Below are 144,179 nucleotides of genomic sequence, written 5' to 3' on the forward strand. Positions count from 1 at the left end.
GAGCCAAAAATCCAGTCCTATATCTCAGCTAGCACTTATCTCAATAACTATCTACTGTCAGGTGCATTGACTCCTTCAATAACTTGAGTCGTGTATCTTGGCTCCAGCAGTCTTAGCTGCCACGATGCAACACAAAGAGGGGGCATTTATACTGGGGGAGGGCGGATAGGAAACCCAAGCACTGAGAGAGAAATCCAGTGCCCCCTCCCCAAACTGTAGTGAAAAGACATAGCCACTTTTCCCACAATTCCTGTACAACACACCAAAATTCAGAACTTCCCCCCCGCCATGCTCAGTTCCAATTAGAATCAGAAATTTACAGCACAAAAGGAGGCCAGAAGCAGCCGGCCAACAAAGAGCTATCCAGCCTAAACCCACTTTCCAGCTCTTGGTCTGTAGCCCTATAGGTTACGACACTTCAAGTGCACATCCAAGTATTTTTTAAATGTGATGAGAGTTTCTGCCTCTACCACCCTTCCAGGCAGTGAGTTCCAGATCCCCACCCCCTCTGGGTGAAGAAATTTTTCCTCAAATCCCCTCTAATCCTGCTACCAATCACCTTAAATCTATGCCCCCTGGTTATTGACCTCTCTGCTAAGGGAGATAGGTCCTTCCTATCTACTCTATCCAGGCCCCTCATAATTTTATACACCTCAATATCGTAAAAATAAAAAAGGGAAGGTGGCTCAACCGTGGCTATCAAGGGAAATCAGGGATAGCATTAAAGCCAAGGAAGTGGCATACAAATTGGCCAGAAATAGCAGCGAACCCGGGGACTGGGAGAAATTTAGAACTCAGCAGAGGAGGACAAAGGGTTTGATTAGGGCAGGGAAAATGGAGTACGAGAAGAAACTTGCAGGGAACATTAAGACGGATTGCAAAAGTTTCTGTAGATATGTAAAGAGAAAAAGGTTAGTAAAGACAAACGTAGGTCCCCTGCAGTCAGAATCAAGGGAAGTCATAACGGGGAACAAAGAAATGGCGGACCAATTGAACAAGTACTTTGGTTCGGTATTCACTGAGGAGGACACAAACAACCTTCCGGATATAAAAGGGGTCGGAGGGTCTAGTAAGGAGGAGGAACTGAGGGAAATCCTTATTAGTCGGGAAATTGTGTTGGGGAAATTGATGGGATTGAAGGCCGATAAATCCCCAGGGCCTGATGGACTGCATCCCAGAGTACTTAAGGAGGTGGCCTTGGAAATAGTGGATGCATTGACAGTCATTTTCCAATATTCCATTGACTCTGGATCAGTTCCTATGAAGTGGAGGGTAGCCAATGTAACCCTACTTTTTAAAAAAGGAGGGAGAGAGAAAACAGGGAATTACAGACCGGTCAGCCTGACATCGCTAGTGGGTAAAATGATGGAATCAATTATTAAGGATGTCATAGCAGTGCATTTGGAAAGAGGTAATATGATAGGTCCAAGTCAGCATGGATTTGTGAAAGGGAAATCATGCTTGACAAATCTTCTGGAATTTTTTGAGGATGTTTCCAGTAGAGTGGACAAGGGAGAACCAGTTGATGTGGTATATTTGGACTTTCAGAAGGCTTTCGACAAGGTCCCACACAAGAGATTAATGTGCAAAGTTAAAGCACATGGGATTGGGGGTAGTGTGCTGACATGGATTGAGAACTGGTTGTCAGACAGGAAGCAAAGAGAAGGAGTAAATGGGGACTTTTCAGAATGGCAGGCAGTGACTAGTGGGGTACCGCAAGGTTCTGTGCTGGGGCCCCAGCTGTTTACACTGTACATTAATGATTTAGACGAGGGGATTAAATGTAGTATCTCCAAATTTGCGGATGACACTAAGTTGGGTGGCAGTGTGAGCTGCAAGGAGGATTCTATGAGGCTGCAGAGCGACTTGGATAGGTTAGGTGAGTGGGCAAATGCATGGCAGATGAAGTATAATGTGGATAAATGTGAGGTTATCCACTTTGGTGGTAAAAACAGAGAGACAGACTATTATCTGAATGGTGACAGATTAGGAAAAGGGGAGGTGCAAAGAGACCTGGGTGTCATGGTACATCAGTCATTGAAGGTTGGCATGCAGGTACAGCAGGCGGTTAAGAAAGCAAATGGCATGTTGGCCTTCATAGCGAGGGGATTTGAGTACAAGGGCAGGGAGGTGTTGCTACAATTGTACAGGGCCTTGGTGAGGCCACACCTGGAGTATTGTGTACAGTTTTGGTCTCCTAACCTGAGGAAGGACATTCTTGCTATTGAGGGAGTGCAGCGAAGGTTCACCAGACTGATTCCCGGGATGGCGGGACTGACCTATTAAGAAAGACTGGATCAACTGGGCTTGTATTCACTGGAGTTCAGAAGAATGAGAGGGGACCTCATAGAAACGTTTAAAATTCTGACGGGGTTAGACAGGTTAGATGCAGGAAGAATGTTCCCAATGTTGGGGAAGTCCAGAACCAGGGGACACAGTCTAAGGATAAGGGGGAAGCCATTTAGGACCGAGATGAGGAGGAATTTCTTCACCCAGAGAGTGGTGAACCTGTGGAATTCTCTACCACAGAAAGTTGTTGAGGCCAATTCACTAAATATATTCAAAAAGGAGTTAGATGAAGTCCTTACTACTAGGGGAATCAAGGGGTATGGTGAGAAAGCAGGAATGGGGTACTGAAGTTGCATGTTCAGCCATGAACTCATTGAATGGCGGTGCAGGCTAGAAGGGCCGAATGGCCTACTCCTGCACCTATTTTCTATGTTTCTATGTCTATGTTTCTAAGTCTCCCCTCAGTCCCCTCTGTTCCAAAGCAAACAAACCCAGCCTATCCAATCTTTCCTCGTAGCTAAAGATCTCCAGTCCTGGCAACGTCCTCGTAACTCTCCTCTGTATCTTGTCCAGTGCAATCACATCTTTCCTGTAATGTGGTGACCAGAACTGCTCGCTATGCTCTAACTGTGTCTTAACCAGTGTTTTATACAACAGCAACTTATATTTATATAGCACCTTTAACGTAGTGAAATGTCCCAAGGCGCTTCACAGGATTATTATGAGATAAAAAATTTGACATTGAGCCAAATAAGAAGAAATCATGGCAGGTAACCAAAAGCTTAGTCAAAGAGGTAGGTTTTAAGGAGCATCTTGAAGGAAGAAAGAGAGGTAGAGAGGCAGAGAGGTTTAGGCAGTGAGTTCCAGAGCTCGGGGCTTAGGCAACAGAAGGCACGGCCACCAATGGTTGAGCGATTATAATCAGGGATGCTCAAGAGGGCAGAATTAGAGGAGCACAAACATCTCAGGGGATTGTGGGGCTGGAGGAGATTACAGAGATAGGAAGGGGCGAGGCCATGGAGGGATTTGAAAACAAGGATGAGAATTTTGAAATCGAGGCGTTGCTTAACCGGGAGCCAATGCAGGTCAGTGAGCACAGGGGTGATGGGTGAGCGGGACTTGGTGCAAGTTAGGACACGGGCAACCGAGTTTTGGATCACCTCTCATTTACGTAGGGTAGAATGTGGGAGGCCAGCCAGGGGCGCATTGGAATTATCAAGCCTAGAGGTAACAAAGGCATGGATGAGGGCTTCAGCAGCAGATGAACAGAGGAAAGGGTGGAGACAGGCAATATTACGGAGGTGGAAATAGGTGGTCTTAGTTATGCTGTGGATATGTGGTCGAAAGCTCATTTCAGGGTCAAATATGACACCAAGGTTGCGAACAGTCTGGCTCAGCCTCAGACAGATGTTGGAGAGAAGGATGGAGTCAGTGGCTAGGGAATGGAGTTTGTGGAGGTTATACAGTTCATGGAAAACCCCAACACTTCCTGGGAAAACTCTGTACATAATCCACACTCTTCCCTATGTTGATATGTCGTCTAAAAATGGGCGAGAAACATATTCACTGTCACAACATACAGGACTGTACAGGAGAAGGTGCCTTGGACACAGCTGCAGTATATCCATGGCTTTTTATGGTAGCTATGAGGAATAAATCAGTTTGGGGATTTGGCCTATTGAGTCGGGGAGGCAAAAGTGGTTTCAAATGAACTGCTTTTTCTCAGCCACTAACTGCGGGGAGATTGATAGCAGCCCAATTGTCCCCAAACAATGTCAGGAGACTTCCAGCTCACTGAATGGTAGGAAACATTCAGTCTAGTTTTCTTACCCCTGCCTGTCAGCAGATTATAGAATGACCCTTGACCCTTTTAAGCACCAAATCTCATTGGCATCTCTCTCAGGTTAAAAATGGCCCTTCTACAAAGATGACAACCCTCTGTCGAGACTTTGAGCCGGAGGGAAAAATTCCCTCCTGTGTGAATCTGTGAAACAGATTCCCACTCGATGGTGAATCAATTAAAGGAAAGACTTGAATCTCTATAGCGCCTTTCACAACAGCAGCAAATCCCAAAGTGCTCTATAGCCAATGGAGACATTTCTTTTGACGGTTAGTCACTGTTGTAATGTGGGAAACACGGCAATCAATTTGTGCATAGCAAGCTCCCATAAACAGCAATGTGATAATGACCTGACAATCTGTTTTTTTTAAGTCACATTGGTTGAGAGGATAAATATAGGGCAGGACATTGGGGAGAACTCCCCTGCTCTTCTTCAAAATAGAAATCTTTTACATCCACCTGAGAGAGCAGACAGGATCTCATCTGAAAGACAGCAGCTCTGACAGTGCAGCACTCCCTCAGCACTGCACTGGGAGTGTCGGCCTAGATTTATGTGCTCAAGTCCCTGGGGTGGGACTTGAACCCACAACCTTCTGACCCGGAGGCGAGGGTGCTGGCCACTGAGCCACAGGTCACACCTTCGGAAAGGGGATACACCATCTGGGCAGCAATCCCATTGGTGGAAAGCAGGCAGGTTCTACCAGGGGCAGGCGACCTTCTCCGTCAGATTACCGCCCAGGCAGTCATGGTGAAAATTAGCCACCCGATGATGTTAGGAACAGAATGGCAGTGAACTACTGATCGGTGATTGCTGTGTAGGACATGATGGTTCCTGAGTAGCTGGGGCCCTGGAATTGTCAGTTTAAGAAAGGCAATCGTTCTGGGTTGTCTAACGTTTCGAGAGGTAGTTTTGGTTTGATTAGATTTCGGACTTTGGTGAGAATAAGTTTGGAATTTGCAGTTTTTGGCAATGAACTGAGTGGTGCAGAGTCCAAGGCACTGCAGGTGGTGCAGTCTGTGAAAGCAGTGGGCTTAACACCCTAAACAGGCCTTTCTTATTCTAAGTTTTGACAGCAACCAATTATTCTTTTTTTAATGTTACAAGATTTTGCAATTTGTGAGAAGGCTTGAACACACAAGCTGACACGCCATAACAAACACTAACTTGTGTGACTGCTCATTTATTTCCGCTATGTCCGCTTGCATTGCTTCTGGGTAGTCTGAGATGTGGACCGTGGTTGTGATATTTGGCTGATAAATTGGTCCGATGTCAACTGGGCAAAAATGAAGTATTTTGATCTGATTAATACGTAAACTTGAAGTTATTCGAAACTCGGCAGCCCGAGTCCTAACTCGCACCAAGTCACGCTCACTCGTCACCCCTGTACTCACTGACCTACATTGGCTCCCGGTTAAGCAACGCCTTAACTTCAAAATGCTCGTCTTTATTTACAAATCCCTCCATGGCCTCACCCCTCCCTATCTCTGTAATCTCCTCCAGCCCCACAACCCCCCGAGATGTCTGCGCTCTTCTAATTCTGCCCTCTTGAGCATCCTTGATTATAACTGTTCAACCATCGGTGGCTGTGCCTTCTGATGTTTGGGCCCTAAGCTCTGGAACTCCCTGCCTAAACCTCTCCACCTTTCTACCTCTGTTTCCTCCTTTAAGACGCTCCTTATAATCTACCTCTTTGACCAAGCTTTTGGTCATCTGCTGTAATTTCTTCTTATGTGGCTCAGTGTCAAATTTATTTGTTTTGTCTTATAACACTGCTAATGAAGAACCTTGGAATGTTTTACTACGTTATAAGATGTTGAGATTGCTGATTTTGGCTTGGTGACAGTCCCTTTAATTCCATAAATGCTACATGAGGATTCGAAAAGCTAGCTGCAGTCAAATTTCATACTTCCAGCCTAAATTAATGCTAAATCTTGGGAGGTTGTCTCAAAGGCAACAGGCTTGAGAGAGCAACCAAGCCATTTCATTCAAACACAAGCAATGATTATGTGACGGGTTCAATCATGCACATCACTGATAGCTCTGTTTGTGGGAGCTTGCTGTGCGCAAATTGGCTGCCAGGTTTCCTACATTACAACAGTGACCACACTCCAAAAAGTACTTCATTGGCTGTACAACGCTTTGGGATGTGGTGAGGTTGTGAAAGGCGCTATAGAAATGGAAATCTTTCTTTCTAGCTCTGTTTTGAACTGTTGTCAGTTACTTAAAACCAATAGGAGCCTCAGCAACATTGAATTGATCATATCGATGAGAATAAGTTTGGCATTTTCAAGTGTTATGTCAGAACGGTGTCGCTCCCAGACTGATGAGAAAATATATAAAGAAAGGAATCACTGTGTATATAAAATATTCATTCAAAGGAATGGAAATTTTGCAAACCTTTGATGATTTAGCCATCAGATAGTATAACTTGAATCGTAAATATTTATATGTTGCTTTACAGCACAAAAACAGGCCATTCGGCCCAACCGGTCCGTTTGTATGCTCCACATGAGCTTCCTCCCACCTTACTCCATCTCACCCCATCAACATAACCATCTGTTGTGTCTGCATGCCTGTTTACTGTGTGATGTCTGTAACACTGTTATGCAACACTGAATGTACCCTTACACTGTACACAACTTGCCTGTACACCAGAGGGTGCTACTGCTGGAGACCTAAGGGTTACCTGCACACTGCAGGTAACCCAGTATTAAAAAGGAACATACAGCTTGTTTTCCTCACTCAGGAGCTGCAAATAAAGGACTACAGGTCTACACAGTTTAAGTATCATACCCTGCCTCGTGGAGTCATTACTAAAGGAGCCTACATACACCATAACTGGCGACGGGAATACGAGGTCACGAACTACATGCTCAACATGTCTAACCTCAGCAACCTTCAGCAATTTACAGAGGGGGAAGATTGGGATGCTTTTGTGGAAAGATTGGAACACTTCTTTATAGCCAACGACCTGGACGGGGACACACCAGCTACACTACCGAACAAATGCAGGGCCATCCTGCTTAACAGTTATGGGCCTACCATCTACGGTCTCGTCAGGGACTTACTAGCCCCGGAGAAGATAACAACCAAGAGCTATGAGCAACTTGTAACAATCATACAGGAACAACTAAAACCGAAAGAAAGCATCCTCACAGCCAGGCACCGGTTCTACACTTAACAGCGACCTGAGGGCCAAAAAATTGCCAAGTATGCTGCACACTTAAGAAGACTAGCTGCACCATGTGATTTTGGCGACCACCTTAATGAAGCACTAAGAGACATATTTCTCATTGGAATCGGCCACGAAGGCCTCCTACACAAATTGCTCTCGGCTAACATCACGGTCACCCTGCAGAAAGCAATTCAAGTGAGCCAGGCCTACATGGTTTCGGCCAGTGACTCCAGGCGAAAACTGACCCAGGACTCTAAACCAGCGAGCGCAGTGCACTACATGGATACTTCTAAAGGCAGAAATGCTTCCCCGAGTCCCGCAACCCTGAGTCCGCCACATGGGGCAAACCGGATGGCCCCGTGCTGGCGCTGTGGAGGAAACCACAGGGCCCACCAGTGCCGTTACAAAAACTTTGCATGCAAAGGCTGCAAAGAGAAAGGGCACCTTCAGAGAATGTGCAGAAAAGGCTGTACTCACCGCGTCTCTGATGAGTTGGCTGATCACCGGGGCTCCGACATAGATGAAGGTGAAGCTGCTCACACCCTGGAAGAAGAGTATGGAATCTTTAGTTGCTCCAGATGGAAGTGGACATCGATGGGGTCCCAGTCTCCATGGAGATCGACACAGGGGCGAGCCAGTCTGTGATGAGCCAAATGACCTTTGAAAAAATGTGGATGTCTCCTGTCCAGGCAAAGCTGCTCACCTATAACAAAGGAAAAATCCAAATCGTTGGTAGCATAGACGTCCAGGTCTCCCAGGGCGGCGTGTTGAACAAACGCCCCCTGTGGATTGTAGCCGGCGACGGTCCCACGCTGTTGGGCAGGAATTGGATGAACTAGGTCCACATCAGGCGAAGTGGCGCTGTGGAAGAAAAGACCACCATAGCCCTCCTGCAGGAAAGCCAGGAAATGGCTGCAGCACCAGGAGAAACACTTGTAATCAAAATGGCCACCGCCATGCCACCAGTGAGCATGGAGGAGCATCACATGACATCGAGCGGCCAATCGGATTTGAAGGCTCCCTTAAAGGAGACCGGTAACCAAATAAATTTAAAGGGGAAGTTTCAACTATTTGAGTACACAGACTTTAAAGCTAAAGATGTGATTAAAGGGTGCAAGTATGAAAATGTATGCAATGTAACAATGAATTGTGATGCTGGTTTAACTAATGTGACTAATGATATGGATGCAGGTGTCAGTAAGGTAAAGAACACGTTTATTATGCTTAATAGTAATGATAGAGATTGTGAAATGCCTAATGTAACCATGTCTGTTGAAACCAGGACATCCAAAAGTGATGCAAATGCTCTAATGTATAATGTAGGCTCGACTATGTGTGATTAGAGCCAAGGTGTCATATACACTGGTAGGGCACTGTCAAAGGACATTGGGTCCTACAGGGTCCATGCTGATGCCAATGGAATTCCCCTGTGGGAGACCCCCAGGTCCAGCAGGCTACCTGACCATGTAGCCTGGACCTTTGGAACGAATGTGATGCCCCTTGCAGGACACACACACAGGCAGTGGGAGCAGACCCACTACAGGGACAGTGGTCAATGGGCAGCCCAGCCACCAACAATGGCAACCTGCACCAGACCAGCCCAAAAGCCCCTGGCCGCCAGGGCCAATACCAGGAGCATGAGGCCAATACCCTCCAGCTTCCCTGGCAAACCCTGGGATGACCTGACCCTCATCCCAATTGGTGGACAAGGTGCCCACCCAGTCTTGTGGCCCTGCCCACCACCCCACAACTACCCACATCACAGTGTATACACACCACCCACTGCTGCCGTGGCTACCTCCCCGAGGGATCCCACAACAGTGACACCCACTTGGTTTGTGTGTGGGAGGGGAAACATACGAGGCCAGCCTCAAGCACAGGGGTCACACCTGGCAACCACACAACCCTCACCACAACCTCCCTTAGCCCACCACTGATCACCTCCCCTGGTCATGACAATAAGGATGTGAAAAATGCTCAGGGGGGAGTATTGTTGTGTATGCATGCCTGTTTATTGTGTGATGTCTGTAACACTGTTATGCCACATTGAATGTACCCTTATACTGCACACACCTTACCGGTACACCAGAGGGTGCTGCTGCTGGAGACCTAGGGGTTGCCTGCACACGGCAGGTAACCCAGTATAAAAGGGAACTCACAGCTTGTTGTCGGTACTCGGGAGCTGCAAATAAAGGACTAAAGGTCTACAGAGTTTAAGTACCATACCCTGCCTCGTGGAGTCATTACTAAAGGTGCCTACATACGCTACACCTTTCTTCATGTTTATTTGCTTTTTTTTTAACTGTTGTATAAGTTTTCTTGGTAGGCAAAGACTGAAACAAGTTCTGGTGTTGCTGATTTTTGCAGATGGAGGCACGGGATAATTCCAGTAATTAGATTGATTAACAGAACAGGTTTTCTGTTTCTTAACCTGGGCCCATTGCGCAATGTTTACCTGCTGATCAGGGCTAGCGGAGAAATTCCTGAGGTAATACGGAGTGGGGACTTACCTTCGAGAAATAGGCCGAGCCTCACTCTGAACTCTAAATGGGGGTTTCCTCCACACCACCCCCCAACCCCCACACCAACCCCCAAACCACACCCCTACCCCAACCCCCCCCTCAAACCCACCCCCACTGCCTCCCCCACCCCCCCACTCTCATTGCCTCCCCCACCCCTAACGCCCCCCACCCTCACTGCCTCCCCCACACCCCACCATGCACCCCCTACCCCTAACGCCCCCCCCTCAATCCCCCAACCACACCGCCTCCACCACCCCTCATTGCCTCCCCCACCCCCACTGACTCCCCAACCCCTCATTGCCTCCCCCACCCCCCAACCCTACCCCCCACCACCTCCCCCACCCCCAGTTCTTTCTCTCAAAAAAGGAAGGCAGTGAATGTTTTGGGCCTTTTAAAAAAACCATTGGAGGTTGCATTGATTGAGCCTATACTCTCTGACATTTAAAAGAATGAGAGGTGATCCCATTGAAACATACAAGATTCTGAGAGGGATTGACATGGTAGATGCTGAGAGGTTGTTTCCCCTGGCTGGAGAATCTAGAACTTGGGGTCACAGTCTTGGATAAGGGGTCAGCCATTTAGGACTGAGATGAGGAGGAATTTCTTCTCTCAGAGGGTAGTGAAGCTCTGGAATTCTCTGTCCCAGAGGACTGTGTAAGCTGAGTGTCTGAATATATTCAAGGCTGAGATCGATATATTCCTGGACTCTAGGGGAATCGAGGGATATGGAGATCGGGCGGGAAAGTGGAGTTTATTTCGAAGATCAGCCATGGTCTTATTGAACGGCAGAGCAGGCTCGAGGGATCATAGGACCGACTCCTGCTCCGATTTCTTATGTCCTTATCCGACAGGTTTTCCTTTCCTCTTCCTGTGGGCTAAGAATGGCCCATGGTGGCATGACGTGAATCAGGAGCTCACTGTGTGGGGAAATCAGAGGCGCAATTTTACAACCTGTTAATCCATAGTATAGGTTTTTTACAGTATTCTCAGAGTTACACTCGAACAACAATGAGTTGGGATTGTTGACTAGGCCAAGAGGCTTGCTCGGCCACATCAAAGGGCAATTAAGAGTGAACCACAATGCTGGCCCGGGCTCCCACACCCATCCACGAGGCCCACTTTCACCCTTCAGAAAGCCAGTACACCTCGTCTACACTGATGCTGAACGCTGGCTCCTTGCGAGGCTGAGGAGCCAGGGGACAATGTAGCGAGGCCATGTCCCCTCCACATCAGTGGCCTAGCTAGAGGTGAACAGATATTCCGCCCCTAACAGGAGCCTCCAGTGTTACGGATGGTAGCCAGCAGAGCATACACTTGAGCACTTTGGCCCCAGTAGCACCACGCATATCGTTGACTGGAGGAAATATAATTCATTTATAGAACAGTCTTTGGGAGAAGAGAAACTGTGGCATTAGTCTTTGTGGATAAACAGTGAACGAACATGTGTTTACCGACCTGGAAGTTAACAAGGTGAAAAAGCAAATCTATCATTAACTGGAAGCTCTGCTATTCCCACACAGAGCAGTTGCAAAAGGCCATTTCTTGAGAAGGAAGCAACCGAGTGCTTAACTAGACCGTACATAACGAGGCAGCGAGCCTCTGGGACATTGCCACGGCTGGGTTCACTGAGGGGCAGGGAGAATCACGCAGCCCTTTAATGTAAATCAGCTTGATAGCTGCACAATGCTGGCGGGACTTTGGTTGGTTCAGAAACCATCAATTCCATTTATTTTTGTGCTGATTGAGGTGAGGGATGTGAGTGCAGAGCGATGGGACGGTTTTCCATTTCAGACAGTGGAGCTCCGGTTTTAAGCTAACCCTGCAGGTGGGGAAGGGGTGGGAATTGGGCCGGGAATGGGGCAGGAATGAGATGGGAATGGGGTGGGAACGGGTCAGGAATGGGGTGGGAGTGGGGTGAGAATGGGTCAGGAAGGGGGTGGGAATGGGTCAGGAACGGGGCAGCAATGAGTCAGGAACGGAGCAGGAATGGGTCAGGAAGGAGGCGGGAATGAGTCAGGAATGGGGCAGGATTGGAGTGGGAATAGGGCGGATGCCCGTTTTGCACCCTGCCCGATTTCACTCTCTATTGACTTCAGCGCAGCATAAAATCGGGCAGGTTGTAAACGGGCTCCCGGCACAAACCGGACCCTTTCCCGCCAGACAGGTCATGTAATGTCAGGGCTTCGGTGTCAGCACCAAGCGCTCCCACTGTAGCTTGCCTAAATCTTTCTCTACTCTGTCTCAATGATGTACCTCAGGTCCACTGTCTTTCCTGCTTTAGTGTGCACCAATTCCATCACCACATACCACACGGCCTCGCTGGGCAAGACTGAATCGTGCAACTCATAGGCAGTATGGGACTACGGCCCCTGAGGGCTGGGTGGAGATTGCCCACAATGACTGATGGGACATTCGGGCCATCAGTCTGGGCTGGATCTGGGCAGAGGGGTGACAGATCAGTGTGAAACTTACTGCACCAACATAGAATTATGCAGCACTGCCGGAGGCCTTGCTCTGAAATAGATCTATCCAGTGAGTCCCAATCCCCTTCACTTCCTCCATAGCCCTGTTAAAATATATATCCAATTCTCTTCTAAAAGTTACCATATAACCTGCTTCTGCCACCCTTTCAGGCCGAGCATTCCAGATCACAGCAACTCGCTGCATAAAAAAATTTCCTCATCTCCCTGTGACTTTTTTTTATAAACATGTTCCCTTAAAGCCCATCTCAATAAGATAGGCCTAAATCTGAAGCTCGACATTTTCTCTGCCCCTTAATGTCGACCTGAGCAAGGAGGCAGGGCCTCGGTTTAACTTCTCATGCGGAGGGCAGAATTTCTGACAATGCTGCACTGGCCCAGCACTGCACTGCATAGTGTCAGCCCAGATTGGGTACTCACGTCCCTGGAGTGGGTTTCAGCCCACGATCTTCCAACTCAATGCTACCAACCAAGACAATTGATTTCCATCAACAACCCAGCCACATGCTTCACTGTTGAAAGAAAGGAAAGACTTGCATTTATGTAGCGCCTTTCATGACCTCAGGACATCTCAAAGCGCTTTACAGCCAATGAAATACTTGTGAAGTGTAGTCACTGTTGTAATGGTGGGAGACGCGGCAGCCAATTTACACACAGCAAGCTCCCACAATTGGCAATGTGACATTGACCAGATAATCTGTGATGTTAATTGAAGGATAATATTGGCCAGGACACTGGGGATAACTCCCTTGCTCTTCTTCGAAATAGTGCCATGGGATCTTTTACATGCACCGAGAGAGCAGTCGGGGCCTCGGTTTAAAGTCTCTTCTGCAAGACGGCACCTCCAACAGTGCAGCACTCCCTCAGCACTGCACTGGGAGCATCAGCCTAGATTTCTGTTGCTCAAGTCTCTGGAGGGGGACTTGAACCCACAGCCTTCTGACTCAGAGCTCGAGGATGCTACCCACTGAGCCACAGCTGACTCACATCTCTTTTTATCCTTGTGTTCAAACCAGATTCACAAAGTCAATGGTCTAATCCACTGTGCATTCATTCATACAGGGAGACAGAGGGAAGTAGAATGGGGGTAGAAGCAAGAGCTAGAAAGAAGAAAAGTAAAAGTGGAGCGCAGAGAAACCCAAGGCAAAAAGCAAAAAGGGCCACATTACAGTAAAATTCTAAAGGGGCAAGTAAAATTGTAAAAAAGACAAGCCTGAAGGCTTTGTGCCTCAATGCGAGGAGTATTCATAATAAGGTGGATGAATTAACTGCACAGATAGTTATTAACGGATATGATGCAACTGGCATCACGGAGACATGACCAAGGCTGGGAACTCAACATCCAGGGATATTCAACATTCAGGAAGGATAGACAGAAAGGAAAAGGAGGTGGGGTAACGTTGCTGGTTAAAGAGGAAATTAACACAATAGTAAGGAAGGACATTAGCTTGGATGATGTAAAATCTGTATGGGTGGAGCTACGGAATACCAAAGGGCAGAAAACGCTAGTGGGAGTTCTGTACAGACCACCAAACAGTAGTAGTGAGATTGGAGACAGCATCAAACAAGAAATTAGGGATGCATGCAATAAAGGTACAGCAGCTATCATGGGTGACTTTAATCTACATATTGATTGGGCAAACCAAACTGGTAGCAATGCGCTGGTGGAGGATTTCCTGGAGTGTATTAGGGATGGTTTTGTAGATCAATATGTTGAGGAACCAACTGGAGGGCTGGCCATCTTAGACTAGGTAATGTGTAATGAGAAAGGACTAATTAGCAATCTTGTTGTGCGAGGCCCCTTGGGGAAGAGTGACCATAATGTGGTAGAGTTCTTCATTAAGATGGAGAGTGGCACAGTTAATTCAGAGACTAGGGTCCTGAACTTAAGGAAAGGTAACTTCGATGGTATGAGACGTGAATTGGCTAGAATAGACTGGCGAGTGATACTTAAAGGGTTGACGGTAGATAGGCAATGGCAAACTTTTAAAGATCACATGGATGAACTTCAACAATTGTACATCCCTGTCTGGAGTAAAAATAAAACGGGGAAGGTAGCTCAACCGTGGCTAACAAGGGAAATCCAAGGAAGAGGCATATAAATTGGTCATAAAAAGCAGAAAACCCTGAGGACTGGAAGAAATTTAGAATTCAGCAGAGGAGGACAAAGGGTTTAATTAGGAGGGGGAAAATAGAGTATGAGAGGAACTTTGCCGGGAACATAAAACCTCACTGCAAAAGCTTCTATAGATATGTGAAGAGAAAAAGATTACTGAAGACAAACGTAGGTCCCTTGCAATCAGATTCAGGTGAATTTATAATGGGGAACAAAGAAATGGCAGACCAGTTAAACAAATATTTTGGTTCTGTCTTCACGAAGGAAGACTCAAATAACCTTCCAGAAATACTAGGGGACCGAAAGTCTAGTGAGAAGAAGGAACTGAAGGAAATCCTTATTAAGCGAGAAATTGTGTTAGGGAAATTGATGGGATTGAAGGCCGATAAATCCCCGGAGCCTGATAGTCTGCATCCCAGAGTACTTAAAGAAATAGCCCTAGAAATAGGGGATGCATTGGTGATCATTTTCCAACAGTCTATCGACTCTGGATCGGTTCCTATGGACTGGAGGGTAGCTAATGTAACACCACTTTTTAAGAAAGGAGGGAGAGAGAAAACTGGTAATTATAGATCGGTTAGCCTGACATCAGAAGTGGGAAAAATGTTTGAATCAATTATTAAAGATGAAATAGCAGCGCATTTGGAAAGCAGTAACAGGATCGGTCCAAGTCAGTATGGATTTATGAAAGGGAAATCATGCTTGACAAATCTTCCAGAATTTTTTGAGGATATAACTGGTAGAGTGGACAACGGAGAACCAGTGGATGTGGTGTATTTGGACTTTCAAAAGGCTTTTGACAAGGTCCCGCAAAATTAAAGCATATGGTATTGGGGGTAATGTACTGACGTGGATAGAGAACTGGTTGGCAGACAGGAAGCAGTGTCAGAATAAATGGGTCCTTTTCAGAATGGCAGGCAGTGACTAGTGGGGTGCCGCAGGGCTCAGTGCTGGCACACCCAGCTATTTACAATATACATTAATGATTTAGATGAAGGAATTGAGTGTAATATCTCCAAGTTTGCAGATGACACTAAGCTGGGTGGTGGTCTGAGTTGTGAGGAGGACGCTGAGAGGCTGCAGGGGGACTTGGACAGGTTAGATGAGTGGGCAAACATATGGTAGATGCAGTTAATGTGGATAAATATGAGGTTATTCACTTTTGTGGCAAAAACACGAAGGCAGAATATTATCTGAATGGCAGCAGATTAGGAAAAAGGGAGGTGCAACGAGACCTGGGCGTCATGGTACATCAGTCATTGAAAGTTTTGCATGCAAGTACAGCAGGCGGTGAAGATGGAAAATTATATGTTGACCTTCATAGCTAGGGGAGTTGAGTATAGGAGCAGGGAAGTTGCTATAGTTGTACAGGGCCTTGGTGAGGCCTCACCTGGAATATTGTGTTCAGTTTTGGTCTCCTAATCTGAGGAAGGACGTTCTTGCTATTGAGGGAGTGCAGCGAAGGTTCACCAGACTGATTCCCAGAATGGCAGGACTGACATATGAGGAGAGACTGGATCAACTGGGCCTGTATTCACTGGAGTTTAGAAGGATGAGAGGGGATCTCATAGAAACATATAAAATTCTGACGGGACTGGGCAGGTTAGATGCAGGAAGAATGTTCCCAATGTTGGGGAAGTCCAGAACCAGGGGACATAGTCTAAGGATGAGGGGTAAGCCATTTAGGACTGAGATGAGGAGAAACCTCTTCATTCAGAGAGTTGTTAACCTGTGGAATTCTCTACCACAGAGAGTTGTTGATGACTGTTCATTGGATATATTCAAGAGGGAGTTAGATATGGCCCTTACGGCTAAAGGGATCAAGGAGTATGGAGAGAAAGCAGGAAAGTGGTACTGAGGTGAATGATCAGCCATGATCTTATTGAATGGTGGTGCAGGCTCGAAGGGCCGAATGGCCTGCTCCTGCACCTATTTTCTATGTTTCATTCAACCCATTCGCCCATCTCTCCAGCCAAATTTAAAAAAACATTTCACAAGGAACAAAAATGTCTTCACAAAACTCTTTTGTCCTCCTTCTCCAGACATGCCTCACTTCCTGGACTGGTTTGTCCCCGTCTACCTGATGATTTCCATCCTGATCCTGGTTGGGTTCGGCGCCTGCATTTACTACTTTGAACCTGGCCTACAAGAAGCCCACAAGTGGCGGACCCAGCGACCCATCACCGACAGGGAAGTGCGGAAAACCTTAATGATTCGGGACAATCTAGGCTTCAGGCCACCAGAGGTCTGACACGCCAACCAAGACCATCACACAGAGCCACTTGAACAACCATTAGCTTAATTTTTCAAAACGGTGGCGCACTTCTTGGGTAAAGTAATCCATAGAGCATTTAATAATAACCAAATTCTTTAAGTAGACCATGTTTACATGGCAGTTAAGATTTATTTTTAGCTTAAAATTGCGCTTAATGCCAATTGTGAGGCTGATTTGATGCCAATAGAAGGACAACCGACCATAATTAGTTTGGGCAACTACCTTGACACCGATAGTGGAGCTGCCATTTTCATCCATTATGGAGTGGCCAGCCCTGTAGATAATGGAATGGGTAATGGATGCGATATATTCTTTACGACATCACAAGCACACACATGCAAGATGGAACTTGTCAGGTGACCTAGTCACATGATGCTTTTATTGTATTTACATGAGCAGTTGCAGTACCGCAGTAGTCCACTAGGTGAAGCTCTATTACAATGGAAACCCCCGAAATTTGTTCTCACACTTTAAGTACAGCAACACCCCCGGCAGAGGAACAAAGATCCACTTAATGTAAACGACAAAGGATTGTTGGGGCCGGGAATTCGCTCCGAGCTGCTCTCGCTTCAGAATTTTGCCAAAGGTGTGGCGGAAAAATCCTGCTTGTTGTGCTTACAAGGTGGTGAGAGTGAAGTAATGGTAATCGAGCGGGAGCAGCTCCAGGGGAATTCCTGCCCTCTGGAATTTTATGCACCGTGATTAGCAGATGACAAACCAGCAACAGAACCATTAATAGGTCACGCAATGACCCTTCTCGGGCAAGCCTTTGTGCTGCAGATGTTCTGTAGAGTAACTAGGAAGGTAGAAAATGGAAGTGCAGTTAATGGAGGTCCAACGATATCCAAAGTGTCATAACTGCAACATTTACAAGGACGATGGTTATTAGATCAGGGAAGCTAAAAATCCACTCAGATTCGCCTATCTAGTTTTCATGAATCCAACAGTTGAAGAGACTTTGATCTTCTCTGTGTACTATTTTTAGTACAGGTCGAACCTCCTTTATCCAGAACTCCCTTATCCAGAACCACCCCTCGTCTAGAACCATTCCTGGCCACCAACTAGCTGGCGCATGTGCAGAACTCCAACATGAAAAAATTGAACAAAATGAAGTTCTTCCTCACTGCCGACTCCTGCAATCGCTGGCCTGACCCCGCGATCCACCGCCGCATTCCCAGCATGATCTCTCAGCTAGCCCCGATATGCCCTTGCTCAGCATCTGTACCATCCAATTTAATGTGACCACCCCTTGTCCGGAAAAATCCCTTATCCGAAACAGGCCAGGTCCCGAGGGTTCCGGATAAGGGAGGTTCAATCTGTACTTTGATTAGCAAGTTTGTTTTCACTTGCATGCTGCGCCATTTCAATGCAGTTGTCAATCCATAATATTCAGAGTACAGCGCAGAGAAAATTGAACCCCAAAAAGCTGACTTTGTCACACAAAGAATGATCAGCACTTGGATTGCTTTTCTGGAGTCAAAATCCCGACTGTGTCAGTTAAGGAACAGTTGAAAACTCCGGTGGAGAACATCTCTTTTCACAAGATAGAGGAAAATGTGGTGTGGTGGTGATATTCTGCCTCTAGGGGATGGAAGTTTGCATCGTTTGCGCCTCCCGTTAGCGGCTAACGAAGCACAAACAATGGGGCGGGGTGCTACCGCCGCCAGCGAAACTGTGTGGAGTTAGTGGAGGCGCCCTGGGCCGCTGTGCCGGCGATGATGGCCTCACCGCCATTTGCCACAATCCCGTTTCGCCCCACGGCAGAAATTGTGCAGCGCCCCCGTGAAGTCGTCGCGGGCGATGTCAGCGCCAGCCTGGTGGGTCGTGAATCGGGCCGGCACTCCGCTTGTGTGCCAGACTGCGACCACGACATCCCACATCCTCGCTGGTGTAGCGGAGGCCCCGCGCCCCACTGCAGAGCCTCCCCCTGGAACAGAAGGGGAAGTCCCTGTGCTCGCGCCAGCGCTAAGCGGAGAGGCCACGATGTTCGCTCCGCGATGGATGACCAGCCCGGTTCGCGATTCGTGAGGCTGGAGCAGGCATCGCCCGCGGCAGCCTTGTGGGGCGCTGGCCAATTTCCGCCGTGGGGCGAAAAGGGTTGGCCGTGCGTGGCGATGACGAAATCGGCGGAGGCTCAATGGCCCGGAGCGCTACCAGCAAGGGTGCGGCGCTACCATTTCCACACCTCCGCTAACTCCTGCGCAATTCTGCGGGAGCTGATAGCACCCCCTGGGGGAAAACACTTTTGCACCCCATTAGCGCCCCCCCAGAGGCGCCAACGCTAAGCGCAGAACCGGGGAATTTTGATCCCACGAGTCAATGGTCCTTTCATAGGACCAACCATCTAGTTTTAAATCTGCTGGGCACATTGCTGCCCCCCTCTCCCGCCCCACACCTCAACAAGATGATTATATACAGGTACAAGCCTCAGAACAAACCAAATCGGAGAGCTCATACACATCTTTAATTCACCTGTGACTATTCATTTTGTTGCATGAGAGAAGTTACTTTTTATTTTGACTGTGAAAGGAGGCAGTGGTACGTCATGCCCACAGGGACACACACAGGACGAGGCAATCAGTAACAAAAGACAGAGGGTGCCTTATGTTCAAAGCCCAATGGACAATGGGTGTGTGATATACAACATCTAACAAGGAAGGAAGGAAAGCCATTTGATATTTTGCAGGGATATTATTTTCAGAAAATACAGGGATAAGGGAAAAGCTCGAGTTGAATGTAGTACGGTTCAATAACTGAGATTATATTCTCCAGTCTACACTGACCCGTGAGTCACTGACCTGGTGAGATTACATGTGATATAATTCGGGGTCCTTTTAACAGGCTGCTTAGAAAAAAAAAACTATGCAAAAGTTCTGCTGTTTTAAAAGACACCCAGTTGCAACAAGCAATGTTGTTAACCCTTTGATGCTCAGCAGATGATTCAACGTCAGATGAGCCACTAAGTAAGGATTGGATTTAATATGAACTTATTCTGAAAATGCTGGGGTAACGGGTTCAGCATTTCCACTGCTGTGTTTGATCAAATTTCATTAGGAAGTGGAGATGGATCACAGTGCAATGTTTATAAAGAGGAAAATATTTCTCTATCTTCTTCATGATGGATAATAGGCAGACACTGGTGCTGATGGAGGCAGTGCGTGTGCTGGATGGAAGACGAAAGGCTCATTTATAGGTGCCATCCCCACCTTTATTGCGGACATGTCAAACTACAATCTGGGCTCTCACACCATGGGCTGAAGGGCCTCCTCCTGTGGTGTCGCTCTATCCGAGATCGGCTTGCTCACACAGACCAAGGCTCTGGCAGCCTTCCTGCCCCGAGGTCTCAGTATTCCAAGTGATGTATCAAACCCACTCAGCCATTGGCAGCTAACAGCATTGCTTTTAATAACGCTCTGTGAGAAACAGTTCAACGGAGGATGTCAGTTTGGACGTCAACTGAAATCTCTTCAGTTTTAAATTGCTCAGCAGAGCAGGCACACACAATGGGACTCATTCTGTGCACAGGGTCCCTTGGTACTCTGCTACTCACCATTCTGATTTCAGTACAAGTAATGGACAGAGGAGAACTTCCTCCAGATGATCTTTGCAAGATCTTGGTACTCTGCGCGATTAGAATTCTTCACCCAAACCCTCCTTTACCATCTTATGACCCTGGTGCAGAGCTGCTGGTTCATTTGGGGTGAGAGAGAGAGAGAGAAAAAGAAAGAATTATATTGCATTTATATAGCGCCTTTCACGACCACTGGACGTCTCAAAGCGCTTTACAGCCGATGAAGTACTTTTGAAGTGAGTCACTGTTGTAATGTGGGAAACGCGGCAGTCAACTTGCGCACAGCAAGCTCCCACAAACAGCAATGTGATAATGACCAGATAATCAGTTGTAGTGATGAGGGATAAATATTGGCCAGGACAACATTGGTCTGTAACATGACCACACAAAATGATGATTATTTTAAATATTGGGCCTTGAATGGTAAGGATAACAGCTTCATGATCTACAGTGATTGTCTCTGCATATCAAAGTTTCAACAACAAAATGCTGATCTGAGGCAAAATTTAATCTTAAACAATTTATCTGGATTTTTAGCCATAAAGAGAATTAAAATGAAGAAAAGGCGGCAGTGAAAATGGCAGATGTTGCTGATTTACCCAATGAACGTCCCGTGTCCACAGGGGAGCCCAGGACACAGCGCTGAAATTCATTCAGCACCATTGATTTTAAATGGGCTAACTCCTTCACTAAAACTATCTTTACCATTCCGGTAATTAACTCGTCATTATCACATTGCTGTTTGTGGGAGCTTTCTGTGCGTAAATTTGCTGCCACGTTTCCTACATTACAACAGTAACTGCACTCCAGAGGGATTTCAAATGAACGTCTTCAGCATTAATGAAGGACGGCAATGCCCCAAACTGGAATTTAGGCTCCAGACTTTAAACTGTATTTGATTTTTTAAACATTGACTTTAACCGTGCAGTTTGATATCGCTGCCATTGGAAATCAATGCAAGTCCTTTCGAATCAAGGTCTGATTTTTTTAAATCGAAATTTATTTGACTCATAACCTACTAAACCAGAAGTCCAGGTCGCCCAGATTGTGGGTTTCTACGTGATGTGGATTTGCTGTGGATTCCGCTTGGTTTAAGCGCTTCTGTCCTGCTGCCAAAATGCCCATCCGTTGACCGTTCACTTTAACCGTGAATCTCCCAGATGCTTGGAAGCTGAATGGAGCCCATTGTTTGAGTATTGGAAGAAGATGGCATTATTCCCGCAATACACTAACTGAAGCTTGCCCAGAGACTACAATAACTTTGCTTGCGTAAAATTAATTGAAGTAGCAGTTTTACAGTTATGTAAAACGAGCTTAGAATGCTTGTATGTTATTTATGATGAAACAGAAAACCAATGTATTGAAGCACCTTTTCTTGTTTAAAAGCCATAATAGTTATTTGTAGGGGTTGGCTGCAATAGCTTGTAAATCTTGATTAAATAGCGAATATACCACCTCCTAAACCAAACCCAATTAATTCACAGATCCAAGTTTAACACAATGCATGCAACACTCTCAATCCCAGCTCTGTAAACTCAGAAACTCGCCATAATAGATCCATTAAGCCAGGCAATGCAGTCCCAGACCATTCAGATTATCATAAATCAAGGCAACCTATACAGAGTCCCAATCTTCGACAGTACCTCCCAAACCTGCGACCCCTACCACCCACAAAGACAAGAGCAGCAGGCGCATGGGAACACCATCACCTCCAAAGCACACACCATCCTGACTTGGAAATATATCACCGTTCCTTCATTGTCGCTGGGTCAAAATCCTGGAACTCCCTCCCTAACAGCACTGTGGGAGTACTTCACCACACAGACTGCAGCGGTTCAAGAAGGTGGCTCACCACCACCTGCTCAAGGACAATTATGGATGGGCAATAAATGCCGACCTTGCCAGCGACGCCCACATTCATTGAACAAATAAAAAAATTGTAAACACAGCCCATTCAGATAATCTCAATCCAAACCCACCAGTGTGCGGAAAGGATAAATAGGGCGATCACAAGGACTTTAAACTAGCAAATGGTGGGGGCGGGGGGGGGGGGATTCAGGAGAAAATTGTAGTCGAAATAGTAGTTCAAAAACAAACAAAAAAGAGAGTAGAGTAACAGTCAGAAATTGTGCTTTAGGCACTACAGGTAAAGGGAAAACTAAAAGATGATGGGGCCAATTTTGATGAATTTACCACTCACTGCCCCCGACATTCCTCTGCTCGAACCGCCCAGTGCCACTTTCGACGTGGCCTGGAGCGGGTGGGAGGGGAGAGCCGCCGGGAAGCGCCCGCCGATGTCAGCGCACGGCCGATGCACGTAAGTGACCTCCCGCCCGCTGAGATGCCAGATTGGTGCGGGCAGGAGTCGACTGGAGTGGGCAGTGGACCACTGCGTGAAGGCTGTTCTGTCCTGAATAGTGAGTGCCAAAGTCCTGTAAAAAAGGTAAGTGGAATATTTTTTAATTATTTATTTACAGGGACTTACCTGGATGGGGTCCCCTGAAGGTCCTCAGATGTGTTTTTGTTGGTGATGATTTTTATTTTGACCTCTTTGACCCTCCATGGGCCCGACTCCATCCTCAGCGGCACTTGGGCGGCAAGCGCCTCTGCCGCCGAGAATGAGAGCTCCCGCCTGCTGCTGCCCAGATTGGCGGCGTATGTCGTTGATTTGCCACCCGCTGACCTTCGAGGGACCTCGGCGATGAAAATCCCGCCAAAAATACCGTCCGGTACCTCGGCGGCACTTGGGAGGGAGGAGGCCTTGACCAAATTCGGCCCCGTAAAGTGATTAAAACAGAAGAGACAAATAAGAAACATGTGAGTAAAACATCAGAGCTGAAGTTTAGGGTGTGGCCCAAATAAGCATTCTTTATACAAACGCACGGAGTATAGGGAATAAATTGAATGAACTGCAGGTGTGAAGTCAAATTGGAGGGGATGACATGGTAGCCATTACTGAGGCAGAGGTGAAAGAGTAGCCTGAGTGATTAAGAATGAAATTACTTCAATAATAAGAGAGGATACAAAGAGAGGTGGGCAGGAAGGGGAGAATATATGGGTAGAATTAAGTAATAGGAAAGGATTTAAGACTGTAGTAGGAGTTGTGTATAGGACCCCTGGTAGCAGCTGTGAAGTGCTAGATTGTATAAATGCAGAGATTAGACAAGCATGTAGTAAAGGCAGAGTGGTTTTAATGGGGATTTTAAATTCCATACAGATTGAGATAAGCAGACGAGCACCTATCAGAAAGGTAGTGAATTTCTTGAGTGTGTGTGGGATAGTTTTCTGCGACAATATGTCCTAGAGGCAACAAGGGGCCATATTAGATTTAGTAATGCGTAATGAGCCAGATTTAGTTAACAGCCTAACGGTGCGTGAACATTTATTTAATAGCGATCATAACAAGATTGAGTTCAACGTAGCGAAAGGGAGAAATGTGAAACAGCTACAGAGATTTTAGATTTAGATAAGACCGACTTCAACGGGATGGGATGGGTAAAATGACAAGATCAATGGGAGATGTTCCACAAATAATTTAACGTAATACAGAACCAGTTTATACCCCGAGGGGCAAGAGTTCTACGTGCCAAAAACCAGCCATGGGCGACTAAAGTAAAGGACAGCAAAAACTAAAAGAAAAAGTATACAAAAATGCAAAAAATAGCACAAATCCTGGCGAATGGGAAAGATACAAAGAACAGAAAAGGGACACAAAACAGATAGTAAGAGCTACAAAAAGGGAGTATGAAAAGAAACTTGCAAAGGATATCAAAATCAACAATTACATTCGGAGAAAGAGAATAGTCAGGAGCAACGTTGGCCCCTTAAAAACTGCAAGTGGTGATATTGTCGATGATAATAAGGAAATGGCGGCATGTTGAATAATTACTTTGCATCAGTATTTACAGTAGTGGAAGAGGATAGCATGCCGGAAATCCAAAGGAAACTAATATTGAATGAGGGATAGCGACTCAATAAAATTAACGTAAGTAAAATAACAGTAATGAAGAAAATAATGGCACTAAAGAGTGACAAGTCCCCAGGACCTGATGGTTTCCATCCCAGGGTTTAAAGGAAGTAAGTGAGAACATTGCAGATGCCCTAACTATAATCTTCCAAAGTTCTGTCGATTCAGGAACCGTCCCTTTGGATTGGAAAATTGCGCATGTCACTCGGTTTTTTAAGAACGGCGATGAAGGGAAACCAGGGAATGATAGACCAGTTAGCCTAACATCTGATGTCGGGAAATTTCGAGAGTCTATAATTAAGGATAGGGTGACTGAACACCTCGAAAATTTTCAGTTGATCAGTGAAAGAAAGATCATGTCTGACAAACCCGACTGAATTTTTTAAGAGGTGACTAAAGTAGTGGACAGGGGAATGTGTATGGATGTTATTTATAAGGACTTCCAGAAGGCTTTTGATAAATGCCTCATAAGAGACTGTTAACCAAGGTAGAAGCCCGTGGAATTGAGGGCAAATTATTGACCTGGTTAAGGAATTGGCTGAGCCGTAGAAGACAGGCAGTAGGGATAATGGGTCGGTTCTCAAATTGGCAGGATGTGACTAGTGGTGTCCCATTGTGATCCGTGTTAGGGCCTCAACTATTCACAGTATTTATTAACAACTTGGATGATAGCATAGAGAAGTCATATATCCAAATTTGCCGATGACACAAAGATAGGCGACATTGTTGGTAATGTCGATGAAAGCATAAAATGACAAAGATATATTAATATATTAAGTGAATGAGTAAAACTGTGACAAATGGATTTGTATGTAAACAAATGTGAGGTTATCCACTTTGGATCTAAAAAGGACAGAACAAGATATTTTGTAAATAGTGACAAGCTAAAAACAGTGGAGATCCAGGTACATAGATCATTAAAATGTCATGGACAGGTATAGAAAATAATCAGAAAGGCTGATTCTACAGGACTAGAATACAAGGGGGTAGAAGTTGTGCTGCAGCTATACAAAGCCCTGGTTAGACCACACCTGGAGTACTGTGAGCAGTTCTGGGCACCACACCTTTGGAAGGATATATATGTCTTGGAGGGAATGTAGCATAGGTTTACCAGAATGATACCTGGACGACAAGGGTTAAGTTACAAAGAGAAATGACACAAATTAGGGTTGTGTTCCTTAGAATTCAGAAGGGGTGATCTGACTGGTTTGTCAAGATATTAAGGGGAAGATAGGGTTGATAGAGAAAAACTATTTCTGCTGGTTGGGGATTCTAGGACTAGGGGACATAGTCTAAAAATTAAAGCCAGACCTTTCAGGAGTGAAATTAGAAGACACTTCTACACACAAAGGATGGTAGAAGTTTGGAATTCCCTTCCACAAATGGTAATTGATGCTGGATGGTTTGTTAATTTTAAATCTGAGATTGATAGCTTTTTGTTAGTTAAAGGTATTAAGGGATATGGGCCAAAGGTGGGTACATGGAGTTAGGTCGCAGGTCAGGCATGATCTCATCGAATGGCAGAATATGCTCGAGGTGCTGAATGGACTCCACCTGTTCCTATATTCCGATGTATGGATGATTCCGAAATAAACTCCTCCATTCTGATAATTCCAGTACAAACCCACCCATATAAATAATCCCAATCCAAACCATTCACCTCGTCCCAATGTAAATCCAATCCATTCAGCCTGCTGTGGATCATTCATCAATTACAATCCATCTTTTGGGTAATGTTAATTCAACACAATGCCACCCATTCAGCAAAGTCAACACATTAAGCCAATTACAATATTGAACTAATCCTGCTCACAGCTGCCCCATGTAATGAAATCCAATCGAAGCATGCCCATCAAACCCGCTCAATTCTCAGTGAGCTCATTGAGGCAAATAAATGTTACAAAACCATGCTTTAATTCTTTGAAAAGTGCAATATTTAACCCACATCCCGTGTTCTCTGTATCAGACTGCAGCAAATACCTAATTGTGTAAAATGTATGCTCAACCTGAGTTTACTCACAAAGTGTAGACATATATTTTCATATTTGCAGAAACAGGTTACTCAGTCCACAAGCTCTGATACATCTTTTAAGTATGTCTTCAATTAAAATATTTTGCCTCATCTATCTGTTTTCTTTCTTTTTTATATAAGACTTTTGCAAAACATATAAGAGTACAAATACAAACACAAGTGGGTAACACTTTAAAGTGAGACACAAGAACAAGGTATAAAGCGGGAGAATAGTAAAACAAAAACAGACACACTTAGGCCCACTCAGGTTTTTCCATCCCATTGTCTAGAATATCTTTCACGTCACTTTGGCGAATGGCCTGATCGAGTCAATTCTTGGGAGCGGGTAACGAAAGGAAGGAGGAAGAAAAGGGACCATGAGATGCAGAGAGACGTGAATCGCAGAGTTGCCCCAACCAGAAGAAATGAGGAAACACAAAACCGAAATCCTAGAACCTTACCCTTGTCCCAATGGATCTATCCTTGTATTGTGCTGGTGTCAATCAATGTTTCCTGCCCTTTGCTCATTGGGATTGATTGTCAATAACCCAGATGTTTATCGGGTTTTAACGGATTCACCTTTTATTTTTCTGCCCCTTACAAGTGAAAATGTTGCCGCCTGCACTGATGCCCCAGGCTGGCGCTGTTCATCCCATCAGGACCATTTCTGTTCTGTCTGAGGAAAGAACGGAGTCTGCTGAATGACTCCACTCAACACAGCCATTTCCCTTTAACCACACACTGCCGAAGATTGCACACTACATGACTTGTGTTCCCATAGTAACCATGTTGACTCCAACCAACAGGAGGCCTGAAACAAACAATGGTCCCGATAATCACAGCCAGGAGGGACTCCGTCAGCTAATGGTTTCCTTTGGGCCAGATGATGTGTGTTTACCCAGTGCAAAACAATTTTAATTTATATAGCGCCTTTAACGTAGTAAAACATCCCAAGGCACTTTACAACAGAGTTATAAGACAAAACAAGGGCAGACATCGATGACGAGGTTCAACATCGCCTCCAGTGCACCAGCACAGCCTTCAGCTGCCTGAGAAAGAAAGTGTTTAAGATCAGGACCTCAAATCTGGCACCAAGCTTATGGTCGACAGGGCTGTAGTGATACCCACCCTCCTATATGGCTCAGAGACGTGGACCATATACAGTAGACACCTCAGATCGCTGGAGAAATACCACCAGCGCTGCCTCCACGAGATCCTGCAAATCCCCTGGGAGGACAGATGCACCAACGTTAATGTTCTCAATCAGGTCAACATCCCCAGCATTGAAGCACTGACCACTCGACCAGCTCCGTTGGGTGGGCCACATTGTCTGCATGCCTGACACGAGACTCCCAAAACAAGCGCTCTATTCAGAACTCCTACACGGCAAGCGAGCCCCAGGTGGGCAGAGGAAACATTTCAAGGGCACCCTCAAAGCCTCCTTGATAAAATTCAACATCCCCACCAACACCTGGAATTCCCTGACCAAAAGACCGCCCTAAGTGGAGGAAGAGCATCCGGGAGGGCACTGAGCACCTCGAGTCTCGTCGCTGTGAGCATGCAGAAACCAAGCGCAAGCAGCGGAAAGAGCATGCGGCATCCCAGACTCCCCACCCTCCCTTTCCTTCAATGACTGTCTTCCCATCTGTGACAGAGACTGTAATTCCTGTGGAAGTATGTCTTCTCGATTTCAAGGGACTGCCTATGATGATGATTGGGCCCAGATGATGTGTGTTTGAAGATATCCCAACAAAGAATTACAATTTTTTTTTAACCCAATGCAGAACAACAACAACTTTAATTTATATAGTGCCTTTAACGTAGGAAAACATCTCAAGGTGCCTCGCAGCAGTGTTATAAGACAAAACAGATAAATTTGACACCAAGCCACATAAGAAGAAATTACAGCAGATGACCAAAAGCTTGGTCAAAGAGGTAGGTTTTAAGGAGCGTGTTAAAGGAGGACAAAGGGCTGGGTACAGACTGAGCATTGTTTGAGTTTTGGGATGCAATTGTCCTCACCCTTTGCTCCATGTAAGCCAGCTGCTGTGCTTTTCAGATGTGCCTGACGTAATCTTGGCTGAAGCTGGCTATTTTCAGGGTTTAAATATGTCAAAGGAACAAAGAACTTCGATAAAGCATTTCTATAGCACCTTTCACGTCCCTGGAACATCCCAAAGTGCCTCACAGCCAATAAAGTACTATTTGAAGTGTAGTCATGGTTTTAATGTAATCACAGCAGCCAATTTGCGCACAGCACGCTCCCACAAATAGCAATGTGCTAAATGACTAGTATTTTGTTTTACGATTGGTGTTTGTCGAAGGGTAGATGTTGAGCGGGACACAGGGAGAACTCCCCATCTCTTTTGAGAGCTTTGGGATCTTTTATGCCCAGCTAGGTGGGCAGACGTCGCATCCAAAAGACAGCACCTCCGACAGTGCAGCGCTCCTTCAATACTACATCAGGTATGTCAGCCTGGATTATGGGCTCATGTCTCATGGCTTGCATCCATAATCTTCTGGCTCAGAGGTGAGAGTGCTACCCACTGAGCCATGGCTGACACTAGCCATGGTCTATCTGAGATGTAAGATGCTTTCATTTTATTCTAATACAGGTACTCAGCTCAGATACCACCATATATTGTATGGGGTATTGTCTTATTCTAGTGGTACACTGCCGGACTGAATGAACGATACCTGGTTCTCTTGAACGAGCAGCTCATTAGGCCAGTTGCTTTTCCCATCCTTCTTTATAAAACTCATGTTGATATACTTGCAATTGAGGGAGTGCAACGAAGATCATCAGACTGATTGCTGGGATGAGGGGATTGTCCTATACGGAGAGATTGAGTAGACTGGGCCTATATTTTAGAAGAAAAAGAGGTGATCTCATTGAAAGGGAAGTGGAGCTGAGTCCATGATCAGATCAGCCATGATCTTATTGAATGGCGGAGCAGGCTCGACCTTGTGGACACAGTTTGAACTTAGAACTTGTTGTGTATGGAGAAAGAGTCAGACTGAACACTGTGAGCTCAAAGTAAAATGTGACCTTAGTCTTTTATTGCAGGTCTCCAGGGTGCCTCTCCAACCTGTGAAGCCTTCTTAAATACCTGTGCTCCCAAGGGATTATGGGATCCAATGGGACTCTGGGGAATGAGTCCTCTGGTGGCTGTACAGAGTAAATACAAGTCCACATAGAGAACAACATTCCCCCCGCCCCTCCCCACCAAAGTCAATAGTGTAACTATTTACAATGTGAGTCGATCTGGGGCCCTTCTTGCCCTGGTTAATCGTCTTGGTGTGAAAGCTGGTGTTGTTGAATCATTTGTTGGGCCCTCGCTAGGCTGCTGTGTTACTGGCCTTGCTGCGCTGCCTGGTGTATTGGGCCCTGCAGGGCTGTTGTGGATGATGGGTTCTGCTTAGTGGGCAACCGTGGTGTTGGTTGCCACTGGTGGGTGTGTTGGGGGATCAAAAAAAAGGTAGGGTCCAAGGTGGGTTGCTCAGGGTAGTCTGTGAATCTGAGTTTGATTCCGGTGAATGAGTCCATTTGAAAGTTTGACCCGAAACACGCTGCTCTCCTCTTTAGCCACGACAGTGCCGGGAAGCCACTTGGGACCTTGTCCATAATTTAATACAAATACAAGATCATTGACTTCAATCTCGCGTGATACATTTGTGCTATCATAGTATGCACTTTGTTGAAGCCGCCTGCTCTCTACCTGTTCATGTAGATCAGGGTGAACTAACGAGAGCCTTGTCTTAAGTGCTCTTTTCATGAGCAATTCAGCAGGTGGGATCCCAGTAAATGAGTGTGGTCTCGTGCGGTAGCTAAGCAGGTCTCAGGATAGGCAAGTCTGCAGTGAGCCTTCAGTTACCCTCTTCAAGCCTTGCTTGATGGTTTGCACTGCTCTCTCTGCCTGACCATTTGGACGCTGGTTTAAACGGGGCAGATGTGACATGTTTGATCCTGTTACGGGTCATGAATTCTTTGAACTCAGCACTGGTAAAATATGGCCCATTGTCGTTCATCAGGACATCAGGTAAGCCGTGTGTGGCAAACATGGCCCGTAGGCTTTCAGTGGTGGCAGCAGACGTGCTACCCAACATTATCTCACATTCAATCTACTCGAAGTACACGTCTACAACAAGGAACATTTTACCCAAGAATGGGCCTGCATAGTCGACGTGTTCCCTAGACCACAGTTTGGAGGGCCATGACCATAAACTTAGCAGCGCCTCCCTGGGTACATTGATTAACTGCGAGCATATATTACATCTGTGAATGCAGGACTCTAAGTCCGCATCGATACCGGGCCACCACACGTGGGATCTGGCTTTCGCTTTCATCATTACGATGCCTGGGTGGGTACTGTGGAGGTCATTGATGAAGGTGTCTCTGCCCTTCTTGGGGACCACTACTCGATTGCCCCACAGAAGGCAGTCTGCCTGTATAGACATTTCATCTTTGCGCCGCTGGAAAGGCTTTATCTCTTCCTGCATTTCCACTGGGACACTGGACCAGCTCCCGTGAAGCACACAGCGTTTGACTAGAGAAATAAGGGGTCCTGGCTTGTCCAGGTTTTGATCTGCCGGGCAGTGATGGGTGATTGCTCACTCTCAAATACTTCCATAACCATGGCTAGATCTGCGGGCTGCGCAATTTCCACCCCCGTGGTGGACAATGGCAGCCTACTGAGAGCATCGATGCAGTTTTCTGTGCCTGGCCTGTGGCGGATAGCGTAGTTGTATGCGGACAACGTGGGCGCCCATCTCTGGATGTGGGCCGATGCGTTGGTATTTATCCCTTTACTCTCGGAAAACAGGGATATAAGTGGCTTATGGTCAGTTTCCAATTCGAAATATTGATGCATTTTCTTTACCCGATAGACACACGCTAATGCTTCTTTTTCAATCATGCTGCAGGCTCTCTCGACCGTAGACAGACATAAGCAACCGGTTGCAATTTCTCGAAATCATTAGTTTTTTGCATTACACACCCAACGCCATATGACGACACATCACATGCTAGTACCAAACACTTACATGGATCATACAACACAAGCAATTTGTTTGAGCATAAAAATTTTCTCGCTTTTACAGAGGCACTTTCTTGGCTTTTGCCCCAAACCCATTCGCCCCCTTTTCGTAGTAAGACATGTAGTGGTTCTAACAGGGTGCTGAGACCTGGTAAGAAGTTACCAAAGTAGTTCAAGAGTCCCAGAAACGACCGCAGCTCCGTCACATTCTGTGGCCTCGGTGCGTTCTCGATTGCCCCTGTCGTCACGTTGGTGAGCCTGATGCCATCTGCCGCAATCCTCCTTCCCACGAACTCCACTTCAGGCGCCAGGAAAGCGCACTTCGAGCGTTTTAACCTGAGCCCCACGCGGTTGAGTCGACTAAGAACCTCCTCCAGGTTCTGCAGGTGCTCGACTGTATTCCGACCTGTGACCAAGGTGTCATCCTGGAAGACCACGTTGTGCGGGACCGACTTCAGTAAACTTTCCAGATTTCTCTGGAATATCACCGCCGCTGATCGGATTCCAAACGGGCATCTGTTATAAAGAAAAAGACCTTTGTGCGTGTTGATGCAGGTGAGGGCCTTCGATGATTCCTCCAGTTCCTGCGTCATGTAGGCTGAAGTCAGATCCAGCTTTGTAAACGTCTTTCCTCCCACCAGCATTGCAAAGAAGTCGTCGGCTTTTGGTAGTGGGTATTGGTCCTGTAGGGAGAAACGATTGATAGTTACTTTATAATCGCCACAGATTCTGACGGTCCCGTCTCCCTTGAGGACTGGGACAAAAGGACTGGCCCACTCGCTGAACTCGATCGGTGATATGATGCCCTCTCTTTGTAGCCAGTCTAACTCGATCTCTATCCTTTCTCTCATCATGTACGGTACTGCTCTCGCCTTGTGATAGAAACATCGAAAATAGGTGCAGGAGTAGGCCATTTGGCCCTTCGAGCCTGCACCACCATTCAATAAGATCATGGCTGATCATTCCTTCAGTACCCCTTTCCTGCTTTCTCTCCATACCCCTTGATCCCCTTAACCGTAAGGGCCATATCTAACTCCTTCCTGAATATATCCAATGAACTGGCATCAACAACTCTCTGCGGCAGGGAATTCCACAGGTCAACAACTCTCTTGAGTGAAGAAATTTCTCCTCATCTCAGTCCTAAATGGCCTACCCCTTATCCTAAGACTATGTCCCCTGGTTCTGGACATCCCCAACATCGAGAACATTCTTCCCGCATCTAACCTGTCCAATCCCGTCAGAACATGTTTCTCTGAGATCCCCTCTCATTCTTCTGAACGCCAATGAATAAAGGCCCATTTGATCCAGTCTCTCCTCATATGACAGCCCAGCCATCCCTGGAATCAGTCTGGTGAACCTTCGCTGCACTCCCTCAATAGCAAGAATGTCCTTCCTCAGACTAGGAGACCAAAACTGAACACAATATTCCAGGTGAGGCCTCACTAAAGCCTTGTACAACTGCAGTAAGACCTCCCTGCTCCTATATTCAAATCTCCAAGCTATGAAGGCCAACGTACCATTTGCCTTCTTTACCGCCTGCTGTACCTGCGTGCCCACTTTCAGTGACACCCAGGTCTCGTTGCACCTCCCCTTTTTCTAGTCTTCCGCCATTCAGATAATATTCTGCCTTCGTGTTTTTGCCCCCAAAATGGATAACCTCACATTTATCCACATTATACTGCATCTGCCATGCATTTGCCCACTCACCTAATCTGTCCAAGTCACCCTGCAGCCTCTTAGCATCCTCCTCACAGCTCACACCGCCACCCAGTTTAGCGTCAGCCGCAAACTTGGAGATATTACACTCTATTCCTTCATCCAAATCGTTAATGTATATTGTAAAGAGCTGGGGTCCCAGCACTGAGCCCTGCGGCACCCCACTAGTCACTGCCTGCCATTCTGAAAAGGACCCGTTTATCCCGATTCTCTGCTTCCTGTCTGCCAACCAGTTCTCTATCCACGTCAGTACATTACCCCGAATACCATGCACTTTGATTTTGTACACCAATCTCTTGTGCGGGACCTTGTTAAAAGCCTTTTGAAAGTCCAAATACACCACATCCGCTGGTTCTCCCTTGTCCACTCTAATAGTTACATCCTCAAAAAATTCCAGAAGATTCGTCAAGCATGATTTCCCTTTCATAAATCCATGCTGATTTGGTCCAATTCTGTCGCTGCTTTCCAAATGGGCTGCTATTTCATCCTTAATGATTGATTCCAACATTTTCCCCACTACTGATGTCAGGCTAACCGGTCTATAATTACCCGCTTTCTCTCTTCCTCCTTTTTTTAAAAGTGGCGTTACAATAGCTACCCTCCGGTCCATAGGAACTGATCCAGAGTCGATAGATTGTTGGAAAATGATCACCAATACATCCACTATTTCTAGGGCCACTTCCTTAAGTACTCTGGGATGCAGACTGTCAGGACCCAGGGATTTATCGGCCTTTAATCCCATCAATTTCCCATATACATTTTCCTGCCTAATAAGGATATCTTTCAGTTCCTCATTCTCACCAGACCCACTGTCCCCTAGTACATTCGGAAGGTTATTTGTGTCTTCCTTTGTGAAGACAGAACCAAAGTATTTGTTCAATTGGTCTACCATTTCATTGTTCCCCATTATAAATTTACCTGAATCCGACTGCAAGGGACCTACGTTTGTCTTTACTAATCTTTTTCTCTTCACATATTTATAGAAGCTTTTGCAGTCAGTTTTTATGTTCCCGGCAAGCTTCCTCTCGTACTCTATTTTCCCATTCTTAATTAAGCCCTTAGTCCTCCTCTGTTGAATACTAAATTTCTCCCAGTTCTCAGGTTTGTTGCTTTTTCTAGCCAATTTATATGCCTCTTCCTTGGTTTTAACACTATCCTTAATTTCCCTTGTTAGCCATGGTTGAGCCACCTTCCCAGTTTTATTTTTACTCCAGACAGGGATGTACAATTGCTGAAGTTCATCCATGTGATCTTTAAATGTTTGCCATTGCTTATCCACCGTCAACCCTTTAAGTATCCTCCGCCAGTCTATTCTAGCCAATTCACACCTCATACCGTTGAAGTTACCTTTCCTTAAGTTCAGGACCCTAGTTTCCGAATTAACTTTGTCACTCTCCATCTTAATAAGGAATTCTACCATATTATGGTCACTTTTCCCCAAAGGGCCTCACACAACAAGATTGCTAATCAGTCCCTTCTCATTACACATCACCCAGTCTAGGATGGCCAGCTCCTTGGTTGATTCCTCGACATATTGGTCTAGAAAACCATCCCTAATACACTCCAGGAAATCCTCCTCCACCGCATTGCTACCAGTAAGGTTAGCCCAATCTATATGTAGATTAAAGTCGCCCATAATTACTGCTGTACCTTTATTGCACACATCCCTTATTTCTTGTTTGATGCTGTCCCCAACCTCACTACTACTATTTGGTGGTCTACACACAACTCCCACTAGCATTTTCTGCCCTTTGGAATTCTGCAGCTCCACCCATACCGATTCCACACCATCCAGGCTAATGTCCTTCCTTACAGTTGCATTGATTTCCTCTTTAACCAGCAACGCACCCCGCCTCCATTTCCTTTCTGTCTCTCCTTCCGAAATGCTGAATACCCTTGGATGTTGAGTTCCCAGCCTTGGTCACCCTGGAGCCATGTCTCCGTGATGCCAATCACATCGTATCCGTTAACTGCTATCTGCGCAGTTAATTCATGCAGCTTATTCCGAATACTCCTCGCATTGAGGCACAGAGCCTTCAGGCTTGTCTTTTTAACACACTTTGCCCCTTTAAAAAAGGAGGGAGAGAGAAAACAGGGAATTATAGACCGGTCAGCCTGACATCGGTAGTGGGTAAGATGATGGAATCAATTATTAAGAATGTCATAGCAGCGCATTTGGAAAGAGGTGACATGATAGGTCCAAGTCAACATGGATTTGTGAAAGGGAAATCATGCTTGACAAATCATCTGGAATATTTTGAGGATGTTTCCAGTAGAGTGGACAAGGGAGAACCAGTTGATGTGGTATATTTGGACTTTCAAAAGGCTTCCGACAAGGTCCCACACAAGAGATTAATGTGCAAAGTTAAAGCACATGGGATTGGGGGTAGTGTGCTGGCATGGATTGAGAACTGGTTGTCAGACAGGAAGCAAAGAGTAGGAGTAAATGGGTACTTTTCAGAATGGCAGGCAGTGACTAGTGGGGTACCGCAAGGTTCTGTGCTGGGGCCTAAGCTGTTTACACTGTACATTAATGATTTAGATGAGGGGATTAAATGTAGTATCTCCAAATTTGCTGATGACACTAAGTTAGGTGGCAGTGTGAGCTGCGAGGAGGATGCTATGAGGCTGCAGAGTGACTTGGATAGGTTAGGTGAGTGGGCAAATGCATGGCAGATGAAGTATAATGTGGATAAATGTGAGGTTATCCACTTTGGTGGTAAAAACAGAGAGACAGACTATTATCTGAATGGTGACAGATTAGGAAAAGGAGAGATGCAACGCGACCTGGGTGTCATGGTACATCAGTCATTGAAGGTTGGCATGCAGGTACAGCAGGCGGTTAAGAAAGCAAATGACATGTTGGCCTTCATAGCGAGGGGATTTGAGTACAGGGGCAGGGAGGTGTTGCTACAGTTGTACAGGGCCTTGGTGAGGCCACACCTGGAGTATTGTGTACAGTTTTGGTCTCCGAACTTGAGGAAGGACATTCTTGCTATTGAGGGAGTGCAGCGAAGTTTCACCAGACTGATTCCCGGGATGGTGGGACTGACCTATCAAGAAAGACTGGATCAACTGGGCTTATATTCACTGGAGTTCAGAAGAATGAGAGGGGACCTCATAGAAACTTTTAAAATTCTGACGGGTTTAGACAGGTTAGATGCAGGAAGAATGTTCCCAATGTTGGGGAAGTCCAGAACCAGGGGTCACAGTCTAAGAATAAGGGGTAAGCCATTTAGGACCGAGATGAGGAGAAACCTCTTCACCCAGAGAGTGGTGAACCTGTGGAATTCTCTACCACAGAAAGTAGTTGAGGCCAATTCACTAAATATATTCAAAAGGGAGTTAGATGAAGTCCTTACTACTAGGGGGATCAAGGGGTATGGCGAGAAAGCAGGAAGGGGGTACTGAAGTTGCATGTTCAGCCATGAACTCATTGAATGGCGGTGCAGGCTAGAAGGGCCGAATGGCCTACTCCTGCACCTATTTTTCTATGTTTCTATGTTTTGAATCTTGCTGTAATGTGGCACTTTTTGCTTTTTGCCTTGGGTTTCTCTGCCCTCCACTTTTACTATTCTCCTTTCTATCTTTTGCTTCTGACCCCCTTCTATTTTCCTCTGTCTCCCTACATAGGTTCCCATCCCCCTGCCATATTCATTTAACCCCTCCCCAACAGCACTAGCAAACACTCCCCCTAGGACATTGGTTCCGATCCTGCCCAGGTGCAGACCATCCGGTTTGTACTGGTCCCACCTTCCCCAGAACCGGTTCCAATGTCCCAGGAATTTGAATCCCTCCCTTCTGCACCATTTCTCAAGCCAAGTATTCATCTGAGCTATCCTGCGATTCCTACTCTGACTAGCACATGGCACTGGTAGCAATCCTGAGATTACTACTTTTGAGATCCTGCTTTTTAATTTAACACCTAGCTCCCTAAATTCGTCTCATAAGATCTCATCCCGTTTTTTACCTATATCGTTGGTACCTATATGCATCACGACAACTGGCTGTTCACCCTCCCTTTTCAGAATGTCCTGCACCCGCTCCGAGACATCCTTGACTCTTGCACCAGGGAGGCAACATACCATCCTGGAGTCTCAGTTGTGGCCGCAGAAAGCCTATCTATTCCCCTTACAATTGAATCCCCTATCACTATCGCTCTCCCACTCTTTTTCCTGCCCTCCTGTGCAGCAGAGCCAGCCACGGTGCCATGAACTTGGTTGCTGCTGCTCTCCCCTGATGAGTCATCCCCCTCAACAGTACCCAAAGCAGTGTTTCTGTTTTGCAGGGGGATGACCGCAGGGGACCCCTGCACTACCTTCCCTGCACTGCTCTTCTTGTTGGTCTTCCATTCCCTATCTGGCTGTGGACCCTTTACCTGTGGTAAGACCAACTCACTAAATGTGCTATTCACATCATTCTCAGCATCGTGCATGCTCCAGAGTGAATCCACCCACAGCTCCAGCTCCGCAATGCGGTCCGTCAGGAGGCGGACACACTTCCCACACACCTAGTCATCAGGGACACCGGAAGTGTTCCTGACTTCCCACATAGTACAGGAGGAGCATAACACGTGTACGAGCTCTCCTGCAATGACTTAACCCTTAGATACACTTAAATTGGCAACAATAATGCTAAAAGTTAATTACTGATATATATAAGGACGGGAGAGTGGAGAGCACCAGTTCCAACTGTCGCAGGAGATGGATGGATGGGTCCCGCCCCCAGAATTAAGTGGATCTGCACTTTTGCTCCTTGGCATTTCCCGATGCCTGGTTCGAACAGTGAAGGAAATTTGTTTAAGACCTGGGAACACGAAGTGTCGTCAGCGGGCGATGACGCTCAGACATCGTCCCAGTTCCAGCGTATCTTTCCTAGCCAGCTCCTGCCGAGCAGCGTGGGACCATTGCCCGGTACAACCCCGAGTGGTAGCTTGTGCACCGCTCCATCGTAGGAGACCTTTACGGTAGCATTGCCGATTACAGGAATCAGTTCTTTAGTGTAAGTTCTTAAGTCTCGTGCGAACTGGAGTTAAGACTGGCCTTGAGGCCTTGTTGCACCACAACCTTTCGAAAGTCTTTATGTCCATGATGGACTGGCTCGCGCCCGTGTCCAGCTCCATTGACACCGGGAGTCCATTTAGTTCAACGTTCAGCACTATTGGGGGACAATTCGTGGTGAATGTGTGCACCCCATGTACCTCTGCCTCCTCTATCTGAGGCACGAAGAGCTAACACAGCGCCGGCTAACGCCACCCACGTGGTGACGACATCCAGCATGCAACGCCTCCTCTATTGCGATATTTAGTTTGAACGTCGGCCTTCATGGCAGGCGTTCTTACAGCCTGGAAAGAGTGGTGAGTAAACCGCGGAACTCGGGCGGAATCGCACAGAGAGCAAGGTAAGTTTTTCTCTTTATTTATTTCTTCATTTTTTTCATTCGTTGTTACAGTGGAGAAGTTTGCGTGTGTGGGTCGGACAAGTTTGAGGGGTTTTTTTCTTCCCTTTTCTAGCTAGCCTGGCGGCAGCCTCCCAATAAAAAATTCAGTCGGCCTCCTGAGCTCCCGCCCGAGGGTGAGTGTGCAACGTCAACTTTTAGCGCTGTTCTCTCATCTTTGAGCGTAACAACTGAATTTGTCAGTTGGAGCCTGCATCTAACGCCTGCCGCTAAAATCAGCACTCAGGCGGTGTCACCGTCTCAAAAACGGCGGGACCGAATTTCGATCCCTCAGTGTTTTACAATGGCAGGTTCTGTTATATATGTGGACTTGTATTTACTCTGTACAGCCACCAGAGGGCTCATTCCCATAATCCCTTGGGAGCACAGGTATCTAAAAAGGTACATAGCATTTTCGGACAATTTTATTTGGGACTTTTATCAGAAGGTGTGGACGCCGCTTACCATCGAAGGTAGGCCTTTGCCACTCATTAGCCGCCTCCCACCAGCGGTAAAGGGTGGCGGTAGAAACGGAATTTCAACCCCGGAGAAATTCATCTCGGGCGGTAATGCAAAGCAGGCCACCAGCTTTACACCCCGCCCAATTTTCTTCTCCATTGAACTCAACAAATTTCACCATCGCTTTTCCAAAATCAAGGACTATTCCTGGAGCTTGTCCCTGAGCCACACTAACCCACAATGTGACATATGTGTGTCTATATTTACATTTATGCAGGAAATGACAGAGGATTATGGTGTTCTGATAAAAGTCCCAAATAAAATTGTCCGAAAATGCTATGTATCTTTTTGGCCTGCCGCATTTCCCACATTACTAGTGTCTGCATTCCAAAAGTACTTCAGTGGCTGTAAAGTGCTTTGAGATGTCCAGTGTTCGTGAAAGGTGCTATATAAATGTAAGTCTTTCTTTCTTGTGTTCGATCCAACTTATTATGGACACTCTTCCTCTCGTTTAATCTCCCGAAATAACGAAATAAATGAGAAAATCGCACTCCGCTATAACATAGATTCCTCTGCTCCCAATAGGACTCTTTACCTCGAGATGCGCCTTGTCCCTAATCAGTCCCCTTATATGGGGGGAGTATCACTAATAGAACCCCTATATGGGGGGAGTATCACTAATAGAACTCCTATATGGGGGGGGGAGTATCACTGTTAGAACCCCTGAGATGGGGGAGTATCACTAATAGAACCCCTATATGGGGGGAGTATCACTAATAGAACCTCTATATGGGGGGAGTATCACTAATAGAACCCCTATATGGGGGGAGTATCACTAATAGAACCCCTATATGGGGGGAGTATCACTAATAGAACCCCTATATGGGGGGAGTATCACTAATAGAACCCCCGCGATGGGGGAGTATCACTAATAGAACCCCTGAGATGGGGGAGTATCACTAATAGAACCCCTATATGGTGGGAGTATCACTGTTAGAACCCCTGAGATGGGGGAGTATCACTAATAGAACCCCTATATGGGGGGAGTATCACTAATAGGACCCTTATATGGGGGGAGTATCAGTAATAGAACCCCTGAGATGGGAGAGTATCACTAATAGGACCCCTATATGGGGGGAGTATCACTAACAGAACCCCTGAGATGGGGGAGTATCACTAATAGAACCCCTATATGGGGAGAGTATCACTAATACAACCCCTGAGATGGGGAAGTATCACTAATAGAACCCCTATATGGGGGGAGTATCATTAATAAAACCCCTATATGGGGGGAGTATCACTAATAGAACCCCTATATGGGGGGAGTATCACTAATAGAATCCCTATATGGGGGGAGTATCACTAATAGAACCCCTATATGGGGGGAGTATCACTAATAGAACCCCTGAGATGGGGGAGTATCACTAATAGAACCCCTATATGGTGGGAGTATCACTGTTAGAACCCCTGAGATGGGGGAGTATCACTAATAGAACCCCTATATGGGGGGAGTATCACTAATAGGACCCCTATATGGGGGGAGTATCAGTAATAGAACCCCTGAGACGGGAGAGTATCACTAATAGGACCCCTATATGGGGGGAGTATCACTAATAGAACCCCTGAGATGGGGGAGTATCACTAATAGAACCCCTATATGGGGAGAGTATCACTAATACAACCCCTGAGATGGGGAAGTATCACTAATAGAACCCCTATATGGGGGGAGTATCATTAATAAAACCCCTATATGGGGGGAGTATCACTAATAGAACCCCTATATGGGGGGAGTATCACTAATAGAACCCCTATATGGGGGGAGTATCACTAATAGAACCCCTATATGGGGGAAGTATCACTAATAGGACCCCTATATGGGGGGAGTATCACTAATAGAACCCCTGAGATGGGGGGGAGTATCACTAATAGAACCCCTATATGGGGGGAGTATCACTAATAGAACCCCTATATGGGGGGAGTATCACTAATAGAACCCCTGAGATGGGGGGAGTATCACCATTAGAACCCCTATATGGGGGGAGTATCATTAATAGAACCCCTATATGGGGGGATTATGACTAATAGAACCCCTATATGGGGGGAGTATCACTAATAGAACCCCTTTATGGGGGGAGTATCACTAATAGAACCCCTATATGGGGGGATTATCACTAATAGAACCCCTATATGGGGGGAGCCTCACCATCAGAGGCTGAAGTGGGAGTGATTGGCCTTGAATGCTCGCTGGGAATCCTGCTCTGGGCAGAGATGGTTTTGAATGGATCTGGTCAATAGTTTCGATTTATTCTTCAAAGCAAAGTTCCCACAGCAAAACAATCCGGATTAGTCACCCACTGCAGCACGTGACAGGGTAACAGTGTTCCATTCACAAATGCTGCTGATGTTTGGAGTTAGGAATGGCTGCAATGCCTGATTCGACCCCTTTACTGTCGGCCCCTTGTTGGGCCTCCACCACGTACAATGTGCTGTCTGTCAGCCACCCCCGGCCCAGCTCTGTGCTCTCACGTTCAGTGGCCAACTCCAACCGCTGCCGCCATGCGTCTCGGCCACGGTTACTGCCTGCCGTGTGAGGAATATCTGGCACCCCTTGCTGTGCAGCCAGCAATGCCTCGCTCCCGTTTAACACCGCCGGCAAGCAGCATTCCTTGCCTCAAATTCAATCGTTCGCCAGCTCTCAGGTAATGCCTACAGTTTGGTTCATGGCCCGTGTACACCTCGATATCAAGTGTATCTGTTTTGTCTTATAACACTGCTGTGAAACACCTTGGGACATTTCATAATGTTAAAGGCGCTATGTAAATAAAAGTTGTTGTTGTTGTTGAGCTCGGGAGGTGGATGTTTCAAGCAAGGCTCCTGCTCCTGATCACTGTCCAGTGCCTCCCCGCCCCACCCACCCCTCCGTCCTTGCTGGAAAGTGTATGCAAGCGGTGTTGAGAGAATCATAGAATGATACAGCCCACCGTGCCTGTGTCGGTTAAGAATAGGGCCTAGCTCGACCATGATGCCCCCCTTGGCCTAGGCATCGTACCAGCCCTTTGGGGCGGGGTCCCAGAGAGAGTGACATTGTACCCCAACAAGGGTCCAACACCTGCAGGAAAGTCGGGCAGCAGACGGTTGGAGACAAAGAGACTCGCAGAGAAAGTTTACACTCCCATCGGAAACAGGAAAAGCGGCGGGAGAGTGGGGCGGCGAAATTCAGAGAGTAGCAAGAAAGAGAAACTATAAATGGATTGTTTGTGTGGAAATTTATGGTAATGACTTCTGAGATGCCAATAGGACGTGGGCTCCGGGAGGGCACGGCCAACATTGCTGCTTTCTCAGGGCAGGGAGTGTGTGCTGAGGAACACAGCCTGCTCCAGGGCGAAAGGTTGCAGCCCCTCAGCGCTGGGGGGGGGGTTCGAAGAGGCTGATTAATGTGCCGATGGAGGTTATCTCTCTCCTCCAGCGCCATTTCAGCAACACGAGCCGTGAGGGTTTGAAAGCCAGCTGCATTGGAATGGCGGCTTCCGTCTGACAGCAGGGAGTCTGTGTCGAAAAGCAGGTGGGTGATATGTAAATTTTGTGGCTTTGTCTTCGGAGCATTTTCCATTGATGTGTCGCCTTCGTGAAAAATGCTCCCTGAGAGGGGAGCGAGCTCTGCCCGTGCAGTGCAGGACTTCGGCCTTGAGGGACTGGGCTCCCTGCTCCGCCTCAAGCCCCATCTCCAATTCACCTCATTAAAGGGGCTCTGATGTCACATCGCATGTTTTGGCAGAGCGACAACAAGACGACAAGTGCAGGGGAATGGAGGGCCTTGTGCAGCCATTCCCCTGCACTTGTACTGCTCGCTCTGTCAGAAGGTTGTGGGTTCAAGTCCCACTCCAGGGGATTCCATTCAGTGGGTCTGGGGGGGTGGGTGGAATTCCATTCAGCAGGCGCGGGTGGGGGCGGGGGGGGAGATTCCATTCAGCAGGTCTGCGGGGGGGAGGGGTTCCATTCAGCGGGTCTGGGGGGGGGGGGGATTCCATTCAGCAGGTCTGGGGAGGTGGGGGGAGATTCAGGGGTGGGGGAGGGGTTCCATTTAGCAGGTCTGGGGGGAAGCAGGGGGGGAAGATTCTCTTCAGCAGGCCTGAAAACTGATGCTGAGCGTGTCGCGTGTATTGGTGAACTCACGTTGTGATGTTACTTTTAACGATACCACGAGCAGACAATGTGCAGAACCAGCTTTAGTGGCTCCATATTTAGTGGGCAGGACAACATGGACAGGAAGTTGCGGACATGGTTGCTTTGAAGAAAAAAAAAATAGGACTACATCTGCCCTCTGACATCATGGTCTCCTGCTCTTGTCTCTCTCCCCACCCCCCACCCCGCAAACAGCATTAATCTCTGCCTCTCCTCAACATGATTCTCTTCTCCCACCAAAGCAGTCAGTCTCTCTGTCACCCCCAGCCCACCCCCTCTTCAACAGGATCTCTCTGCCACACACCCAAATAGTTTTCTCCTTCTGTCTTTCATTTTCTTTCCTTCCCTCGCGTTCTCACTCATGCTTTTAGCAGGCCCTCTTCTCCCAGGAAGGTTCACTCTCTTCTCCCCCACCCCCCCAAAAACAGGGTCTCACTGTTGCTCCGCCTCCCATCGACGTGGTCCCAGACTCTTGCTGCATCCCTGCCTGCGGTACCAGTGACCACAACCCCAATTCCCCCTTCAACATTTGTCCCACACTTTACCCTCTGTAATGTATTTGCTTCATGGGTTCTTTGCTGAAGAATTCATAGCAACACATTGCCATTAAGAACTAGTTGGTTTATTAGCAAAGGTTTAACAATCACATGACACATTACCAGTTCATCCACCAGGCTTACAACTGCATACCTCATCGTGGATCTCCTGAACCCAACTGGCTGGGGTTTTATTGAGCCTTGTGAACATTATGTGACTGGCTAAGCCACTTCCAACTCAACAGCTCTACCAACCTGTGAGCATACGTTACACCTTCCCTCTGTTACTGACCATCACAGCGTCCTCTTGCCACAATGCTGAAATAAAAACCACCACAAAGCAAACTTTCCAATCCAGCTTTATACATCTAGCCATCCAATGTGGCATCAAGAAATCAACTTATCACCCTTATGCATGGGTAAGGTGTGGGACAAATGTTGAAGGGGAAATTGGGGTTGTGGTCACTGGTACCGCAGACAGGGATGCAGCAAGAGTCAGGGACCACGTCGATGGGAGAGGGAGTGACAGTGAGACCCTGTTTAGGGGGGGAGAAGAGAATGAACCTTTCTGGGAGAAGAGGGCCTGCTGAGAGCATGAGTGAGAACACGAGGGAAAGAAAGAAAATGAAAGACAGAAGGAGAAAACTATTTGTGAATGTCTTGTGTGAGCCTTTGCCAATGTGACTGATATTACGCAGTGCTACTCCAGTGGCTGCAGCATGGCTGGTGGAAGGCTGCTGACTACAGTGGGGGACACTGCAGATGGCCTTGCTGGTGGACCTTGAGGAGCTGTTGGCTGGGCGTGTCAAATTCTTCTTCACTCTCCTCTCCCTCTTTTTGGTCAACCACTAGCTGGACAGGCTGTATTTCTTGGGTGTGTGAAATGAGGAAGGCACAAGGGTAGGGTGGTGGCGAGAAGGTGGGAAATCAAAAGCTGAATGCTTACACCATGTGCACCTTGTAAATCAGAAAACATTGTGGGATGAGGGGGGAAGTGGGATGTGAGGAGGAGGATAATGTACGAGGACACCAACATCTTGTATCCTTTCAGTTCCACCGCTGGTCAGGGCCTCAGCCACGGTCCTGGCAAGAATGACCTGCACTGTTGCTTCCAAGGGGGTGAGGTAAAGAGTGGGAGGTGTGCACTATAATTGGTACAGATTGTTGGTAGATGAGTGATTGGGGGGTGGGGAGTTGTGCATTGAGCAATGTGTGGTGCAATTGGTAGGAGACGGCTTTTGAAGATCCATTCACTGACCTTGACCAGTCTGAGGTCATGAAGCTCCTTTAGGCACTGGAGACAGGTGATGAGGGCGATACTGCTGGCAGTGACGGCCTCAGTGATGTAGTCCCACATCGTTCCTTTTGGAGGGCCTCATGGCCCGTGTGGGTAGAGGACCCTCTTGCAGTGTTGACCTCCTGCACAAAGCTGGAGTGCGGCACGCGAGACCCTGGTTGACCTGTTGAGCCATTTGTGTTCGTGCTGAAGCACTTGTTTAGGTGCGGGAGGCCGTTCAGCTTTAAGAGCTGAAGACTGCCATTTGGGAATTATTTTAATGTTTAAACTACTATTTTTAAATTATTTTAATTTTTTTTCATTTTAGAAGGCAGTTCTCCTTTAAGGGACCACACTGCTTTCTAAAATGGATACCCTTGCTTTAAGACAACGCTGTTCTTGCTTTGGGGACACTATGGCCACGCTACATTGGGCCTCCTGCTGAGATTAGCGCCAGAAAAACAGTCTTGCACAGTAGGTTTAGCGCTGCGCTGATTTAAATTAGCGGGCAGCTCCAAAACACCGGTGCAGCAGGTGTGATGATTTCGAGCGGCCGTTAACCTCGACCTGCACTGCTTTCCAGTTGTAATGTATTTGCTTCATGGACTCTTTGCTTAAGAATTCATAGCAATACATTGCTATTAAGAACTAGTTGGTTTATTAGCAAAGGTTTAACAATCACACTACATATTACCCGTTCATCCACCAGGCTCACAACTACCTGCCTCATCGTGGATCCCCCGAACTCAACTGGCTGGGGTTTTATAGAGTCTTGCGAACATCACGTGAGGACTAAGCCACTCCCAATTCAACAGCTCTACAACTATTTTAAGTAGAAACTTTAAATCAAGTGCCCCCTTTTGGCACTAGAGCCCACAGATTTCCAAATAAAACTTTAATGGAAACTTAGATCAAATTAAAATTTGGTTGCCAGGGGTGATGATGCACTCTAGTCTCTCCGGCGCCCACCTCTCGCGGAAGGCTGCGAGCGTATCGGTAGACACCGCGTGCTCCATCGCCAGGAACACCCTGGCTCGGATGTAACCGCGGAAGAGAGGAAGGCAGTCGGGCTGAACGACCCCCTCGACCGCCCGCTGCCTGGACCGCTTAATGGCCACCTTGGCCATACGCAGCAGCAGTTCTACGAGGAGGCCCTCCAACCTGCCCGCTCCCCTCCACACAGGATGTCACAGCTCTACAAATCTGTGAGCATACTCACAGGCACACACATTACACCAGCCTACTTCAATTTCTAGGCCTAATCTTAAAATTAGAGCTGGAACACTGAGGACCAAAATCAGGAAGCACTTTTTACATGAAGGGTAGTGGTCCCTTTCTTTTCCTCAAAATCTTGTGTTCTGTGACTGGTATAAAACACGGGATGAGTTTGAATCCTTATTATTAACCGCAGTTTGTAATATTTCATTTGCGTTGCAGACTGGTTCAATTGTAACAGAGAACATGGAGAAGCAATTCGGTTTCTCACCGCGCTTCGCAAGGAGGCCGCTGCTGGCTCCTAATCTGTCCCATGGGCCTCCGCCACAGACTGAGGGACGCTCAGCATCTATGTTGCTACAAAATCAGCCATGTCGTGACTTGGAGATCGGGCAGTGCCCCCTCAGTCCCATCCTGAAGCGCAAAATTACCATCAGTTGCTTCTCCCAGCACACCGACAATATGATAACTGATTCCAGCCAAGACCGTGCTCGTGGACAGTCTCAAATACCAGTTTTTAAAAGCAAGGCTCTGTCAAGCACTCCAAGTCGGCCTCCGTGCCCTGCTCAACTGAACAGTGACCTACTGAACAGATCGACTCCTAGGTGGATGATTGAAAGCAACAAATCTCACTGTCTGACTTCAGCAAGATCTTTGTACCAACCTGAATCGGAGGTGACCAGCTCCCTGGTTTCTGCCCAACACAACACATCTCAAAGGCTTGTGGCCCAAGCTGCCAGCAGGAAAGCAATCAGCCTCACCTCCAGCCCGGTCCTCAAATACAAGGATCTCACCATTGCAGAAGCACAGAGACAAAAAGCAGACCTGGACCAGCTCTTAAAGAAAGCTGCAGCCCTGCTGTGCCACAGCCCAGCTGGACATATCGGTCCGAACCCTGCCTCAAAGCTGCGTTCTGCAATGTCAGTTCCCAATTCAGAACAGCGGACACAGAGCTCTCAGCAAGTGACCAGCTCGGACAGTCCAATGAAGGCATCAGAGATTAAGCCGTCGTTATTCATGGGTTTAGAATGCTTAAATTCTCGTTTCTGGCTGGGTTCTGTCCTTCCGACCGCCGAAGTCCCGTCTGCTGTGCAAGGTCTAACAGAGTCTCAGGCCTCTCGGCCGCTAAACCCAAGCCAAGGCCGAGAGGGTGTCGGACAGGACTGCTATAATTTTATCCCCAGACACGAGACCACGTTTCAAAACAGCTCGTGGAAGGTATGTCCAAGAGGTCTGTTTGATTCAAGAGATCAGAAGCCATCCCAAGATGAACACAGGCCACAGGACACACCAAGCGTGGGATTGAAGAACGATAGTCTCATCCCGACTCGAGACACCAGGGTTCAAAGTGGAACTCGTAGGTCAGACCCACATGGTACATTAAGTGATGAAATGGCACCTCAGAGTCTACATAGATCATTAACTGCTTCTAAAGATTCAAAGAGTGTAGAGTTGGAGTATAACAGCCTCATTCCCACTCGAGATGTCAGGTCCCCAAGTGGTAAGCAGAGGCCAAGTGCAGAAGAATCTTTAGGGTTAAGAGATCACCTCTCATCGCCTCCAATCGAACGTCGATTGCCCAAAACATCTCAAAACACAACATGCATTGAGCTAGACGATGAGCTTCCTGCGCCCACTCACCACATTAACATCAGAAGAAGAATGCAAAGAGCAGGTCCCAGGGTCGCTTTGATCTTTAGAGATGAAGGGCCGCCACCAAGTTCAGGACCTTTGAGTATGGAGCACTGTGGCGCGGACACACCAAGGAAGCAACAGGAAAAGTCAAACAGAGTGGAGTTTCCACGAGCACCAAGGGGATCAAAGCGAAGAACTTCTCACGAAGGTTAGGCCAACTTAAACATTGAAATTCAATGACACCATGCATGGCTCTTTTCATAGCTTGAAGGGAGCCCAAGCCATCGGAATTATTCCAAGTCTAAAGCATCTTAATTATCAAGATCGGTTAAAAGAGTTGGGACGTTATACTTGAGAAACTTAGGGCCCAATTTTCCCCAACCCCTTTTTTCAGCGCACTTACCTTAAATGCGCCGACTTTGCGCGCTGGAAACAGCGCTGAAGAAAAGGGGCTCCATCCTTCCCGCTATGCCGACTCTCCGGTGTCCCAGCGTGGCGTAGCTAGTGAAGTGGGGGGCGGAGCAACAGGTCAGCACAGAAAGCACTGCCGGCAGCTGCGCGCATGCGCAGTGAAGTCTGCGCACATGCTCCTGCCCTTCCAGTGTGTCCCGCGGGCTGTGAGCAGGACACGATGCTCGCAGCCCCTATCCCCGGCCGAAGGGACGCTCCGATCTTCGTCGCACCCTATCCCCGTTAGAGTGGCCTCCCGCACCGGCCGACCGGCCCGCTGACTTCCCGGGCTGAGGTAGGACTTCAGTTTTATTTTTTATTTATTGATGGTTGTGCTTGAGAGTTTTGATTGGTGTGGGGGGGGGGGAGGGGAAGAGAGGAGAGTTTGGTGGGGCGGGGGCGGAGAGAAAGAGTGTTTGGATTGGCGGGGGAGGGAAGAAAGAATGTTCTGATGAGGGGAAACTTTTTTTTAAACTTGATTCTGGCATAAAGGTAGGACTTCTATTTTTTATTTGTTATTGATTAATTGCTAATTACTTTTTGTGGTTTGTTTATGCTTTGTAAATCTTGGTGCAGGTCCTCAGCTTCCTTGTATTTTTTATTTGTTATTGAATGCTTATTTTTATGCTTTGTTTAGTGTTTTGTAAGTGTTGGTGCTTTAAATGTACTAACCTGCGCCGAATTATTAACTGGCCGCAATGTTTTTCAGAGCTGGCCACATACGCTGACCTAAATCGATTTGGAGTAAGTTTTAGCTGGCCAAAGTGGCATAAATGGCCAAAACTGGCATAAGTGGCTGGGAACGCCCCCTTTTGAAAAAAAAACTGAACTAAAAAAAAATCGTACCTAACTGACTTTGGAGCAAATTTTGGGGAGAAAATGGCATTTTTTAAACTTACGCCAGAAAAAACAACTTACTCCAAAAAAATTGATGCAAGTCATGGCCAGAATTGGGCCCGTAGACTTAGGGGGATCTGATCGAGGTTTATAAGACAATGAAGGGAATAAACGGTGTTCCAGCTGACAGTTTATTTCAGTTAAGCAGGTTAGACAGGACCAGGGTTCATAAATTTAAGTTCTATAAGGCTAGATCTAGGTTAGACGTCAGGAGGTGGTACTTTTCCCAGAGAATAGTAGAGCTCTGGAACAAGCTGCCCTGTCATGTGGTGGATACAGACTCGCTGAATTCCTTCAAACGAGAGTTGGATTTGTTTCTGGCTGCGGTGATCACCTCTTGCAGAAGGTACTGCAGGGAATTTAATGGCCCGAGTGATCTCCTGGACTAGTTTCGATCGCTTAGATGGGTCAGAGAGGAATTTCCAAGATTTTTTTCCCCAAATTGGCCTACGTTTTTATTGTGTTCCTAACACAGATGATTCTGCACATAGGGAGGTTAAAGTAACAGTGACCTCATTCTTTAGTAAGACACTCCAGAGTGAGGAACAGGCCTTAGGGGCCGGCTGAGACACAGTGCTCCCAAGGGATGCTGGGGTCCCTTGGGACTTCAGGGGATGAGCTCCCTGGTGGCAGAACATGGGAGTGCATTCTTTACAGATACACAACATCACCCCCAAAGTCAAAGTGAAAACTATTTACAAGGTGAGGCGGTCGGGAGCCTTTCTTTCCCTGGTGGACCGCCTCGATACAAATGTCTGTTCTGGTATGTTGGCTTTGCCCTCGCTGGGCTGGTGTGTTGTTGGCCCTGCAGGGCTACTGGGTGAGCCTGGCCTTGCTGGGCTGTTGGGCGAGATGGGTTCGATTTCCTGATCTGGCGTGGTGTCGTTGATCCTTTGGGTGTGTGTTATGGGCTCGAAAAAGGTGGTGTCTGCTGTGGGTTGTTCAGGGCAGTCTGTGAACGCAGCCTCGTCTGGTCCAGGTGCTTTCTGAAAATTTGTCCATTGTCTAGTTTGACTACAAACACCCTACTCCCTTCTTTAGCTATCACTGTGCCCGCGATCCACTTGGGACCATGTCCATAGTTTAGCACATACACAGGGTCATTCAGATAATTTCCCGTGACACAGTGGCGTGACCATCATTTACATTTTGCTGCTGCCGCCTGCTCTCTACCTGATCATGCAGGTTGGGGTGAACCAGCGAGAGTCTGGTTTTAAGTGTCCTTTTCATGAGTAGCTCAGCCAGGGTCACCCCTGTGAGCGAGTGTGGTCTCGTGTGGTAGCTGAGCAGTACTCGGAACAGGCGGGTTTGGAGTGAGCCTTCTGTGACTCGTTTGAGGCTCTATTTGATTGTTTGTACTGCCCGCTCTGCCTGCCCATTGGAGGCTGGTTTAAACGGGGCCAAGATGACATGTTTGATCCCATTGCGGGTCATGAATTCTTTAAATTCGGCACTGGTGAAACATGGCCCTTTGTCACTGACCAGTATGTTAGGCAGACCGTGGGTGGCAAACATGGCCCTCACGCTTTCAGTGGTGGCGGTGGCGGTGCTTCCCGACATTATTTCACATTCAATCCATTTTGAAAAAGCATCCACCACCACCAGGAACATTTTACCGAGAAACGGGCCCGCATAGTCAACATGGATCCTCGACCATGGTCTGGCGGGCCAGGACCACAAACTTAATGGTGCCTCTTTGGGCGCGTTGCTCAACTGAGCACACACGCTGCACTGCCATACACAGGACTCAAAGTCAGAGTCGATATCGGGCCACCACATGTGGGATTTGGCTATCGCTTTCATCATTACTATACCCGGGTGTGTGCTGTGGAGATCCGAGATGAACGTCTCCCTGCCCTTTTTGGGTAGCACTAAGCTGTTACCCCACAACAGGCACTCTGCCTGAATGGAGAGCTCGTCCTTTAGCCGCTGGAACGGCTTGATTAGCTCTTACATTTCAACGGGGCTGCTGGACCAGTTCCCATGCAGTACACAGTTTTTTACTAGGGACAGCAGAGGATCTTGGCTGGTCCAAGTCCTAATCTGGCGGGCCGTGACAGGTGATTTATAATTTTCAAACGCTTCCATGACCATCAACAAGTCTGTGCGCTGTGCCACCATCAACAAGTTTGCAGGCTGCGCCATTTCCATCCCCATGGTGGGCAATGGTAGCCGACTGAGAGCATCCGCACAGTTCTCTGTGCCTGGCCTGTGGAGGATAGTATAGTTATACGCTGATAGCACGAGTGCCCACCTTTGTAAGCGGGCTGAGGCATTAGTATTTATCCCCTTGTTTTCAGCGAACAGGAATATGAGGGGCTTGTGATCGGTTTCCAGTTCAAATTTGAGGCCAAACAGCTACTGATGCATTTTCTTTACTCCAAACACACATGCTAATGCCTCTTTCTCAATCATGCTGTAAGCCCTCTCGGCCTTAGACAAGCTCCTGGAAGCATAGGCGACAGGTTGCAACTTCCCCGCAACGTTAACTTGTTGTAATACACACCCGACTCCGTACGACGACGCGACACATGCTAGCACAAGTCTTTTACACGGGTTATACAATATAAGCAGCTTGTTGGAGCATAAAATGTTTCTGGCTTTCTCAAAAACAATTATTTGGTTCTTTTCCCCCATACCCAGTTCTCACCTTTACGCAATAACACATGTAGGGGCTCGAAGAGGGTGCTTAACCCCAGTAGGAAATTACCAAAATAGTTGAGGAGTCCCAGGAACGACCGCAGCTCCGTGACGTTCTGTGGCCTGGGCGCATTCCTGATAGCCTCTGTCTTGGCATCTGTGGGCCGAATACCGTCCGCCGCGATCTTTCTCCCCAAAAACTCCACTTCTGTTGTCATGAAGACACATTTCAACCTCTTCAGCCGCAGCCCTACTCGATCCAGTCGCTGGAGGACACCCTCCAGGTTTTGTAGGTGCTCGACGGTGTCCCGACCTGTGACCAATATGTCGTCCTGAAAAAGTACCGTGCGTGGTACCGACTTGAGTAGGGTCTCCATGTTTCTCTGGAAGATCGCTGCAGCCAACCGAATTCCAAACGGACATCTGTTGTAGATGAACAGTCCCTTGTGAGTGTTGATGCAGGTGAGGCCCTTCGAAGACTCCTCCAGCTCCTGCGTCATGTAGGCCGAAGTCAGGTCAAACTTGGTGAACGTCTTGCCTCCTGCCAGCATCGCAAATAGGTCGTCTGCCTTAGGTAGCGGGTATTGGTCCTGTAGCGAGAAACGATTAATAGTTACTTTATAATCGCCGCAAATCCTGACCGTGCCATCACTTTTGGGTATTGGAACAATCGGGCTGGCCCACTCGCTGAATTCCACTGGGGAGATGATGCCTGCTCGTTGCAGCCTGTTCAGCTCAATTTCCACTCTCTCCCTCTTCAAGTGAGGTATCGCTCGCGCATTGTGGTGAATGGGTCATGCCTCTGGGACCAAGTGGATCCGCACCTTCGCCCCAGAAAAGTTTCCAATGCCTGGCTCAAAAAGGGAAGGACATTTGTTAAGAACCTGGGTACATGAGGCCTCATCGACATGTGATAGTGCTCGGATGTCATTCCAGTTCCTGCGGATTTTGCCCAGCCAGCTCCTTCCAAGCAATGTGGGGCCATCGCCCGAGACAATCCAGAGTGGCAGTTCATGCACCGTGCCCTCGTACGTGACCTTGACCATGGCGCTGCCCAGGACTTTGGTGTATGTTCTCAGTTTCATGTGGATGGGACTCAAGGCTGGTCTGAGTGCCTTGTTTCACCAGTCTCTCAAACATCTTTTTACTCATGATAGATTGGCTAGCGCCAGTGTCCAGTTCCATGGCTATGGGTAAGCCATTCAATTTTACATTTAGCACTATAGGTGGACATTTCGTCGAAAATGTGTGCACCCCGTGTACTTCAGCATCTGCCTCTTCTCTCTGAGGCTCGAAATTGCTTTGATCCACCATGGACCGATCTTTCTCTGCCACGTGGTGGTTAGCAGGCTTTGCAGAGCTTGCTGCTCGTCTGCAAGCTCGTTGGAGGAGCCCCATTGTTCCACAGCTCTTGCAAAAATACCCTTTGAAGCGGCATGAATAGACTGAATGGAAGCCTCCACAACGCCAACAAGATGTGAATTGCCTGGCATTCATCCTTTGTTGCGGACTCGGATTCATCTGGGTCACCTGAGGCCTGCTGGCATTTGCAGACTTGTGGCTTCTGTCCTGTACATTTCTGCTCGCAAACACAGTTCCAATTAATTTATGAACATTGCTAGCACTTGTGTGCTGAGAGATTTGTTTGGTGATATCACTGGTGGACATAAACGCCTGTGCTATCGCAATGGCCTTACTGAGGGTCGGTGTCTCTACAGTCAAAAGTGTTCGTAGGATGGTCTCGTGGCCAATGACCAGTACAAAAAAGTCTCTGAGCATTTGCTCCAGGTAGCCATCAAACTCACATTGTCCTGCAAGTCGCCTTAGCTCGGCGACGTAGCTCACCACTTCCTGATCTTCAGATCGCTGGTACGTATAGAACCGATACCTCGCCATCAGCACGCTCTCCCTCGGGTTAAGATGCTCCCGAACCAGTCTACACAGCTCCTCATATGACTTATCTGTGGGTTTCACCGGAGCCAGAAGATTCTTCATGAGGCTGTAGGTCGGTGCCCCGCAGACCGTGAGGAGGACCGCTCTCCTTTTTGCAGCGCTTCCTTCTCCGTCCAGCTCGTTGGCTACAAAGTACTGGTCTAACCGTTCGACATAGGCTTCCCAGTCTTCACCCTCCGAGAGCTTCTCCAGGATGCCCAGTTTGTTGCATCTTTGCGTTGGATTCGTACACTCGTCGCCAGTTATTGTGCTCCTAACACAGATGAGACTGCACACAGGGAGATTAAAGTAACAGTGACCTCAGTCTTTATTAAGACACTCCAGAGTGAGGAACAGGCCTATATACAGTGCTCCCAAGGGATGCTGGGATCCCTTGGGACTTCAGGGGATGCGCTCCCTGGTGGCGGAACAGGCAAGAGCATGCTTTACAGATACACAACAGTTTTTATCTGGGGTTTTTTTGCCTCTCCCAGGAGCTCACATGGTTTCGGGTGGGGTAGAGTGTATATGTTGTGATACACCAGGTATCGCAATTGTGGGACAGGCTCGATGGACCAGATGGTCTTTACCTGTCCGTCATTGTTCGTATGTTGGTGCTCAGGTGCCATTTCTTGCTTTTCTGTCAGCGATACGAGGACCTCCTCCTTCAATGTCCCTGTGCATCTTTGGAGTGATAATATAAACATGTGTATATGCATTATTGCCTACTGCACAGGATACAAAAACGCTGGCTCTGCTCTCTGTTGCAACTTTCCTTATCTCTATTTTATTATTGTTACGATGTTGACTGCTCCTCTGAACTTGACTCTCTTTTGTTCCTACGGTCTCAATATTCTGCCCTCCATGCCCCTCACCCTGCCTAACTCGCACCAAGTCCCACTCACTCATCACCTCTGTGCTCACTGATCTACATTGGCTTTCGGTCATTGAATATATTTAAGGCAGAGATAGACAGATGTTTGAACGATAAGGGAGTCAAGGGTTATGGAGATCGGGCGGGGAAGTGGAGTTGAGGCTAAGATGAGATCAGCCATGATTTAATTGAATGGCGGAGCAGGCTCGAGGGGCCGAGTGGCCTACTCCTATTTCTTATGTTCTTATGTAAGTATCCTGAAGATCGGAACATTGAAATCCTAGTAGGACCGGCACAAGAAGGGAAGTGGCAGGGAGCCAGAAAAGAATAGGCCCCATCGTTCCGCTGAGTTAACCCCTGTTTACTGGGACTTTCCCTGTGGTTGCCATGGGAGACGAGGGCGAGTATAGCGGGCAGGAAAGATACCAGCGGGGAGGGGGACTCAGGCCCTGCCCCCGCCAACCTTTACAAGGAGTGGGTGGCGGAGGAGCGGCCATCGCTGGTGCCAGCAATGGGCGATGGAGGGAAATCTCATTGGCGGAAAACCAAGCAAGGGAAGGCCAAACAGCCTGGTCAGGACCCCCGAGCCGTCTCTGCAATGCCCGACGAGTTCACGGCTCTAAGTATCTGCCATCTTTTTCTATTAGTGTTGACAGGAAATGAAAGCTGTGCTGGAGCAGTTGGCTTGGCGGCAGGGCGATTGTTTGTTGCGGCACAAACTCACCCGGGCAGTAAACAGGGCTGCCGTGCGTGCGGAGGTTTGTGAGAGGGGCAGCCATTGGGTGTTCTGGGACCCGAGCCTGCCCTAGGCCGGCATCAGTTTGGCAGCGTGCGACGTACGGCGGATTTAAGTTCACAGCTGTTAGCAATTCCTTATCAGTCCTCCCCATGTGCTGTGTGTCTATGAGATAGAGGCCACAGACCAATGGAGAGGAGGCTGTGCCAGCAGCAACGTCACTGGTCGCTATCAGCTGGTGTTCCTTTCAAACACTCGCAACAATAAAGAGAGCGCAGGCAGTCAGGCTGTGAGTATGGAATTCTTCTTTTCAAACTGCGTTGTAAACATCTTGCACTTCTCTGCTGCTCTTCTGTTACAGGCAGCACTGTACAGGGCAGAGGAACAGAGTGGAAATAAACAAGAAGGGGGAAAGGGGCGGAACGGCGGGGGGGGGGGGGGGGGGTGGTGCAAACACAAGCCAAGTGTTTTTAAATGGCTTCAGACAGCTCGGAGGGAGGTGGCAAGGGGTTGGAGGCGAGGGAAGGGATTTATAGAGGGAGCTTCGGAGAGCGCGTGTAGTGAGCGAAAGAAAGGAGTGGGGGAGTGAAGGGCACGGGGAACAAGGAGTGAAGGGCACGGGGAACAAGGAGTGCCGTGCGTCAGAGAATGGGGGAGACTGCTGGCCGTACGGTGGCACAAGGCCACTGAGGTCGGGTGGGGCAGTGCTGCAGGGGGACTGGAAAGCAAACATAAGGAACTTCGTCAATTCACCCAGCCAGGGTAAGTCAGTGGAACGTGGCAAGTGCAGGGTTAATGGGAATGCAGATGTTTGTGTGGGTGAGGGCAAGTGTAATGGGATTGTGGGAGAGGGGGAATGGGATTGTGGGAGAGGACAGGGGTAGTAGAATTGGTGGAGGGGACAGGGGAAATGGGATTGTGGGCAAGTGCAGGATAGTGGGACTACCTGTTTCTCTGTGGGAGGAGGTGAAGGCCGAGGCTCTCTGAGTAACAAAAGTTTTGTGGATACGGACGACCGAGGGAAGAGTGTTAGGGACAGACATGATAAAGGCCTAGATTGGGGGTTTCAGAAACTGGGGGGGTTCGCGTGTGGGCCGAATGGGTGGGGAGAGAGAGGATCGGGAGCTGGGGGTAGGCGGGGGGTGGGGGAGTGGAGACCGGGGAAAGGATCGGGGGGGGAAGGGGTTCAGGTTGGACAGACGATCTGGGTGGGAGAGGGGAAAAGAGAGAATCGGGGTCGGATGATTGGTGGGAGGGGGGGGGTGAAGAGTAGATCGAGGCTGGTCAACGGATCTGGGGGGGGAGGGCGGGGAGATGGAGGCCACCTGGGGAGGCAGGGGGATGTCTCCGATCGAGGGCAGGGGAGGGGAGGGTGAGTTCGGTCGGGACCCTGGATACAGGAGGTAGGTATAAAGGCACTGGCCTCCTGGATCCAGCCAGCCCATACAATTTCTGCACGTGCTCACGATCTGGTTCACAGCTGCATCGGCAGATATCTGGGTGCAGCCATATGTCCCTGACCTGGGAGCCGGACAAAAATGAGGCAAAAGACAACAGATATTATCATCTTACTGGTAAAAGATCTATTGAGGTCCCCCCCCCACCCCTGGTTACTGTGTTGATTAGCATCCCTTTGACCTCCCAGTTGTTGCCCCAGAACCCTGCATAGGGACCCCCCCCCCCCCTCCCGCTGGCATATAGGGACATTGGGTGAGAGCAGGATGGTCTGTGATGCACACTACAGTCAAAGATCTCACTAAATAACCGGGGACATAGATTTAAAGTAATTGGTAGGAGGATTAGAGGGGAGTTGAAGAGAATTTTTTTCATCCAGAGGGTGGCGGGGGCGGGTTTGTCTGGAACTCACTGCCTGAAAGAGTGGTAGAGGCAGAAACCCTCATCACATTTAAAAAATACTTGGATACGGCGAAAGGGTGGAGGAGCGGGACTAGCTGAAGTGCTCTTGCAGAGAGCCGGCACTGGCTCGACGGGCCAAATGGCCTCCTTCTGTGCTGTAACCATGCTATAATTCCACATGCACTCGAAGTCCCGTAACCTAGAGAGCTGCGGACCAAGAGCTAGGAAGTGGGATTATGCCGAGCAGCTCTTTAGCGGTCAGCGCGGACACGATGGGTCCAACGGCCTCCTTCCGTGCCGTACATTTCCAGGATCCGTCTGAGATTCCACGATATCTGCTGCCTGAGCTCATTACGGTCCAGTTAGGGAGGGGGTGGGAGCTGGTGTCGGGGGGACACGAGGTCAGCGCGGGTTCCCACCGCAGGAGATCAGACGGGCAAAGAAAGTAATCCTTTGCAAAAAAAATAAAATGCTGTGGGCATATCGGGCATCAGGAGTTCACATAGGCCTGGAATCTGCAGGCTCACTGCCGTCCTCTAACGGATCAACATCGTCGAACGGCCCTGCACTACAGCTGTACTGAGCATGCCTACTGCAGGCACGGGCCAGGTTCTCAGCTGCTCAGGGAAGGTAGCATCTCAGCAGGGAGTGGGGAGGGAGGGAGGGGGAGCTGTAACGATGGAGCCAGAATCAATTAATATTCTGGTCATGTGACACCCGTGTCAGACAACATCTCTGTGGGCCAGGATCCCGGGAAACACAACAAAATAATATCAGGTTGTAGCGATATCATCTTCGAAAGGGTCTGACGGTCGGGAAGACTGCATTTTTTTTTAATATAAAGAGGGGAAGCGTTGCAGGTGTGAGCAGATGTGGAAAGGTATTTCATTTTCTTCCCTTTCTTTGTTGTGTCCCTGTGCAGATTCTGGGTGTTTTTACATTGCTTCCCAGTCTCTCTGCTACCGAATCTAATTTCCACAGCAGGGCTCTGACAATCCATGTTTGCATCGCAATATTCTCCCACAGCCCTTATTGCATTTGCTAAATGGGGTGTTTCCCTGCTCGAGAGGCAGGGAGAGGAGGGAGGGGGGGGTGAATTGGATTTTGTCTTGGGGGAGGGACTGAGTGCTTTGAAAATGAACGTATAAATTTAATAACTGACTATTGCGGGCCCGTATTCTCAGCAGCCCACAGGATTCAGGTTTTTTTTTTACATAATAGATTGTTACACATCGTCTGTGCTAATGGTCTCTGACATTGCTCACAAGCTGTTCCTAATGTGAAAGCCTTAACAGACAGCTCGCTTCTCTGCACTAATTATGGGTTGCCTCAGCACCGCTGGCTGCTGCTTTTCTCAAGCGGCTGAGCAGCGATAGGCAAGGCAGAGGGTAACCCACCCGTGTGGGGCCGACAGCAAACGGGCACTTCGACTCCGCGAGCATCGGTGAATCGGGACCACGAACCAGTGCCGTTACTGCTGACAGTCCTGCTGATCAGTTTAGAAGAATGAGAGGCGCTCTCATTGAAACATACAACATTCTCACAGGGCTCGACAGGGTAGATGCAGAAGGATGTTTCCCCTTAGCTGGGGAGTCTCGAACCAGGGGGTCACACAGTCTCAGAATAAGGGGTCGGCCATTTAGGACTGAGATGAGGAGAAATTTCTTCACTCGGAGGGTGATGAATCTTTGGCATTCTCTACCCCAGAGGGCTGGGGAGATTCAGTCATTGAGTATATTCAAGACAGAGATCGATAGATTTTAGGATATTAAGAGAATCAAGGAATAAGAAGATCAGGCGGGAAAGTGGAGTTGAGGTAGAAGATCAGCTATGATCTCACTGAATGGCAAAGCAGGCTCGAGGGGCCGAATGGCCTACTCCTGCTCCTAATTCTTATTCGCAATCCGACAGCCGACTGTATGACTGAGGCTGTAGCTTCATACAGAGGCTACACGGCAGCAGGAAAGCGTCACATTGCTGCCAAAACAGGCCCATTTCGCACTCTAACCACAGAGATTGAGCGTGTACGGATTCATTTTAAATTGTCGACCATTTACTTCATCGGGCCGGTTCGAAGGCTGCTTGAAGGGATAAGATTTATCCCAGAATCAAAGCGTGACAACAGTTTGCTTCAAAGATTGTCAATCTCGCATCTCACATCGGTGCGAAATACTGGCACCTCAATGGGAAAGATTCCCTCTTTAAAAGGGTTCTTAATGGTAGGCAATGCTCCCTGAACTTTATCCTTGGGCCACGCGGCCCATTCCAAATGCTTTTAATTTCAATTTAAAAGCCAGCTGACCGGCTGCACAGGAGCTTAAGAGCACTGCGTCGCCGGGCGGCTTAAACAAGAACTTGTATTTATATAGCACCTTTAACGTAGTGAAACGTCCCAAGGCACCTCACAAAAGTGATATGCGATCAAAATTTGACACCGAGCTGCATAAGTAGAAATTAGGGCAGGTGAGGTAGGTTTTAAGGAGCGTCTTGAAGGAAGAAAGAGAGGTAGAGGCGCGGAGGGGTTTAGGCAGAGAGTACCAGAGCTTGGGGCTTAGGCAACAGAAGGCACGGCCACCGATGGTTGAGTGATTATAATCAGGGATGCTCAAGAGGGCAGAATTAGAGGAGTGCAGGCATCTCGAGGGGTTGTGGGGCTGGAAGAGATTAGAGATAGGGAGGGGCGAGGCCATGGAAGGATTTGAAAACAAGATGAGAATTTTGAAATCAGGGCGTTGCTTAACCGGGAGCCAATGTAGGACAGCGAGCACAGGGGTGATGGGTGAGCAGAACTTGGTGCGAGTTAGGACACGGGTTGCTGAGTTTTGGATGACCTCTACTTTACATAGAGTAGAATGTGCAGGCCAGCCAGGAGTGCATTGGAATAGTCAAGTCTAGAGGTAACAAAGGCATGGATGAGGGCTTCAGCAGTGGATGAGCTGAGGCAAGGGTGGAGATGGGCGATGTTACAGAGATGGAAATAAGCAAAATTTGTTATGCTGCGGATATGTAGTCAAAAGCTGATTTCAGGGTCAAATATGACACCAAGGTTGCAAACAGTCTGGTTCAGCCTCAGACAGGAGTTGGGGAGAGGTATGGAGTCAGTGCCGAGGGAACGGAGTTTGTGGCAGGGACCAAAAACAATGGCTTCAGTCTTCCCAATATTCAACTGGAGAAAATTTCTGCTCATCCAGAACTGGATGTCGGACAAGCAGTCTGACAATTTAGAGAGCGTTTTTAAAGGAACAATTCAAAGGAAACGTTGGTGGTAAGACTTCCTCTTCAAAAGGTGTCTCAATGCTGAGATGCCATATTCAAAAAGATTCCCGATGGTAAGACTCTTCATTTGAAATGTATCCCAAGGTTGCCACTGATGGGAAAGACTAGAACTAGAGGACATGATCTTAGAATAAGGGGCCGCCCATTTAAATGAGGAGAAATTTCTTCTCAGAGAGTTTTAAATCTGTGGAATTCACTGCCTCAGAGAGTTGTGGCAGCTGGGACATTGAATAGATTTGAGACAGAAATAGACAGTTTCTTAATTGATAAGGGGATAAGGAGTTGTGGGGAGCGGGCAGGGAAATGGACCTGAGTCCATGATCGGATCAGCCATGATCGTATTAAACGGCGGAGCAGGCTCAAGGGGCCATATGGCCTACTCCTGCTCCTATTTCTTATGTTCTTATGAATGGAGCCAGCCTTTAGTTGAGTGGTAGCACTCCTGCCTAACCCTCGTACCGGCTGCTATAAGGATGGGTATGGCCATGGAAGGAGCCTTCCCCCCTCAGCCTGTTGATCGGCTGGCGAATCCTTCCACTACTTCACAGTTCTCCAAGGACAGTGGGTGAAGATGCATAATCAGCAATATCCCAATAATCAAACCCCATCAGAAAAGGGATGGGTTGATCTGGTCGCTGAGCTAAAATCTCCACAAGGTTTCGACTGATCTACCTTCGACAAGAGATCCGTGGTAACCCGGGACAACTGGCTTATGTGGAAATGACAGGTGTGTGTCTTTGGAAAGGACTCTGAGGGATGACTCAACTCTCCAAAAGTGCTCTCCACGGCGAGATCCCCTCTTCAAAAGGGACCGCAATGGTGAGGCTGTCTCTTTGAAAGGGTTCCTGGTGGGTCTGGATCTTTCTGTAAAAGAGGTTCTAACACGGAGAGCCCCTCTTTTATAGGGGTCCCAATGGTGAGACTCCCTCTTTAAAAGGGGCTGTGATGGTGAGACTCTCTCTTTAAATATACAGGTTGAACCTCCCTTATCCGGAACCCTCAGGACCTGGCCTGTTCTGGATAAGGGATTTTTCTGGACGCGGGGTGGTCACGTTAAATTGGATGGTACAGGTACTGAGCAAGGGGATATCGGGTCTGGCTGGCTTGGGGCTAGGAATGCGGCAGAGAGATCATTGCGGGGGCCGGGGGGGGTGTGGATGGGGTCAGGCCAGCAAGGAAGGACTTCAATTTGTTCACGTCAAAGTTCTGTGCATGCGCCACCTGGTGGCCGGGAATGGTTCTGGATGAGGAGCGTTTCCGGATAAGGGAGTTCTGGATAAGGGAGGTTCAACCTGTATTTCTCATTGAATATATTTAAGGTAGAGATAGACAGATTTTTGAATGATATGGGAGTCAAGGGTGATGGGGGAACGGGCGGGGAAGTGGAGTTAAGGCCAAGATCAGATCAGCCATGATCTTATTAAATGGCGGCGGAGGAGGCTCGATGGGCCAAATGGCCGACTCCTGCTCCTATTTCTTATGTTAAAAGAAGTTGTGATGGTGAGGCTCTATTTAAAAGGAGCTGTGATGATGCAATTCCATGTTTAAATTATGTTCTCTAATAGCGAGACTTCCTCTTTAGAAGGATCTCAAATGATGTAACTCCCTCTTTAGAAGAGACTCACTCTGTAGAAGGGGCATCGAGGTCAGCCTCCTGTGTAACAGGAACCCTGTTTGTGATTTGCGCTGTTTGTGATGGTTGTTGCACTTCAGAAGTAATTAATTGGCTGTGAAGTACATGCTTAGGTCATGAAAGGTGCGATTATAAAATCAAGTTCTTCTTTCTTATAAGATAAGGGCGTGTCCTTTTAAACCTCAGTGTTAATTGTCCTGAACAATCTTTTACCTTCTGCCATTATTTTGTTCTGTTTTATTTGTTTGTCCCAGCAGCACAGTGGGAACCGAGTTATCGTCAGCAGAAGCGCAGTCATTAACCCAGTGAGATTCAGCCATTGGCCATCTCACCGTCAGACACAGCAACTCTTTTCAGCAAACACTCCCAACCACGTTGAACTGAACCTTTCAAAATCTACCACAATAGCAAAAGACAGCTAATGTTAAAAGATCACTCCTTTATTAGAGGTACCCTGGCCTTTGTTGACCAAAGGTATTGAGGGAAACGGGCCAAAGGCAGTTCAGAGAAGGTTCACGAGGCTGATTCCTGAGATAAGAACAAAGGAAATAGGAACAGGAAAAGGCCATATGGCCCCTCGAGCCTGCTCCGCCATTCAATATCATGGCTGATCTGATCATGGACTCAGCTCCACTTCCCCGCCCGCTCCCCATAACCCCTTATCGATTAAGAAACCATCTATTTCTGTCTTAAATTTATTCAATGTCCCAGCTTCCACAGCTCTCTGAGGCAGCGAATTCCACAGATTCACAACCCTGAGAGAAGAAATTTCTCCTCATTTCTGTTTTAAATAGATGGCCCCTTATTCTAAGATCATGCCCTCTAGTTCTAGTCTCCCCCATCAGTGGAAATATCCTCTCTGCATCCACTCTGTCAAGCCCCCTCATATTATACGTCTCGATAAGATCACCTCTCATTCTTCTGAATTCTAATGAGACACAACCTACTCAACCTTTCCTCATAAGTCAACTCCCTCAGCCCCAGAATCAACCTTCTCTGAACTGTCTCCAAAGCAAATATGGAAACTAAAACTGCAAGCAGTATTCCAGTGTGGCCTCACCAATACCTTATATAGCTGTAGTAAGACGTCCCTGCTTTTATACTCCATCTCCTTTGCAATAAAGGCCAAGATACCATTGGCCTTCCTGATCACTTGCTGTACCTGCATACTATCCTTTTGTGTTTCATGCACAAGTACCCACAGGTCCCGCTGTACTGCGGCACTTTGCAATCTTTCACATTTAAATAATAACTTCCTCTTTGATTTTTTCTGCCAAAGTGCATGACCTCACACTTTCCAACATTATACTTCATCTGCCAAATTTTTGCCCACTCACTTAGCCTATCTATATCCTTTTGCAGATTTTTTGTGTCCTCCTCACACTTTGCTTTTCCTCCCATCTTTGCATTGTCAGCAAACTTGGCTACATTACACTCAGTCCCTTCTTCCACGTCATTAATATAGATTGTAAATAGTTTGGGTCCCAGCACTGATCCCTGCGGCACCCCACTACTGGTTGCCTGAGATAGAAACATAGATACATAGAAAATAGGTGCAGGAGTAGGCCATTCGGCCCTTCGAGCCCGCACCACCATTCAATGAGTTCATGGCTGAACATGCAACTTCCGTACCCCATTCCTGCTTTCTCGCCATACACCTTGATCCCCTTAGTAGTAAGAACTACATCTAACTCCTTTTTGAATATATTTAGTGTATTGGCCTCAACAAATTTCTGTGGTAGAGAATTCCACACGTTCGCCACTCTCTGGGTGAAGAGGTTTCTCCTCATCTCGGTTCAAAATGGCTTACCCCTTATCCTTAGACTGTGACCCCTGCTTCTGGACTTCCCCAACATTGGGAACATTCTTCCTGCATCTAACCTGTCTAATTCTAAACGTTTCTATGAGATCCCCTCTCATTCTTCTGAACTCCAGTGAATACAAGCCCAGTTGATCCAGTCTTTCTTGATATGTCAGTCCCGCCATTCCGGGAATCAGTCTGGTGAACCTTCGCTGCACTCCCTCAATAGCAAGAATGTCCTTCCTCAAGTTAGGAGACCAAAACTGTACACAATACTCCAGGTGTGGCCTCACCATGACCCTGTACAACTGTAGTAATACCTCCCTGCCCCTGTACTCAAATCCCCTCGCTATGAAGGCCAACATGCCATTTGCTTTCTTAACCGCCTGCTGTACCTGCATGCCAACCTTCAATGACTGATGTGCCATGACACCCAGGTCTCGTTGCTCCTCCCCTTTTCCTAATCGGTCACCATTCAGATAATAGTCTGTCTCTCTGTTTTTACCACCAAAGTAGATAACCTCACATTTATCCACATTATACTTCATCTGCCATGCATTTGCCCACTCACCTAACCTATCCAAGTCACTCTGCAGCCTCATAGCATCCTCCTCGCAGCTCACACTGCCACCCAACTTAGTGTCATCCGCAAATTTGGAGATACTACATTTAATCCCCTCATCTAAATCATTAAATACAGTGGAAACAGCTGGGGCCCCAGCACAGAATCTTGCGGTACCCCACTAGTCACTGTCTGCCATTCTGAAAATAACCCATTTACTCCTACTCTTTGCTTCCTGTCTGCCAACCAGTTCTCAATCCACGTCAGCACACTACCCCCAATCCCATGTGCTTTAACTTTGCACATTAATCTCTTGTGTGGGACCTTGTCGAAAGCCTTCTGAAAGTCCAAATACACCACATCAACTGGTTCCCCCTTGTCCACTCTACTGGAAACATCCTCAAAATATTCCAGAAGATTTGTCAAGCATGATTTCCCTTTCACAAATCCATGCTGACTTGGACCTATCATATCACCTCTTTCCAAATGCACTGCTATGACATCCTTAATAATTGATTCCATCATTTTACCCACTACTGAGGTCAGGCTGACCGGTCTATAATTCCGTTTTCTCTCTCCCTCCTTTTAAAAAAAAAAAATGGGGTTACATTGGCTACCCTCCACTCCAGAGGAACTGATCCAGAGTCTATGGAATGTTGGAAAATGACTTTCAATGCATCCGCTATTTCCAAGGCCACCTCCTTAAGTACTCTGGGATGCAGTCCATCAGGCCCTGGGGATTTATCGGCCTTCAATCCCATCAATTTCCCCAACACAATTTCCTGACTAATAAGGATTTTCTCAGTTCCTCCTCCTTTCTAGACCCTATGACCCTTTTTATATCCGGAAGGTTGTTTGTGTCCTCCTTAGTGAATACCAAACCAAAGTACTTGTTCAATTTCTTTGTTCCCCATTATGACTTCCCCTGATTCTGACTGCAGGGGACCTAAGTTTGTCTTTACTAACCTTTTTCTCTTTACATATCGATAGAAGCTTTTGCATTCCGTCATAATGTTCCCTGCAAGCTTCCTCTCATACTCCATTTTCTCTGCCCTAATCAAACCCTTTGTCCTCCTCTGCTGAGTTCTAAATTTCTCCCAGTCCCCGGGTTCACTGCTATTTCTGGCCAATTTGTATGCCACTTCCTTGGCTTTAATACTATCCCTGATTTCCCTTGATAGGGAAGGTGGCTCAACCGTGGCTTTTTTATTTTTACGCCAGACAGGGAAGTACAATTGTTGGAGTTCATCCATGCGGTCTCTAAATGTCTGCCATTGCCCATTCACTGTCAACCCCTTAAGTATCATTCGCCAATCTATCCTAGCCAATCCACGCCTCATACCTTTAAAGTTACCCTTCTTTAAGTTCTGGACCATGGTCTCTGAATTAACTGTTTCATTCTCCATCCTAGTGTAGAATTCCACCATATTATGGTCACTCTTCCCCAAGGGGCCTCCACAATGAGATTGCTAATTAATCCTCTCTCATTACACAACACCCAGTCGAAGATGGCCTCCCCCCTAGTTGGTTCCTCGACATATTGGTCTAGAAAACCATCCCTTATGCACTCCAGGAAATCCTCCTCCACCGTATTGCTTCCGGTTTGGTTAGCCCAATCTATATGCATATTAAAGTCACCCATGATAAGGGGGTTGTCTTACGAAGTCTCCACCATTTTCCTGGGGGCTCTGCTAGTTTCGCAGCAGAGTTACAGCAGGGACCTGAGAAGACCCTTGAGAAGTGCAAATTCAGGGCCATAATCTCAACAACAACCACAGCATGCACTTATATAGCAGCTTTAGCATAGTAAAACATTCCAAGGCACTTCACAGGAGTGATTATCAGACATAATTTGACACCAAGCCACATAAGGAGATATTAGGGCAGGTGACCATAAGCTTGGTCAAAGAGGTAGGTGTTAAGAAGTGTCTTAAAGGAGGAAAGAAGTGTCGGGAGGCGGAGAGGTTTAGGACCCAGGCAGCTGAAAGCACGGCCGTCAATAGTGGAGCGATTAAAATCGAGGATGATCAAGTGGCCAGAATTGGAGGAGCGCAGAGATTTCAGATAATCTCTACTTTTAAGTTGCACACTAAGGCATATTGCTGATTCCTGTAGTTTATAGAATTTGCGCTTAGTTTTAGAAACACCTGTATTTAGTTTCCCAATACAAGAGATTGGAGTGTCGGAATCCGTTCATTAACACTCAATGAAGATCCCTGCTCAAGTGTATTTCATCCTGCGCATTGCCTGGAATTCCCGCATTTATGCCTTTATGCCGCTTGACGGGAGTTGTGACAGATCATCGGGAGAGCCCTGTGGAAATTCTGGGCCTATGGCTTTCACATAACTTTATCAACAGAGGGCCCAGACCTATAGAGCAAGGTATGTCAATGTAGAAGAGAAGCCAAGGCCAGTCAGGAAGCAGCAATTAGGTGAAGGCAAGCTTGGGCTGTAAAACCTGAAGCTTACAGGAGGAACAGAGGTCTGAGGGAGGTGAAGAGGTGCACAGTTTGAAATGTGCTGAGAAAGAATGACTTGAGAGTAGGAGATGGTACAACAGTCTCGATACTAACAGGGTGAAATGGGCACCCCAGATATTTCGCACAAGTGCTAGTTCTGCATGCGAGTGCCTAATGGGTCTGTGCAGGCCATTCAACCAATGGGGCATTACACACAGTGGGCATGACTGGGCAGAAATGGATGATTTATTTCCGTCCACCTTGCCCAGAGGCACTAAGCCCAGCTGTAGCTACCAACTTGGGGCATTCTGTCTGTATGTCTTAACACCACATCACTTAGCACATTTGGCCACTCAGCCCTGGGGGTGGGGGGGGGGGGGTGAGGGGGAGTGCGGGCGCAGATACTTCATCTTAAACCTAACATGCCTTTTGGCTCATGGGTCATAAAACCAGCAATGCCCTTTGAGCTAAATCCTGTAGCACAATTTGCTTCTTCAAATAACTCCAAGTGACAAAAGATGACCTGTAGTAATCAGGATCGTTTATAAAGTAAGTTTACTATAATCATTGTATAATCATAATCAGCTGTGACTCAGTGGGTAGCACACTTGCCTCTGAGTCAGAAAGGTCCACTCCAGAGCACACAAATCAAGGCTGACACTCCAGTGCAGTGCCGAGGGAGAGCTGCACTGTCGAAGATGCCGTCTTTTGGATGAGACGTTAAACCGAGGCCCCTTCTGCTCTCTCAGGTGGACGTAAAAGATCCTATGGCACTATTTCGAAGAAGAACAGGGGAGTTTATCCCCGGTGTCCTGGGGCCAGTACTTATCCCTCAATCAACATAACAAAGTGATTAATTGGTTATCATGTTGCTGTTTGTGGGAGCTTGCTGTGCGCAAATTGGCTGCCGCGTTTCCTACATTACAACAGTGACTACACTTCAAAAAGTACTTAATTGACCGTAAAGCGCTTTGGGTCGTCCTGAGGTTGTGAAAAGTGCTATATAAATGCAAGTTATTTCTTTCTTATAATCTTGAAGTGGACTTAAGGCTCTGAACATCCATGCTTTATGTCAGCCATGATCTTATTGAATGGTAGAGCAGGTTCGAGGGACCAAATGGTCTACTTCTGCTCCTATTTCTTATGTTCTTATGAACAGCAATGAGTTCAATTGTCAAACTTCAGAATGTGAGCTTTCAATCGGCCAGGAATCAGGGTAGCACATTGGCAGCCTATAAGGAAGGCCAGAGCCAGGGGAAGGGCCCAGCCTGCTGTACGAGTGCTCTGATATGTCCTTACTATACAGTACAAATGCACACGAGGCCCATACTTGAGAGAAGGTCACTCTGTGACCAGTAACCTTTATTCCAGCACTGAAGTAATGAAGGTGGGTGGAGCTTCCCCTTTTATACCTGAAAGTCCAGGTTAGGAGTGTCTCCCACAAGTTCACCACCTAGTGGTCAGTGTTCTCACTGTGTACAACTTAGGTCAGTTTATACATGGATTACAATGACAGTTGAATACATGACATCACCTCCCCCCCCCCCCCCCCAAAGTCTTATTGGGATCACAGGTTAAGTCTCTCTGGTGGTTTACACTCCCTTGTAGAACACCTGAGTTGGGGCTCCAGTTGTTGGGCGCTGGCCTGAGTGTCTGCTGTTTACAGTGCCTCAGGCCTGTCAAGACTGCCCACAGTGACTGGGCTCTCCTCCACTTGGTCACTTGGTTCCGGTGTTCGGTCACCTGTGGTGGAGTGAACTCTACATCGTGTTCTTCCTCTGCTTCTTCTATGGGGTTAATAAACCTCCTTTTAGTTTGATCCACGTGTTTGCGGCAGATTTGTCCATTGGTAAGTTTAACTACCAGAATCCTATTCCCCTCTTTAGCAATTACAGTGCCTGCGAGCCATTTGGGCCCTGCAGCATAATTGAGGACAAAGACAGGGTCATTGACATCAATACATCGCGCCCTCGCATTCCTGTCATGGTAGTCACATTGTGACCGGCGCCTGCTCTCAACAATTTCTTTCATCGTGGGGTGTATATGGGATAACCTGGTTTTGAGCGTCCTTTTCATTAGCAGCTCTGCAGGTGGAACCCCTGTGAGCGAGTGTGGTCGGGATCTATTGGCCAACAGGTGACGTGATAAGCGGCTTTGTAGGGAACCCCCTTGGATTCTGAGCATCCCCTATTTGATTATCTGCACTGCTCGGTCTGCCTGGCCGTTTGAGGCCGGCTTGAACGGTGCCGTTCTGACATGGTTGATACCATTTCCTGCCATGAAGTCCTGGAACTCAATGCTTGTAAAGCACGGGCCATTGTTGCTGACCAAGACGTCCGGTAGACCGTGGGCGGCGAACATTGCCCGTAGACTTTCTACCGTGGCAGAGGATGTGCTTGAATTGAGAATGTCACACTCAATCCATTTGGAGTAAGCGTCTACTACAACCAAAAACATTCTTCCCATGAAGGGACCTGCATAGTCCACATGGATGCGTGCCCATGGCTTGGCGGGCCAGGACCAGGGGCTAAGGGTGGCTTCCCTGGGCGCATTGTCCAGCTGGGCACACATGTTGCACCTGCGAACACAAAGTTCCATGTCTGCATCTATCCCTGGCCACCAAACGTGTGACCTGGCAATTGCCTTCATCATGACAATGCCCAGGTACTCCTTGTGGAGCTCCCGGATGAACGCCTCTCTGCCCATCTGGGGCATGACTAATCGGTTTCCCCATAGTAGGCAATCGGCCTGAATCGAGAGTTCATCCTTGCGCCTGTGAAATGTTTTAAATTCCTCAGGGCATGCCCCGTCCGTGGCTGCCCAGTCCCCATTCATGACACATTTCTTGACTAAAGACAGTAGCGGGTCTCGATTAGTCCAGACTTTGATCTGACGGGCTGTCACGGGTGAGCCTTCGCTTTCGAAAGCTTCAACAGCCATGACCATCTCAGCAGCATGCTCGGTTGCGCCCTCGCTGGTGGCTAGTGGGAGCCTGCTGAGTGCATCGGCGCAGTTTTCAGTGCCCGGTCTGTGCCGAATTGTATAGTCATAGGCAGCTAACGTGAGTGCCCACTTCTTTATGCGGGCCGATGCATTTGCATTTATGGCCTTGTTGTCGGCCAAAAGGGACGCAAGGTGTTCGTGATCTGTCTCCAGCTCAAATTTCCTGCCAACCAGGTACTGGTGCATTTTTTTTATTGCATATACATATGCAAGCGCTTCCTTTTCTACCATCCCGTAGCCCCTTTCTGCCTGGGACAGACTTCTGGAGGCATAGGCTACCGGCTGTAACTGACCCTTGGCATTAACATGCTGCAACACACACCCGACACCATAGGACGACGCATCGCATGGATTACAGTGACAGTTGAATACATGACAGGCTCCACAGCTGAGAGTGGCTGCAATGTGCTGAGCCGTGTTCTGGGGTTACATCGAGTGTTGGGCGAGGGCAGGACATCTCTACTTGGCAATCAGCCCAGGGCGAATTACTGTTCACATCCATTGAGTTGGAAAACAACAATCATGGCAGGCTTGCAAATAAACCCAGCGAGTTCATCCCTGCCTCTCTAATCCCTCGGCACGGCTCGTCCTGCTTGCCGGGCTTTATCTCATCCCTTTGTGCCCATCGTGACCCAGGGAACCCATCCTTGTCTCTAGCGGAGCTGCCCTCCCATTCATTTTCAATGTCCATTTCCTCTGGTTAAGCAGCTTATTTTTGTCGGGTGGGGTGGCGGAGGGGGGGGGAGGGGAGGGGAGGGCTAAAAGTTAATTCTGTTGTGATGGACAAGTGATCCCCTCTCATCAAGTGACGACTGTTTAGATTGTTGCTCCAGCTCCGCGCCACAGGGCCGTGGGATGATCTGTCATGTCGCTGATTGATTTAGTCGCAGTCCGTTGACTGCATGGTGATTGCTTTATCTTCACTGAATCGGGCTGCAGTCTGTAAGCGTCGCGGCCCAGAACTTGCTGGAGCGCGGTATCTGGCAGCGAGCCCTGTTTATTAGATTGTTTCCCCTCACCCAGCAGCTCGAAATAACTTTGCGCCGTAAATCGCTGGAGGTTCGATCTGGCAATGGGGTCAACGGGGCATCTGGGACCTCGGGGAACGATGGGATCAACCGTCTCTCTCCTTAACCCAGGAGATTTAAGGATAGAGAAAGAAACCGAGAAAGAAAGATTTGGATTTATATAGCGCCTTTCACAACCACCAGACATCTCAAAGTGCTTTACAGCTAATGAAGTACTTTTAGAGTGTAGTCACTGTTGCAATGTGAGAAACGCGGCAGACAATTTACGGCAAGCTCCCAAATACAGCAATGTATAATGACCAGATAATCTGTTTTTGTTATGTTGATTGAGGGATAAATATTGGCCAGGATACCAGGATAACTCCCCTGCTCTTCTTCGAAATAGTGCAATGGGATCTTTTATGCCTACCTGAGAGAGCAGATGGGGCCTCGGTTTAACATCACATCCGAAAGACAGCACCTCTGACAGTACAGCACTCCCTCAGCACTGCACTGGGAGCATCAGCCTAGATTTATGTGCTCAAGTCTCTGGAGTGGGACTTGAGCCCACAGCTTTCTGACTCAGAGGTGAGTGTACTACCCACTGAGCCATACGACAGAGAAGGAAATATGATGAATTAGAGTCAAATGAGAGAAAGAAAGAGAAATAGAGAAGGAAAGAAAGATTGGAAAACAAAGAAAAGTAAAAACATTAGAAAATTATACACTTAAAATGTTTTAAATCTCTAACAATATTTGGTGCACATTACAACACTGACATTGATGCACATTACAACACTGACAGTGACGATCATTACATCATCAACATTGGAGTACAACTCAGGATGGTGTGTGACCTTTAGGGTACTCGGAGATAATGGTGTTTCCAAGTACCTGATGATCTTCTAGGAAGTAGAAGTGATGGGTTTGGGAGGTGCTGCCAAAGAAGCCTTCTAGATGGTACAGATTGCATTTGTTCTGCCATCTTTGATTGTTTTGAAGTTCTTAAATGTTGCAAACCAGGCAGCGAGAGATTGAATTCTGAAATTGACAACATTTCTCCTTGTACAACACTTCTGTCTTCTTACAACAGAAACAACTTGCATTCATAGAGCACCTCAATTGTAGAAAAACATCCCAAGGTGCTTCACAGGAGGGATAGCAGACAAAATTTGTCACCGAGCTGCATAATGCGATATTAGGACTGGTCAATGTAATACTTTTTCAGGAGTGACTTAAAACAAGGAGCGTGAGGTGGAGAGGCTTTAGAGAGGGAATTCCAGAGCTTCTGGCCTAGACAGCTGAAGGCACGGCCACCAATGGTGGGCTGAAGGAAATCGAGGGATGTGCAAGAGACCAGAATTGGAGGAGCGCAGAGATCTTGGGAGGGTTGTAGAAAGTTACAGCATGGAAGGAGGCCATTTCGGCCCATCGTGTCCGCATCGGCCAACCAAGAGCTATCCAGCCTAATCCCACTTTCCAGCTCTTGGTCTGTAGCCCTGTAGGTTACAGCACTTCAAGTGCACATCCAAGTAATTTTTAATTGTGGTGAGGGTTTCTGCCTCTACCACCCTGTCAGGCAGTGAGTTCCAGACCCCCACCACCCTCTGGATGAAGAAATGTCCCCTCTTAACCTCCCCCCAATTACTTTAGAGTAATTACTGTAGAGCTGGAGGAGTTTACAGAGATAGATCAGGAGCGAGGCCATGGAGGGATTTGAACACACGGATGAGAATTATAAACTGGAGACGTTGCTGGACTGGGAGCCGAAGCAGATTAGCTTTCTTACATTCTTATTGTCGGGAATTGAGAAAGTGTGGGGAAACTGATAAGAAGATGCCGAGATCTTATCAATATATATTATCAATTTTCCCCAAGGTTTGGAAGAGGATAAAAAATTGGGATCGGGGATGTCGGACATGGCGCAGGACGTTAAACCAAAGCCAGCCGTGCCCATGAAACCATCGGCTGTGGGCTCCCAGTTACTGGGTTATGTGGGAATCGACACCATCATTGAGCAAATGCGACGAAAGACCATGAAGACTGGCTTCGATTTTAACATCATGGTCGTAGGTGAGAATTTGGATGTTGCATTTGACTTCACCTTTGCACTGCCTGAATTTTCCTCCCTTGACTCGGTGGCTGGAGGGCACAGCTTTAAGGTAATTGGCTGAAGGATCAGAGGGGAGACATTTTTTCACGCAGCGAGTTGCTTTGATCTGGAATGCGCTGCTTGAAAGGCCGGTTGAAGCGGATTCAATCGTAACTTTCAAAAGAGTAATTTGCAGGGCTATGGGGAAAGAGCAGGGGAGCGTGAGGCTAATTGGAAAGCTCTTTCACAGAGCCGGCACAGGCACAATGGGCCGAATGGCCTCCTTCTGTGCTGCGTCGTTCTATGATTCTATGACTGAACTCCAGGGATGAACAGTGGTGGTGTTCCAAGTTGAGTTTCAGATCAGGGATCCTGAGGACAGAATGCTCCTTATAATGAGTTTCACTTGAGAAAAAAGAATAAGGTGGTGTACGTGCCTTAACTCCCACCAGGAATAATATAGAGTTTATCGAATAAACACGATAGCAATGATAGGGGAGGGGCATGTGGTTAGAGCAGGTTTTTCATGAAAGGAAGAAGCTCTCTGTGCAATTACAACAATAACTTGTATTTATATAGCGTCTTTAACGCAGTGAAACGTCCCAAGACGCTTCACAGGAGTATTGAGATAAAAAATTTGACACCGAGCTGTACAAGTAGAGATTAGCACAGGTGATCAAAGGCTTGGTCAAAGAGATATGTTTTAAGGAGCTTCTTGAAGGAGGAGAGAGGTAGAGAGGCAGAGAGGGTTAGGCAGGGAGTTCCAGAGCTTGGGGCCTAGGCAACAGAAGGCACGCCCAACGATGGTTGAGCGATTACAATCAGGGATACTCAGGAGGGCAGAATTAGAGGAACACAGACATCTCGGGGGATTGAAGAGATTTCAGAGATAGGGAGGGGCGAGGCCATCGAGGGATTTGAAAATAAGGATGAGAATTTTGAAATCGAGGTGTTGCTTAACCGGGAGCCAATGTAGGTCATCGAGCACAGGGGTAATGTCCAGTAACATCAGTACTGTCAGTTAGTGAAAGTATAATTTTCAAACCACCCTGGGAGATCCTTGCCTTGACAGCGAATGGCAGACTGAAATTCCCTCCCCTGATTTATAACTACAAAGGTTCAGTCAGAATGAGGCTAAGTACCGCCCACTGCTGTTAGCAAACTATTTATAAGAGGAACCGTATCTTTCAGAAGGGGGAAAAAAAATTCCAAACCAATAAATATTTGAGAATTAATCTCAGCGTGCTGGAGATACTGCAATTGACTTCAGCTTTCGTGGGGCAGGACCGGCCTGTGCTCACCCTCTCTGATTGCCGCCCTGTGGGGTATTCCGGGAAATGTGAGTGCGACATCGGCTGAGGAACAGAATCAGGCTTTGCTGTGATGCTCCCCCTGGTTAAATAGCCCGTCAACCTCCACTGGCGAGGCTGCTGTCGGTGATCAAAGTGCGTGTGATCATGGAGGGCTGCCAGCCTTCAGCAGAAGCAGCGAGAAAATAGAAGGAATTTTAACATAGAATGATATCGACTTTTACAGCACGGGACAGGCTATTCAGCCCAATTGGTCCATGCCGGTGTTTATGCTCCACATGAGCCTCCTCCCACCCTATCAGTATAACCTTCTATTCCATTCTCCCTCACACAATGTTTCCACTAAGGTGCGCGTGCAGTAATCTGAAAAGTCCCGCGTAGGCCGCTCACCGCCTTTTACACTGTAAGTGCTGTGCATGCACAGACAGTTAAAGGGACCATGCATTAATGGAAACAGGCCGTGCTGAACAAAGCGCAGCTTACAGGGGACATCGCCCTCATATAAGTGTCTAGCTTCCCCTTAAATTAATCTGTGATATTCGCCTCAACCACTCCCTGTGGTAGTGAGTTCCACATTCTCACCACTCTTGGGGTGAAGAAGTTTCTCCTGAATTACCTATTGGATTTATTAGCCCTATGACCCTATTATATTGATGGGCCCTAGTTTTGGATTCCTCCACAAGGGGAAACATAAGAACGGAAGAAATAGGAGCAGGAGTAGGCCATTTGGCCCCTCGAGCTCGCTCCGCCATTCAATAAGATCATGGCTGATCTGATCTTGGCCTCAACTCCATTTCCCTGCCCGCTCCCCATAATCCTGGGCTCCTTTATTGTTCAAAAATCTGTCTATCTTCACCTTAAATATATTCAATGACCCAGCCTCCACAGCTCTCTGGGCTGGAGAATTACAAAGATTCACGACCCTCTGAGAAGAAATTCCTCATCTCCGTTTTAAAGGGCGATCCCCCATCTTCTCTACGTAACCCTATCAAACTCCTTCATAGTTTAAAGACCTCTATCATGTCACCTCCCCGCCTGTTCAGTCTTTCCTGATATTTGTACCCTTTGGTATCATCCTTGTAGATCTTTTCGGTACTTTCTCCAGTGCTCCTATCATTTTCTGTAATATGGAGACCAGAACTATGCCTACACAAGGTTCTATGTAACATAAGTTCTCTGCTTTTGAATTGAATTTCTCTAGAAATGAACCCCAGTTCTTTGTTTGCAGTTTTATGGCTTTTTTTATTTTGCGTTGCTACTTTTAATGATTTGTGAATCTACACCCCCAGATCCCTTTGATCCTCTACTCCATTTAGACTCTTATTTTCCAGGGAGTAGGGGGGCCCCCTTATTTCCCCCCCACAAAATGCCCCACCTCACACTTACCCAAATGGAACTGCATTTTTGCCATTTACTGTTTCGTTTAAAAAAAAATACTAATCTTCTCATCTCTAGGTCAGAGTGGCTTGGGGAAGTCAACACTGGTGAACACGTTGTTTAAGTCCCAAGTCAGTCGAAAATCTTGCGGCAGGAATCGAGATGACAAAGTCCCTAAAACTGTGGAGATCAGAACAGTTGGTCATGGTGAGGTCACTTGCACACAGTAGCATTTTTTTTATCGCTTTTTCGGATACAAGAGTTAAAATCAACCGACACAAACACTTTTCTGAATAATTGGTTTTATTGACATTAAGACACGACAGTTCAACAGATAAAGATGCTTACAACCTTATCGGGCCATAGAACTCAGAAGGGAGATCAAATCGTTCTTCTGGGAGACCGAGGGGTTAATTCTTCCTTTGATGTCTTCTTTGAACTGTTTCTCATTCTGTCTCCTAGAAATCACTGTAAAATGGTGGTTTATAAACCCTCCTTTAAGCTGCAAAGCAGCTTGCTGCTGTTTTCTCTCTCTTGTTCTCACGGTTTGAGAAAACAGCTGTCTTTGTTCTGCTTTCCTTATCTCGAACCATGTCCTTTGAAAGTACGGCAAGTCCTGAACAACACCTCCACAGTCTGAAGCAATGCTGATCTGCCCGAGCTTGGTCAAGCCTCCCAGCATGCCTTCTGATTCCGGTCAAGTTTAACAGTTGTGTGTCCTTTGCTGTTAACCAAATTCGTCTCTTTTACCAGGTATTCCGGGGTTTCTAGTCCGTCCTTTGCTCTTCCTTGAAAGACAGGAATTAAAAGTCCAAAATCCTTCGGTACACAGCCTGCCACATCACCATCAAGTGCAATTAGATAAATGTCACCGTATTTAAATTGTATTACACTGAGAAACCACATCAGCTTTGCTTTCACCATGTGGGATGTATGCAATGCCCCCAAGCCTGTGTTACCCTGTATGTAACACGCTCCCAAGCTGTGTTACCCTGTATGTAACACGCTCCCAAGCTGTGTTACCCTGTATGTAACACGCTCCAAGCCTGCGTTACCTTGTATGTAACACGCTCCAGCCCCTGTTATCCTGGTTCAATGTCATGGCTAATGGGATGAAGCAGATGGCAGATGGTACTGCCAATTATTCTGTTGCCGTGGCAGCGGTTGTCAAATATCCTGAAGCCAGAGTGTGCTGACCAATCAAACAGGAGGCAGGGTCCTGTTAGAGCAAAAATAAGAGATCACTCATTACTAACTGCCCAACCAGAGAAAATAATCTTTATTCATAATTTTAAAAGCCTATAACAAATCTCCTCTTTGCCTTCTCTGCTTCAGTAGTAATATTCGCAGTATCTCAATTCCCTTCTCGTAATTATAATTTCACAACCCTGGCATCACCCTTCTGGATTGACACTGCACCTGCTCTAATGTCTTTAATGTTCTTTCTGTAGGCGTCATATTTGACCCTGAAATGAGCTTCCGACCACATATCTGCGGCATAACTAAAACTGCCTATTTCCACCTCGAACATTGCCCGTCTCCACCCCTGCCTCAGCTCATCTGCTGCTGAAAGCCTCATCCATGCCTTTGTTACCTCTAGATTTGACTGTTTCAACACACTCCTGACTGGCCTCCCACATTCTACCCTACGTAAAGTAGAGGTCATCCAAAACTCGGCAGCCCGTGTTCTAACTCACACCAATTCCCGCTCACCCATCACCCCTGTGCTCACTGACTTACATTGGCTTCCGGTTAAGCAACGCCTTGATTTCAAATTCTCATCATTGTTTTCAAATCCCTCCATGGCCTTGCCCCTCCCTATCTCTGTAATCTCCTCCAGCCACACAACCCCCCCGAGATGTCTGAAATCCTCTAATTCTGCCCTCTTGAGCATCCTTGATTATAAATCGCTCAACCATTGGTGGCCGTGTCTTCAGCTGCCTAGGCCCTAAGCTCTGGAACTCCCTCCCTAAATCTCTCCACCTCGCTTTCCTCCTTTAAGACGTTCCTTAAAACCTTCCTTTTTGACCAAGCTTTTGGTCATCTGCTGTAATTTCTTCTTATGTGGCTCGGTGTTAAATTTATTTGTTTTGTCTTATAACACTCCTGTGAAGGGCCTTGGGATGTTTTAGGCGCTATATAAATAAAAGTTGTTGTTGAACTGGGCACGCCACACTCTAACTGTGCCCGACCCAACGTTTTGTACAAACTTATTAACTCTTTACTCATGCACCCTGTGCCCCATTATACCCTGTGCACGGGCCAGCCCACACTGCGATGTGTGCGTGCACTAGGTCCATGCAACAGAACAGGTCTCCAGTCGTCTTGGATAACCCTTGCCACTGCACCAAGACCTAGCTCGGTCAAGCCCGTGTGGTGGCTAGTGTGCAACGGCCACCACACGTTAAAAAAATCCATGCACAGGCATCTTCCACCCTTCAGGATGTAGTTCAGGACCTGGAATATTAGGTCCTTCATTGAAACACTTGTGAACTCATCCTTTTTTGGCATCGAAGCAAGTCATCCTCTTTTCGAGGGACTGCCTATGGTGACGATGCCCCATTATAAACTCAGGAGGGGCAGCCCTCAGCGCTCCTGTGCCAACCCACACAGTGATTGCCTTTCTCTGTTGCAGTGATTGAGGAGAAAGGGGTGAAGATGAAGCTGACCGTTATCGACACACCAGGATTCGGAGATCAAATCAACAACGACAACTGGTACGTTGCTGGGATACTAACCACACACGCACTGCCAAGGTTCACTTGAGGCTTGTCAGTGTAGGGCTTTGAAGAGGAGCGCTGGCTCTGAAAGGCTGATGAGATACTCGGGGGTGAGGGAACTTGAGGTTAACTTTGACAAGTGTGAATTCTCACACAATCGTAGAAATTTACAGCACGGAAGGAGGCCATTCGGCCCATCGTGTCCATGCTGCCGGCAAAGAGCTATTCAGCCTAATCCCACTTTCCAGCTCTTGGTCTGTAGCCCTGTAGGTTACAGCACTTCAAGTGCATACAGAATCATAGTATGTTTACAGCTCAGAAGGAGGCCATTTGGCCATATCCAAGTACTTTTTAAATGCGATGAGGGTTTCTGCCTCCACCAACCTTTCAGGCAGTGAGTTCCAGACCCTCACCACCCCCTGGGTGAAAAAATATTCTGCTCACCTCCCCTCTAATCCTTCTACCAACTACTTTTAATCTATGCCCCTGTTTATTGACCTCTCTGCTTAAGTGTATGATATTTATCACAATCGCCTGGGAATGGGAACAGGACATTAAAAATTACAAATTACAAAGAGCAAAAAATTTAAATTAATTTCAGCAATTGTATTTTTTTCCCTTGTGGTAAACTCTGAAGCCTCACCCGAGGCCTCGCTCCCATGCTGTATAAATGGTAACGCCTTGCTTTAAGTTTAATACTGCAAGTGTACTCAGCTTTCAAAAATAAAATTAAAAAGGCTCACAGCAAGTTTGAGAGGTTATTAAACAAAATTAGGGCTCATGCGATTGGGGGTAATACACTAGCATGGAGTGAGGATTGGTTAACAGACAGAAAACAAAGAGTAGGACTAAATGGGTAATTTTCGGGTTGGCAGGCTGTAACTAGTGGGGTACCGCAAGGATCAGTGCTTGGGCCTCAGCTATTCACAATCTATATCAATGGTTTGGATGAGGGGACCAAATGTAATATATCCAAGTTTGTTGATGATACATAGCTGGGTGGGAATATAAGTTGTGAGGAGGATGCAAAGATGCTCCAAGGGGATATAGACAGGCTAAGTGAGTGGGCAAGAACATGGTAAATGCAATATAATGTGGAGAAATTTCAAGTTATCCACTTTGGAAGGAAAAATAGATAAGCAGAGTATTTTTTTTAAATGGTGGGAGATTGGGGACATGTTGGTGTTCAGAGGGACCTGGGTGTCCTTGTACACAAATCACTGAAAGTTAACATGCAGGTACAGCAGGCAATTAAGAAAACATAGAAAATAGGTGCAGGAGTAGGCCATTCGGCCCTTCGAGCCTTCACCATCATTCAATATGATCATGGCAACTTCAGTACCCCATTCCTGCTTTCTCTCCATACCCCTTGATCACTTTAGCCATAAGGGCCACCTCTAACTCTCTTTTGATTATATCTAACGAACTGGCCTCAACAACTTTCTGTGGTAGAGAATTCCACAGGTTCACAATTCTCGTAGTGAAGAAGTTTCTCCTCGCCTCGGTCCTAAATGGCTTACCCCTTATCCTTAGACTGTGACCCCTGGTTCTGGACTTCCCCAATATTGGGAACATTCTTCCTGCATCTAACCTGTCTAAACCCGTATGAATTTTAAACGTTTCTATGAGATCCCCTCTCATTCTTCTGAACTCCAGTGAATACAAGCCCAGTTGATCCAGTCTTTCTTGATATGTCAGTCCCGCCATCCCGGGAATCAGTCTGGTGAACCTTCGCTGCACTCCCTCAATAGCAACACAGATACACCGCTTTGGGTACTGTTGAGGGGGATGACTCACCAGGGGAGGGCAGCAGCAGCCAAGTTCATGGCACGATGGGTGGCTTGGCTGCACAGGAGGGCAGGAAAAAAAAAGAGTGGGAGAGCTATAGTGATAGGGGATTCAACTGTAAGGGGAATAGATAGATGTTTCTGCGGCCACAATCGAGACTCAAGGATGGTATGTTGCCTCCCTGGTGCAAAGGTCAAGGATGTCTCGGAGCGGGTGCAGGGCATTCTGAAAAGGGAGGGTGAACAGCCCGTTGTCGTGGTGTATATAGGTACCAACGAGAGAGGTAAAAAAAAAAAGGATGAGGTCCTACAAGATGAATTTAGGGAGCTAGGAGCTAAATTAAAAAGTTGGACCTCAAAAAGTAGTAATTTCAGGATTGCTATCAGTGCCACGTGTTTGTCAGAGTAGGAATCGCAGGATAGCTCATACGTGGCTTGAGGACTGGTGCAGCAGGGAGGGATTCAAATTCCTGGGACATTGGAACCGGTTCTGGGGGAGGTGGGACCAGTACAAACCGGACGGTCTGCACTTGGGCAGGACCGGAACCAATGTCCTAGGGGAGTGTTTGCTAGTGCTGTTGAGGAGGAGTTAAACTAATACAGCAGAGGGATGGGAACCTATGCAGGGAGACAGAGGGAAGTAGAATGGGGGCAGAAGCAAAAGATAGAAAGAAGAAAAGTAAAAGTGGAGGGCAGAGAAACCCAAGGCAAAATGCAAAAAGGGCCACATTACAGCAAAATTCCAAAGAGGCAAAGTGTGTTAGAAAGACAAGCCTGAAGGCTCTGTGCCTCAATGCGAGGAGTATTCGGAATAAGGTGGATGAATTAACTGCGCAGATAGCAGTTAACGGGCGTGATGTAATTGGCATCACGGAGACATGGCTCCAGGGTGACCAAGGCTGGGAACTCAACATCCAGGGGTATTCAACATTTAGGAAGGATAGACAGAAAGGAAAAGGAGGCAGGGTGGCATTGCTGGTTAAAGAGGAAATTAATGCGATAGTAAGAAAGGACATTAGCTTGGATGATGTGGAATCGGTATGGGTGGAGTTGCGGAATACCAAGGGGCAGAAAACGCTAGTGGGAGTGTGTACAGACCATGAAACAGTAGTAGTACGGTTGGGGACAGCATCAAACAAGAAATAAGGGATGCATACAATAAAGATACAGCAGTTATTATGGGCGACTTTAATCTACATATTGATCGGGCTAACCAAACTGATAGCAATGCGGTGGGAGGAGGATTTCCTGGAGTGTATTACGGATGGTTTTCTAGACCAATATGTCGATCAACCAACCAGGGAGCTGGTCATCCTAAACTGGGTGATGTGTAATGAGAAAGGACTAATTAGCAATCTTGTTGTGCGAGGCCCTTTGGGGAAGAATGACCATAACATGGTAGAATTCTTTATTGAGATGGAGAGTGACACAGTTAATTCAGAAACTAGGGTCTTGAACTTAAGGAAAGGTAACTTCGATGGTTTGAGGCATGAATTGGCTAGAGTAGACCGGCAAATGATACTTAAAGGGTTGACGGTGGATAGGCAATGGCAAACATTTAAAGATCACATGGATGAACTTCAGCAATTGTACATCCCTGTCTAGAGTAAAAATAAAACAGGGAAGGTGGCTCAACCATGGCTAACAAGGGAAATTAAGGATAGTGTTAAATCCAAGGAAGAGGCATATAAATTGGCCAGAAAAAGCAACAAACCAGAGGACTGGGAGAAATTTAGAATTCAGCAGAGGAGGACAAAGGGTTTAATTAAGAGGGGGAAAATAGAGTACGAGAAGAAGATTGCCAGGAACATAAAAACTGACTGCAAAAGCTTCTATAGATATGTGAAGACAAACGTAGGTCCCTTGCAGTCGGACTCAGGTGAATTTATAATGGGGAACAAAAAAATGGCAGACCAATTGAACAAATACTTTGGTTGTCTTCACAAAGGACCTTCCGAAAGTACTAGGGAACCAAGGGTCGAGTGAGAAGGAGGAACTGAAAGATATCCTTATTTGACGGGAAATTGTGTTCGGGAATGAAGACCGATAAATCCCCGAGGCCTGATAGTCTGCATCCCAGAGTACTTAAGGAAGTGGCCCTAGAAATAGTGGATACATTGGTGATCATTTTGGAACAGTCTATCGACTCGGGATCAGTTCCTATGGACTGAAGGGTAGCTAATGTAACACCACTTTTTAAAAAGGGAGGGAGAGAGAAAGCGGGTAATTATAGACCGGTTAGCCTGACATCAGTAGTGGGGAAATGTTGGAATCAATTATTAAGGATGAAATAGCAGCACATTTGGAAAGCAGTGACAGGATCAGTCCAAGTCAGCACAGATTTATGAAGGGGAAATCATGCTTGGAGGACGCTAAGAGGCTGCAGGGTGACTTGGATAGGCAAGTGGGCAAACGCATGGCAGATGCAATATAATGTGGATAAATGTGAGGTTATCCTCTTTGGGGGCAAAAACACGAAGACAGAATATTATCTGAATGGTGGCAGATTAGGAAAAGGGGAGTTGTAACGAGACCTGGGTGTCATGGTTCATCAGTCATTGAAAGTTGGCATATAGGTGCAGCAGACGATAAAGAAGGCAAATGGTATGTTGGCCTTCATAGCTAGGGGATGAGTATAGGAGCAGGGAGGTCTTACTGCAGTTGTACAGGGCCTTGGTGAGGCCTCACTTGGAATATTGTGTTCAATTTTGGTCTCCTAATCTGAGGAAGGACGTTCTTGCTATTGAGGGAGTGCAGCGAAGGTTCATCAGACTGATTCCCGGGATGGCAGGACTGACATATGAGGAGAGGCTGGGTCAACTGGGCTTTTACATATTCGAGTTTAGAAGGATGAGAGGGGACCTCATAGAAACATACAAGATTCTGACGGGACAGGACAGGTTAGATGCAGGTAGATTGTTCCCGATGTTGAAGTCCAGAACCAGGGCTCACAGTCTTAGGATAAGGGGTAGGCCATTTAGGACTGAGATGAGGAGAAACTTCTTCACTGAGAGTTGTTAACCTGTGGAATTCCCTGCCGCAGAGATGCCAGTCCATTGGATATATTCAAGAGGGTGTTAGATATGGCCCTTACGGCTAAAGAGATCAAGGGGTATGGAGAGAAAGCAGGAAAGGGGTACTGAGGGAATGGTCAGCCATGATCTTATCGAATGGTGGTGTAGGCTCGAAGGGCCGAATGGTCTACTGCTGCACCTATTTTCTATGTTTCTTTGTCCTTCCTCAGATTAGGAGACCAAAACTGAACACAATATTCCAGGTGAGGCCTCACCAAGGCCCTGTACAACTGCAGTAAGACCTCCTTGCTCCTATACTCAAATCCCTGCTCCTTTACTCAAATCCCTTAGCTATGAAGGCCAACATACCATTAGCCTTCTTCACCGCGTGCTGTACTTGTATGCCAACTTTCAATGATTGATGAACCATGGCACCACCCCTTTTCCTAATCTGCCACCATTCAGATAATATTCTGTCTTCGCGTTTTTGCCCCCAAAGTGGATAACCTCACCATTTATCCACATTATACTGCATCTGCCATGCATTTGCCCACTCACCTAACCTAAGTCACGCTGCAGCCTCTTAGCGTCCTCCTCACAGCTCACACCGCCACCCAGTTTAGTGTCATCTGCAAACTTGGAGATATTACACTCAATTCCTTCATTCAAATCTTTGATGTATATTGTAAAGAGCTGGGGTCCCAGCACTGAGTCCTGTGGCACTCCACGAGTCACTGCCTGCCATTCTGAAAAGGACCCGTTTATCCCGACTCTCTGCTTCCTGTCTGCCAACCAGTTCTCTATCCACGTCAGTATATTACCCCCAATACCACGTGCTTTGATTTTGCACACCAATCTCTTGTGTGGGACCTTGTCAAAAGCCTTTTGAAAGTCCAAATACACCACATCCACTGGTTCCCCCTTGTCCACTCTACTAGTTACATCCTCAAAACATTCTAGAAGATTTGTCAAGCATGATTTCCCCTTCATAAATCCATGCTGACTTGGACCGATCCTGTCACTGCTTTCCAAATGCGCTGCTATTACATCTTTAATAACTGATTCCAACATTTTCCCCACTCCCTTTATTATATATTGGCCTTTATTACAATAGGATTCGAGTATGTCTTACCACACCTGGAGTATTGTGTACAGTTTTGGTCTCCTTACCTTGCCATAGAGGGAGTGCAACGAAGGTTTACCAGACTGATTTCTGGGATGGAGGGATTGTCCTAGGAGGAGAGATTGAGTAAACTAGGCCTATAATCGCTGCAGTTTAGAAAAATGTGATCTCATTGAAACATACAATATTCTTACAGGGTAGTTGCTGGGAGGATGCTTCCTCTGGTTGGGCATCTAGAACCAGGGGTCACAGTTGCAGAATAAGGGGTCGGCCATTTAGGACTGAGATGAGGAAAAATTTCTGAGATGAGGAATCTTTGGAATTCCCTACCCCAGGGGGCTGTGCAGACTCAGTCATTGAGTGTATTCACGACAGAGTTCGATAGACTTTTGGATATTAAGGGAATCAGGCGATATGGGGATAGTGCAGGAAAGCAAAGTTGAGGTAGATGATCAGCCATGATCTTATTGAATGGTGGAGCAGGCTCGAGGGACCGAATGGCCTACTTCTGCTCCTAATTCTAATGTTCTTATGAGAAATGCAGATGGTGGGGGGGGGGGCGGCAGGAATGAATTGTTTAACATGAGCGAGTATAGATGGAGTTCCTAGGCTCTGTATATGAGATACTCCCAGGGTGCCTGTTATTCTGTGAGTGAGTCACTCCCAGGTACCTTTTATTCTGTGTGAGTCACTCCCAAATGACTATTATTCGACCTGTCCCTAACATTACACTGTGGGGCAGTAAGATACAAATCCTTAACTCAGTGGCCTAACAGTCCTGCCTTCACTATTTTTGCCGAGGTGTTGACCTGGATACATCCTCCACTAAAATAGCCAAGGGTTTGAGACGAGCGCCTCAAGCCCACGTATAGGATCCTGCGGTGTACAGTCAAGTGTCGTTGTTGCCCACTTGCGGGCGGGCCCTATTCTCGGTGCAGCCAACAGGCTCTGACATATCCTTGGTCTGTCATAGCTGGGAGCCAATCGAGAAGTACATCAGTGAACAGTACGAAAAGTTCCTGAAGGAGGAGGCGAACATCTCGAGGAAGAAGCGGATCCCCGATACCCGCGTCCACTGCTGCTTGTACTTCATCTCGCCCACTGGACACTCGTACGTATTAAACACACTAACATGTACCGCACAACAGCCTGTTTGATCTCTCAGTGTTCTCCCCTCCTGCCACAAAGCCATGGAAAGCAAACGAGCTCCTAGCTTTTATCACAAGTGGGTATAGAATGTAAAGGCCAAGAGGTTGCTATACAAAACCCTTGATAAGACATCAGTTCGATTACTGTCTGCAGTGTTGGGCTCCGCACGATAGGTATTGAGGCTTTGGAGGGCACGCAATGCAGACCCACTAGATCCTGCCTATAACCTATTATGTTTTTGGTACGACCTCACAAACACACAGGTATAAGATGGCTGATAACTTCAAGAAGCCTGTCAGGTGACAAATAGTTTGATAAGGAGGTGGGAAGAGCGTTTTAAACTGCACGAATTACCAGCACACTTAATGTCATTTAAGCGACGCCTTTGTAATTGACTTCAGTGGCAATGGCAAGGGGTTGGCCCCATTTGCCCAATGTAGGCAGCTGCCTATAGACCACATGGTAGGGTCTCTAATGGTGCTGGCAATGGTGGTACCACGCCCAAAAGACTAGGGTAACTAATCTCAGCTGGGGTGTCAAGAAGGGGGCGCCAATACAACTTTCTAACAGCACCCCTGCACTCTGGGGAGGGGAAACTCTGGTGAGGCTCCCACTCCTGGACGTGGGGGTTGGGCTTGACTCTGATGGCATCCACAGAATCGCTGTCCAGGCTTTTAAAAAATGTGTTCCTGAAATGTGGGTGTCGCTGGCATAGCCGGCATTTATTGCCCATCCCCAATTGCCCTTGAGAAGGTGGTGGTGAGCTGCCGCCTTGAACCGCTGCAGTCCACAGTGTTGTTAAGGAGGGAGTTCCAGGATTTTGACCCAGCCACGATGAAGGAACAGTGATATATTTCCAAGTCATAGGGAGAAAGACTGGATCGACTAGACTTATATTCACTGGAATTTAGAAAATGAGAGGGGATCTCATAGAAACAGATAAAATTCTGACGGGACTGGACAGGTTAGATGCAGGAAGAATGTTCCCGATGTTCGGGAAGTCCAGAACAAGGGGTCACAGTCTAAGGATAAGTGGTAAGCCATTTAAGTCCGAGATGAGGAGAAACTTCTTCACTCCGAGAATTGTGAACCTGTGGAATTCTCTACCACAGAAAGTTGTTGAGGCCAGTTCGTTAGATATATTCAAAAGGGAGTTAGATGTGGCCCTTACGGCTAAAGGGATCAAGGGATATGGAAAGAAAGCAGGAATGGGGTACTGAAGTTTCATGATCAGCCATGATCATATTGAATGGTGGTGCAGGCTCGAAGGGCCGAATGGCCTACTTCCGCACTTATTTTCTATGTTTCTATATGTGTGACTTGGAGGGGAACTTGCGGATGATGTTCCCATGTTCCTGCTGCCTTTATCCTTCTAGATGGTAGAGGTCGCGGGTTTGGGAGGTGTTGCCGAAGAAGCTTTGGCAAGTTGCTGCACTGCATCTTGTAGATGGTACACACTGCAGACACGGTGCGCCGGCATTGGAGGCTCACAGGCAGGGATGGTCTTTAGTGTGAGTTCCAAGAGAGGCTGCCAGCATCCAGCCATGCTGCTCCTTCAGGAAAGCATGTCCCCAACATCGAAACATCTGTGGCCTCCTCTGCACACATAGCTAACTGACAGATGCATCTCTCCTTGCAGACTGCGCCCGTTGGATGTCGAGTTTATGAAGCGACTGGGAAAAATAATGAACATTATTCCTGTCATTGCCAAAGCCGACACAATGACCCTGGAAGAGAGGCATGAATTCAAACTGAGGGTGAGTGGGTCCTAACCCCTGCCTCCTGGTGTGATGGTGACTGTAAAAAGCTACCCAGTGGCGGAGCAGAGTCCCGAACTGCTTTCAAAGTATTTAGATGTTTGCTTCAAAAAGGGGGGAAACTCATGAAGCTCAACGGAAGCTCGAGGAACAGCACCTCATTCTTCGATCAGGCACTTTACAGCCTCTGGACTCAACATCGAGTTCAACAATTTCAGATCATAACCTCTGCCCCCATTTATTCAGACAGCAGGTGCTGGTTATAGTTCTGCTGTTGCCATTACACCTCCTCTACACCCATCATTTGTTTCTTTACTTGTCCCATTACCATCTCCTTCTGCCTTGTACCTTCGTCCCTTTTGACATTTAATCACTCCTGCCTTCCACCCTACCTTCCCTTTTGTTCGGTCCTCCTCTCCCTCCTTTCCCCGCCTCTGTCCTTACTTAAAATCTGTTGCATCTCTAACTTTTTGGGGGGGTTAAGTCATCGACCTGCAATGTTAACTCTGTTTCTCTCTCCACAGATGCTGCCTGACCTGCTGAGGATTTCCAACATTTTCTGTTTTATATCTGTAACATAATATACGTTATACCAAAATCCTTTTCATGGCCAAGAATTTAACAAGAATCTCTTATTTTTTAGCTTACTGGTTGTCAGCGATATTTTCATCAAGTTTCAAATAAATGTGCAAAGAATTGTGTTAAAATATTGCAGAAAGGAAATTTTAACCAAACTTGTTAACAAAAGTGCTAACAATATCACCTAGAGGGAATTAAATTCATTTACAAAATGTTGTATAAAATTCAGTAATTTGGGTGTGGAAGTTAGTCCAGTAAAAGGTGAAAATGCTGTTGCTCAATCCCGACACCTGTAGGGAGGGGAGAGATTGGTGCGTATTCTGACCCACTGTTTCATTGCACCAGAGGGACCTGGGTGTCATTGTACACGAATTGCTGAAAGTTAACATGCAGGTACAGCAAGCAATTAAGAAAGCAAATGGTACGCTGGCCTTTATTACAAGACGATTTGAGTATAAGAGTAAAGACGTCTTACTGCAATTATAAAGGGCCCTGGTGAGACCTCAACTGGAGCATTGTGTACAGTTTTGGTCTCCTTACCTAAGAAAGGATATGCTTGCCATAGCGGGAGTGCAACGGAGGTTCACCAGACTGATTCCTGGGATGGGGGAGGAGGGGGATTGTCCTATGAGGATAGACTGAGTAGACTAAGCCTATAGTCTCTACAGTTTAGAAGAATAAGAGGTGATCTCATTGAAACATACAAAATTCTTACAAGGCTAGACAGGGTAGATGAAGGGAGGATGTTTCCCCTGGCTGGAGAATCTAGAACCAGCGGTTAGTCTCAGAATAAGGGGTCAGCCATTTAGGACTGAGATGAAGAGAAACTTCTTCACTCACAGGGTGATGAATCTATGGAATTCTCTACCCCAGAGGACTGTGGATGCTCAGTCGTTGAATATATTCAAGACAGTGTTCGATAGATTTTTGGCTATTAAGGGAATCAAGGGATATGGGGACAGTATGGGAAAGTGGAGTTGAGGTAGAAGATCAAACATGATCTCATTGAATGGCGGAGAAGGCTCGAGGGGCCGAATGGACTACTTCTGCTCCTAATTCTTATGTTCTTATTGCCCAACCCGACTCAACAGCCTCATTCCTGCCTGGGCGTCAGTCTGATTCGCTGAGATTCAGGGGCACTGCCTGTGAATTTGTTTCTAATTCTCTGTGTGTTTTTACCTGTCAGGTGCGGAAGGAGCTGGAGGCCAATGGTATAGAGTTCTACCCGCAGAGAGAATTTGATGAAGACATGGAGGATAAGATGGAGAACGACAAGATCAGGGTGAGTAGGAATCCATTCATGTTCCACATAAGGTCACCTTTGAATACTTGAGGCTCTCAACCCGAGGTGTGTGCAGGTGCGTGCAATGTATGTACAGGTATTTGCAGGTGGGGACAGATTTTTGGGGGTGTCCGGATTGTTCGATATATACAGGTGTGAGGTGGTGTACAGATGTGTGCATGCATGTATAAAGAAAGAAAAATTGCATTTACATAGCGCCTTTCATAACATCAGGACACCCCAAAGTACTTTACAGCCAATGAAGTATTTTTGAAGTGTAGTCACTGTTCAAATGTAGGAAACTTGGCAGGCAATTTGCACACGTGATAATGATCAAATAATCTGTTTTAGTGATGTTGATTGAGGGATAAATATTGGCCAGGACACTGGAGATAACTCCCCTGCTCTTCTTTAAAATAGTGCTATGGGATCTTTTCCATTCATTGTATTTCCAGCATTTTCTGAATTTATAACAGATTTCTACCATGCAGTTGTTTTTATAATTTACAAAGAAAAGACTTGCATTTATATAGCACCTTTCATGACCTCAGGACGTCCCAAAGCGCTTTACCACCAAAAAAGTACTTTTGAAGTGTAGTCACTGTTGTAATGTGAGAAATGCGGCAGCCAATTTGCGCACAGCAAGCTCCAACAAACAGCAATGCGATAATGACTAGATAATCTGTTTCTGTGATGTGTTGAGGGATAAATATTGGTCAGGACACTGGGGATAACTCCCCTACTCTTCTTCAATATAGTGCCCATGAGATATTTGACATCCGCCTGAGAGGACAGACGTTTATCGTCTCATCTGAAAGACGGTACCGCCGACAGTACAGCACTTCCTCAGCACTGCACTGGAGCGTCAGCCTGGATTTTTGTGCTCCAGTCTCTGGAGTGGGATTTGAACCCACAACCTTTTGACTCTTCACCTTGTGTTGTGTTTTTTTCTATCCCACAGGAAACCATGCCATTTGCCATCGTTGGCAGTGACACGGAATACCAAATAAATGGGAAGAGAGTGTTGGGAAGGAAGACCCCATGGGGAATCATTGAGGGTGAGTACTGGGGCTTCTTGCTTAGAGTCCTGATTATATACTGCAATAGTGATACAAGTTCTGAGTAAGTCAGAATGGACTCAAGTGATAGGTGTCTCTACTCTCAGCCCCATCTGCCAACCTCCCTCTCCATTGAAAGCAGCCTTGCCTCTCCCAGTTTGATCAATATTACAATGGTCATTCCTTCTCTGAACTTTCCTCGCTTGATTCCCCTAAACTCCAAATACCTCATCCTCCGCACTCTTCCTCTCGCCCCTTCCTCAACTGTGTTGAAATCAGAACTCATCCCATAGACTCCAAGCTCTATCCTTCTCTGGAGCTCGCAACTGTGAAGCTCCTCAGCTGTCTTAGTCTTCCCAACAATCTACAAGCAGTCAAAAAACCCAAGCTTGACATCATCTAAGCGTTACTTTTGATTTATCTCATCCTCCTTCCCACTCTTTTCAACTTTAGTGATGCCTTGCAACATGTGCCCTAGCCCATCATCAACATTCCCAACAGTAAAAGAGCAACCTTTTGGTGTCACATACCAGGCTTGTGGCACTAGGTAATGAATGGTCTAATTTTATAAAACGAGTCTATACATTTTGGTACAATTCACTCTTTCTAAGGGAGTTGAAGTACAATTAGTTTTCACCCAGATATATTGGAGATCCCCTTTCCCTGCTCAAAGTAGCACCAGGTCCTTTGGCTCACTTCGCAGATGAAGATTACCCTTTGGTACTCCATCCAAAGTACCTCTCCTCCTGTCTGAAGCCTAAATAGTGAGTGTCAATGGGCCTTTTGACTCTGGAGAGCTCTCGCAGCCAAGAGCCATCTTCCCTGTCCTCACCCAATGCCTGCACACGTACCACATCCCAGCAGCAGTCAATGGGTGGCGATCAGGAGCAGCAGCCGTGACTGGGTGCCTCTTGTCGAGATCAGCTCAGGCCAGGATGGCACCTGGGAGACATACTCCTATGAAAGAAAGATTTGAATTTATATACCGCCTTTCACAGCCTCAGGATGCCACCAAGTGCTTTGCGGCCAATGAAGTACTTTTTGAAGTGCGGTAATTGTTGCAATGTGGGAAACACGGACGCCAATGTCGGTACAGCAAACTCGCACGAGCAGCAATGTGATAATAACCAGATATGTTTATTGAGGGATAAATATTGGCCAGGACACCAGGGAGAACTGCATGTCTTTGAAAAAATAGTGCCATGGGATCTTTTACGTCCACCTGAGAAAGCAGACAGGGCCTAGGTTTAATACCTCCTCTGTTGGCTACGGACCAAGAGCTGGAAAGTGGGATTAGCTCTTTTTCAGCCAGTGGGCCGAATGGCCTCCTTCTGTACCGTAAATTTCTATAATGCTATGATTATGTTGACAAGGGGCCTGATGCCTGTTTGAGGACACTACCTCTGCCCATTGATACTGGTGATGGCTGCTTAACTAGCGATCTTTAAAGGGGCCACTGGAGGGCGCTCAAGAAAAACAGGCGGTCCAAAAGCAACTTTTTAAACAAGAATGTGCCTTCTGGGGCCTATATAAATACTGGATACCACGGGTGTGACTTGTATGATATCCTAGTTGTGTTTACATATAAGGATTAGGATTTGGTTTAATTTCATATGATTAAAGTTTTTGGTTTCCTCGTAATGAAGTCGTTAACAGTTGTTCATTCCCAGGATGCATTCGATTTTAATGTGTCAGGGTACAACTGAGCTGACACTGTGGTTTAGGTATTGGCTCAAACAGGATATGATTTATGTATTTTCATGTCCATATTATGAAACGAAATAGCCAAGATTGTCTTGAGACAATGGAGACAGGATGGAAAACAAGTTGCCATCTGTTGCTTTTAAGGAAATACCTCCTTTCTGGGGGTCTTAGTCACAGCACTGCTCCCCGGTTATCAAAATCCACGAGGCGCCCTTGGACAACGTGGACCATTTTCCATACCTCGGGAGCCTACTATCAACAAGGGAAGACATTGATGACACGGTCCAACACCGCCTTCAGTATGCCTGTGCAGCCTTCGGTCACCTGAGCAAGAGTGTTTGAAGACCAATACCTCAAACCCGGCACCAAGTTCATGGTGTACAGAGCAGTAGTGATACCCGCCTCCTAAATGCCTCGGCAACATGGACTACGTACAGCAGGCAACTCAAACCACTGGAAGTAGTACTACCAACGCTGCCTCGCAGTAGACGCACCAACATCAGCGCCTTCGCTCAGGCCAATATCCCCAGCATCGAAGAACTGAGCACGCTCGATCAGCTCCGCTGGATGGGCCACATCGTCCGCATGCCTGACACGCGACTCCTAAAACAAGCGCTCTACTCAGAGCTCCGACACGGCAAGCGAGCCCCAGGTGGGCAGAGGAAACTTCAAGGACACCCTCAAAAGCCTCCTTGAAAAAATGTAACATCCTCACCGACACCTAGGAATCCCTGGCCCAAGACGTCCAACGTGGAGTAAAAGCATCCAGGAAGGTACTGTACACCTCGAGTCTCTTCGCCAAGAGCAAGCTGAAGCCAAGCATAGACAGCGGAAGAGCGCACGACAACCAGGCACCCCACTCACCTGTTCCTTCAACCACCATCTGCCCATCTGTGACAGAAACTGTAGGTCCCACATTGGACTCTTCAGTCACCTGAGAAATCATTTCTAGTGTGGAAGCAAATCATCCTCGACTCCGAGGGACTGCCTCTGATGATTCACATAACACTTGTCATGCCATAACGTATCAGCACTGACAGTATTCGTGAGCTTTTCTTTAGCAAGTTGTAGAGAGAGTTGGAATCGAAAAGGAACAACGAAGGCTGTATTTCTACCCAGGGAAAAAGGGCGGAGTAATATTGTTTATTTCTCTATGTACATTGCTTAAAGACATTGGGGGAGAAATTCGATCGCGCCTCTATTGCGGCGGTAACCCATTGGAGCGGTACTTTTAGCACCTTGAATAAGTTCATGCCCTCCACCCAGAAATTTGTCAGAATTGGTCGAAGAGATGATAGCGACGATAAATCAGCCGCTGCACACCAGAGCTGGGGGGGGTCAATAACGAAAGTTTGGGTGGCACATTTTGCAGGCCCATTGCGCATGTGCCAAACTCCGAACCAGATCCCGGGAAAAGCCCGAGTCTTAACGACATGGCATAGTAATGCACCTATTAAAGTTTTCAAAATCACTTGTACTGTTATGTCTGTCTGCCACTGCAAACTCGGAGGCTCACGCACCATGCTGTGTGTAAACGTTGCACTGATGGTGACCTCCGAGGGCAGCGCTTCCTCATCCCTTTAAGTAGCCACCAGTTAACGACTCTGCAAGCCTGGACTGACTGTTTTTCCAGACGTTGTTACTGGCGGGTGCTGAGTGAGGCACACGCACCAGCGAGCGTGGGCATTGCACCAGGAATACGTCATGATCAGAGTGATCGTCAGCAACCAGGCGCTAGCAGTTTGCGCCCCCGGTGAGCCGCTAATTAATTTTCCATCAGGGCGCCAATGCTGCTCGCCCGGTTGCTAAGCTCTAATGCTCGCATGAACACCCCCTCTGGCCACTAACTGAGGCTACAGACAACCAAAAATCCAGCCTATTGGTTGAATACAGCAGAGAAACTTGCCAGCCTATATGCAGGTGTCGGAAAGCGAACTGCTTACAGAGTTCCCTCCGACTGGGCAGATGTTACTCAGGGTGTGTCTGTCTCTAACCTGGTAGCAGCTCTCAATTCATGCACTAACTGCAAGCGCAGGCCACATTATCATATAGATGACAAACGGACATAACCTCAGGATTAGTGTCAAGAGCATAAATGAAAGTTGAACGGAAGGAATGAGTTACCGGGCTTAGCCTCAAGTGCCGACTGAAACCAAGTCGGTCACAGCATTTAAGAGGGAATGAGATAAATACTTGGGAGAAAGATATTAAAGGATGTGGAGAAAGAGAAGGGAACTAGAATTAGAATCGATAGTGTCAGTCAGATAAGGAACTCCGGCACAGGCACAATGGGCTGATGACCTCTCTGTAATGAAATGTCTAGGAATCTCTAACAGTCGTCACACTCTCGCTGTTAGTCAGGAAGTCATTTGCGGGTCAACTGGGTTGCATTTACTGCAGGCTCTAACTGAGTTGAGATAGATTCTGGTGTGGCTGGGTTTTTTTGTGTGAAGTAATTTTCAGAGTGACACGGTGCAGTCACCTTATTCACGATTGAGTTGTCAAGAATCTAATGTTTGGCTTGATTACCCGCCACCTGAAACCGCTCTACCTGAATCACCCTGGAAACAAAATGGGACTTTGAATTGATGGCAAATTATGCAAAATTGTCTACAGACAATGCTGGAAGCACTCAGTAGGTCAGACAGCATCGGTGGAAAGATGTTTCAAGCCTTAAACCGTTCGTCAGAACTAAAGGAAGAACTCACATTTATATAGCGCCTTCCACAGCCTCAATATATCCCAAACTGCTTTACAGCCAATGAAGGATAGTCACTGTGTAAATGTAGGAAAGACAGTACCTCCGACAGTGCAGCACTCCTTCAGTACTGCCCCTCCGACAGTGTAACGCTCCTTCAGTACTGCCCCTCCGACAGTGTAGCATTCCCTCAGCACTGCCCCTCCAACAGTGCAGCGCTCCCTCATCGGTCAAGTCCCTGGAGTGGGGCTTGAACCCACAACCTTTTGACTCAGAGGTGAGGTGCTGCCCACTGAGACACGGCTGACATCTGCATAGGAGACATGGAGTAGCATGATGTGGGCAGCATTTAAAAATGATACAATGTGAGTCAGGGGGAAAAGGAAAAAAAAACACGATACACAGGAAGAGAAGTAGTCACCTGTGAAGTAAGATAACTAAATGGTAGGTGTGATATTAGCAGCTGACAGGAGGAGGCACAATGAGAGAAATCAAAGAGATATACGAGGCAAAGCGAGAGTGCGGCTGGCTAAAGGGGGTGAGGCAGAAAGTGCAGTGTGAAATTGTCTCTCGAACTTATCCCAGACTTCAACTGACTTTTGGGTAAAAATACTTTATTTCTCGACCTAACGTGTTGTCCTAACCATGTCTCCCCCCGGTATCCGCAGCCTTCGCCACGGTGAACAATTTGACCAGATCGCTTTTGTCAATCTCCTTTGCAACTTGGAGAATTTCAACCAAGTCACTCTTCAAAGAAAACAAACCCAATTTTCTTCCCTTGTGATACGTTTTGTTTGTGGAAGGCACCAATTGTTCAGATGCCCGTTTCCTATAAACAGGGGGCGTGGCTTAGAGAATTCCACAATTACTCAACCTTCTGAGACTTGACCTCTGACCTATTGGTACAAAACTGGTCACCAGATCGTCGGTTATAAACAGAGTGCACTCTGAACTCTTCAATGGAGTGAAGGGTTATGGAGAGCGGGCAGGGAAGTGCAGCCAAAGATCAGATCAGCCATAATCGTATTAAATGGCGGAGAAGGCTCGAGGGGCCAAATGGTCGACTCCTACTCCTATTTCTTATGTTCAACTGGACTTGGTCTCACCGACAATAAAACTGATGTGCTTGACTTTATAGGATTGGTGGCGTTGTTTCCGCAGGAACTTGTTTCTGAAGGTGGCACCAGGTTAAGAACATAAGAAATAGGAGGAGTAGCCCATTCAGCCCTTCGAGTCTGCTCCGCCATTCAATGAGATCATGGCTGATCTTCGCCTCAACTTTCCCACCCAATCCCCACATCCCTCGAATCCCTCAATATCCAACGTTCTGACCTGATGTTTTCTGTTTCTTTTCAGTTGAGAACGTCACTCACTGCGAGTTTCCTCTGCTCCGGGACCTCATTGTTAGGTAACGACAGTTCTTACACATGTAATATTTACTTGATGTCATTTATTGTATTTCATAAACCTCTCTCTTTATCTCCCTCCTGTCTTGCTATTTCTGCTCCTTGCCTTTTGCCGCCTGTCTGTTCTATGTTTCTTTATTTATCTATCCCGTCGCCTCTCTTTTTCTCTTTCACATTTTTTTTAAAATTGCTCTTACATCACATTCTCTCTTTTTTGCCCCATTTTAAACTCTTCTTTCTCCCTCATCCTGTACCACACCTTTCTCTCTCGTATACCATTCTTATTCATTTCCCTCTTTCTTCCGTCTCTCTTCCTTTTTATCTTGTACCTTCTCCGTTTCTCGTTCCCCCATCTACTTTCTCTTTTTTCTGACTCTCCTCTTTGCTTCTCGTTTTCTGCCTTCTCACTCAATTTATCTTCCTGTTTCCTTGCTCTTTTATTCGCTCTCTGTCTGTCGTTTTGTCCCTCTTTCTGACTCTCTTTCAAATGGCCTTTCCCGCTCCTGCTGCTCTCTTCTCCCCCTTTACTTCCTTCTCTGTATGTCCGTGTTTGTGCCCTGGCCGCTCGCCCCTTTTCCCTCGCCGCACTGGGCGCGTCTGTTCCCACCTTTGCTTGCTTCTCTTGTTGTCACTCTGTCCCCGCCCTCCTGCTCTATGTGTGTGTGTGTGTGTATGTGTGTGGTGTTCTCGCTCTGCAGGACTCACCTCCAGGACCTGAAGGAGGTGACGCACAACATTTTCTACGAAACATACCGGGCAAAGCGGCTGAACGAGAACGGCAACCTTGCCAGCGACGCAGAAGAAGTGCATGAAAGTAACCTCTGAACCCACCGGGAACAGACAGAAATCTGCTGCCCCCTGGAACCTTGTGTCAAAATCTAACTTTTGTAAAAGTGAATCGGAAAGGTACAAAGCAAAACACAAATCAATCACTTGAAAAGAGTGGAGCCCTTTAAAGATTGCCGCTCGCTCACTTCAGGCGCGTTATGCTATGAATCGATGTAATACATATTGAATAGTTTCTTTAATGTTAATCTTCCAGAGCCTGAATGGGTGTTTCTGTCAAGCTTTGGGTGTTAATCTTGTTGGCCCTTTTTCCTGCATTTCTCCACCTTTAATTGGCTGTGTATATCTGCCAGAGGGAAAGTAGAATTATCTTCTGCTCCCTCAGTTTGCACCCCTCCTCTTGTTTAGTTCAAGAGGTTCATAGTTGAGCCATGGTTCCTACCGGGGTCCTGACCTGTAGGTTCTAGATGCTCCACCATCTCACCCAATGTGCCAATCTCGACAATGATGACAGTAGATTATGTGACTGGCGATCACAGTTGACCCTGATCCGCTCCTCGCTTGGTACTCACACACACATGTTCCAGCAGGAGTCTCTCCATCTGTGAGTCAAAATGGGACCTGTTCCCCAGCTCGTGGATAGAGACCCACCGGTGTCGCCTTCTCCTGGTGCTTAAGCCGAGACGTGTTAAATCAGCGCGTTGCGCCCCGGAGCCTTCCTGGCGGTGTGCGTGTGAGCGCCACACCGAGCAGCCCCCGTCTGCTTGTCAAACCGTCAGGAGTATGATTTCGAGAAATCAGCCATGATCGTATTAAATGGCGGAGCAGGCGCGATAGAGCCGTATGGCCTGCTCCTATGTCTTATGTAAAAAAAACTATTCGACATGTAGCGATCGCTAGCTCCCCACCGGAATTAGATCTCAGGAATTGGCGCTCCCACGAAAGGCTTCGCACAGAAAAGCAAGACTTGTAGGCTTGCTGTCCACTCTGCGTGAGACGAGGCTGAGCCAGCCTAGCCCCAGTTCCCCAGACTCCCTTTTCCTTCAACCACTATCTGTCCCACCTGTGACAGAGACTGTAATTCCCGCATTGGACTGTGGAAGTAAGTCTTCCTCGATTTCTGAGGGACTGCTCATGATGATGAGTTCCCCATTTGCCTTTCCCACCGTGCAAGTCTCTGAGGGCCCAGGAGCACCAATTCGCCAAGCTCCTGCCCAGCCAAATGCGCGGCGGCCCGCCTCGAGCCTCCGTCCGCGCTGAGGTAAAACAGAAACACAACAGCAAAAAGAATACCCGGGTGGGGGTTGCTGGAAATCTGGGGGGAAACACAGCGGGGCCAGGCAGCATCCGCGGGGAGAGAAACAAAAGGTTTACCTTTCAGGTCGGAGCTGCCATATTCAAAAGCAAAATGAACAATCAACGAACGCGCCGTGAGCGGGAACATTCTGAGCGGTGAGCGCGCTCCGATAGCCTCACCCTCCACCAACCGGGACAGCCAATCAGAACAAAAGCAAACTCGACAGTCGGCAAATCCGCGGAGAGCGGGAACATTCTGCGCACGCGCCGAGAGCGAGAACATTCTGAGCGCGCGCGCGTGGATAGCCCCACCCCTCCCCAACCAATCAGAACACAAGCAAACTACCGCGGCTGCTGGAATCTGAAAACTAGAACATTCTGGAAATGCTCAGCGGGTCAGGCAGCGTCTGTGGAGGGAGAGAAAAACAGGGTTGTAAAGTTTCAGCTCGATGACTTAAGTGGGGAAAAAGTTAGAGGTGTGAAGAGATTGTAAGCGACGAGCCTCGGTCAGAAGTGGATGTTGGACGCAAGCTCCCGATTGGTGGTGACCATTCCTGATTTGCGCTCTGGGGGCTCATAAAATGGCCTCCGGAAAAGGGCAGTCAGCGACTGAAGGACAAGCAATGCAGCCCAGTGTTTGTGGTGGGATCCCTTGACCCCCCCGAACGCGCAGTCCGGGACAGGCCAAAATACAGAGGAACGACAGACGTGGTTGGTCAAGTGTGTAACTACTTTCGGACAGGGTGTAACTCGGGCTGCCACCCCTCCAGGATTATTGCCCTGCAGCCCCCAGGAATTGGAGACGAACCTCGCTGTGAGCAGACACTCCAGAGAAAAATCATTTTTTTTCCATTTTCTTTGAACACTTTTGTTTAATAGTTACAAAAATATTGGTGGGCGAAGAGACTGTTCGAGCGTGTGAGGAGGTTGGAGGTCATGCGATGCAATAGTTAGCCATCTTGCGTGTAATGTCCTGGGATGGCGGGATTGTCCTATGAGGAGAGATTGAGTAGACTAGTCCTATATTCTCTAGAGTTTAGAAGAATGAGAGGTGTTCTCATTGAAACATACAAAATTATTACAGGGCTTGAGAGGATAGATGCAGAGGATATTTCCCCTGCCTGAGGAGTCTAGAACCAGGGATCAGTCTCAGAATAAGGGGCCGGCCATTTAGGACTGAGATGAGCAGAAATTTCTTCACTCCGAGGGTGGAGAATCTCTGGAATTCTCTATACCATAGGGCTGTGGATGCTCAGTCTTTGAGTATATTCAAGAGAGAGATTGATAGATTTTTGGATATTAAGGGAATCGAGGGATATGGAGATCGTGCAGGAAAGTGGAGTTTGAGGTCGAAGATAAGCCCTGATCTCATTTCATGCTCAAGGGGCCAAATGGTCTCCTGCTCCTATTCCTTATGTTCGTATGCCCTGCAAAAGGTGAAAGGTCGTGTCTGCCTTTGCTCAGTTGGATGCTCTCTGACCTGCCGTGCGTTTACAGCATTTTCTGATTCCAATGTCCAGCACTCAAGAGATGTTCTTTGAGTCACTGCCAGCCTGACTCTCGGCAGTCACTCTCCTGCCCGATTCACCCAACACCATAGCTGTCTTCACTCAGTTTCTTAAATAGCGGTCACTCGCGCAAGGTGTTCACTGTGCAGCATGTTCTTAGCAATGACTGTGGAGTGAATATAGCCAATCACAGCACACATGGGTGATGTACATATTAAGCAGTGTGAAAGAGTGTCACCTTCACGATTTCCTTTCATCTTTCTTCTGAGCAAATGTCTATACTGCACCAGGGGAATCTAGAACTAATGGGCATAGTTTCAGAATAAGGGGTTGCCCATTTAAAACCGAGATGAGGAGGAATTTCTTCCCTCAGGGTGGTGAATCTTTGGAATTCTGTACCCCAGAGAGCTGCGGAGGCTGGGTCATTGAATATATTTAAAGTGGAGATAGACAGATTTCTGAACAATAAGGGAGTCAAGGGTTTATGGGGAACGAGCAGGGAAGTGGAGTTGAGGCCACGATCAGATCAGCCATGAACTCATTAAATAGAGGAGCAGGCTCGAGGGGCCAAGTGGCCTGCTCCTACTCCTATTTCTTATGTTCCAATACATGAGACTCTGGGCCAAGGAGCTCCCAATTTGCTCCCCTCTTTTTCCTTTTTGTCACTGCTTCATGTTGTCACTTTTCCATTTGCACCGCCTGAAAGGGAATTGGATAAATAGTAAAAGTGGAAAAATTAGCAGGGTTTCTGAGAAAGAGTAGGGGGGAGTGAGACTAATTGGGATAGGTCGTTAAAAGAATCGTCACGCTGGGCCAAATGGTTGTCTTCTGTACCATATCGTTCGACGATCTATCCTTCTACGATTGTCCATGTGCCCATTCTTCACCGCTCAGTAAGCGTTGCCAGGCTATTCGACTCTGAGGGCATCGCCGCTGCTGTACGATGCTGCCCCTGCACTGTGTCCACCCTGGCTGTGAGGCTAAACGCAGCACCTCAACCACTGAACGGATTGGGATCGCCAACCCAGCTGAGGATGAGCATTGGATGTTGGTCGGCCTTGCTCGGTTTGCCTCAGTACCTCAACCACAGCCAAGGGGGCCTTGACCACGGAAACACGGTGTGGGATGGGGGGGGGGGGGGGCTCTGGATTTGACTCCTCATCCTTCCAGCCCCATTTTAAACAGCGCAGGACTCCAGCTCGATGCTAACACCGACTTTCCCGAGTGAGGCAGAGCCAAGAGCTCGCAAGTGACAACATTGGTCACAGGACTCTTGCTTGAGCTCGGCAACTTTTTGCCAGTGTTTCCAGGCTCCGACCTCTTTTTTTACATGAGGCCACTGGGAACACAGAACTTCTGGTAAAGCTCTTCGAATATTTGGGAGATGGGGGCAACTTTGGGCGGTGAATGCAGAGATGCTACAGGAGTAACAGAGTTTCCTATCACGCCTGGACAATCATAGAATCATAGAAAGTTACAGCATGGAAGGAGGCCATTTCAGCCCGTTGTGTCTGCGCCGGCTGACCAAGCGCTATCCAGCCTAATCCCACTTTCCAACTCTCGGTCTGTAGCCCTGTAGATTATGGCACTTTAAGTGCACATCCAAGTACTTTTTAAATATGGTGAGGGTTTCTGCCTCTACCATCCTTTCAGGCAATGAGTTCCAGACAGACCCCAATCCCAGTCCACTCAACCACGAGAAGGACCAGTCTGTCGATTGCCAGATCTTCCTGGCATCTGCACTTTGTGAATCGGGGCAATTTTTCCCTATGGTCGCTAGGCGAGGGAGAGCTGTGCTTCAGGAACCAACAGCAAATACTTCAGTGACACCGGTGTAAAAGGGTCTCTGAGTTTGATGCCAAAGGTGAAAGAAATTGTCCCTTCCACAGCCCAGATCTCCCTCTGCAGAAACACTCCTTTTTAAAAAAAAAAAAATTAAAAATGAGGCTGAAGATTCTGTTTGCGAGCAAAAGTTTATTAAACATTTTGGATGCTTTTTTTCTTTTTGCTGGAACTTTCCTATTGATAAGGCCAGGCTTTCCCCTGTGGTAGTATTTGTGGGGTAAAACTGATATGATTTGTGTAGGGTTACACTGCGTTTTATCTGCAAATCATTTGATGAGAGAAACTAAGTCGAAAACACTTTTATAAAAAAAAAATGTTGTACCTGTGGATTGTAATTGTTAAGTCACACAGAATCATGCAAAATTTACAGCAGAGAAACCGGCCATTCGGCCCAACTGATCCGTGCCGATGTTTATGCTCCACACGAGCCTCCTCCCACCCCTCTTCAACTCACCCCATCAACATATCCTATTCCTTTTTCCCTCGTGTGTTTATCCAGCTTCCCCTCAAATGCATCTATGCAATTCACCTCGACTGCTCCCTGTGGAAGTGAGTTCCACATTCTCACCCCTCTCTGGGTAAAGAAGTTTCTCCTGAATTCTAAGTCTGTGATGTGCTTTTGAAAGATAACTTTTTAAAGGACAGACTTTGTAGGCAATGAGCTCAGACGATTCCTTATTTTGATTTTCTACGCCCTTTTGAATTGATTTCCTGTCTGCTATTGACTTCCTCCTCCATCCAACCAGGTGTCTCTGTGCCTCGGACAGACCCATTTTTTCCATGAAAACAAATTTTTAGATATTTGCTAATCCCCATGGCAACACTATACCATCTTAGAAACATCGCGTTTATCCAACCCCAAATATTACATAGAATTTACAGCACAGAAACAGGCCATTTGGCCCAACATGTCCATGTCGGTCTTGGTACTCCACTCGAGCCTCCTCCTGCTCCTCTTCAATATTCTATTCCTCTCTCCCTCTTGTTTATCCAGCTCCCCATTAAATGCATCGATACTATTCACTTCAACCACTCCGTGACAGCGAGTTCCACATTCTCACCACTCTCTGGGTAAAGACGTTTCTCCTGAATTCCCTATTGGATTTATTGGTGACTCTTATATTTATGGCCCCTTGTCTGGTCTCCTCAGCAAGTGGAAACATCTTTACATCTACCCAATCAAACCCTTTCATAATCTTAAAGACATCCATCGGGTCAGCCTTCTCTTCTCGAGAAAAGAGCCCCAGCTTGTTCAATCTTTCCTGATAGGTACAACCTCTCAGTTCTGATATCATCCTTGTAAATCTTTTTTGCACCTTCTCCAGTGCCTCTATATCCTTTTTATAATATGGAGACCAGAACTGTACGCAGTACTCCCAAGTGTGGTCTGACCAAGGTTCGATACAAGTTTAACTTAACTTAACTTTGTTTTTCCATGCTATACCTCCTATAAATGACCCCCAGCGATTTGTTTGCTTTTATTTTATTTTATTTTAACCTGCGTCACAATATTTAGTGATCTGTGTATCTGTACCCCCAGATCCCTTTGCTCCTCCGTCCCAGTTAGACACTTATTATCCAAGGCGTATGTGACCTGCTTATTCCTCCTACCAAAATGCACCAGCTGCTGTATCGAGTCGATATAATTCAGAATGTGTCCACACCTCTCATAGTAATCTAACCTGGCAATGGACGCGTCATCAACCAACAAGAAATATTGATACAGGGAACTGTACACCAGTGACCTTGTCAGATTGAATTCTTGGTGACATGAACTGTTTCGATCACAAAGGATCACTAAGCACCACTGCCAATTGAAATTAATTCGCCAATTACACGCCCATTTCGCAAGTTTATTCATGTCGTCTTGTATCTTATCGCAGTCTTCTTCAGTATTAACCACACCTCCACCAATTTTTAAATTGTACTTCTGAGTCCCAAGTCTAAATCATTTATGTAAACTGAACAATAGTCCCAGCACCGATCCTTGTGGAACACCACTTTCGCCAGTCTGAGTAACAACCTTTAACCCCTATTCTCTGTTTTCTATTTCGTACCCAGCTTGCTACCCATTCTGCTACCTGCCCCCTGACTCCATATGCCCTTACCTTAGTCATGAGCCTACTATGTGGTGCATTCTTGAATGCCTTTTGAAAATCCAAATATATTACATCTACTACATTACCTTTGTCCACCTTTCCTGTAACTTCAAATAATTCAATAAGGTCAATCACAACCATTCCTTTCAGAATCCGTGCTGACTATTCTTTCTTATATTTTTGGTTTCTAGATGTTTTTCTATTACATCTTTGAGCAAAGATTGCATTATCTTTCCTACCACCGACGTTAAGCTAATTGAACTTGTTCTATCTCCCCTTTTAAATATAGGAATCACAGTAGATGGTCACCAGTCCTCTGGCACTATTCCCTTTTGTAATGAATTTTTATATATATGTATTAGTGCCTCTACTATCTCTTATCTAATTTATTTTAATATGAGCGGATGCAATCTATCCATACATGGAATTTTATTCTAAGTTTGATTAATTTATCAATTATCTCTCCCATTTCTATCTTAAATGTCATTATATCTTTTTTAATCTCTTCTTCTAAAGTCATGCCCACCATGTTAGTTGCCCTGGTAAGATTCGGCAAAGTAACTATTCAATATGCTGTCATTACCTGTGAGTTTGTCATATGGATCCCTATCCTGACTTTTCTTGTTATTTATGTGTCTGTAAAATACGTATTTCTTATTGTAATTACTTAATCATTTAATGTTGTAGTTCCTCTTTGCTTTCCTAATTGCTTTTTGACTTCTTTCCTAACCTCTTTGTATTCTCTTTTATTATCCTCTCCTTGATGTTGTCTACGTACTTCCTGTATGCCTTTTCCTTAGCTTCAAATTTGCCTTTATCGCTTATTCATCGATAATATTTCATTATTGCCGAGTTTGTTCTTGTTTTGTGCAGAGTATATTTCTCCTGATCTCTATTGATCGCCGTTTTAAATATTTACCACTGCTGTTCTATCTTTGTCTGTCAACATTTATATCCACTTTATCTTCCCTAGTTCCATTTTCATCCTCAAAATTAGCTTTTTTCCCAATCTATTACTTTGACTTTTGTCTTCCTTATGTCCTTCTCAATCATTATTTTCACATTATTATGTTGTGTTCATTATTATTTAGATGTCCCCCTAACTTACTTCTCTTATCTAGTTTGTTTCATTTCATATTATAGAACCATCAGTGATTTCTCTCGTTGGGCATCTTACGCACTGTGTAAGAAAGGAGTCCTGAACACACTGTATAAACTCCATTCCCTTTTCTCCTTTACCTACCTCTTCCTGTCAGTTTATTTGGGAATAGGAATGTAACTGTTACTCTAGTTGGCTACTATTTAGAAAATTGGCACCCAGTCAAAAACTCTTAAAGCCCATGTCTGCCCAATCTTTTTTGCTCTCTTTCCCTTACAATGTAATAAAATATTCAAATAATTTGTTGCTTTTTGAGAAGGAATGTTCAGGTTGTTCTCAACAAATACCACATACTAAAATGGATTGTCAACTTAATAGCCTGAACTAAAAGTTCATAGCTTGAGGCTCTTGGAGTGTCTGGGATTTTGGTTCACGCCAGTGATTGGGTGTAATTGACTAGAGGAGGTCAGTTTATATCACTCTTGCCCTGAAGTTAACAACATAGAATACACCACTATTGTAAAGTGTTCCACCTTGTGAACAAAAACAGTTAAGGGCCACAGTCCAAGCAGTGGTTTGACTTATGGGACAGTTGCTGAGTGCCACTGTGTCAATGACTCAAAAACCATCAACGATTCAACTAGAAATTGATTTTTTTTTTAGGCTTTTCCAGTTTTTATTTAACTTGTTTAGGAAAGTTGTGATAGTCATGGAAAGGGTCTGATGGCATTGGGGTTAGGAAATGATTATCTTGGGAAGATTCATAGGAGTCTGCTCAGTGACTGATGAAGTGGTTCCTTCAGAAAGGACAGGACAAGAGTGAGTGGCCTTGTGGATAGAGGTGGTCAGGATCTTGAGGAGAGGAGGAAACCTTAAGTAAAGAAGCAACAGCCTCAGGGAGAGATGCACTGTAATCATTGGGGATGCGAGGTAGGCTCGGGTCAGCTTCAGGGACGGTCGTGTTGGGATCTTTGTGGTGGCAAGGTATTCTTAAAAAGATTATTGGTGGCCTCATGAAATGATGTATTGAGGTGTTTGTGGATGTGAAACGTCTTTGGGTAGCAGTTTCAGACAAAGAAGTGTTGGATAGCTGTGGGGTGAAGCAGCCTTCATTCTTTGGGCACATGATATCACTGCGGACTCATACACCTTGTGCAAAAAACAGTCCTCTCCATCGTATCACCACATAGAGAAGACAGCGCTAGAAAAGGAAGCAGTTGTTTGGGGACGGTGGAAAGTAACCCATGGGAAGATACCAGAGAATCCGACGCTTTTCCTATTTAGTTCATTCCTGTGTTAGCACAAATTATGATTTTCTTGAGAATGACAATCTTCCCTTGAGATATTCTCTTCTCTCTTTCCCATCCCTTGGGTCACACTATGCCACGCACCATCCCAACCTTGAGGTAAGGGAGATAAACTCTGCCCAGCTTTTAGCCAATATCGTCCGTAATGTATTTCCTTCATGGGTCCTTTGCTTAAGAATTCATAGCAACACATTGCTATTAAGAACTAGTTGGTTTATCAGCAATCGGTTTAACAATCACACTACACGTTACCAGTTCATCCACCAGGCTCACAACCACCTGCCTCATCGTGGATCCCCTGAATCCAACTGGCTGGGGTTTTATTGAATCTTGTGAACATCACGTGACTGGCTGAGCCACTCCCAACTCACCAGCTCCACAAACCTGTGAGCCTATTCTTCAGACGCTGGCCTCTTGTGCACCTCTACTTTTGCCTCACCATTAGCGGCCAGGCCTTCAGCTGCCTCCGCCCCACACATTGGAATTCCCACTCTAAATTCGTGCACTTATCCATTTCCATCTCCTCCTTTAAGACCCTCATTAAAACCCACATCTTTGACCAATCATTTGATCATCCCTCCTGATAGCTCTTTGACTCTGTTTTGCCTTATGTCTTTGTGAAGTACCTTGGGATGCTTTTCTACATTAAAGACATTTTATAATTGCAAACTGTTGTTGATAAATCCATAAATAGCCAAGAAGCAAGATCCTGAAATTAAAATTTCTATAGATCGCTAAAGAAAATATTGAATAGTTTTTGGTATTTGTACATCACTTCCTTTAAGCTTAATTACATTTCCAATCATGCTGAATATTTTTGCTCTATTTAGTAGTAATCTTTGAAGTCATTTTTATAATGGGATTAAATTTGATTTTGTTTTTGAGATATAAATTAGAACATTGAATGAAAGTAGTTGTTTGAGTTACTTCCCTCGGGGTTGTCAATCATCAGGGCAGGGTATTGGAGTACAGGAAGGCAGCAAGGCCAAATCTGTTCAATCTTTCAACCAAGTACAGATAATAATCAAGATTGTGGCTAGATTAAATGATTACAGAAGCATGGGACTATGTGATATGGAGGTAGAGTTAGGTGATGGGGAGATGGAACGGTATAGTAGTTATGCTACTGGACCAGTAATTCAGACTAATGATTCAAAGACATGAGGTTAAACCCATCATGTGGAATTTAAATTCAGTTAATTAAATAAATCTAGAATTATTTATTATTAGTATCTGTAACGGTGACCACGAAACTACTGGATTGTTGTAAAAATTCAGCTGGTTCATCAATGTCCTTTTTAGGGAAGGAAATCTGCCGTCCTTACCCGGTCTGGCCTATCTAATTCCAGGCCACATAGCAATGTGGTTGACTCTTAACTGCCCTCTGTGGTTCAAGAAGGCAACTCACCACCATCTTCTCGAGGGCAAATAGGGATTGCCAATAAATGCTGGTCTTGCCAGTGACACCCTGGTCATGAACACATTTTTTAAAACTAAGTGATATGGAGGTAGGGCTAAATGATATGGAGGTGAAAAAGCAACAACTATCATCAATATAGCATCTTTAAAGTAGAAAAACATTATAAAGTGTTTTGTAAAAATCTAATCAGACAAAACTTAACAGCAAGCCAAGGAAGGAGCTATTAGGAGGATTGACTAAAATCTTGGTCAAAGAGGTGGATTTTTAGAAAGGTCTTGAAGATGGAGAGGGAAGTGGAGAGGTTTAAGGAGGGAATTTCAAATTTAACAAGGTGATTATGGAGATGGGACAACACCGCTGTGGAGTCCAGGATTATAGGGAGCGGGCAGGGAAGTGGAGTTGAGGCCAAGATCAGATCAGCCATGATATTGAATGGCAGAGCAGGCTTGAGGGGCCAAATGGCCTACTCCTGCTCTTGTTTCTTTTCTTATGAGTGTGGCGTGTGGTCCGAGGGCCAGAATGAACTGACTATAGTGAACAAGGTCACAGCAGCTTTTGGGGAATGGGACTAAATGGCCATAGGTGGAACAGACTACATGTCAAACAGGGAACCTCCCTTTCAACACATTTCTTCCATTATTTCAGTCCCTAGGTCCATCCTTAGCCACTTTTATATTGGCCTTGTTTTAATTTAGATTTCAGGAGTTCAGTGTCCATGTGCCCATTCTCAGCGTTTATGCACTAAATCTCGTTGCCATGGACTTAGCTTCTATGAATACTCCTCTTCGGAAATCAAATTCAACGGCATAAACGCTTGTGTCCGGTTCATGTCTGCCTATCTTGCAGAATCTGAATTGTAAGACCAATATAAAAGGCTCTTTAATGTTTAATTGCCCAAGAGCACAATTTCTTCAACAACAACTTGTATTTATATAGAGCCATTAACATGGTAAAATGTCCCAAGGCCCTTCACAGAAGTATTATAAGAAACAAATTAACACCGAGCCACATAATATTAGGGCAGGTGACACGAGGTAGGTTTTAAGGAGCGTCTTAAAGGAGGAAAGAGAGTTAGAGAGGCGGAGAGGTTTAGGGAGGCAATTCCAGAGCTTGAGGCCTAGACAACAGGGGGCAGAGCCACCAATGGTTGAATGATTACAGATGCGCAAGAGGGTAGAATTAGAGGTGCGCAGACATCTCGGGAGGGTTGTGTGGCAGGAGGAGATTAGAGATAGGGAGAGGCAAAGTCACAGACGGATTGGAAAACGGATGAGAATTTTAAAATCGAGGCGTTGCTTAACAGGGAGCCAGTGTAGATCAGCGAGCACAGGGTGATGGGTGGTCGGACTTGGTGTGGGTTAGGACATGGGGAGCCGAGTTTTGGATCACCTCTAGTTTGAGTAGGGTAGAATCTGGGAAGCCAGCCAGGAGCCTATATGCGATCTCTGTACCCTTAATCCAATTGCCTCTGGCTACGCCCTGTTATTACATCATCTAATTGTACAATCAGTAAATTAATAGATAATGGGTCCAGTAAAATTGAGGGATCTGAAGCTTTGAAATATCTGGACGTAGATTTTGCTGAGGGTAAATGGTGTTGGGTTAGCATCAAATCTTCCTTCACACATTCAGATTATTTTCCTTTACTGGCAGTACCCAGCAGAGTAAAATAGGCCAATCACCATCTGCTGCATCCTGAAGATCTTGACCACGAGTGTCGATAGATTTAGCCATGCGGCTATCTCAGGAGAAAGAACAGGTTGTGAAGGGGCATCTTATTGTTATACCCTCTGAATGTCGATTGAGCATGTTCTACCCATTCAGATCAACCATTAAATGTCTGTCTCAAAATAAGGAACATTGATTGTGAACTAGAACTTATCTTCATTGGCAAATGGAAAATCAGGAGATGAAGGGGTTGTCTTATGAAGAAAGGTTGAGCAGGTTGGGCCTATACTTATTGGAGTTTAGAAGAATGAGAGGTGATCTTATTGAAACATAAAAGTTTCTGAGGGGGCTTGACGGGGTCGATACAGAGAGGATGTTTCCCCTTGTAGGGAATCTAGAACTAGGGGGCATAGTCTCAGAATAAAGGGTCGCCCATTTAAAATGGAAATGAGGAGGAATTTCTTTGCTGTGGGTGGTGAATCTGTGGAATTCTCTACCCCAGAGAGCCGTGGAAGTTGAGTCATTGAATATATTTAAGGTGGCAATCGACAGATTTTTGAATGATAGGGGAGTCAAGAGTTATGGGGAGCGGGCAGGAAAGTGGAGAAAAGATCAGCCATAATCTTATAAAATGGAGGAGCAGGCTCGAGGGACCAAATAGCTTATTCCTGCTTCTATTTCTTATGTTCTTATGTTCGCTGGCAGAATTTGGGAATTCTGCCAGCGAACCATTGATTTTAATGCCCTCTTGCCGTTACTGTCCCCACTCAGTGCAGCTGTTAATCATGTGACCTCACAGTATTGGTCACAGCTGTGTGATAATCTCTCATACACTGGCAGTAAATTTACTTTAGCCAAGAAAATCCAGCCCATTTTCATCAGTCAGAATCGTTTGCAAATCATTGTCAATGTACAGATATCTGACTTGCACTGGAACCACAATAATCAGTTTTCTCAGCAACAGAAACACAATTAACTGCAGAACGGTGTATGCTTGTTTTATATACAAGTGCCCTGTTGGACTGGATTGTGAATTATTTATAATGGGATTGAATCAGAAGCAAGTTTGTACACTGGATCCCTGCACACTTAGAATTGTGGTCAGATTGGAAACGCATCGAACTCTATTGGACCAAGGGGTAAGAAAGTGTTGTTATGGGCTGAGAGCAGGCCTAAAGCCAGAATTAACACCGAGTTTTCCTCAGATGGAGGCTGTTCCACAATTAACTCAATGGTGCACGTCTTAATCTCCAACATTGCCCAGTGTTCAAGCTCCCCAACCGAAAGCCCACTTTCTTCTACATAGTTCTCTTAATTTAATAATGTTGACTATCATTCACGTAAACTCCATATGACAAATCACAAGGCTTGTGTTCTGAAGATTCTGAAAGACAATTAGTATATGAGGTGCGAAATGTTGTACAGTTGTTGTATCTTCCTGTTAATTCTCATCTGTCAAACACAATGATGCATTTATAATGGTTGTGCTTTTAATGTGGAGACACGTAATACTTGTACTGTCAGTAGTAGAGTGGATTGTCCAGACATCGTTTAAGATCTGACGACTTTCTACAATGACATAACAGAAATAAACTGACGTGGAATCACTTACCTTATAGGATGTGTTTTACTTTGTACAGAAAGGTCGAAGGTCACCATGCCGGAGGAGCCATTTTAACAGTTTGCACTGGTGTAAAGCGGGCGAATTGGGAGCCTGTTATACACCTCTCCGATCTTAACTTCCATTGGCTTCATTGAGGAATCTATTGGGTTGGACTTCACTGGGTTGTATGCCATTGGAGCATGTGCGCAGTTGCTTCTTCGAACGCATGTTTTGTCACCAGCGCTAACTTCTCTGCTACTTCCCGCTTGGTGTCCACCATTCCCACCTAAATTATCTTAGTGGTCAATGCACAAAGCTTGCCTGATACAGTTACACTTTCAATAGGAAGTGGCTGGTCGTCTTTGTTTTTGTCATTACCTGTTCTAATAAAATAATTAGGTCGCAGTTTGCTTGGTAACTGGGTAATTTTTTTTGGAATGCTGATACGTATGGGTTCACAGACAAATCTGTTATCACTAATGGTTGACCCATCGGGAACCTTTCTTTTATTCATTCTGGGGATGTGGGCGTCACTGGCAAAGCCGGCATTTATTGCCCATCCCTAATTGCCCCTTGAGAAGGTGGTGGTGAGCTGCCGCCTTGAACCGCTGCAGTCCATGTGATTAAGGTGCTCCCACAGCGCTATTAGGGAAGGAGTTCCAAGATTTTGACCCAGTGACAATGAAGGAACGGTGATGTATTTCCAAATCAGGATGGTGTGAGACTTGGAGGGGAACTTGTAGGTGATGGTGTTCCCATGTGCCTGCTGCTTTTATCCTTCTAGATCATATAGAAACCACTTCTCTGCTGTAAGCATAACTTAAAGGGGCAGGAATATCATTAGGAGCATAAGGTGGGAGAAAACCCAACCCACAGGAGATTACACCTGCTTTCCCCCTCGCCCCTTTAAAAACAAACCACGACTGCCTATGATCACTGTGGGGAGGAGATTGCGGGTAAACCTACAATTACAATGGTATTTTTGGGGTGAAACTATATCGATTTTCTGTTTTATCAGATAATGTTCACTCTTGGCTTGATTTTAGTTTTAAGAACTATCTCACAAATGTGTGTGTCATGAACGTTTTAAAACATCAATAACAGAGAAAAGCAAACTTCGGAGATACTTTCCCAACCAGAGAAGCCCAATGCTGACACGGAACTGTCCCATCACAAAGCGACCACAACCATCTCTGAGCACAGAAACCTGCATTTGAATATTCCATGCATTATGTTGTGTATGCGTAACAAACTGAGCCAGGAGAAATGTAACTTCAGTGTGCTTTTATAGAACCCAAAATGGCGTCCCAAACCGGCATGAGTACAGCAATTGTGAATAGCTCCCGCAGGGTCCTAATGCCCATCCTGTGAGCTGTAACAAACCGAGTATGCACACAACACAATACAATTTGATAACTGATTTCTCAGTGTTTCATACATTGCCCAGAATAACTTTTAGATACAAAGTATGATTTACAAAAAAGTATTGCTTTTACATAAGAGCATAAGAAATAGGAGCAGTAGCAGGCTATTTGGCCCCTCGAGCCTGCTCCGCCATTTAATAAGATCATGGCTGATCTGATCCTGACCTCAACTCCACTTCCCTGCCCGCTCCACATAACCCTTTACTCCTTTATCGTTCAAACATCTGTCTTATCTCCACCTTAAAAATATTCAATGAGCCTGTCGCCACAGCTCTTGGGGTAGAAAATTCCACAGGTTCATGACTCTCAAAGAAGAAATTCCTCCTTATTTCCATTTTCAATGGGTGATCCCTTATTCTGTAACTATGACCCCCCAGTTCTAGATTCCCCCACGAGAGGAAACATCCTCTCTGCATCTACCCTGTTGAGCCGCCTCAGAATCTTATGTTTCAATAAGATCACCTCTCATTCTTCTAAACTCCAATGAGTACAGACCCAACCTGCTCAGCCTTACATCATAAGATAACCCCTTCATCTCAGGTATCAACCTAGTGAACCTTCTCTGAACTGCCTCCAATGCAAGTATATCCCTCCTTAAATAAGGAGACCAAAACTGTACGCAGTACTCCAGCTATGGTCTCCCCAATGCCCTGTACAGTTTTGGCAGGACTTCTCTGCTTTTGTACTCCATCCCTCTTGCAATAAAGGCCAACGTTCCATTTGCCTTCCTATCTTGGGTATCTCTGTTATATTCAGATCTACAAAGGATTAACTTGTTCCAACTGAGACCTCAATTGTATTAATGTTGCCCATTATTCTGTTAGCCCCTTGGCAGTGCATATGCCAGTCACAGTTTAGAACTGGGAATGAGCTTCTAATTCTCTCCTATCAGTAATAAATGTGAGGTAAAAGTTGCAGCAATAAAACACATGGTGAGGCCACTGTTTGGCCATTTTCATGGTCAGTGTCAGCTGGGGCTCAGTGGCCAATCTTCTGACTCAGTGCCCTCTGAGTCAGAAGGTTGGTCATTCAAGTCCCACTCCAGAGACTTGAGCACAAAATCCAGGCTGACACTCCAGTGCAGTGCTGAGGGAGTGCTGCGTGTTAGAGGTGCCATCTTTCAGAAGAGACGTTAAAGGTGGATGCAAAAGATCACGTGGCACTATTTTGAAGAAGAGCAGGGGAGTTATCCCAGTGTCCTGGTCAATATTTATCCCTCAAAGTAACAAAAACAGATGATCTCATTATCACATCGCTGTTTGTGGGAGCTTGCCGTGTTTCCTACATTACAACATTGACTAAACTCCAAAAGTGCTTCATTGGCTGTAAAGCGCTTTGGGATATCCTGAGGTTATGAGAAGTGCTATAGAAATGCAAGTTTTTCTTTTTTTTTTAGAAAAGGACGGAATTACAGACAGTGATTTTTAAGGCACTGGTAAAAATCCCAGAATCCTATGTAATAAAATAACCATAAATCCCTGTGATCTTTTAGATCCAATGATAGGGCAAATGTCATGAGGATAAGTCTGTAGTTTATTGGCAAAGTCCACACTCCGGTTCAGCTTCTCAGTTTGCCTGCATCACATACTTTTTAACAATGCTTCGTTATAAAATTACATTTTACAATCTAGTGGAAGGAAAGCAGCAGCTGCAAGTACAACCTGTGCTGTGCTGTGCTCCGCGCATAATCCTCCCACTGGATCAACGACAATGTGCATTTATATAGCGCCTTTTAACATAGTAAAACGTCCCAAGGCACTTCACATAAACGATTATCAAACATAATTTGAGACCGAACCACATGAGATATTAGGACAGATCACAAAAGGCTTGGTCAAAGAGCCAAGTTTTAAGGAGCATCTTAAAGGAGGAGAGAGAGGCGTAGAGGTTTAGGGAGGGAATTCCAGAGCTTGGAGCCCAGGCAGCTGAAGGCATGGCTACCGATGGTGGGGCGATTTGAAATCAGGGATGCACAAGAGGCCAGAATTTCATGTAGTTACCTAACAGAGGAAGATCTTGCATCCTTCATTGCTCAGCAGTTCACTCCATTCTGAACTGCATATTTAAGTGTAACTTTTAGACGGTCTTTTGACCTTAACTTTTAACATTCAAGTATACAGGAGTTTCAACACGTCCTTCAGCCCAACCAGTCCATATTGATATTGCCTCCACATGAGCAAATAGTCCTGATCACATTTACCCGGCCTGTTCCCCTCTCCCTTCATTCCCTTTTTCCTTCATCCACCTCTACGATCTAATCTTGAATGTTATCATAGCTTCTGCCTGAACCACTAACCCTGGATGTGAAATCCTAACTCTGTGTGAAGGAGTTCCTTGTGCTCTCTGTTCTCCACTTATATTTAAATCTTGTATCTTTGGCCCCCTTGTCCTAGACCTCTCGACTACTGCAAGCAATCTGCTTCTCTCTACACTTGTCATTATATCGCCCCAGAATCTGCATTTTTCCAGCAAAAATAAAGGTCCTTCAGCAGATTACGATTAAAATGAAGTTGATCTTTTTCCTTGGCGGACTTCCAAGATCTTACTTGATACACAATGGTCGTCCCTCATCTCTCATTTGCTTCAGTATCCATTTTCCTCACACTTCTGTGAAGGAGCCTTGGGAAGTTTCTCTGCACCGAAGACACTCCAAGTTGCTGTGAATTACAGAGCAGCAGTAAGACGGTCCCGGGAGCAAGGCTGTTGCCTGCCACGTTCACTGGTGAGTGAAGCTTTGCATTAAGGGGATTGACAGAGGAGAAGTGGAGATAGGGGAATGAGAAATATCTTTCAAACAGCAGTCAAATCAGTGGATCCCAACACAGTCTAAAGCAAGTTACAGACACAGCATTGAACTCAAGCCCCAATTGCAGATGTTTAAGCACGCCTTTTCTTTTTCTTTGTGTCCATCGCCACAAAATCTAAGGACGAATAATGCACCTCTGCCTCCCGTGGCAAACGCTGCTCCCGTGGCAACCGCTGCTCCCGGGGCAACCGCTGCTCCCCTAGCAAGCACCGCTCCCATGGCAACCGCTGCTCCTGTGGTAACTGTTGCTCCTGAGGAAAGAGAGAATATTAAAGACCCCATTCATAAAGTAACCCTCATGTGTTTGCTTCTGCAGATATTCTCATGAAAGAAAGAATGAATTTCATTTTATTTATCGCCTTTCATGACCTCTGGATACCCAAAGTGCTTTACAGTGTTTTTCTATAAAGCCAATTAGGATGTCACAGGTCAAATGAACCTACTACTGTATCTTGACTCCTCACCGCGCGGGTTTATTGATGGGCCCGCGCCTCGCGGGTTTATTGATGGGCCCGCGCCTCGCGGGTTTATTGATGGGCCCACGCCTCGCGGGTTTATTGATGGGCCCGCGCCTCGCGGGTTTATTGATGGGCCCGCGCCTCGCGGATTTATTGATGGGCCCGCACCGCGCGTGTTTATTGATGGGCCCGCACCGCGCGGGTTTATTGATGGGCTATTGCCTGCCAGGTTGACTTGCAGCGAAAAGGTAGGTTTTAAGGAGAATCTTAAAGGAGAAGAAAGGGGTAGAGAGTGGAGAGGTTTAGGGAGGAAATTCCAGACATACTTACCCTGGGGCCAGCTTCAGTCAATCGTGGGGTTGCAGTCTGACAATTTGTTGGTGAATTTTTCATAACTAAGATATCAAAAGATGCAACTTGTGAGTTTATAGCAGTGAATGAAAACAAAATGCTTCTCTGAGGGAATCAATCATAGAATCATAGGATGGTTACAGTACAGAAGGCGGCCATTCGGCCCGTCGAACCCATGCTGGGTCTGTGCAAAAGCACCTCAGCTAGTTCCACTCCTCCACCCTTTCCCTGTGGTCCTGCAATTTTTTTTCTTTCAGGTACTTATCCAACTCCCTTTTGAAAGCCACGATTGAATCTGCCTCCACCATCTTCTCAGGCAATGCATTCCAGATCCTAACCACTAGCTGTGTTTTTTTTTAAAGTCACCTTTTGGTTCTTGTGCCAATCACCTTAAATCTGTGTCCTCTGGTTCTCGACCCTTCTGCCAAGGAGAACAGTTTCTCTCTGTCCAGACCCCTCATGATTTTGAACACCTCTATTAGATCTCCTCTCTACCTTCTCTGCTCTAAGGAGAACAAACCCAGTCTACCCACAAAATTGCAGTCCCTCATCCTTGGACTCATTCTCGTAAATCTTTTCTGCACCCTCTCTAAGGCCTTCACATCGTTCCTAAAGTATGGTGCACAGAATTGGACACAATACTCCAGTTGAGGCCGAACCAGTGTTTATAAGGGTTCATCATAATTTCCACGCTTTTGTACTCTAGACCTCCATTCATAAAGCCCAGGATCCCATAAGCTTTTTTAACTGCTTTCTCAACCTGCCCTGCCATCTTCAATTTGTTCCTGCACCTCCTTTAGGATTGTACCCTTTAGTTTATATGTCCCCTCCTCATTCTTTCTACCAAAATGTATGACTTTGCACTTTTTTGCGTTAAATTTCATCTGCCACGTGTCTGCCCATTCCACCAGCCTGTCTTCTTGAAGTCTATCACTATCCTCCTCACTGTTCACTACACTTCCAAGTTTTGTGTCAGCTGCAAATTTTGAAAGTGTCCTGTACACCCACATCCAAGTCATTTAATATATATCAAGAAAAGCAGTGGTCCTAGAACTGACTGCTGGGGAACACCACTGTATACCTTCCTCCAATCCGAAAAACAACAGTTCACCACTACTCTCTGCTTTCTGTTACTTAACCAATTTCTTATCCATGCTACCACTGTCCCTTTTATTCCATGGGCTTCAACTTTGTTGGAAAGCCTATTATGTGGCACTTTGTCAATTGCCTTTTAGAAGTCCATTTACACCACATCAACCGCATTGCCCTCATCAACCCTCTCTGTTACCTCATCAAAAAGCTCGATCAAGTTGGTTAAACACGATTTGTCTTTAGCAAATCCGTGCTGGCTTTCCTTAATTAATCCACGTGATTGTTAATTTTGTCCCTGATTATTGTTTCCAAAAGATAGATAGGCTGTCGTTGACGCCCACTCTGTCACACCACCGACTCGAGTAACCAAATTCAGCAGGAGCGCTGCTACCAGTCAGTTTTGGGAGAGAAATTGAACCCACCTCCCCTCCGCCCTGCCAAAGATTTGTGCTTTCTCAGCGATCTCCTAATAAATAGGCTCAACAAGGCAGCAACAGACAGAATGTGAAATGGGATTTTATTATCCCAGCTCCAATCTAGTCCAGAGAACAGAAACAAAGGTGGTGATGGTAGTGGTGCTGAAAAGGCAATTGCTAAACGCTCAAATCACATAAAAGCGATAGAGATAAAGTAATCGAGGGAAGTTCCCAAATTCAATCTCTGGCCCGGGCTGTCGGGGGGAGTCACGATGGGCTGTCGGAATCCTGGGCTAGCTAGCACCAGTTGTTTCACTGATCCAGCAGATACTATCTACGCCTTCACACAGGTCGGGCACACGGGTACCTTTGCCTCTGCAGCAGTTGAAATAGATGAGAACACAGAGCAGGATTATTATCAATAGCCCAATAATTGCACATAAACTCCAATCCAGAAAATCCAGACCACCTGCTAAGAAAGAAAAGAATCACTTATACAGAGAATGACATAGGTATAACACTGCTGTATATACCGAAGAAAGAATCAGAAAACCAGAGCACTCCTATATACGTGTAACAATTTGGAGTTTGCCTGCATTACTTGAACGGATTGTTGTTGGCTTGTAATATTTCTGCATTGCTAGGATCAGCATGTAAAGGGTTAAATCGATGTCACTGAACGTTTCTTAGAGGGGGGGTTTATAGCTGCCCACCTTAGACATCTGGGCAGCACCATTGCTACTTTATGTAAACCACTGTAACCTTCAAACAATGGGAAGACTCCAGGAGATCAGTTAACTGAAATGATCATAGCATCGGGTCATTAATGAAGGCTGCAGCTAATGCTAATGGAATATCCACTGTGGGTTCATTAAATCCTTACATGCACTTTGTCCACATGTAGAATTGAGGCCAGTGATCGATAAATCTGTGTCTCAGGCATGGAGTTGTGAGCTTTGCCCTCATAGGCAGCAAGATAAAGTCCAGACCAGCTAGCCTAGGAAAAGGTACATTTGAAAATGGGTCAATGCTTAGAGATGCAGTAAGGTGATCTATTCATTATTTTCCATAAACCAAGGAGTATAGGACTATAAAACCGGCATGTTGTTTATTCATGTATTTTACGTAAAATCAACTAGTTTGAAGTCCTGCCCTGTCTCAATAGCGAGCTTTTCAGTCTGCCTTCCATAAAGAATGCACCTGGTGCGAAGTTTGATATTTTGCTGCCAATATGTGGCGCAAAGGATCCCTGGGTAATGCTATTGTTTCACTAGATACTGGGTAGTAAAAGATGCACTCTGTACTTTGGGGATATAGGGTCCACTTTAGGGAGTGATCAATGACACTGAACCCAAGAGAATGTCGAGCGCAAAACTTCCAAAATTGTTACAATACATCATGTAACGTGCTGTGTGTTATTGGGAATATTGCTGCTCGATATATAATGCACAGTATTTTATTGGGTACAAGACTTTTCTCTATACCTCAAATATATAAAAAATCTAAGGGGCCGAAATTGATGGCCTTACCACCCACTGCCGCCGACATTCCTCCTCGAGTTCCACCCAGTGCCAGTTTTGATTTGGTGTGGAGCGGGTGGGATGGAAGAACCACTGGGAACCGCCCACTGACGTCAGTGGATGGCCAAGTGGCGCAACTGACCTCATGCCTGCCGTGATGCTAGATTGGTGCGGGCGGGAGTTGGCACCAGAACGGGGGTGGACAGCTGCGAGGAGGCTGGTCTGTCCCCGACGGTTAGTATGAAGAGCTGAAAAAAAAAGGTTAGTAATCAATTTTACATTTTTTTTTCTTTACAGCGACTTACCTTGATGGGGTCCCCTGAAGGTCTTCCAATGTTTTTTTTTCAATGGTTTTTATTTGCAGCTCTTCGACCCTCCGTGGGCCTGACTCCATCCTCGGTGGCACCTGGGTGGCAAGCGCCTTTGCCACCGAGAATGAGAGCTGCCGCCCAGATCGACGGCTTAAGTCCCTCTTTTGCCGCCGGTGCCCTTTCAAGAGCCTTTTTAGCAAAAACCCCGCCCAGAGTACCGTCGGGGATCTCGGTGGCCATCGGCGGCCCTTGCCCTTCACCAATTTCGGCCCCTAAGTGTTTCCTGGAATACTTTCCCATTGCACTATTTCAGTTATTACCTATTTATTTTACTTACCTGTGGGTGAGTTGCTCCAAGCTTGATAGCCAAGGTAGGTGACACTGTTGCACATTCGTCACTGGGAACTCCCATCTTCCACGATAAGTGGCGCTCTGAAACTGCTGTCCAAAACACCAACCATTTGCAGCTTCTAAACTTGGGCCTGTAACCCATTTCCACTATTCCCATCAATGAACCCACAGTGGATATTCCATTAGCATCCACTATTCCCACCTGCTCCTCCCTCACTCTACATCCTCATTCCTCCACCTACTACCACTACCATCCCAATGTTGCCCAATTCACCCTTCTTATTACTACCCTACCCAGCAGCTCCCTCCCAGTGGCCGCATACCCCCACATCGCACTTCCACTCATCCCATCTGTCAGGGCTACCCTTCCCCACCCGAGTGCTAACACCCTCCTCCCACTCCGACTAGATCCTAGCACCCACATCTCAATGCTCATGAAAAACAAGATTGTCCTTCCCAATGGTTCCATATCTTGTAACCCCCTAGTGGTTCAGCCAGATGTTTACAGCCTTCCCATGTGTTCATGATCTGTAACCCCTGCTCCCAGTAGTCATAAAGCAGAAGACAACCCTCCCAATGCCCCAAACCCACAGGACCTTCTCCACCAGTGGTGCTCCAGGCATTCGTGAAACCAGTCTCCCTGTCTGCAAACTGAATCCTGCCCACTGCCATCGGGGCTTTAATATAAAGGTAAGGGTAAAATCAACTATATAGTTAAATTAACATTTAATAATAGTCAAGGCAGCCTATTTACAATTTCTGTGCAAATATGCACAGAACCGTGGGAGTGAAGCATAAAACAAACGCCATTGACACTCCCACAATACTCTGCAATAAGAACACAATTTTACTGATGCAATTATAGAAACATAGAAAATAGGTGCAGGAGTAGGCCATTCGGCCCTTCGAGCCTGCACCACCATTCAATGAGTTCATGGATGACCATGCAACTTCAGTACCCCATTCCTGCTTTCTCGCCATACCCCTTGATCCCGCTAGTAGTAAGGACTACATCTAACTCCTTTTTGAATATGTTTAGTGAATTGGCCTCAACAATTTTCTGTGGTAGAGAATTCCACAGGGTCACCACTCTCTGGGTGAAGAAGTTTCTCCTCATCTCGGCCTTAAATGGCTTACCCCTTATCCTTAGACTGTGAACCCTGGTTCTGGACTTCCCCAACATTAATAAGAACATAAAAATTAGGAACAGGAGTAGGCCATCTAGCCCCTCGAGCCTGCTCCACCATTCAACAAGATCATGTCTGATCTGGCCGTGGACTCAGCTCCACTTACCCGCTCCCCGTAACGCTTAATTCCCTTATTGGTTAAAAATCTATCTATCTGTGATTTGAATATATTCAAATGAGCTAGCCTCAACTGCTTCCTTGGGTAGAGAATTCCACAGATTCACAACCCTCTGGGAGAAGAAATTCCTTCTCAACACGGTTTTAAATTGGTTCCCCCGTATTTTGAGGCTGTGCCCCCTAGTTCTAGTCTCGAATGGAAACAATCCCTCTGCCTCTATCCTGTCTATCCCTTTCATGATTTGAAATGTTTCTATAAGATCACCCCTCATCCTTCTGAACTCCAACGAGTAAAGACCCAGTCTACTCAATCTATCATCATAAGGTAACCCCCTCATCTCCGGAATCAGCCTAGTGAATCGTCTCTGTACCCCCTCCAAAGCTAGTATATCCTTCCTTAAGTAAGGTGACCCAAACTGCACGCAGTATTCCCAATGCCGCCTCACCAATATCCTGTACAGTTGCAGCAGGACCTTCCTTGCTTTTGTACTCCATCCCTCTCGCACTGAAGGCCAACATTCCATTCGCCTTACTGCTTACCTGCTGCACCTGCAAACTAACTTTTTGGGATTCATGCACAAGGACCCCCAGGTCCTTCTGCACCTCAGCATGTTGCAATTTCTCCCCATTCAAATAATATTCCCTTTTACTGTTTTTTTTTTTCCAAGGTGGATGACCTCACATTTTCCGACATTGTATTCCATCTGCCAAACCTTAGCTCATTCGGTTAACCTATCTAAATCTCTTTGCAGCCTCTCTGTGTCCTCCACACAACCCGCTTTCCCACTAATTTTTGTGTCATCTGCAAATTTTGTTACACTACACTCTGTCCCCTCTTCCAGGTCATCTATGTGTATTGTAATGAGTTGTGGTCCCAGCACCGATCCCTGTGGCACACCACTAATCACCGATTTCCAACCTGAAAAAGGACCCATTTATCCCAACTCTCTGCTTTCTGCCAGCCAGCCAATTCTCTATCCATGCCAATACATTTCCTCTGATTCCGCGTACCTTTATCTTCTGCAGCAACCTTTTGTGTGGCACCTTCTTGAATGCCTTTTGGAAATCTAAATACACCACATCCATCGGTACACCTCTATCCACCATGCTTGTTATATCCTCAAAGAATTCCAGTAAATTAGTTACACATGATTTCCCCTTCATGAATCCATGTTGCGTCTGCTTGATTGCACTATTCCTATCTAGATGTCCCGCTATTTCTTCCTTAATGATAGCTTCAAGCATTTTCCCCACTACAGATGTTAAACTAACCGGCCTATTGTTACCTGCCTTTTGTCTGCCCCCTTTTTCAAACAGAGGCGTTACATTAGCTGTTTTCCAATCCGATGGTACCTCCCCAGAGTCCAGAGAATTTTGGTAGATTATAACGAATGCATCTGCTATAACTTCCACCATCTCTTTTAATACCCTGGGATGCATTTCATCAGGACCAGGGGACTTGTCTACCTTCAGTCCCATTAGCCTGTCCAGCACTACCCCCCTAGTGATAGTGATTGTCTCAAGGTCCTCCCTTCTCACATTCCCATGACCAGCAATTTTTGGCATGGTTTTTGTCTTTCACTGTGAATACAGAAGCTTAAGTTAATGACCCAGATAATATACTGTAAGCTGCAAAGTGAAACAGTGAGTCCTCCAACTCACTGCGATGGGAACTCCTTTTTTTTTAATATTCGTTCTGGGTAATCAAGCACTCCACTTCCTTCCAGGGGCGGTAGTGAAGCGGACGCCTCTGAAGCGGGGCACATGGCTCAGCAGCGTGACGCACTGGGCCGCGTAGCACTGCCACGTAGGAGGGGCTCTTCCCTAAATTAAAGGGAAGGAGCCCAAGCTGCAAATCCTGCAGGAAAAAAAAGGCCCTGCCTGGACCACCGGGGAGCGGGGTAGCCATACCATCAGCCGGGAACTCCAACAGAGCGCCGGGCTGACCGATTGCGGTACGGACCCCCACGCTCAAATCGGCAACGGGAAACGCAAGAAAACCAACCATTTTTTTCTCGAACAGCCAGCCCACCTCCCCTTTAACTTTCGCCCCGTAAGTGATCCCTAAAGCTGTTGTCATCACCTGGCGCAGCTTCAGGGGGCGATACCCAATTTGGGGTCCAGGTCGCTAACGGGGTGATGACGTCAGCATCGCCGGCAGGGCGGGGCGTTACATGTTACCGCCGCTGCAAAGCCCCCAACCGAAATTACCAGGAGTCATTCGTGCCCCAGGGCGCTACCGGTAGGTGTAATTGACCCAATTTCTCCCCCTATTTTCTAAAGACGAGCCTTTGTAACTGCGTATTAAACACCACTTACTTTCTAACACGGGATTTGCCGCCGTTGAATCCTTGGTGTCGCACTGGCAGAATTCCAGCATTTCCAAATCATCCTGAAGGGTGATACTGCAAGTGATGTTGAAACGCTTAGCTTGTCCTTTAGTGCCCACACCAGGCACACTTCCGTTACTCAACATTACATCCCACATTAACTGCACATAATTTCCTGCAAATCCAGTAACAACACAAGTGGATCCTCCCTTTCTTTTTCGATCCCTATTTTCAGAAGCTCCTGAAATATAAATAATTGATCAGAATGAATAAATGTTTATTTCTAAAGGGTGATATGCAACCTTTTCATGGTCAAGTTGCGTTCTTTTCCAAAAAGGAATTGGTACTGAGGACATCCTTTGAAAATCTGATAATAAATCCAGTGCTGGCTTTGCTTAAAAATTGGAAAAACCATTGAATTATAATAAATAGAGGCAGAGGGATAGGCAAATAGATAGACAGATTAAAAAAAGACTTGCATTTATATAGTGCCTTTCACAACCACCGGATGTCCCAAAGCACTTTACACTTCAAAAGTACTTAATTAGCTGTAGTCACTATTATAATGTGGGAAACGCAGCAGCCAATTTGCGCACAGCAAGCACCCATAAACAGCAATGTGATAATGACCAGATAATCTGCTTTAGTGATGATGATTGAGGGATAAATATTGGCCAGAACACCGGGGAGAATTCCCCTGTTTTTCTTCGAAATTGTGTCGTGGGATCTTTTACGTCCATCCGAGAGAGCAGATGGGACCTCGGTTTAATGTCTCATCCAAAAGACGGTACCTCCGACAGTGCAGCACTCCCTCAGCACTGCACTGGAGTGTCAGCCTGGATTTATGTGCTCAAGTCCCTGAAGTGGGACTTGAACCCACAACCTTCTGATTCAGAAGTGATGGTGCTACCCACTGAGCCACAGATGATAGATAAAGACAAATAGATAGGCAGATAGATAAAGATACATAGACAAATAGATAAAGACAAACAGATAAATGTTCCCATTTGTCCACCGATATCGAAGATGACAGCCAGAATATCATCTCATTTGTTGCAGTGAGTTCTGGTTCTGGTGACTGATGAAATCTATTTTTGCTCGTTATGAGCGTCTGCAGATTGAACAGTGAATCCCGGATAGATCAGGTTTGGGGATCTTAATTTCTCAGGCGCGACTTCCTCAGCTGCCATTTACATTCAGCATCAGCAATGTGACGGACCTCAGATTATCATAGTGCCACATAATAGCGTTGCCAACATTGACAGCTTATTACCATATTTTCTTATCTTTTTTTTATTCATTCACGGGATGTGGGTGTCGCTGGCAAGGCCAGCATTTATTGCCCATTCCCTAATTGCCCTTGATGGTGATGGTGAGCTGCCATTTTAGAGAGCAGTAAAGAGTCAACCACAATGCTGTGGGTCTGGAGTCACATATAGGCCAGACCGGGTAAGGGCGGCAGATTTCCTTCCCTAAAGCACATTAGTGAACCAGATGGGTTTTTACAACGATCCAGTAGTTTTCATGGTAACTACTGACACTAGCTTTTTAAAAAAATTAACTGAATTTAAATTCCCCAGCTGCCATGGTGGGATTTGTACTCACGTTTCCAGATCATTAATCCAGGCCTCTGGATTACTAGTCCAGTAACATAATCACTATGCTACCGTACCATAGTACCTTGAGCAAGTTGTTCCCACATATAGAGCTCTGGTTCACATTTGCTTTTAAGCAGTCTTTAAATCTCTCTTGCTGTCCACCACAAAATCGCTTCCCTGTAGTCAATGCGCCAATATGCGGGAATCGTTCATCGGACATTTTTTTTAAATTTGATCCGAGGATGTGGGCGTCGCTGGCAAGGCGAGCATTTATTGCCCATCCCTAATTGTCCTTGAAAAGGTGGTGGTGAGCTGCTTTCTTGAACCGCTGAAGTCCGTGTGGTGAAGGTGCTCCCACAGTGCTGTTAGGAGAGGGGAGTTCCAAGATTTTGACCCAGTGACGATGAAGGAACGGCCGATATATTTCCAAGTCAGGATGGTGTGTACCACATTCGCACCATGTGACCTGACCATTGTAGCCGTGTCTTCATGATCAGACCATCCATGCCTGGTATGCCAGCTATTTGAAGAACTTTGATGCTAGGGATCTTATCTTGCCGTCTGATATTCATTAATTGTGCAGAGCACGGAGTGCAACAGCATAGAGTGGCATTTGAGAGTTTGGTAAGTGGGTGAGTTTTAAGGGTTATTCTCTTTAAACCATTTGGAGGCTGGAGTAAATTGTTAGTGGCAATTGCCAGTAGCTTCTAAGTAAGTAGCAGTTTAATTTAAAGGGGAAAAGTTAAATAGTTGGGAATCTTTCAGGTTTAGGCAGAGAAAAACAAGGTAACTCTCCAGGAGGACGCAATTAGCAGCTGTAAACGACTGACCAGTAGTGAGTCATCTGACCTAGATACAGTTTAAAAAGAGGCAGCTCGTGCAGAGCACGGAGTGCAACAGCATAGAGTGGCATTTGTGAGTTTGGTAAGTGGGTGAGTTCGGGCAAGCGGGTGTGGCAGGTGTTGTTTTGTCTTGTTTTTCCTACCAGTGCTGACGCTAGAGCAGCTGATAAGGAGTGGGAGAGTAGGAGATGGAGGCCCAGAGACCAGCCCAACCAGTTGCAGACAACGATAGAGGGGTGCGAAATCGAGAGGTGACGTCACAGCAAAGCTGGTAAGTGGTTGGCTGTTCGACTGGTAAGTATAACTCTCTTTTAGACTGACTTTTAGATTGGTTTAATTGGCAGCAAACTACTAAGTAGTTGTTTGGTGTTTAAGTAAATTAATTCAAGGGTTAAGTCATGGCAGTAGAGCTCGGACCCGTGTCATGCTCCTCCTGTGCTATGTGGGAAGTCAAGGACGCTTCCAGTGTCCCTGGCTACTATGTGTGCGGGAAGTGTGTCCAGCTGCAGCTCCTGACAGACCGCATGACGGCACTGGAGCAGCGGATGGACTCCCTCTGGAGCATACGCGATGCTGAGAATGTTGTGGAAGCACATTTAGTGAGTTGGTCACACCGCAGGTAAGGGTTAGGACAGATAGTGAATGGGTGACCAAGAAGCAAGGCAAGAGTAGGAAGGTAGTGCAGGAGTCCCCTGCAGTCATCTCCCTCCAAAACAGATGACTTGGGGGAGATGACTTGCCAGGTTCACGGCACCGTGGGTGGCTCTGCTGCACAGAAGGGTGGGAAAAAGAGTGGGAGAGCTATAGTGATAGGGGACTCTATTGTAAGGGGAATAGACAGGAGTTTCTGAGGCCGCAACCGAAACTCCAGGATGGTATGTTGCCTCCCTGGTGCAAGGGTCAAGGATGTCTCGGAGCGGCTGCAGAGCATCCTGGAGAGGGAGGGTGAACAGCCAGTTGTCGTGGTACATGTAGGTACCAATGATCTAGGTAAGAAGCGGGAAGAGGTCCTACAAGCTGAATTTAGGGAGCTAGGAGTTAAATTTAAAAAGTATGACCTCGGGTAGTAATCTCTGGATTGCTACCAGTGCCACGTGCTAATCAGAGTAGAGGGAGCAGGATCGTGAGAATAAATACGTGGCTTGAACAGTGGTGCAAGAGGGAGGGATTCAAATTCCTGGGACATTGGAACCAGTTCTGGGGGAAGTGGGACCTGTACAAAAGGGACGGTCTGCACTTGGGCAGGACTGGAACTGATGTCCTAGGGGTAACATTTGCTAATGCAGTTCGGGAATGTTTAAACTAATCTGGCAGGGGGATGGGAACCTATGCAGTGAGATAGGGCGAAGTAATATGGAGTCAGAAACAGATGGTAGAAAGGTAAAAAGCAATAGTGGAAGGCCGAGTAAACAAAGGCAAGAAACAAAAAGGGCCACACTACATCATAATTCTAAAAGGACAAAGGGTGTTAAAAAAACAAGCCTGAAGACTTTGTGTCTTAATGCAAGGAGTATCCGTAATAAGGTGGATGAATTAACTGTGCAAATAGATGTTAACAGATATAATGTGATTGGGATTATAGGGCCCAAGTTTCCACATGATTCGCGCCTGATTTTTAGGAGCAACTGGTGGAGAACGGACTATTTTAGAAATCGCAATTCTCCACATTTTTTTTTCTGCAGTTCTAGTCAGGTAGAACAGTTCTAGTTTAGAACTGAATTTTTTCTTCAAAAGGGGGCGTGTCCGGCCACTGACGCCTGATTTGAAAGTTTCCACAGTGAAAATGTACTCTAAACTAAAGTAGAATGGAGCCAGTGAAGATTTTTGTAGAACTGAAAAAACCTGTTCTACACATTAAAAAATCAGGCGCAGGTTACAAATTAGGCGTCCAGAACGAGGTGGGGGGGAAGGGAACTCATTAAATTCGACAATAAATCCTTATTTATACTTCTACAAATATTATACAAATAAATCCAACCTGAATAAACATTTATAAGCCAAGAAAAGATTAAATAAACCATCTTCCTACCTGTGTGAAAGTGCTTCAGCCAGGGAGAATTCTGCAGCCGTTCGTGCCGCTGAGAGAGAGGGGGGATGTCGGGTCGGGGAACAGGAGCACGGGTTGGGTCAGTGGGGGGGGGGGAAGCGGGTGTCGGGGCGGGGGGGGGGAGCGGGTGTCGGGTCGGGTCTGGTCGGCGGGGGGGAGCGGGTGTCTGGTCGGCGGCGGAGGGGGGAGCGAGTGTCGGGTCTGGTCGGGGGGGGAAGCAGGAGCTGGCCGTGAGAGGAGCCTCATTTACGCAGCCCCAGTGAGGCCATTCAGCCAGGGCTAGGGGCTGCGTGCTTCGGGCCCCTCCCACACAATTCGGCGCCTGGAGCTACTGCACTTGCGTGCCGACTGTAGCGCGCATGTGCAGAGGTCCCGGCACTGTTTTCAGCGCCGGGACCTGGCTCTGCCCCCCCCCCCCCCCCACAGCTCGTGCTGGCTGCGCCGAGGGCCAGAGGACCTGTAAGTAGGTGGATTTTTTTAGGCGCGAAAAACGGGCGCCCAGCTCGGAGGGGCACCCGTTTTTTTTCTTGTGGAAACTTGGGGCCCATAGAGACGTGGCTCCAGGATGATCAGGGCTGGGAACTCAACATCCATGGGTATTCAACGTTCAGGAAGGATAGAATAAAAGGAAAAGGAGGTGGGGTAGCATTGCTGGTTAAAGAGGAGATTAATGCAATAGTTAGGAAGGACATTAGCTTGGATGATGTGGAATCTATATGGGTAGAGCTGCAGAACACCAAAGGGCAAAAAAATTTTAGTGGGAGTTGTGTACAGACCTCCAAACAGTAGTAGTGATGGGGAGGGCATCAAACAGGAAATTAGGGGTGCATGCAATAAAGGTGCAGCAGTTATCATGGGTGACTTTAATATGCATATAGATTGGGCTAACCAAACTGGAAGCAATACGGTGGAGGAGGATTTCCTGGAGTGCATTAGGGATGGTTTTCTAGACCAATATGTCGAAGAACCAACTAGAGTTGTGTAATGAGAGAAGATTAATTAGCAATCTCGTTGTGCGAGGCCCCTTGGGAAAGAGTGACCATAATATGGTGGAATTCTACATTAGGATGGAGAATGAAACAGTTAATTCAGAGACCATGGTCCAGCACTTAAAGAAGGGTAACTTTGAAGGTATGAGGCGTGAATTGGCTAGGATAGATTGGCGAATGATACTTAAGGGGTTGACTGTGGATGGGCAATGGCAAACATTTAGAGACCGCATGGATGAACTACAACAATTGTACATCCCTGTCTTGCGTAAAAATAAAAAAGGGAAGGTGGCTCAACCGTGGCTATCAAGGGAAATCAGGGATAATATTAAAGCCAAGGAAGTGGCATACAAATTGGCCAGAAATAGCAGTGAACTCGGGGACTGGGAGAAATTTAGAACTCAGCAGAGGAGGACAAAGGGTTTGATTAGGGCAGGGAAAATAGAGTACGAGAGGAAGCTTGCAGGGAACATTCAAACGGACTGCAAAAGTTTCTATAGATATGTAAAGAGAAAAAGATTAGTAAAGACAAACTTAGGTCTTCTGCAGTCAGAATCAGGGGAAGTCATAACGGGGAACAAAGAAATGGCAGACCAATTGAACAAGTACTTTGGTTCGGTATTCACTAAGGAGGACACAAACAACCTTCCGGATATAAAAGGGGCCAGAGGGTCTAGTAAGAAGGAGGAACTGAGGGAAATCCTTATTAGTCGGGAAATTGTGTTGGGGAAATTGATGGGATTGAAGGCCGATAAATCCCCAGGGCCTGATGGACTGCATCCCAGAGTACTTAAGGAGGTGGCCTTGGAAATAGTGGATGCATTGACAGTCATTTTCCAACATTCCATAAACTCTGGATCAGTTCCTATCGAGTGGAGGGTAGCCAATGTAACCCCACTTTTTTAAAAAAAGGAGGGAGAGAGAAAACCGGGAATTATAGATTGGTCAGCCTGACATCGGTAGTGGGTAAAATGATGGAATCAATTATTAAGGATGTCATAGCAGCGAATTTGGAAAGAGGTGACATGATAGGTCCAAGTCAGCATGGATTTGTGAAAGGGAAATCATGCTTGACAAATCTTCTGGAATTTTTTGAGGATGTTTCCAGTAGAGTGGACAAGGGAGAACCAGTTAATGTGGTGTATTTGGACTTTCAGAAGGCTTTCGACAAGGTCCCACACAAGAGATTAATGTGCAAAGTTAAAGCACATGGGATTGGGGGTAGTGTGCTGATGTGGATTGAGAACTGGTTGTCAGACAGGAAGCAAAGAATAGGAGTAAATGGGTAGTTTTCAGGATGGCAGGCAGTGACTAGTGGGGTACCGCAAGGTTCTGTGCTGGGGCCCCAGCTGTTTACATTGTACATTAATGATTTAGATGAGGGGATTAAATGTAGTATCTCCAAATTTGCGGATGACACTAAGTTGGGTGGCAGTGTGAGCTGCGAGGAGGATGCTATGAGGCTGCAGAGTGACTTGGACAGGTTAGGTGAGTGGAAAAATGCATGGCAGATGAAGTATAATGTGGCTAAATGTGAGGTTATCCACTTTGGTGGTAAAACCAGAGAGACAGACTATTATCTGAATGGTGACCGATTAGGAAAAGGGGAGGTGCAACGAGACTTGGGTGTCATGGTACATCAGTCATTGAAGGTTGGCATGCAGGTACAGCAGGCGGTTAAGAAAGCAAATGGCATGTTGGCCTTCATAGCCAGGGGATTTGAGTACAGGGGCAGGGAGGTGTTACTACAGTTGTACATGGCCTTGGTGAGGCCACACCTGGAGTATTGTGTACAGTTTTGGTCTCCTAACTTGAGGAAGGACATTCTTGCTATTGAGGGAGTGCAGCGAAGGTTCACCAGACTGATTCCCGGGATGGCGGGACTGACATATCAAGAAAGACTGGATCAACTGGGCTTGTATTCACTGGAGTTCAGAAGAATGAGAGGGGATCTCATAGAAACGTTTAAAATTCTGATAGGTTTAGACAGATTAGATGCAGGAAGAATGTTCCCAATGTTGGGGAAGTCCAGAACCAGGGGTCACAGTCTAAGGATAAGGGGTAAGCCATTTAGGACCGAGATGAGGAGAAACTTCTTCACCCAGAGAGTGGTGAACCTGTGGAATTCTCTACCACAGAAAGTTGTTGAAGCCAATTCACTAAATATATTCAAAAGGGAGTTAGATGTAGTCCTTATTACTAAGGGGATCAAGGGGTATGGCGAGAAAGCAGTAAGGGGGTACTGAAGTTGCATGTTCAGCCATGAACTCATTGAATGGCGGTGCAGGCTCGAAGGGCCGAATGGCCTACTCCTGCACCTATTTTCTATGTTTCTATGTAATCATCTCAAGCCCCTCAGGTGATGGTCAGTCAGTTTCTTAACGTGGTGTGACTATGTTGTCAAAGTTTCACAGACATAAAGCAATGTCATCAGAATGGCAGCCCTGTATACTTTTGAGCTTGGTCTGCAGGCTGATGTCTCTCTTGTCCCAGTTTGCCGAAAGCTCATCTGGCTATGGTGCTTCTGCCGGATGTCGATATGGATATCTCTGTTGTGTTCACACTCTATTGTTGGTTACACGAACCCTCACTAGAAAGGCATTAGGACCCTGTGGGGGCTAGACAGGTCGGTGCATCTGTCCACAGCCTGAAGCATCTGATCACTAGATAGATAATATCGATAACATAAGTGGAGATAAGTTAGACACAAATTGATGAGTTAGATTAGAACGATAAACTTGGAGGATTAGATAGATGGGGTAAAATCGATTGATGAACAGACAGAACAATTTAAATCAAAAAATGACAAACACAGGAATTCAGGAAACAGCAAATGGTAGAAATCCACAGGACCCTCAACATTGAAAGAGAAAAATAGATTGCTTTTGGAGCTGCCCTTCATCAGCAATCAGAGATAAATGGACAGACCGACTCAGATGGACAGACTAATACACAAATAGGCAGACAAAAGTACAGAGAAAGCTATTTGGATATGATATGAATTGGGGAGTAAAATATCGAATAAAGGTACCGAGGGAAGGATAGTAACCTTAGGGAAGGTTCAGTAAGTAGCAGAATGAAATTTCCGTTTTACAACTTCCTACATAAATAGGATCGCCACAACCTATCAGGCTTGTTCATTAAATAATAGTGCGTAACGTGCTCGGTCGATCATTCAAAACAACCACAGCAGCTGTTCATATAGAGAGCTGTGAGCACAGAGCTGTGTGAATCTGCTGAACAGTGTAGCAATGGGACTGTGGTGAGAGTGGAACCTTGGTGCAGGGGTGCTAAATAATTTTAAACCAAGGGGCAACGGTAAATATATAAATAATCTGAGTAATTAATTAAGGGGATACAATTAAAAGTAACTAAGTAGACTGAATCAACTGGGCTTGTATTCACTGGAGTTCAGAAGAATGAGAGGGGATCTCATAGAAACGTTTAAAATTCTGATGGGTTTAGACAGGTTAGAATGTTCCCAATGTTGGGGAAGTCCAGAACCAGGGGACACAGTCTAAGGATAAGGGGTAAGCCATTTAGGACCGAGATGAGGAGAAACTTCTTCACTCAGAGAATTGTGAACCTGTGGAATTCTCTACCACAGAAAGTTGTTGAGGCCAATTCACTAAATATATTCAAAAAGGAGTTAGATGTAGTCCTTACTACTAGGGGGATCAAGGGGCATGGCGAGAAAGCAGGAATGGGGTACTGAAGTTGCATGTTCAGCCATGAACTCATTGAATGGCGGTGCAGGCTCGAAGGGCCGAATGGCCGACTCCTGCACCTATTTTCTATGTTTCTATGATACCAACATTAAAAGGATCCAAATCGCATTAAATAAAAATCTGGTATACATTGTAAAAATATTCACAGGATGTGGGTGTTACCAACAATTATTTAACATCTCTAACTGACCTGAAGAAGGTGGTGCTGAGCTGCATTCTTGAATACAACTGAGTGGCTTGCTAGGCCATTTAAGAGTCATCCATGGTGGGTCTGGAGTCACATATAGGTCAGACTGGGTAAAGATGGCAGATTTCCTTCCTTAAAGGACATTAGTGAACCAGGTGGGTTTTTATGACAATCCACTTGTTTCATAGTCACCATTACTGATACTAGCTTTTGATTCCAGATTTATTTAATTTACTGAATTTAAATTCCCCAATTGCCATAGTGGGATTTGAACTCGCATCTCTGGATCATTCGTCCAGGTCTCTAGGAATTGCTAGTCCTGTAACATAACCACTATGCTGTTGTACCCCCATGCTATGACCACAATAAATAGGTGAAAGGGGATACTAAAAGAAAGAAAGACTTGCATTTAAATAGCGCCTTTCACGACCTCGGGACTGTCCCAAAGCCGTTTACAGCCAATGAAGCACTTTTGAAGTACAGTCACTGTTGTAACGTAGGAAACAGCCAATTTGCACACTAAACTAAAAACATATATATAAAGTGTAAGTAGATAGACTTTTAAACAAAATGATGGACAGCTGCGACCCATTGTCTGGAATTCCTGTTCCATGTGGGAACTCCTGGATGCTTCATGTGTCCTGGATAACCAGGTATGCAAGAAGTGCCTCCAGTTGCTCGAACTCGAGCTCAGGGTTTCTGAGCAGGGCAGATGGGAGGCTGAGAATTTGCTGGAGTGAAAATTCCTGGAGGTGGTCCCCCCGCAGCTACAGAGCATCCAGGAGAAGAGTAAGTGGGTGGCCCCTTGATTGGGACCCGTTTTGGGGCAGGAGGGACCTGTACAAGATGCACGGGCTGCACCTCGATACAGCTGGGACCAATGTCCTCACAGGGAGGTGGGGGAGGCTTTAAATGAATTTGGCTGGGGGAGGGGCACCAGAATGATGCATTTGAGGAGAGATACAAGGTGCACAGTGCCATGTATTCAACCAGCATTGTAACCCATGTATAATCTGACCAAAGTTGTACACTGTGAGAACAATAACCACTAGGTGGTGAACTTGTGGGAGACACTCCTAACCTGGACCTTCAGGTATAAAAGGGGAAGCTCCACCCACTTCGATCACTTGAGTGCTAAGGAATAAAGGACAGGTCACAGACTGACCTCTCAAGCATGGGCCTCGTGTGCATTTATACTGTATAGTAAGGACTTGCCAATGGCGACAAGAAACTGGGATTTAAACCAAGCGAGCATGGCCACTAGCAGAACAGACGAGAGGTACTGTATTAAGGAATGGTTGGGACAGAGATTCAACATTGTTAAAGCAGCATACAGTTCTCCAGGCAGACAAGGGCAATCGGCATGCCCCAACATGTAGTCGAACCCAGAGGGGGAGTTCGACAGAGACAATGGCAAGCTGAATGGCGATTCACGCCATTGCAAGAGACAATGCGGCCAGTAATGGGGCCATCAACACCTGTTAATGGCGCACTCAAAGACAATCACAGGGGTAGTCAGGGACAATCGACTGGCAAGGGACCTTTTGTTTCCAACAACAGCTCATGTTGGAGGCGTGGAGGCACACACTCAGCCAGAGTTTGCTGAGATGAGCAAAATACCTGCAGAAATGAACGCTGGGGGAAATCGCTGGAAGCTGAAGTTCAGCGAGTTCATGTGGAGCACGTATATAGTTCATACACCAGGACGCCACCGATAATGATGAAAGTGCTCCTCAATGGCATCCCAGTATCAATGGAGCTAGACACGGGGGCCGATGGGTATCGAACAGTTCGAAAAGTTGTGGACGTCCAAGGCCAGGAGGCCAAAATTATCGCCAATTGACGCACAGCTACAGACTTGCACAAAGGAGATCATTCTGGTGCTCGGCAGTGCCATGGTAGTCGTGACCCACAAAGATTCGGAGAACAGGTTGCCACTCTGGGTTGTCCCGAGGGACAGTCCTGAACTACTGGGGAGGAGTTAGCTTGCTGTCATGAACTGGAAATGGGGCGATGTCAATGCAATTTCCTCTGTGGAGCGAGTATCATGCTCTCAGATCCTGGACAAATTTGACTCACTGTTTCAACCCGGCATTGGCACTTTCATGGAGGCCAAGGTAGTGATTCACATAGACCCGGACGCCAGGCCAATACACCACAAGGCCAGAGCGGTGCCGTACGTGATGCGGGAAAAGATAGAAGGTGAATTGGACCGCCTGCTGAGGGAAGGCATCATCTTGCCAGTTGAATTCAGTGACTGGGCGAGCCAGATTGTGCCGGTGCTCAAGGCGGATGGGTCGGTCAGGATATATGGTGATTACAAGGCCACCATCAATCGGGTGTCACTCCAAGACCAGTACCCGCTACCGAGAGCGGAGGACCTCTTTGCGACGCTATCCGGTGGCAAACTTTTTTCAAAATTGGACCTGACCTTAGCTTACATGATCCAGGAGCTGGCGAGTGAGTCGAAGAAGCTGACCACCATTACGACACACAAGGGGTTGTTTGAGTACAACAGATGTCCGTTCGGGATTCGCTCGGCCGCCACGATCTTCCAACGAAAAATGGAAAGCCTCCAAGTCGATTCCAGGGACGGTGGTTTTTCAGGACGACATCCTCATCACTGGTTACGATACTGAAGAACCTGGAGGAGGTGCTACGCAGACTGGAACGGGTGAGGCTGGGACTGAAAAAGGCGAAGTGCGTCTTCCTAGCTCCAGAGGTAGAATTCCTGGGGATGAGGGTAGCAGCAGACGGGATCAGCTCTACTGCGTCCAAGACTGAAGCGATCCAGAGAGCACCCAGACCCCATAACACGACGGAGCTGCGTTCGTTCCTGGGGCTCCTGAACTATTTTGGTAACTTTCTTTCCAAATTGAGCACGCTGCTAGAGCCGCTACACGTGTGCCTACACAAAGGTCGCGAATGGGTCTGGGGGGGATAGCCAGGAAAGGGCTTTTAATAGAGTACGCAATTTGTTATATTCCAACAATCTGTTAACGCTATATGACCCATGTAAGAAACTTGTGTTAACGTGCGATGCATCGTCCTATGGTGTCGGGTGTGTGTTGCAGCATGTTAATGCCAAGGGTCAGTTACAGCCGGTAGCTTATGCCTCCAGAAGTCTGTCCCAGGCAGAAAGGGGCTACGGGATGTTAGAAAAGGAGGCGCTTGCATGTGTATATGCGGTAAAGAAAATGCACCAGTACCTGTTTGCCAGGAAATGTGAGCTGGAGACAGATCACAAACCCCTAACTTCCCTTTTAGCCGACAACAAGGCCATAAATGCAAACACATCGGCCCGCATACAGAGTTGGGCGCTCACATTAGCCGCCTATGACTACTCAATTTGGCACAGACCGGGCACCGACAACTGCGCTGATGCACTCAGCAGGCTCCCACTAGCCACCACTGAGGGGGCTTCCGAGCATGCTGCTGAGATGGTCATGGCTGTTGAAGCTTTTGGAAGCGAAGGCTCATCCGTGACAGCCCGTCAGATTTATGGGCCCAAGTTTCCACACGATAAAAAACGGGCGCCCCTCCGAGCTGGGCGCCTGTTTTTCGCGCCTAAAACGGCGCCGGAAAAAAAACGCGCGATTCTGGAGAGCCCTGCAGCTCCTTGTCTGTTTGGCGCGGCGCTCAGGGGGGCGGAGCCTACACTCGCGCCGATTTTGTAAGTGGGAGGGGGCGGGTACTATTTAAATTAGTTTTTTTCCTGCCGGCAATGCTGCGCATGCGCGTTGGAGCGTTCGCGCACGCGCAGTGTGAAGTAAACATTGGCACTCGGCCATTTTTGTAGTTCTTTGTAGCTGTTTAGTTTTTGAACATTTTTTAATAAAAGCACATTGCCATCAGCACTGAGAAGGCTGCAGGAAGCCTCAAAGTTGAGGCAGCCGTTTCCCGACGACCTCCCCCTTTTGCCGTCGGGAAATGGCTCCTCAATTTCTGAGGTTTCCTGCAGCCTTCTGTCTCCTTCCCTCCCTCCCTCCCGCCGTCTGGAATGGCTTCCTCCCCCGCTCGCCTGCCCAGAACGGCTCCCCCCCCCCCCCCCCCCTCCCCTGCGTTCGGTTGCTCGCCCGCCGTCTGGAACGGCTTTCCCCCCCCCCCCTGCTTTCAGTTGATCGGTTCCCTCCCTCCCGCCGTCTGGAACGGCTCCCCCCCCCTCCCCGCGTTCGGTCGGTTCCCTCCCGCCCGCCGTCTGGAATGGCTTCCCCCCCCTCCCCCCCGGCGCGTTCAGTCGGCGGTCGGTTCCCTCCCGGCCGTCTGGAACGGCTTCCTCCCCCCCCTCCCCCTCTGCGTTCAGTCGATTCCCTCCCTCCCGCCGTCTGGAATGGCTTCCTTCCCCCCCCCCCCCCCCCCCCCCACCCCCCTGCGTTCGGGAACGGCTGCCTCGTTTTGTGAGGCTTGCTGCAGAATTCTCCCTGGATGAAGCACTTTCACACAGGTAGGAAGATGGTTTATTTAATCTTTTCTTTGCTTATAAATTTTTATTCAGGTTGGATTTATTTGTATAATATTTGTATAAGTATAAATAAGGATTTATTGTAGAATTTAATGACTTCCCTTCCCCCCCCCCCCCCCCACCTCGTTCTGGACGCCTGATTTTTTAATGTGTAGAACAGGTTTTTTTAGTTCTACAAAAATCTTCACTTGCTCCATTCTAAGTTAGTTTGGAGTACGTTTTCGCTGTGGAAACTTTCAAATCAGGCGTCAGTGGCCGGACATGCCCCCTTTTGAAGAAAAAATTCTGTTCCAAAGTGGAACTGTTCTACCTGACTAGAACTGCAGAAAATAAAATGTGAAGAATTGCGATTTCTAAGATAGTCCGTTCTCCATCAGTTGCTCCTAAAAAATCAGGTGCAAATCATGTGGAAACTTGGGTCCAAAGTCTGGACAAATAGAGACCTGCTATTGTCTCTAGTCAAGAAATGTGTCCTGAATGGCAGCCACGTACAGGGCATGCCCTGATGAATTTAAATAATTTCACAGGTGCAGGGATGAACTCTCGATTCAGGCCGATTGCCTACTGTGGGAAAACCGCATAATCATGCCCCAGATGGGCAGAGAGGTGTTCATCAGAGAACTCCACAAGGAGCACCCGGGCAGTGTCATGATGAAGGCAATTGCCAGGTCACACGTTTGGTGGCCAGAGATAGACGCAGATCTGGAACTGAGTGTTCACAGGTGCAACAAGTGTGCCCAGCTGGGCAATGCACTCAGGGAAGCCCCCCTTAGCCCCTGGCCATGGCCCGCCAAGCCTTGGTCACGCATCCATGTGGACTACGCAGGTCCTTTCATGGGAAAAATGTTTTTGGTTATAGTAGACACCTATTCCAAATGGATCGAATGTGACATTTTAAATTCAAGCACATCTTCTGCCATGGTAGAAAGTCTACGGGCAATGTTCGCCACCCACGGTCTACCGGACATCTTGGTCAGCGACAATGGCCCGTGCTTCACAAGCACTGAATTCCAGGACTTCATGGCAGGCAATGGAATTAACCATGTCAGAATGGCACCGCTCAAACCGGCCTCAAACGGCCAGGCAGAACGAGCAGTGCAGATAATCAAACAGGGGATGCTCAGAATCCATGGGGGTTCCCGACAAAGCCGCTTATCACGCTTCCTGTTGGCCAATAGATCCTGACCACACTGGCTCACAGGGGTTCCACCCGCAGAGCTGCGAATGAAAAGGACGCTCAAAACCCGGTTATCCCTTATACACCCCACCATGAAAGAAATTGTCGAGAGCAGGTGCCAGTCACAATATGACTACCATGACAGGAATGCGAGGGCGCGATGTATTGATGTAAATGACCCTGTTTTTGTCCTCAACTATGCTGCAGGGCCCAAATGGCTCGCAGGCATTGCGATTTCCAAAGAGGGAAATGGGATTCTGGTAGTTAAACTTACCAATGGACAAATCTGCCGCAAACATGTGGATCAAACAAAAAGGAGGTTCAGCAACCCCATAGAAGAAGCAGAGGAAGAACATGATATAGAGTTCACTCCACCACAGGTGACCGAACACTGGAACCAAAGGGAGGAGAGCCCGGTCACTGGGCAGTCCGGACAGGCCTGAGGCACTGCAAACAGCAGACACTCAGGCCAGCGCCCAACAACCGGAGCACCAACTCAGGCGCTCTACCAGAGAGCGTAAACCACCAGAGAGACTCAACCTGTAATCCCAATAAGACTTTGCGGGGGGGGTGGGGGGGAGGTGATGTCATATATTCAACCAGCATTGTAACCCATGTATAATCTGACCTAAGTTGTACACTATGAGAACAATAACCACTAGGTGGTGAACTTGTGGGAGACACTACTAACCTGGACCTTCAGGTATAAAAGGGGAAGCTCCACCCACTTCGATCACTTGAGTGGTGAGGAATAAAGGACAGGTCACAGACTGACCTCTCAAGCATGGGCCTCGTGTACATTTATACTGTATAGTAAGGACTTATCACACAGGGGACTGGGAGAAACAAACAGCCTTGGAATGAAGTGTAGTTCAGAAACAATTGGGATCAGATGGGGAAATGCGAGGCAGACTAAGATGGGTTTAGGGTGCCTGTGCGTAAGTGCCCAGCTTGTGGTAAATCAGGTTGGCGAATTGTAGGCACAAGTAGTCATATGGGATTATGATATAATGGAGGAAGTCCTGGCTCAAACAAGGGGAGGAATGGACACTTAATGTTCCTGGCTACCGTATATTCAGGAAAGATAGAGAGGAAGAAATATTATTGATCAAAGAAACTATTAAAGTACTAGATAGGGGTTATGTAAACATAGAAATTTACAGCGCAGAAGGAAGCCATTGTGTCCGCGCTGGCCGACAAAGAGTCGCACGGCCCTCGGTCAGCAGCCCTGAAGGTTACATATAAACCTATGAACAATGGTGGAAAGGTAAAGAACACCCAGCCCAACCAGTCCGCCCCACACAACTGTGACACCCCTTGCACCGAAACATTCTACACTCCACACAACTAGAGCCATGTGATCTGAGAGAGGTAAAAACCCAGGCCAATTGGGGGGAACAAATCTGGAAAAATTCCTCTCCGACCCATCTAGGTGATCGAAAGTAGTCCAGGAAATCACCCTGGCTGTATTCGATTCCCTGCAGTACTTACCATCGTATCTGTGCCGGCCAACAAGATGTTATCCAGTTTAATCCAATTACCAGCTCTAGGTCCGTAACCCTGCAGGCACTTTTAAGTGCCCAGCCAAGCACCTTTTTAAATGAGGTGAGGATTTCTATATCCACCACCCTTCCAGGCAGTGAGTTCCAGACCCCCACAACCCTCTGCATGAAGAAGCCCCCCCACCTCCCACCCTCAAAATCTCCTCTGAAGCTTCCACTTTAAAACTATGCCCCCTCATAATTGACCCTTTCACCAATGGAAATAGGCCCTTGCTATCCACTATATCCAGGCCCCTCAAAATTACTTGCGGCTTCAAAGACAGAGTCTATTTGGTTAGAATAAAGGAACAATAAAGCTATTATGCTGCTGGGCCACCAAATTATACGATAGGCCACCAAATAGGGGAAGGAGATAGCGGAGCACATTTGTTGGCAAATCACAGAAAGATGCAAGAACTATAGAGTAGTGATAATGGGGGACTTCAATTATCCTAATATGGTCTGGTATAGTAACAGTGTAGAGGGCAAAAAGAATGAGGAATTCCTGAAATGTGCACAAGAGAACTTTCTTAATCTGTATGTTTCCAGCCCAACAAGGAAGGAAAGCAGCACTGGATCTGGTGGGGCAAGTGGAGCATGTTTCAGTGGGGGAGCATTTGGGGAACAGTGATCACAATATTTAGAGTAGTTATGGAAAAGGACATGGTGCAATCAAATGTAAAAATACTCAATTGGAAGAGGGTGAATTTCAGGGAGTTGAAAAGGGATCTGGCCCAAGTGGATTGGAATCGAAGATTAGTAGGTGAAACAGTAAATGAGCAATGGGAGGCCTTCAAAGAGGAGAGGAGATGGTTCGGGTACAGACTAAATACATTCCCACGAGGGAAAAGGAAGGGTATCCAAAGTTCAAGCTCCCTGCATGACAAAATATAGAGATTAAAAGGGAACAGAGAAAGGAGGCTTATGATAAATGTTGAGAACCAAGCTGAACATAGAAAGCACAGGGAAGAACTGAAAAAAGAAATGAGTGGCAAAGAGATAGTATGAGAATCAATTACTGGGTAACATAAAAGGGAACATAAATGGTCTTTTGTAAACATATAAATAGTAAAAGGGTCGTCAAAGGTAAGGCTGGTTAGTAACCAAACATTAGATCTTGTGGAGGTAGAGGACATGGCTGAGGTACTAAATGAGTATTTTGCATCTGCACTAGAGAAGAGGATGCTCCCAATGTAGCAGTAAAGGAGGAGGCAATAACTATATTGGATAGGATAAAAATAAAGAGGATGTTCTTAAAATGTTGGCAGCGCTCAAAGTAGTAAAGTCACCCAGTCCGGATAGGATGCATCCTAGGGAAGTAAGGGTAGAAATTGCGGAGGCTCTGGCCACAATCTTACAATCCTCCTTAGATATGTGTGAGGTGCCAAAGGATTAGAGGATTGCAAATGTTACACCCTGTTCATAAAAGGGGAAGGATAAACTCGGCAACTACAGGCCAGTCAGCCTGACGTCGATGGTGGGGAAACCTTTAGAGACAAGAATCCGGGACAAAATTGATCGGCATTTGGAAAAATATGGGTTGATAAATGAAAGCCAGCATGGATTTGTTAAAGGCAAATTGTGTTTGACTATCTTGAGTTCTTTGAAGAAGTTAGGGAGAGGGTGGATAAGGGCAGTGCAATTCATGTTGTGTATATGGACTTTCAAAAGGCATTTGATAAAGTACCACATATTAGGCTTGACAGCAAAATTGAAGCCCATGTGATTAAAGGGACAGTGGCAGACTGGATTCATTGGCCACGGGACAGAAAGCGGAGAGTAGATTTTCAGACTGGAGGGAAGTATGCAGTGGTGTCCCCCAGGAGTCGGTATTAGGACCACTGCTCTTTTTGATGTATATTAATGACCAGCACTTGGGAATACAGGGCATAATTTCAAAGTATTCAGATGACACAAAACTTGGAAATGTAAACAATGAGGAGGATAGTAACAGACTTCAGGAGGACATAGACAAGTTGGTGAAATGGGTTGACACGTGGCAGATGAAATTTAACAGAGAAGTGTGAAGTGATACATTTTGGTAGGAAAAATGAGGAGTGGCAACATAAACTAAATGGCACAATTTTAAAGGGGGTGCAGGAACAGAGCAACCTGGGGGTGAACGAACACAAATCTTTGAAGGTGACAGGAAAAGTTGAGAAGGGTGCTAACAAGGCATATAGGATCTTTGGCTTTATCAATGGAGGAATAGAGTACAAAAGCAAGAAACTTATGCTGAACCTTTATAAAACTGGTTCGGCCTCAGCTGGAATATTGTGTCCAAATCTGGGCACCACGCTTTAGGAAGGACGCCAATGCCTCAGGGTGCAGAAGAGATTTACTAGAATGGTACCAGTAAGACTTCAGTTACATAGAGAGATTAGACAAACTGGGATTGTTCTGCTTAGAGCGAAGAAGGTTAAGGGGAGATTTGATAGATTACAACAAAATGTTGAATGATTTTAATCGAGTAAATAAGGTAACCAGAGGAAACAGATTTAAGGCGATTAGCAAAAGAAACAGGCCACATGAGAAAAAAAGTTATGTTGCAGGTTGTTGCGATCTGAAATGCACTGACTGAAAGGGTGGTGAAAGCAGATTCAATAGTAACTTTGAAAAGGGAATAAATACTTGCCGGGCTATGGGGAAAGAGCACTGGAATGGGACTAATTGGATAGCTCTACCACTGGCACGATGGGCCGAATGGCCATCTTCTATACTGTATCATTCTATGATTCTATTTATATTATCACGAAAATAAATGATTAGGACCTGCCCAAGATGTTAGCATAAAGGAAACCACAGAAACCAATTTTCCATTGTACATGTATCTAGGTCAACCACCTAGAAAGTACTGTTGAAGGTTTTTAGCTGAATGAAAAAACGGCCATTCTGACAACGAGAAACTTATTTTTCCAATAGTCCCATTTTCTCTGCCTTCATCTCCTGATGCCACCGCGTCTTCCTGGGGTACGTTACATAGAAAATAGGTGCAGGAGTAGGCCATTTTGCCCTTCGAGCCTGCACCGCCATTCAACAAGATCATGGCTGATCACCCACCCCTCCACACCCCCAAAAAAACACAATCAAGTTACCATGGAAACCAGCAGCCCCACAGCACCTCACCTAAGTGAGGCTTGACTATGATACTCTTCTCCTGTCCTCAACATTCACTGGCTGGGCTCGCCTGATCTCCTGTTCCTAAATGTCCGCGTGTGCTTATTTCCGCGTATAGCGAACCCTATCAGAAACAGACGCTGTTACGAGGAATACAAGTTTGAAAGTCAACCTTCAGTAATCAAAAATTCTGTGTTTAAAAAAAAAACTCAATAGGTTAAATTTAACAATAACATTAAAAATGTGTTATTTCTCTAAATGATTCTTGAGATGTGGGTGTCGCTGGCAAGACCAGCATTTAATTGCCCTATTCCCTATTTGCTCTTTTTAAACCCGCTGGTAACGGATTTGATACAACTGAGTGGCTTGTGTCTGAACATTGAGCGAGGACACGATCAAGCTATCCATGGTTAAACAGCCTGCCGAAAATTACTGGCCGCGTTTACAAATGAGATGGCAAGGTGCTAACTAAGACTCGGTAGCTTGAGAAGGGGATGGGAGAAAGTTGAACTGAAGAAAACCATAACAAGTACCCAATGCATTTTGTATCAGTGGGAAATATGCAGACCACATTTACGCACATCATTAATGCATAGACCATTTATATGTAGAGCATGTTTATGTACACCATACATATTATGCACACAATACAAAAGGTATAAAAACCATATTTGAGGAAAATTAAAATGTTATTTTCTAGCTTGCTATGAACTTTATTTCTGTCACAATAGACATGGGTTAAAAACTAACCTCACTCACAAAAGATTGTTCCAGCTGATTTTTATACAATTCTGACTAAATTAGTGACCGTTATTCGGCAAATGCCTGATGCTGGAGCCAAACCATTTAATTCAAATACAAACATCTTGTGTGATTTTGTCAAATATATTTTTGATTAGCAGCTCTTTTTAAATCTAACAGACAGTTATCAGAACTAGATGGTGAGAAAATGAACGCAACCACGATGTGAGAAATATATAGATCATAGTTTAAAGCAGTAGTCATTAACTAGTTACTATTATCTACTAATTGGGGGGGGGCGGCCAGCATAGCTTAATAAGTACTGTAAAAATACATGTGCCATGACCATTATTGGTTTGTACTATCATTGTTTGACAATTACACCCAAGTCAAAACTCTGTAGTGCCTTCTGAAGCCAAAGAGCGTGATAAAACCAGTTGAATTAAACTGAAGAGGATACACTGCGGATTTCACCTAGATATCTGGGTAAGTGTCGGCCCTCGCAGGGGCGTAGTGCTCACCTATGAGAGCAATCAGCGAACATGGAAGTTTAAAATATCTAGAGGAAACAAAGGATGTAGAAACCCCAAAAGTGTAACGTATATAGTGCCTGACTCCGTGTTTGTCAGTGGCAGCGATCCAGTCTCCCGAGTTCAACTGATGCACAAAGTCCAGATTTGTTACGGTTTACTAAACTCCTCAATTAGTCACTTGCTTTAAAATCACTACTAAAGATGCATCTCTCCTCAGTCAACCCCACGCATCTATTATTCTATAGAAACCTATCCAGGCCCACTGATTAAAGTGCAGCGTGTAAGTTGCTCCTGAATTACAT

The 144,179-nt window shown here is 46.5% G+C and overlaps 2 protein-coding genes across 2 annotated transcripts; both read left to right on the forward strand.

Annotated features, from left to right (window-relative positions):
* Positions 1–16,467: 16,467 nt before the first annotated feature.
* On the forward strand, positions 16,468–16,674 carry LOC139230499 (small integral membrane protein 45). Its single transcript, XM_070862327.1, has one exon. The coding sequence runs from the start codon at positions 16,468–16,470 to the stop codon at positions 16,672–16,674; it is 207 nt and encodes a 68-aa protein (XP_070718428.1).
* Positions 16,675–55,519: 38,845 nt separating this feature from the next.
* septin3 (septin 3) lies at positions 55,520–100,625 on the forward strand. Its single transcript, XM_070861672.1, has 10 exons — positions 55,520–55,556; positions 72,744–72,938; positions 75,723–75,851; positions 78,280–78,361; positions 85,262–85,399; positions 87,077–87,194; positions 88,960–89,055; positions 90,017–90,113; positions 95,872–95,923; positions 96,620–100,625. Exons 2-10 carry the CDS (start codon positions 72,776–72,778, stop codon positions 96,744–96,746), a joined length of 1,002 nt encoding a protein of 333 aa, XP_070717773.1. The 5' UTR covers positions 55,520–55,556; positions 72,744–72,775; the 3' UTR covers positions 96,747–100,625.
* The last annotated feature ends 43,554 nt before the right edge of the window (positions 100,626–144,179 follow it).

This window comes from Pristiophorus japonicus, chromosome 19 (genome assembly GCF_044704955.1).
Source record: "Pristiophorus japonicus isolate sPriJap1 chromosome 19, sPriJap1.hap1, whole genome shotgun sequence".
In the NCBI taxonomy this organism is placed as follows: domain Eukaryota; kingdom Metazoa; phylum Chordata; class Chondrichthyes; family Pristiophoridae; genus Pristiophorus; species Pristiophorus japonicus.

What these genes read in the sequence shown, in the direction of transcription:
- LOC139230499 (XM_070862327.1), top strand. Translation starts at nt 16,468, where the DNA reads ATGCCTCACTTCCTGGACTGGTTTGTCCCCGTCTACCTGATGATTTCC.
- septin3 (XM_070861672.1), top strand. Translation starts at nt 72,776, where the DNA reads ATGTCGGACATGGCGCAGGACGTTAAACCAAAGCCAGCCGTGCCCATG. An exon ending in CAAATCAACAACGACAACTG is followed by an intron (nt 78,362 to 85,261) that starts GTACGTTGCTGG and finishes GGTCTGTCATAG; the next exon opens with CTGGGAGCCAATCGAGAAGT. An exon ending in ATCTCGCCCACTGGACACTC is followed by an intron (nt 85,400 to 87,076) that starts GTACGTATTAAA and finishes CTCTCCTTGCAG; the next exon opens with ACTGCGCCCGTTGGATGTCG.